Source organism: Lissotriton vulgaris, chromosome 1_1 (assembly GCF_964263255.1).
Source record: "Lissotriton vulgaris chromosome 1_1, aLisVul1.2, whole genome shotgun sequence".
In the NCBI taxonomy this organism is placed as follows: domain Eukaryota; kingdom Metazoa; phylum Chordata; class Amphibia; order Caudata; family Salamandridae; genus Lissotriton; species Lissotriton vulgaris.
The window spans coordinates 1652112390-1652256568 of record NC_141685.1 but is presented as its reverse complement, the minus strand read 5'-3'; positions in this window follow the sequence as shown (position 1 = coordinate 1652256568).

The window sequence follows — 144179 nt, the reverse complement described above, 5'->3', positions numbered from 1 at the left end:
TAGGAACCTGTTATGGTGTACACAGTTATGATAGAGGAATCCCTGGGAAAACCAAGCATCCCAGAATTCCAATGTTTTGCATGCCCTGCCTGCTTCTCAGTTACAAGCTTCAACATCTGCTTTTTTTCTTCTCATGGTATGGTTGCCCAATTGATGACTTCATTATCTTTCCAGAGAGAGGTTAGTTGGAGCCCTGTCATCACATGAGGTCAAGAGCCTGCAATTTAGGATTTGAATGCATTTCCAAGTTTCCTTGCCCTGGTACTTCTGCCCCTCACTCAGCGGGCCAGAAACTAGGAATCACCAAAAATAAGTGTGGGTTGAGACCTCGGTTAACCATTGGTACAAAAGATGCATTTTGTATCAAAGGGTTAAAAAAGAGGGGACGACATATTTATAAGAGGGTCTCAAAATACGATTGATCCATGTTAATTGCCATGCAAAGTTCTAGGGCGAGCTACACACTGGTTCTGTGTGATTTGGGTTTTTACCCACTGTGTAATCTTTAAAGTTTAGCGTCTGGGAAGGGAGGAGGGGTGAAGTGATGCATTCTTGGGCTGACTTTTTCTGGGCATTTTCCTGCTAGAGAATATTTTCTTTCGAGATTTCCCAGTAGAAATCCGGAAGCGGCCACATCAGAGTTAGATGAGGATGAATGTGTTGTGGGTTTGATTGATAGTGTTATGCATACTAATGAAACAGTATTATTGCAGGAGTGGCAAGAATGCACACTGACTCACAGTGTATTGTTTAAGTGAAAAAACGAATTGTGAAAGGACGGCCCAAGGAACGTTGTCTGCAAGGCGAGTTGCAATGTTATTCTAACATTCAGTATATGTTGAGTTTTAAAGGAAGAATTGTAAAATGGGATGATTGCTCCTTCCTATGTTCTATGTTCTAAATGCAGTGAGCGGCATCAAGGCAAGACAGCAATGAATAAAAGACTCCATACGTATTATTGGTGATTATCCTCTTAAGGATTTTGAGGGCCCTTGGCAAGACTTATTTTGGGGGTCTCCGTAGGGCACAAATTGTACTCTTACTACCCATTTCCTGCTAATTCAGCCTGCTTGCTGCTAAACAGTACTAAATAATAGGTTCCATTTTAATAGGATTACAAAAAACGGTTTAAATTGATCTTGCATGGAAACACAAAAACCCCTAAAAGGATGCTGAGGCAAAAGTCAAATACAAAGAAAGTTCACTTTCTCAGAGGGCCCCTTGGAAGGTTGGGGGCCTGGGTAATAGCCTACTTTGCTCATGCTTTTTGTGGCCTTCCATGGACATGTGTTGAGTTGTTTGTTGGTTCATGTCAATTTTGCCAAAATGCAAATAAACAACTTGTCACATGTGTACAGGGTTGACACCAATTGAACTTTAACAAAGAGCTTCCCAAAAATTGGCTAGTTTATGGGACCTGTTCAAGATAAAAGTTATATCATTGTTCTTGTGGATAATCATTCCAAATGGGTGTAATCCACTTGTGTTAGAGAACCTACTACATGCTGTGTGGTGAAATTCTTGGAAGAAGAATTTCCCACTCCGGGTTACAGGGAAACTTTAGTTTCAGAAAATGGGATTGTGACGCGGGGGACCCAGACAACTTTATGCAGTTTACCGGTCGGCCACCCCCTCTGAACGACGTCCTGTTACTGTCACCCCTTTCTAAACAGCAACAGGAAAACTGGAGTAGAAACGAGGACGCTCCGCCCGGACTCGGGTCTGAGGAACACTGCTTCTTTAAGTGGGCTGAACTCGATCCGAACCCCGCCCAGGACTCAGAGGTAAAACCCAGCCCTGAACACACCTAGGTGTGTTCATCACCCGGAGGAGTAGGCGGTTGGAGAGACGTGGAGAAAAACGATGGAGCGGAGGGAAGTACGGGAGCTGAGGAGCTGTGGAAAACCGGAGGAGAAACTGAAGCAGAGAGCAGTGATGGCGGAGGAGCCCGGAACATCGAGGAGGAGGAGGCGGCTGGAGGCGAGCCGGGAGTGAGAGACGACGACTACAGCAGCAAGCCAGGAGGCCAATAGGAAGGAGCTTCGTCCAGCCACACTTCAAGGGAAGTGTGGCTTGCACAGGTACGATCTCGCTTTGCGGGTTGGGTTGGACGTAGGTGGAACAAACCACCCTGAAAACTCACACGGCATCCTCTGCACTACCCCCTCCCCCCCTTATCTGAACTGTACCGGCACCGAGGGCTTTGTGGTGTGTTTCTGCACGTGTGATCCTTACTCCCCTCCCTACTCACTGTATATATATACGCTAGGACTAAAACCTGCCCCATATCTCTTTTTCCGAGCTGGAAGGCGCCAGAGCAGAGGACCGGACTACCAGTCCCAGAAGCCCTCGGGAAAGAAGAGGAACTGGATCGGAAAGATGCAGGGAGCGGCGTTCCGCCACAGAGGCTGCAGCTGAAATACCCCTTCCCTACTATCGCAAACTGATACATCGCAGACGTCTTCTAAAAATAAAGCCTGCGTTGCCCACAGTACCTGTCTCTGTGAGTCTATTCCCATCACAAAGCCCACAGGGGTACAATTTGTTTCACATGAACTGAGGTATTATTTCTTCAGGAGTGGCATTAAACAATTCACAGTGGCACTTTATAGCACACAAAACATTGATATGATAGAAAGGATAAAAAGAATTATTCAGGAGACCATCCAGCTTGCATACTGTTGCAGATCTGATATAGATGAGACCTTAAGGAACTGCTTTTGGAATTACTGCATTACTTCTCAATCCATTACAGGTCTTATTTAATACTTTCATGTTTTTAAGATTAAAAAATCATGTGTTTAAATTTGTTCCTACATTCATTTAAGAATTGTGTTTAAGGAGTACATTTTTTGACATGCAAGTTGTTAGGGACAGGGCAAAAGGGATACAAAATAAGAGTGATCTAGTGAGGGTATGAAAGCCATTGTACGTTGACAAGACCAACTCGAAATATATTGCGGAAATACCTTATCAGAGTGAAAAAGGGATCAGTGCAGGTGTAAAAGGGATCATGATCGAGTAAGAGGAGTGTGGCTAAAAGTGGCAACATGATTGGTTGTACACCCAACAGAGGTGAGTTTGGCATGCGCAGATTCATATGATCACCATAGAGGAAGTAGTAGTGTGTATGGTATCCCACAGATTGGTGTTAGCAGTGACTTTTTTGGAATGTCAAAGGCTTGAACGACTAGAGATGCACATCCTAATACTGGTCTTTGTCCTGGTTTAGGTTTGTTTCGTGATGTTCTTTTGAATGATTTTCAATTTAGAAATGATTGTATAGCCGGAGGTGCTGTTTCACATCCTTCTTTTGAATCAACCTACAAATTTAGTAGAACTGTGTATTACATCAACAAAGCTTCATACTAGAGAGACTATGGGGTCCATTACGATGTCAGGCGGATCTCCACCGCCATGGTGGGGGTGGAGATCAGCCCGACATTAATGCCCCCCGCCACCCATTTCCCCCCGCCATATTACTATGGCGGGGCACAGCGGCGGACGTAAACACCGCCTGCAGCTTTTCTGCCATGGTCGCCTTGCGGCCGGGGCGGAAAATGTTTAATGGTGGCGGTGTCTATTAGACACCGCCAGCCATATTAGGATAGGCTTGCAGACATGCCTTTCCGTGGCGGCATTGTGGCGGCAATGCTGCCATGGAAAGGCATGCGGAGAATCCCTGCGGGGGCCCGTTGCGGGCCTCCTGGGACTCCAGGGGGGTGGGGGGTGCACATGGGGGGTACCTATTACCCCCCCGCATTTCAATGTGCAACATGGCAGGCACCACGCTGTGCCTGTCATGTTGTGCTTTGAAATGCACAATGTGCATTTTTACCATTGCGGCGGGTGGCGCTTTCAGCACCGCCCGCCACAATGGTAAAAATACAGGATGTGCCCGCCAGTGTGGTGGGCGCATCCTTATTGTCAAGGCGGGACCGCCACTCCTATGGCGGGCGTTCCCGTTTTGCACTGGGATGGCGGGCGACCAAAGTCCGCCCGCCATCCTAATGGGGGCCTAAGTCTTCTTATATAATCAGTAAATTTTGGTTCGGCTAACTCACAGTGCTGCAACTAAATTTCTAAATATCCAGAGTTACCTATGCAGTCGGCAACGTCGAACATGACCATTCTTATTCCCAAGGAAGTTGTGGAAACAGATTTAACGTTTTTGTTTGTCCCTATTCCATTTCCAAGGTGTTACAAAGGGAATAGACAATTATACATTTCCAAATGTTTATTGAAAAGATCTAATATTTATAAGGAAAACATGGACTGTGAGTCCTAGTCGGATGAGACACATCATTCTTATATCTATTATTAGAATGGTGAAAAACAGAAACAATTCAACCTTGTTAATTATTATTACTGTTACTCCTATGTTAATCCTATCTATCATTAACACCCCTTCTCAAGTGAGAGCATGATGGGAGTACCCTTCTGCCACACCCAGTTAGAATGATCTCTCTCAATACCTTTGTATTTATCTCAGGAAGCCAGCCTCATTGCATTAGCTAATGAACTCCATATCAGTGTTCAATCCTGCACACATCTCTGCTTGCCCAGCTATCTTCCTTCCTAGGCTGAATGTTGGGGTCTGTGGAGCTGCATCTCAATCCCAGCTCTCAGCAGCTTTCATGATAACTCCGGTGTGAAGTACCTTTCACCAAATTCAAAATGGAAGCTGTTTAAATAATAAAACACTGGCATTATTGTTTCTGCTAGAGACGCATCTTTACTTAGTCTGTAGAAAAGAAGTAATCTCCTACGAGTATATAATAAAGCACGGAAATCGCGTTCTAGTATGCTTATCCCTGGAACTAACAGCGTAGACTACAGAACAACGATGTCAATGTATAATGGACTGCATATAATGTTCTCACTGTTAGAAATGGGGGTCTCTAGTTGGCAGAGGTATGCACCTTGTCCAAGTAGGACCCTTGCTTCTAGTCAGGATAAGGGAGTTACACACTTTAGATAACCCCTCCTCAACGCCTTGGTAGCTTGGCACAAGCAGATAAGCTTATCCCAAGGCAATGTATGAAGTATTTGCACCCAGACACACAGTAACCCAGTGAAAATACTACAAATGGAAACCACACCAATTTAGGAAAATAAAGTATCTTTATTTAAACCAAACAAGACCACAATGACCAAAATGACCAAATTCCAACGTACACAATTCAAAATATGACTTTTAAAAGGTTTCATGCAATTCTGTCCATAGAAATCTATCTATGCGTGACCTTTACACAAAGTACCTCAAATACATCAAAATCCACAAGGCAAAACAGCCGCAGAGAGGGTAGCATCAGAAAGCACTGTGATGCATTAGTTCCTGAGTCCTTGGGGAGGTGATGAAACAATTCGGCTGCTTGCAGGAGAAGTGATGCATCGAATCAGGACTGTAGGGGGAAGTGAATCATAGATTCCAAGATGGTTCTAGTCTGCGGGTGATGTATTGGAAAACTTGCCACATAGGTGAGATGCATGGAAATCCGAAGAGCACTGGCAGACGATGCGGCTGTGTCAAGCATGAGCTTTGTCAGTTTCTTCAGCCACGTAACCACGATGTGTCAATTCTTTCAGCCGCACAGCAGGGCCTGCATCGGAGTCAGTGAGGTGATCTCGGACTTCAAAGATCGGTGTACAGGACTCGACATGTGGCACATTTGTCAACTGCTGGCAGGTGCTGCATCGTTTTTCGTCTGCACGGTGGTGAGGCATGGAAATATATCCCGCTCAGTGGTGCTGCATCGGTCAAGACTGATTTGCATCTACCTGGGTCTGAACAGAGGTGGCGAAGTGAGCTAAGAATGATTTGTAACTGGGGGGGGGGGGGGTGTTTTAAAAGTTTCAGCTTTCCGTCCATCATCTCCTTTTGTTTGCTTTGTTAACTCTAAGTTGGCAGGGTATGCCCAGAAGTGGGTCCCTTGCTCACTTTGCCACTGGATTCAAGCTAGCCTGGCTGATGAGGGGTCTTACCCTGAAACCGGTCCCAGGATGCTTGTTTCCGGTTCAGGGAATACCTGGCTTGGCAGTTCGGGCTGGACTGGTACCATGAGGCAGGGGGTCAAGGCTGATTTGCATATACTGGGTCTGAACTGAGGTGGCGAAGTGAGCTTAATAACAATGATGGATGCGACCCAGATCTGTGACTGGTTGTGAGTGTCTCACCATGCCATTCCAGTTTGGACCCAGCCATATGTAAACCAGTCTTGACCCTGCGCCCCGAGCGGGACGGGTATGCTCAAACGTGAGTCCTGTGCTCTCCATGCCACTGGAATAAGCTATCCTGGCTGAAGAGGGGTGAAACCCCAAAACCAGTCCTAGGATGCTTGTTTCCAGTCCTGGGAGGACCTGGCCTGGCAGTTCGGTCTGGACTGTTCCCATTGGGCGCAGGGTCAAGACTGATTTGCATATGGTTGGGTCCAAACTGGAATGGCATGGTGAGCAAAAAATGATGGATTTAGGCTGAGATCTCTGTACTGGGGTGAATGCATGACATTGTTCTGTATTTTGTCCATCAACAGTTCTTTTTGGATTCAAGCTAGCATGGCTGATGAGTGGTGTTACCCTAAAATCGGTCCCATGGTGTTTGTTTCCGGTACAGGGAAGACCTGGCTTGGCAGTTCGGGCTGGACTATTACCATTAGGCACAAGGTCAAGACTGATTTGCATATACTGTGTCTAAACTGAGGTGGCGAAGTGAGCTAAAGAACAATGGGGGATGCGACCAAGATCTGTGACTGGGTGTGAGGGTCTGAAAAGTGTCAGTGCTCCGTCCATCATCTCCTTGGGTTTGCTTTGTTTGCTTTAAGTAGGCAGGGTATGCCCAGACGTGGGTTCCTTGCTCACATTACCACTGGATTCAGGCTAGCCTGGCTGATGAGGGCTGTTACCCTGAAACCGGTTGCAGGATGCTTGTTTCTGGTTCAGGGAAGACATGGCTTGGCAGTTCGGGCTGGACTGTTCCCATGAGGCACAGGGTCAAGACAGAATGCATATAGCTGGGCCTGAATTGAGGTGGGGAAGTGAGCTAAAGAACGTTGATGGATTCAACCCAGATCTGTGACTAGGGGTGAGTGTCAGAAAAGTTTCAGCGCTCCGTCCATCATTTCCTTTTTCTTTGCTTTAGTTGGCCCTAAGTTGGCCGGGTATGCTCAGACGTGGGTCCCTTGCTCACTTTGCCACTGGATTCAAGCTAGCCTGGCTGATGAGGGCTGTTAGCACGATGCAGGATGCTTGTTTCCAGTCCAGGGAAGACATGGCTTGGCAGTTCGGGCTGGACTGTTCCCATGAGGCACAGGGTCAAGACTGATTTGGATTTAGCTGTGTCTGAAGTGGGGTGGCGAAGTGAGCTAAAGAACGATGATGGATTCAACCCAGATATGTGACTGGGGGTGAGTGTCAGAAAAGTTTCAGCGCTCCGTCCATCATCTCCTTGTGTTTTCCCTGGTATCTTGGGCCTACCTTAAGGGTGCCTTACATGTAAGAAAAGGGAAGGTGGGTCTGGCAAGTGGGTGCACTTACCAGGTCAGCATGGCAGTCTACAACTTTGTGCGCAGACACTTTAGGTGGCAGGTCTGAGACATATTTACAGGGCTACTCATATGGGTGGCACAACCAGTGCTGCAAGCCCACTAGTAGTATTTGATTCACTGGCCCTGGCACCCTCAGGGCACTCTACTAGGGACTTACCAGTAAATGAAATATGCTAATCATGGATAACCAATCATAATCACAAGTAAGACAGACATCATGGAAGGGCCAGGTCCAACACTTGTGTTAGTGAAAAACATGTTCAAACAACCATCTTAAATAGGAGGAAGGTTAAAAAAGGAAAACTAAAATGAAGACTAAAAATAATCCTTGTACCATATGATGGTACTACTTCTCCTAGTTCAACTTATGCCCCAGAGAAGACCACTTTTGATTAGCACCTGTGGATGATATTATTTGTCACACTTCTGCAAAGTTTTTGTGGCATTCCGACAGGCTTATCAAACCTTCTAAATAAATAAAAGACTATAATAGCCAGCTAATTCAGGGGTGGTCTGTTATGTTTGCGTACTGTTTAACATCTGTACTGCTAGGCTCTGGTTTTATTGTTCTAAAGTTTAATTTTATTTGTCTTTCATTTTTAAGGGAGAGTGATGTGTTATGTCAGCTGTGTATATCTGTAATATTTACTACTTACTGTTTATTGAAAGCTTTATGTAACTCAGAATGTTTGCACCCTGAAATGTATGATTTGCTTCCTGGCAGTTGAAGCATGGGGAGACAGAGAACGTTTTTTACGCTAGCAACTTGTGTTTTTCTCTATATTTGGTGGTTACAATGTCTCTGCAAACACCTAACCCTTAACATTGTTCAATTGGGATTTTCTGAGCGTGGGCATGCATGTATGAGTATGCGATACGTTTGGGGGGCCCACAAACAAGACACGAGGTGCAGTGCATTTTCGAAATTTGGAAAGCAACTCCAACCCTAGTGGGCTTTATAGAAACATACTACTACCATGAATTTTTAATACCTACAGTTTTGTATTGCTGGGTGTCAAACCTCCCTAATTCTGGCTAGCCAGGAGCTCAAGCTGAATTTGAGGTTTGTCCTATTTTTAGGTCTTGGCCTGCGTAGGCTGGGCTTGCGCAGTCTCGCCGACGAGATTTTATGTTTTCCAGAGTGGGGGCTTGAACCCCCCCCTCTTCTCCATTGGCTGGCTTCCTAAACGGAGGCCGGCCATTAGAGAAGAGGGGCGTCTGCCCATTTAAGCCCCGTCTATTTTGGATTGAGGGACGTGTTTTTTCATGTTATTTCTCTCCTCTTCCCATTGGCTGGAATTTTACAGTCTAGCCAATGGAAAGAGGAGAGAAAGAAAAACACGTCCCCCAGTCGGAAAATGACGGGGCGTTTCTCCGAGGCATTTCTGCTGGACCTCGGAGAAACATGGTGGTCCTTTCCCCCTTGAGCTGTTCTTGGGGCTCTCTGAGTGTCTGTCCCTCGGGCCCGGCTTGTTAATCTTATTTCGCTAGCAGATGAACGCGTCTCTTGCCTTCTGGAATGAGTTTATGAGCCGGCCATTCAAAGGCCAGCTTTATAGAGTGACAATTGAAAGATTTTGTCCCACTGGGTGTTTACCGTCGACCCGGCTTACTGGATTAAGGACAAACGGAGCCACCCGTGATTGGAATAGGATCCGTGTAGGTGAGTAGATTCGTTATCACCGCAGGCTTAGTCGGCTAGACCCTGTCACACAACAACCTCCGCGGTGCAGCCCAGGTGCCACCCGGGCCGTACTCTCGTTACCTGCTCCTCTCTGCTCCCTACCTCAGTCACTCTGCCCGTGCCCAGGTACTCTACCGTCCCGGTCTGCGCCGCCCCTGATCGCTCCTATTAGTGCTGGGCAACCTCTGTTGTGACCCTCCGAGACTGCTCCGCTGCGGTTCCCGTCTCTCCCCCTAGCTACTCCGATCAGGCCTCCCTTTACCCAGAGACCACAAGCTTCCGTACTCCCGCTCATTTCAAGTGTTCCTCCTTATCCATGCAACCCATTATGCAGCTGTTCCCCTTGTCACCTTCGGTTTGCAGTTGTCAGCAACTTCTAATTCTAATACGTCTATCGTGCATGCCCCTTTCTGAAACAAGAGCCTGAGAGCTTCACAAAACACGTATCTAAGATGGCAGCCTCATGGGGTTGGTTGTTGGGGAGCGGTGAAATCAGTCTGGTAACTCCACAACAAAAATGGCGACCTTTTAGGCCCATGGGCGTTGCGTGCCTGCCTCGCATTTAAAAAAATATAGTGTGAACTCAACCTGCAGATATTGGAGAGCTTCACACGAACACCCGTTGCCTTACACAAGGACATATTCATTTTTGTTAGGCACGGGGAGATCAAGTGATGTGCTCAGAATCACAGGATGCTGAGCCGACGCCGACATGCTCTACATACCAACAAATAGGAAAGGAAGCTATTGTTCTGAGGTGAGTAGGTCAACTACCGCTTACCCTACAGAGCTCTCCAACGCTTTTAAAATCGCAACGTAGCCCTCCGAGAACGCAGTCGGTGAGAGATGAAGTACCCCTCAGTTATACTGAACGAATAGAAAATGCTCTTGTTAGCCCGTAGTTGAAACAACTAGTTGTAAGCGAGACCCAACAAATATCCATCTGTTTTCACTGCACTGTTGTACCTGCAGTTATACCACCCTCAGTAATGTGAACAACCCTTAACTAACCACAACGAAGCGACTCGGGTCCGCGACTACACTTGAGCCCATCTTTCTGCTTTTGCTCCGGTGAGACGCCCCCTCATGCTTTCCTTTAACTTTGTTTTTGTTTTTCTTGCCTCTGTTCCCTGATTGTGATTGTTTTTTTTCTTGCCTCTGTTCCCTGATTGTGATCGTTTTTTTTTCTTACCTCTGTTCCCTGATTGTGATTGTTTTTTTTTCTTGCTTCTGTTCCCTCGTTGTGATTGCTTTTCTTGCCTCTGTTCCCTGTTCCCCGGTTGTGATTGTTTTTTCTGCCTCTGTTCTCTGGTTGTGATCGTTTTTCTTGCCTCTGTTCCCTGGTTGTGATCGTTTTTCTTGCCTCTGCCCCCTGGTTGTGCTTGTTTTTATTGCCCCTGTTCCCTGGTTGTGCTCGCTTTTCTTGCCTCTGTTCCCTGGTTGTGCTCGCTTTTCTTGCCTCTGTTCCCTGGTTTTGCTCGCTTTTCTTGCCCCTGCCCCCTGGTTCTGCTCGCTTTCCTTGCCTCTGTTCCTTGGTTGTGATGGTTTTTTCTTGCCTTTGTTCCCTGGTTGTGATCATTTTTTCTTGCCTCTGTTCCCTGGTTGTGATCGTTTTTTCTTGCCTCTGTTCTCTGGTTGTGCCCGTTTTTTCTTGCCTCTGTTCCCTGGTTGAGCCCGTTTTTCTTGCCTCTGTTCCCTGGTTGTGATTGTTTTTAATTGCCTCTGTTCCCTGGTTGTGCCCGTTTTTAATTGCCTCTGTTCCCTGGTTGTGCTTGTTTTGAATTGCCTCTGTTCCCTGGTTGTGCCGGTTTTTCTGGTTGTGCTTGTTTTTAATTGCCTCTGTTCCCTGGTTGTGCCCGTTTTTGTTGCCTCTGTTCCCTGGTTGTGATTGTTTTTCTTGCCTCTGTTCCCTGGTTGTGCTCGTTTTTCTTGACTCTGTTCCCTGGTTGTGCTAGTTTTTTCTTGCCTCTCTTCCCTGGTTGTGATTGTTTTTTCTTGCCTCTCTTCCCTGGTTGTGCTCATTTTTTCTTGCCTCTGCCCCCTGGTTGTGCTCGCTTTTCTTGCCTCTGTTCCCTGGTTGTGATCGCTTTTCTTGCCTCTGTTCCCTGGGGCGTCACTAGTCAGAGGTGGACATGTGGTGAGGGGCAGTGGGTGCCCAGGGCATGGACGCCAGTGCACCGGCTGACCTGTGTCTCTGTGGCTGTGTGTGTGGCTCTGTGTGTGTGTGTGTGTGTGGCTCTGTGTGTGTGGCTGTGTGTGTGTTTGTGTGTGGCTTTGTGTGTGTGTGTGGCTCTCTCTGTGTGTGTGGCTCTGTGTGTGTGTGTGTGACTGTGTTTTTGGCTCTGTGTGTGTGTGTGTGGCTCTGTGCATGTGGCTCTGTGTGTGTGGCTCTGTGTGTGTGTGTGGCTCTGTGTGTGTGTGTGTGGCTCTGTGTGTGGCTCTGTGTGTGTGTGTGTGTCTCTGTGTGTGTGTGTCTGTGTGTGTGTGTGTGTGTGGCTCTGTGTGTGGCTCTGTTTGTGTGGCTGTGTGTTTGGCTCTGTGTGTGTGGCTCTGTGTGTGTCTCTCTCTCTCTGTGTGGCTCTCTGTGCATGTGTCTGTGTGTGTGTGTGGCTCTGTGTGTGTGTGGCTCTCTGTGTTTGTGGCTCTGTGTGTGTGTGTGTGTGTGGCTCTGTGTATCTGTGTGTGGCTGTGTGTGCGTGTGTGTGTGGCTCTGTGTGTGTGTGTGTGTGGCTCTCTGTGTGTGTGTGGCTCTGTGTGTGTGTGTGTGGCTCTGTGTGTGTGTGGGTGGCTCTGTGTGTGTGTGTGTGTTTCTCTGTGTGTGTGTGTGTGGCTCTGTGTGTGTGTGTGTGTTGGGCTCTGTGTGTGTCTATTTGGCTCTGTGTCTGTTAATACTCTCTACTACTCTCTAATGCTCACCTATTGCCATTGTAAATGACAATACTATTTATTTATGTTTTAAAAAAACAAAAAATGAAAAAAATGCCATTTGCAATGCCAATAGCTCTAACTTTAACAAAGACGAGACAATTGCATTGTATATGCTTGTTAGCTTTTTTTCCCAAAATGGGGTTGTCCTCCAACTTTGTATTTCTGTGTCTCCTTAGCATTGATGGTCCAGAAATGTTTGGATTTTCTGTGCGTTGACTGTGCCCATAGGCAAAAAATCCGGTACAGTGACTTTGGGAAACTGGAAAGTAACGGAAAGCAATTACTGAGTTACACAACCTGCATTTTAGTCATAGATTTCACCAGTAGCGTTAAAAAAGCCCCTGCATCCCTCACTGTGCATTGGGTCCGAGCTTCGGGGCCCCTTCCGGCACTGGCGGGCCCCTGACCTGAGAGCTCCAAACTGGGTCTGGAGAATGAGGGGCCCATGCATGTACCTTGCAGGTGACTCCCTCTACTTTTGTTACACCACTGGATTTCACCCCTGGGCTGAACTGAAACATTCCACAACCATATATTTTTCATAATCTACACATCTCAAATTTTCTATCGCTAGGTACAAGAGCACCCTCACCCTGTTTGGCTGAGAGGACAACACCTGAGCAAGACATTTGCCAGATTTTCAAAATGTGCCCTGTACATGGTACTTTCTTTCAGTCTTCCCACACAGCAAAATATCTCTCCCAAGACTTGAGCCAAATCTGTTTTTCCCTCAATATTGTGGGTGTGGTGTCATCAGACATTACTGAGGTTCCATGGGTGTGAGCAAGGATCCACATATTAAACAGTAGAGAATGTTTATGATAGGGTAAATTCCCAGAAAGGCAGGAGGTTTAAGGGGCATTGTTGTCTGCAGTATTTTGGTATATGGTTGTCTAGCACTCAGAGGAACCTACCACCACCACCCGTTTTTTTAAACTAGAGACACAGGGAAATCACTGTAGTATGACTTGCATGTATCCCAGCAAATTTCATTATGCAGAATCCTCTCCAAATGTTAAAGGGTGAATAAAATAAAATAAATTACAATTTCATCTTTTTTCTGTGAAAATGCCGAAAGTACCACTATCCCATGCTCCAACACTTTTATTTATTTTATTTTTATTTATTAAGTTTTATATAGCGCTGGCTAGACACGGAGGTATCAGAGCGCTTTACATGAGGATCAGTGAATTACAGGTTGCAAGTTACATTTGTTACAAAGCATAATCAAACATAGGATTAAAAAGCAGTGTCATGGTAAATTCGATAGAGGAGGGGGAGGAAGGAGACAAAACAGGGAGACGGGGAGAAACTGTGTCCAATGTCCGGCTGGGTAGGTGACGGCCAATCGCAAGAACCAGGGCCAATCTCCTCTATAGCTGTCTGGCAGCTCCACCCGGCGTTGGCCATAATGCTTGGACTCTGCTGTCAAAGGGAAGGAGAGGAAGGAGACAAAACAGGGAGAACAGGGTAAAAATGGTATACTTCACATCTGTGGGTGGACCCCTTGCACAGGACAGGAATAGGCCAAAAGTGAGACAATGTGAACACCACATTGATGCTATATTGATTTGATACAGCCATATATTCAGCCTGCTTCTGTCAATTATGATAGGTCGACTTACACAGATAAGGTACTGTTGTTATTGGCTGAAGTTTGGGAACACTGGTTGGAATTTTGCTGTTCTCCACAAATTCTCAAACTTTCTATTTCAGAAATATAGGAAATCATTTTTAAACCAATTTTTGACAAAGTAAAATCTGAATAAGGAAAAGTGGTGGCAGCCTCCCAAGCCCAACCCCCAGGATTTCTCCAGATGTCTAGTATTTAGACATGTGTGTGGAGTTGGCAGGTTTTCCCTAGGCCAGATGACCCCAGGGCCATGTGTGTGTTTCTGGGCCCTAAGGGAATTTTTCTTGGTTTGGAAACATCAAAACAGTGGCTGAGCTCCTCGATGGGTTACAGACATGTCAGTGCCAGAGCAAGGAGCTGTGCTCTGTTTGAATCTTTTCTGAGGATACCAAAAGAATTCAAAGCGTGTCTGGACTGCTTGCTAGAGCACATAACTGTATGGCTGAGTCCCAGCAAAGAGCAAGTCAATACTTACATTTTTTCTGAGAATAAGAAAAAGTGCAAACAGAATCTAGCTCCTCATGGAACACAGAATTGTGTGTCTGTGCCTCAAAACGAAGTCAGACACTATTTGGATTTTTTTCTTAAGCTGAAGAAATCCAGACAGTGTCTGGCTCCTTGCTGGGGCCCAGATACACAGTTAAAACAGGAAGTGGGGATTGGATAGGGTGGGACTAGGAACAATCCTAGTTCATCCTTTTTACCATCACCACCTCCTAGTTTCGTTTCTTCGGTTGGTGTGATGGTGGTGGTGGTGGGAGGGAGGCTTGAAGGAGCTGAGCTGCTCCTTCCACCTTCTATCCCAGCAACACAAAACAGTGCTTTGAGCTGGTGTGCATGGCCAGGGAGCAGCTGGACAACAGTAACTGCCCTTAGCACTTCCTGTAACCTCACCCGTCTGCTCGATCTTTGGCTGGAATACCAATATGCGATGCCACACTCATATTAAACATGTGGGCTGAAAGTTAGCACCGGGCTTTCTCATTCAGAAGCTTGCCAGTGTCCAGAAAGAATGAGCAGCGCTAACTTCCACTCTCCAGGTCACAGGACAAGGAGGAGTTTGTCCCCCACTGAACAGACAACAAAGGGGGAAAAATAGCTGCCAGACGCGAGTGTGCCCCTTTACATTGTTGACATATATGTACGCCACAAGGGCGACTGTGGATACTTTTAACTGCCATATGTGCTTCAACAGGGCAGTAAAAGGATTAACTGGCTACCTGCAGCCGGAAAAGTACCGACGTATGTCCTCCACAATGATGTTGTTTTCTAATAAACAAATGTAAGCCTAAAAGCGTTCATTGCATTTGCGTTGTGTATGTGTATCAGCTCCTCTGTATTTAAGATAGATGTCTTCATATTGATTAGTGGCTGGAAGGCGCTTCCATTATCTTGGTCTGCAGGGGCGTCAAATTCATGACAACGGTCAGAAACTGATGGAGCGGTAATTTCTTCTGGTAATTTCTCAATGCAAAACCCTCATGCTATCTCTAATTTACCGCTCAAAAGGTGTTGGGCCCTTCACACCATGTAATACCTTCTGGAGACTTTAAATAAAGATGAACAGTCAAAAATGCAATTATTATTTTAAGCCAATAAAGAGAGTTGTTGAGTATTTAAAGGGTTTTATTTTCTAGTCAAAAGTTAATTTTCTCTGACCCTTTATTCATTAATAAAATATCAATCAGGTTACAGAATTTGGAAAACAGGAAAAATAGCATTAATACAGAGCACATTACAGTCTGCATATAGGCATAACATGTAGGAATGTGGCGCAAAATGTCATTCAAAATTCTTAAAGAGTTTCTAAGAAAAATATAGTCCTGCAAGGCTAATCAAAAATCAAATAGTTTGCAAAAATCTCCCATTAAGAGAAATAAATGCATAAGACAAATAAATCATTTCAGACCTAATTAATTTGTCTAAGCATAACTGAAAATTAGCATCTAATTCTATTTAATCTGCTGTTCTTCTGCATCTGTCTGTGTCTAAAGAGCAAGCAGGGAGTGAGATAGCCCGCCCTTCACAAGACCTCAAAGGAATGTGGCCAAGATATGGCGTGGAAGCAAGAAACCTCCCCCTGATTCTCCTCGGACGCAAACCCTCAGCAATCTCCCGGGACGTTTCTCGTACCTAACCCATAGAAGCCTAAGCCAAAATGAGCAAGAAGCCAGCTGAGCTGAGAAAGCCCGCCCCTGTCAGTTTTTATACACAAAATTTTGGCAGACTACTCAAAATGTTGCATTTCAGGAAAACCTGTATGTTGATTGGTCAATCATGATGGCATGAGTTTGCACTTTCCTGACGCATTAAAAAAAAACAGTTTTAACAAAAGAAGCATACATGAATAATACATTTATAAACATTTGCAACATTTACTAGGGAAAATGTTTCATCCTTCCTTTTCTCAGCGCAGTAGGACGGATACTTTAGTTAGCTGGCACATTGGCACAATCAGAAGAATGTACAGTTCAAGATGTCCTTCACTTCTTGGCATGAGGAAAGCTGCCACAGTCTGCGCATGCTCCCTTCTCATTCAAAGCAAGCCATAGCTTTTCATGGTTTCACAGGCAGCCATTTAATGGTAGGCCCCAAAATAAAACAAACAAAAAAAGATAATATTAATGTCATGTATAAATGTTTACCTAGCCAAGCTACTAGTCTAAAGCAGCTTTTCTATTATTTATGACAACATGCAAAATAAAGGTGCAATGTGCAACATAGAAAAAGAGATGTTATTAACTGAAAATACTTTTCAAAATATGCAACAAGTCAAAGTCTATTAAGACAGAAATAGTGAATGTAGATTGCATGGGATGAGCTGGGAAGAGAGAAACATATTCTATTAATCTTCACAGCTAAAAAGGCCACTTTTCTCCACATTGCAAAAACACATGTTAATTCAGCACAAGCATTTCAGAAAGACTAGGTGTCACTTTTATATTTTTCAGGTGCCTTTGGTTTTAACTTGCACCAAAATGTGCGTGGCAATTTAAATGCAGTCTGTCTGAAGCACAAAAATAAAACAATGTCTGACTGCAGAGGAAATCTGCTCCATCAATCCACCCTTCTGATAATTCAAATCATAATAAAATGATTTATAATTAATCACACATATTTCATTTTCACAAGTGACATTTTTTTAAAAATTGCAAAAGCTGAGCATATAACAATTTTAAATCTATTTCTAAGGCAAACACAAGTCTATCTGTAATCAGATCATATATAGCCAAGCTCAAATGTTTTAGTGCAGAGTTCTGTAAGTAGCTTCTTGAAACAGTTAGTCTTCTTTAAAATAAGTAACTAAAATAATAAAAAAGGAATTCAACAGGACAGTTTCAGCATTTCTTTTCTCTTTGTCATCAGCTTGCCATCAGAATGGCTCATTGGCATTCTGTACCTTTTTCAATGCAAATTAGACTACTTAGGTGCTGAGAAACTCTGACAGAGCACCATCAATCTCTTGCACTTTTTCAACCAATGCCTTTCACTCTTATCTTCACTTTGATCAGATTCAGATGATTCACCACTTCATCTCTCCGACCAAAGCCGTTGCACCATCCATTATGCAGATCTTGTGTAGCAGCTGCAATCTGGTGAGAAACTGCACACTGTACATCAAACTGACCTACACAGCCATGGCTAGTGTTCTCCTCAGTGTTTTCCACAAGTGCATTTGCATATGCATTTTCAAGCCACTTTGGTGTTGGTGAGACACCGTCTTTGGCAAAAGGTAACTCAGTGCTGCCATTGTGTTGCTTTATTATGCTTGACATTTCAGGCAGATAGCTACAATCCATTCCTTGTCCAATCTGTTGTTCTGCACTCATTATCTTTGAGACCACCTTATGATCTGATTTCAGAGAAACCGGCAATCTATACCTGGGCATCAGTCTTTGCAATAACACATTTGTCACTTTGCAGTTGTCACTTTTCTCAAAAACAGTTCTGATACAACCCTGTTGTGCTGCTTCAAAAACATTTTCTTGAGCCTCTTTTAATTCACCTGTGAAGATTCCATAGAATGTACATGCTAACAGAACACACATTTGTGCAACTGAATTAGCATTTCTCTCTCCCATGACAACAGTGACTCTCATTTGAGCAGATATACTGCATGTTATGGTAAGGGCAATCAATTTCGAATTTTGGACTGGGGCAACTACTGAGAGCCATGAAGCTTTGACAACATAATGCATAAGGAGCACAGCATGTGCTGCTTTTAATGTGTCACCTTTCAAACATGGGCCATCTACAAAATGGACATTGTTGGGCTGACTCAGACATTCATCATTAAAGTCTGATTTTGGCTTTATGCATATTTTCATGATATTTAGACACTCATATTCAGTTTCATCACAATCCAATTCATTTGCTGACATTTTTGTGAAGTTAGGGACAAAGGTCATTGGGCAATACATCACAGACCTTTGAACACAGTCATCTTTTTGAATAGGCAATGAGAGAGTGCAGCCCTCCCTCTCACTGCAAATTGGTGTATTTTCTTTTAAATAAACTTTCATTCCTAGTGCTGGGGCGCAACATTCTTTCTCTTTCAACTCTAGGAATGCTTTTGTGCAATTGTTGTCCAATGGAAGCGGATCAGACACATCTTTGTGTGTCAGCCTCAGTAAAGGCTTAGCCACTAGGGAAAGGTTTAGTAACCACTCTCTACAGCAGCTAACCATCCCCAAAAATGTCCTGTCTTCTTTCTGAATTTGAGGTGGATTTTTCTTGGAAATCATTTCCACCCTCTCTGGTGACACCTTTCTACCTCCCTTTCCAATTTTGTGTCCCAGATATTCATCTGCTTTTTGACAGTACTCCTGACTATTCTCATGCATTGGCACTGTGACATGGACTTTGCAAAAATCAATAAAAGTAAGCCATTCTTCAGCACATGGAATGTGAAAAAATATATTGGCTGGATTCGGTACCACAGGACAACATGGAAAAAATATGCTTTTAATCTCCTGCACTATTCTGTTCTTTTCATTTATTTTCTGTGAGCCTGTGATCAGAAAGTTACACAAACTTCCAATCAAGTCCATCAAAAATCCTTTTATTGGTAAAATTCCTGCAACTGATGGTGTACCTGCATGCATGTCATCTGGTTCTAATTTTAATAAGACATGTTCTGCACATGTTATTAATCTGGCATCCTTCTCTGTGAACTCTCTTATTTCTGTGTTTATTCTTTTTTCAAAATCAGAAGGTAATTTTTCAACTGTCTTTTCTAAAAATAATGCTACAGCTGTTTCTTGTTGGGCCATTTTAAAATGTACATCCTCATCAGGAATCTGAAAAATAACATTATCTGATGTACAGTAATCTGTGCTGTTTAATTTGCAAAAAAATTGTTTTTCTGCTAGGCCTGAATCACAGACAACAGTTTTGCAATCTTCCTCAAATGGGCCTAATTTTGGTTCAAATTCTTCTAAAACTGGGTTTATAATTTCTTTCCTTAAAACTCTTGAAATTAAGTCTGGACTTTCCACTGCCTCCACAATGCACTTGGTAAATTCTGAATTGTGAGGGTTAAAACTCTCATTTTCAAACACAGCAACCTGTTGGACTGGGTTCTGATTTTGCCTCTGGAAATAATTCACATTTGCTCTGGTCACCTTATTTAAATTGATTTGAGCTTTTTCCATATTTTGTGAGACCATCTTTGCTTGGAAAATTCCTGCCATAGGTACCTGTTTCTGAACTGACATTTGCATTTGCTTAGCTTGCATATTTTGCATCTGCATGTCTCCATGTTTTTGTGCATCATGTTTAAATTTATTTTTCTTCTTCCAATGCTCAAATCTGCTATAAAGATGGCAAAAGTACACATTTTCCAGCAGTACAACATCCATACCTGAATTTTCACAAACCAAACCAACTTTACTTCCATCCTGTGTTCTTTTAATCTGTACCCAATCAACATCCTTTACTGGCACTCCACCCTTCAGGAAAATAATCACTGCTATATTTTCCTCCATAACAACAGAAAATGATGGTGCATTCATGCAAACCCTTTTCATTGTCTCTTCACCTGGCCCTTGAACAACATTAGATTCAAACCACAATTCATTCTGCATGGCAATGTAAAAGAACATTTCCAAAATATTGCACAGCTCTTTTAAAATCTCAACAAATCCATCAACATTTGGGTACCACAACATAATTCTGTCTCTCAATTGTGGGATTGTTTTCAGAAATGCTGCAAGTTCACTTTTATTCTGTGGCATAGGAACATGCACTCCTCCCACTATTTCTCTCAATGAGTAAGCAAAAGCTTCTCCCTCATTCTGCTTATTATTTTTCTCAATTAAATCTGGTGGCTTCTTTTCCTTATCCAGTTTCCTAGCTAGGTCTGGTGGTTTCTTTTTCTTCTCATGTTTTCTTTCCCATTTGTCTCCTAATTTCTCAAACCCATTGCATTTAAAAATATACTTTATTTCTGCACTGTGCAATTGCATTTCTGAAGAACACATTTTCTCCTTTGCTTCATCATCCATATGTACCCTACAACTTTTCTGAGATGGAAAACTTCCTGAAACATCAGTTTCATATTTTTGAGCCAAATCTGCCAGGCCATTATGTGTAGTTAATGCACACGCAACTGTTTCCTTACTCAGGGAAATTAATTCTTTTTCCTGACACTTGTTCACATTTTCATTATTTAAACAGCATGGACTGTTATTTTCTCCATGTTCAAGTGCTGAATTTAAAACACTACGCTGTCTCTCTTTTTCGGTGCCTGTGTTAATATGTTCTCCCATGTTTTCAATATTTTTAATCACTGCTGCTTCCTCTAAGCAGGTTTGAAAAATCACATTTTCAATTACATATATTTTATTCTGAGCTGCAGATGTTGTAAATACCATTTTTCCCTCACCTTTCAGTGCTTGGGGTAATTTCTGTCCAATAATCTGTGAATTCTGAGTTTCTGAAATAAACCCTGCCATAATCACTCCTTCTGCAGCTCTTTGAACCTTGTCAGTAGGGACCATATTAATTGGGACAGTCATAATTTTTCTATGCATTATCTGTGCATCTGCAGTTAGCAATTCTTGGACTGAATCAGGCACATTTGAAGCAGTAACACCTGGAGGTATCACTGTCAGTGTTGAATCAACAGGTAATGGGTCAATATAAAATGTTTGCACAGTTTTCTCAATCTGTGTTTTTCTCTGCTCAACAGAAGCAGTAGCCACTGTAGTGCTTACTAGTACACTATTTTCAGTATTTTTAATGGGAACCACATAAAGTGGTGGACACTCAGTTAACAATGCATCCATTATTTCATCACCTGAATCATTATTTATTTGAAGCTCTTTATCATCATTAATTCTCTTCTCCTGCATTTGGTGCTTTACCTTTTTATCCTCACTTGCTTTCTCTCTTGCTGCTTTTTCCCACAGGCTTAAGGCCTCAAACTGTGCAGCTTTAGATGGTGTCTTTATTTCACATAAGACTTCCCTTAATTTGTCAATAATTAGCAATTCAAAAGTACCATCTTTTGGAAACCTCAAAACACCCTCTTTTTCAGTAATCTTGCACCATTGGTGAACCCACATACATGTATTTTGTCCCAAATTGGTAGACATAAAATGCACAGGTGTTCCTTCAGGAGCATCACCAATAAAAAACGAATTTTTCACTTTACCTCCTAACAGCTTCTTTAAGCCTTCAAACAATTTCATTTTTGCAATAGTTCAATGCAATTTCTCTTTTACAAAGCTGTTAGTCTCAATTTTAGTCAGTTTCACTCCTACTACTGAACCTCCACAAAATCTTACTGCAATATTTCTCTGAATCAATAAATCTGTTAGTAACAACATAAATACATTCGCTACTCTGTCTGTTGTGCTAAATAAAGGATAGATTTATATTCACTGCGAGTAACACATTCCGCTTACCCTTCACAAAGTAAGACCTTCCGTTTACTCTTCAAACACTACAGGTAAATCCCTTCCGCTTACCTGTCACACAAGCTCAGAAGAACCTGCTACTCCTTTGGACTTATCCTTCAGGATATATCTTAGTCCAAAGTTTCACCAGCGAACCCTTTTGCTGTCACTCAAGCTCAGAAGAACCTGCTACTCCTTTGGTGTGACCCTTTCTAGGTGATATCAGACCAAAGTTTCACCAGCGAACTCTTTGCTACAATCATTCACACAGAAAATAGTCCCTAATTTAACACTGCCAGCTCTACCTAGCTTCTCAGTGCTATTCCAACAGACAAGTAACCTCAGTGCAGTGTGGCTTCCATTTACCACCCGCTATTCCTTCCCGGGATTCCACAGGTGTACATACCTGCATGTTCCAGACAACATAGAACAAGACACTACCTTAACATGAAGAGTTAAAACATGTAATCAATAACCAAAAATTATGTCCTATGAAATTACCAATATAATCAATAACACCATCAATTCAAAATGAGCAAAATGTCACCAACAGTAAAAACCTTACTATTTTCAACACTTTAAAAAAACATACATGCATGCTAGCATATTAACAACATTTCACAACCCTATTGATACTCACACCACTTCTTGCATCACCTGCCAGTACTGCTTTGCCAATCTTCAGGTTCTGAGCATTGGAGTCAGGAATCAGGACTTGGACATTTATCTAACTTGGGCAATTATTTTATTTCCCTTCTTAAGGTCAATGATCCATTAGTTGAGTAGTTGATGGTGAAATCAATAATCATTAATCACCAAACTAATCAATAATGACCATCCTCTGATTACCAAAAACTGATGGAGCGGTAATTTCTTCTGGTAATTTCTCAATGCAAAACCCTCATGCTATCTCTAATTTACCGCTCAAAAGGTGTTGGGCCCTTCACACCATGTAATACCTTCTGGAGACTTTAAATAAAGATGAACAGTCAAAAATGCAATTATTATTTTAAGCCAATAAAGAGAGTTGTTGAGTATTTAAAGGGTTTTATTTTCTAGTCAAAAGTTAATTTTCTCTGACCCTTTATTCATTAATAAAATATCAATCAGGTTACAGAATTTGGAAAACAGGAAAAATAGCATTAATACAGAGCACATTACAGTCTGCATATAGGCATAACATGTAGGAATGTGGCGCAAAATGTCATTCAAAATTCTTAAAGAGTTTCTAAGAAAAATATAGTCCTGCAAGGCTAATCAAAAATCAAATAGTTTGCAAAAATCTCCCATTAAGAGAAATAAATGCATAAGACAAATAAATCATTTCAGACCTAATTAATTTGTCTAAGCATAACTGAAAATTAGCATCTAATTCTATTTAATCTGCTGTTCTTCTGCATCTGTCTGTGTCTAAAGAGCAAGCAGGGAGTGAGATAGCCCGCCCTTCACAAGACCTCAAAGGAATGTGGCCAAGATATGGCGTGGAAGCAAGAAACCTCCCCCTGATTCTCCTCGGACGCAAACCCTCAGCAATCTCCCGGGACGTTTCTCGTACCTAACCCATAGAAGCCTAAGCCAAAATGAGCAAGAAGCCAGCTGAGCTGAGAAAGCCCGCCCCTGTCAGTTTTTATACACAAAATTTTGGCAGACTACTCAAAATGTTGCATTTCAGGAAAACCTGTATGTTGATTGGTCAATCATGATGGCATGAGTTTGCACTTTCCTGACGCATTAAAAAAAAACAGTTTTAACAAAAGAAGCATACATGAATAATACATTTATAAACATTTGCAACATTTACTAGGGAAAATGTTTCATCCTTCCTTTTCTCAGCGCAGTAGGACGGATACTTTAGTTAGCTGGCACATTGGCACAATCAGAAGAATGTACAGTTCAAGATGTCCTTCACTTCTTGGCATGAGGAAAGCTGCCACAGTCTGCGCATGCTCCCTTCTCATTCAAAGCAAGCCATAGCTTTTCATGGTTTCACAGGCAGCCATTTAATGGTAGGCCCCAAAATAAAACAAACAAAAAAAGATAATATTAATGTCATGTATAAATGTTTACCTAGCCAAGCTACTAGTCTAAAGCAGCTTTTCTATTATTTATGACAACATGCAAAATAAAGGTGCAATGTGCAACATAGAAAAAGAGATGTTATTAACTGAAAATACTTTTCAAAATATGCAACAAGTCAAAGTCTATTAAGACAGAAATAGTGAATGTAGATTGCATGGGATGAGCTGGGAAGAGAGAAACATATTCTATTAATCTTCACAGCTAAAAAGGCCACTTTTCTCCACATTGCAAAAACACATGTTAATTCAGCACAAGCATTTCAGAAAGACTAGGTGTCACTTTTATATTTTTCAGGTGCCTTTGGTTTTAACTTGCACCAAAATGTGCGTGGCAATTTAAATGCAGTCTGTCTGAAGCACAAAAATAAAACAATGCCTGACTGCAGAGGAAATCTGCTCCATCAAAACCTCCTACGGCAAGCAGATGGAGAGTAAGCAAAATAAGCAGGACCAAAGTCACCTTCAATAGCCGACCAACAACATTAATGAACGGACAGCATGCTTACTAGCGACTAGCTGCAGGTCGCAAATAGTGGTGTATGAACATTAAAAATTTGGAACATTGGGGTATACACTATGCAATTATCTTTTCTAAAAGGTCCCCAAATTTTTAAAAAGAAATTTACACCCTTTTATATAATTATGGAACCATGTCAAAATCAGGTGTACTTATAAATGTAATGAAATTTTTACTACGTTTTTATGGATATGGGGGGGGTTTGTAATGATTTTAATTAATCAAACAATAAACTTATACTACTACTACTACATATTGATTAGTGCTGCTGGTGTGCCTAGTTGTCATATGGTGTTGTGTCCTATATGTTCTGTTAGTGTGACTTGTTTAAATTGCAAGTAAAGTTGGGAGTTCTTTGTTAGGCAACCATATGGAATTTCTGTGATGTGTAGGATGTAGGAGACATCATTACTTATTTGTTGCATTTTGTGGCTTCCTTCGAACTGACAACAAAGACTCATGATCAACAATTAAAGCACACGTCGTTGGATGCAACCAGAATTCAGCCCAAACTGTTCCAGCAGTGCCCGCAGCCTTTGTCCCTCTAACAACTGCTCCAAATTGTCCTTTTCTCCCATACATGCTCCTCCTCTGCTGAGTAGATTACGTTATTAGACCGTAGTCTAGCAATTGACTTCAATCAAACTGTAAGTTGCCCTTCCCTTCACTATAATTTCACAATAATGCACTGCTCAGTGCTTCCCATTACCATTTCCATTAGCCAAAGTGTGCATTACCCATTCTTGGAAAGATTCGAACAATGCCATTTCAGCTGCAACAAAAGTGATAATTTAAATACCATTGATGGATAAATCATATACTTTAAGACATTTTGCTATATCAGCTGAGGGTAGAAACCTTTTAATCTTGTTCCTACAATTATTGAAATATAGAGTTATTAAATTTCCTTTCAATTGTTCATCTTTTTGGCAGTTTTGGCATAATATCTTCTTAAGGAATAGTTATAGCCATCAATTTCTCCAGTAATAGCTTAAGCAGGTTGACCTCCATTGTAGTGTTGTCTGTAGTGGTGCACCAACAGACATTTGATGGTGCCTGTCATACTTGAACAACCCTCTGCAAATACAGGTGGATTCCCAGACATACGAAAGTCCGAGCAAGTGCATGGCACAGCAAGATGAAATCTGTGGACAACAACCTGTAACGAAGTTAGAGTCTTGGAATGAAAGGGAACCCGAGGGAAGCGGGGGGGGGGGGGCGAGGTAAGAGATGGAGAGAGAGAGACACAGAGAGAGAGAGAGAGAGAGAGAGAGAGAGAGAGAGAGAAATGGAAAGAGAGGAGAGAAAAAAGAAAGAAAATGCACTGGAAGGGACCATGAAAAACCAGGACTTTCCTGGTTACCCTAAGCTAAACTGTCATCTTGGTTACAGCATGTGTATATACCATGGAGATTAATTGTGCTCCTTTGTATTCAAGGGGGTGATTTGCATAATTTAGTTAAACTGGCACCCTGGCTATGGCAGGCTTATGCATAAAGCAATAAAACTGATGCCATGGATGTTGTGAGGGTTTATATCATGGGGTTGACCAAGCACTTGGGTACGGCAAGTAAACTAAGTAGTGTAACATGGTACATTCCGTTTTCGGAGCCATCCGCTAACCCCCATTCATTTAAGTAAAGGACCTGCCTGACATCAATACAGTTGAAAAACAATTCTACAGAAAGTTTTGGAAATACCAAAGCAAACATTATTTTCAGGTTACACAACAGACAACACAACTTTAAATTTTCCAAAATATTGCTGAACAAAGAATCCTACATTGAATCAGTTTCCCTATAGTATAACAGAGGAGGAAATTCAAGATCATTCCATGCTTGAACCACGTATTGCACCCGATAGAGACAAAACAGACCTGCTGTTACTGGGTAAAATCGAGCCGAGTTCTTTGCGTTCAGTCAATCGGGTTCTTTAGAAGTAAGGAACCTGGAGATGCTTCTCGAACCCGACAATTTGTTCACATCACAAATCAGCACAGTGGTCTGTGTTGTTAATATGCTGGTCTCTTTACCACGAAAAATTCTCCTACTTCACCAAACAAACTGAAGGGTGGAGCTGACCAAAGCGCTTAAGGCAGTCTTGACTTCTGCAATATCATCCAAACTAGTCCCCTTAAAAGGCATATTTGCTGGTTTTGAAGGTTTCTGAACAGAACAACCAGAATAAGCTTAAATCTCTGTGACCTAATTACATTTCCGCCCTTCGACAACTTCACTGGCTCCCTGTAAGATTTAGGATCAAATTTAAATTCCTTCTGCACTGATGACAGAGCCAACTGGGGTAAGCAGTCTAGAATACTTGTAGAAATTTCACCACGCTTCATGTCAACCTGGAAACTTTGTCTAGCATCTGATTACTTGATATACCAACGAGGCTGAAGCACAGAGGCAAATGTCTGGGGTTACAAAGTCAAGAATGTCAAAAACCCAATTCTGAGGTCCAAACCAAACTACATGCAGTTCAAAAAACGCATTAAAATTGATAGTTACACTTCCATTCAACAGACCTGTGTAAAGAAAAGGGTTCACCATCAAGGAATGTAGAAGACAAATCCCTGTCCATCTGATTGGACCCTGATGTTCAGTTTCACCTCAGCTCATGTACTTTCCGTCATAACCTACAGTGCTTTGAAGTAACCAAATGCCAACAAGCGATGCTCTTTACCTCTAAATACATCTAAATAATAATAAATAAAGATCATGAACATCACACAAATTACACACATCAACACAGATTATTCTATAGCTCAAAGACTAAGAGAACTGCACAAGCATTATGAAAAGTGCTGATAATTTTCAGCAGGAGCACAAGGGAAACAAAGCAGCAGTCTAACTGCAAAAACTAGAATATTAAAAAAGTCAAACAAGGAAATGAGGGCACACCTTAACAAATACCTAAAGAATAGAAACTTGACGTTCAGCATTTTTAGGTATACCTACATAATTAATTATAATCATCAATGTAAATGTAAAGTAGAAGCTTCATTTTGAACATACCCCTATGTATTATTAATTTAATTGATTTGTATTGTACAAAGCATGGCGCCGGAGCTAAAAGCTCTGACATCCTGGAGCGGAGGCCTAGTACATAGTCCACCACATTTTGCTTAGGTTCATGGAGAGGCCTCTCCCAACCTTATTTTACAAGAGCAAGTGATCTCTTCACAGGATGGCCAACAAGAAGTTCAAAGGGCGAATACCCTACTTCCTTCTGAGGCACTTCTCTGTAAGTGAAAAGCAGGCCATCCCATCTCTTTCTGAGTTTTTCAGGGACTCCCATGAACATACCTTTTAATGCCTTGTTGAATCTTTCAACAAGGCCAGTAGTTTGTGGGTGATAAGGTGTAGTGAATTTGTAGTTTACTCCACACTCATTCCACATGTGTTTTAGGTATGCAGACATGAATTTCGAACCTCTATCTGAAACCACCTCCTTGGGGAACTCTGCCCTGGTGAAGACACCAATGAGAGCTTTGGTTACTGCAGGGGCTTTCATACCTCTAAAGGGAATTGCTGCAGGATACCTTGTAGGATGATTCACTACTACCAATATATATTTGTTTCCTGAGGCTCTGGGTGCTTCAAGTGGACCCACTATAGCCACACCGACCCTTTGACAGGGAATCCCAACCACTGGTAGTTGAATTAGAGGGGGCCTTTGGGTGTCCACCAGTTTTGCCACTGGCCTGACAGGTGACACAGGAGATGACAAACTCATGCACTTTCAGGACTTCTGGGCCCAGTAGAAATGTCTGAAAAGCCTTTCCCAAGTATTATTCGGGCCACAATGCCCAACTAGGGGGATGTCATGGGTCAATGTGAGTAGGAAGTCTCTGTACAGCTGATGCACTACTACTCTGCTACTAGCACCAGGTTTGGGGTCTCTGGCCTCAGTATACAGGAGTACCTCCTCCCAATAGGTCCTGTAGGAGCCACTGACATCTCCCTTTTCCTGTGCAACAGCTTGCTGTTGCAGGCTTTCAAGAGTGGGGTAGACCTGCTGTCCAAGACACAGCTTTTTCCTAGAGGGTCCCCCTGGGCCCAGGAGCTCAACCTGGTATGTTTCAAGTTCCATGGACTCAGTTCCCCCTTGGGTTGACAAGCCCTCTCCCTGAGGAGAGGGGTCCTTAGCATTCTTCTGGTCAGACGCTGGTCCCCCTGCCTTCTTACCTTTCCTCTTGGAAGGTTAAGCCATCTTTTCAGGCTTCAACACTTCTTTTTCACCCTGTGCTCGGCTTTGTGCGTTGGTATTTACACACACTATCTCAGGGATGTGCAACATGGCTGCATGGGTTTTCAGCTCTATCTCAGCCCATGCGCAGGTCTCCAGGTCATTTCCAAGCAGACAAGCAGCTGGAGGTTTTCGAAAGACAACTACCTGTTTCAGGCCAGTTATCCCCCCCAACCCCCAGTCTAATGTCACTATAGCCATGGAATGGTATGCAGTGACACTGTGAGCATTGATGACTGGATAGGTTTTACCAGTCAGGCATTGTCTTGGGGGAACTAGTGTATCTTTCACCATTGTGACATTGGCACCTGTATCCCTCAGGGCTTCTACTCTAGTCTCATTAACCAAGTGGTACTGTAGGTATTTTTTTAAGTTAGGGGGCAGACAGCTAAAGTGGCCAATATTCCCTCCACTTTAGAAACTATAATAGCTTCAGTATGAACCCGGGTTTTCCCTGGGCACACTGCTGATCCCATCCGAAGATTTGCCACACCAGTGCTAACTGGAGGTGGACTAAGGGCATTCTTGTTAAAACAGGCAGAATCTCCAGTTTGGTGTTCCAACTTCTTACAGAGGCAACACCAGGCCTTTAGGGATCAACAATGTTACCCTTAAACCCACTAGTGGGCTGGGAAGACTTCTGGAACCCACCCTCCTGAGCAGGGTTTTGGGGGCCTTTAGAAGACTCTTGGGGGCATAATATCAGGAACTGCAATAAAAATATCGCCGCTTTACCTGCAGGAAACTGATGCTAAAATGGCTATAATGGGCTTGATAATATGCCCTTGTGAATTCCCATAGCAGCCCAGGTTAACACCAGAACCTGTGCTGCTATGGGAATTCACAAGGACATATTATCAAGCCCATTATCGCCGTTTTAGCAGCAGTTTCTTGCCGCTAAAACTGCGATAATTTTATCGCTGTTCTTGATAATGTGCCCCTTGGTTTTTATCTTCCCCTGGGAAGGTTTAGTAACCTCTTTCATTTGGTCACCCCCTTGTGTACGTTTTGGTCACCCTAGTCTTGACTCAATGGTCTGCCTTCTTTTCCAGTTCTTGGGGAGACATTAGACAGAGGACCACCAGATACTGATGCAATTTTTCATTTGTGCCATTACTTAACGTGTTCTTTCATAATGAGATTAGAAAGCCCCACATAGTCTTGCACATCACTTCCAGTTAACGAATCATGTAGCGTTTTTACTGAGTAGTCTATGAAGTCAACTGAGGACTGGCTTGGGATTTTGTGAGCCCCCGGAATCTAATCCTATACTCCTCAGTTGTGAGTCAAATGTCCTCAATCAGGGTGCCCTCATGAGATCATAGTATTCAGCATCTGCCCTGGTAAGGGTCAGAAGTCTGTGTCTGCAGTTACCAATGAACAGTTCCCAAAGCAATTCTTCTCAGTGTGATGTCTTCACTTTTCTCATGCCACAGGCCCTGTCAAAGGCTGTGAACCATTTGGTGATGTCATCACCTTCCTCATATTTGGGTCAATCCCTTTTGGGATTTTAGAGTCATAAGACTGTTCTACTTCCCTATTTGGTTTGCTTCTACCATTGATGGGAGGTAAGCCTATCTCTGCTCTCTCTTTTTCCAGAGCTTGTAGTCTGGACTCGAGATCTAGTCTTTTGGTCAGCCTTGCTAGAAGGATGTCCTCTTCACTGAGGCTGTTCTCAATGATCTCATCAAGACCTGACCCACCAATGTGGAATCTAGGTGCTGTGAGTACCACCCTTAGAGTCAGGGGCACAGTGACCCTGCTCTCCCTAGTTAGAGGGGGAGGTTGGTGGTTGTCCTCCAAATCACTAACATCATCATCTCCTGAGTTGGGATCTTCCACCTCAGAAGCGTGGTCCCTTGCATTTTCTGTCAATAGATCCAGGAGCCTGACCTTAAAGGCATGGGACCTCATGGACATCTTCTTAAGTCTACACAGGGACCTTAACATACTCATCTCTAGATGGAGTAGGGGGTGAGGTCGAGCTACTCAACCCTCCTCTGTGTATCAGCCAATATTCCACTAATAGTCGGAATATTTTTACAAAAGGTTTAAAGAAAACCTCATAAAATACTTTAACCCCTAACTTTAGTAAGCTGTTATTTAAAAGAAATGCTCTATGGACTTAACCAAGGCCCTAACTGATGTTTATAAATTTTGAAAATGTTGTGTGATCAGGTGTTGTCTGAGCAGTCCAACAAATGAAAATTCATAGACCTCACCACTGATCCACCAATGTAGGATGCTGTCTCTGTATATGCTATACCAAAAGAGGTGTCGTTTGCACAGAGTCCAGTGAGTCCCCAAAGGCATGGCAGAGGTTAAAGTAGATAATACCTTACTCTTTATCTGTAGCAGGGCTGAGCAGTTAGACTTATCAGAGGGTAGTGTGAATGCATTCGGTGTACATACTCATACAAGGCAGGAATATCCACACAATGACTGGCTCCAGGCCAATGTTTATAGAAAAAATATTACTTTAGTTACTTTTGTTTCTAGGAACCAAGTTGAACTCAGTTACAGGTAAGTAGACTTTTATGCAATACTTTACAATTACTGGCAATATGTTTGTATAGCATTAAAAAATACTTTACAGGTGCAAGAAATGCTTTTCAGTACAGAAGGAGATACTTTGTATTCAGGATCACACTTAATACAATGTAGTGAGATACCAATGCAATCCTATAGGAAAAAGGCAGGTAAGTAACTTACAGGTCAGTAAGCGGTTTTGAGTTTTAGATCCAGGGATTTTGGTCAACTCTGGGCAAGGGTTGGAACAAGGTAGGTACTGCTCCACCAGCGGCACTGGGGCAGCTAGGTGCACAGGTCACTGGACCCAATGTTGTCCTGTGGAGGCAGGGGGCAACCCAACAGGCACTGTTTCAGGTGGCATCATTGTGACAACGTGTAGACCCGACAGGAGATTTAACTCCAAATTGAAACTTTTAAGAAATTTGCCTTTGTATATATCGATTATGATGTATTTTGAGACTTCAATTGATTATTGCTGAGAAACTGAATTTAGCCTTGAGAAAGCCCTGGCGCAATTCGCCAAAGAGGGCGAAACACATGTCGGCTGTCTTCGTTCAATTTTGTATTAATAAAAATGTTATACTCTTCCTAAACCCCGAATCGACCTCATCTGTTGAATGATAATGTGAATCAACGACTAAAGGATTTAACCTCAAAAACATCACGCACAAAAAACTGGAACACATACTCTACTTCTTATAAAACTGTTTACAGGTAAGTACCTGCGGTTTAGGGACACAGGCCCTGGGAGGAGGTGTTGGTGGCCCCATTGAAACCAATGGAGATCCTCGGTTGGGGAAAACAGCTGAAGGCTTGGTTTTGAAGGTTGGCTGAAACAATCCCATAATTGGAGAGGTAAGTTGGATAGCGGGGGATGCTGGTACGCCATTGGTTGGGCACTCCTAGGCCAGGAGGTGGCGGTGCAGGGGTGTCTTTAGGTGTCGGGTTTCTCTCTCCAGCTCCAGTCACGGTTGGGTGACCCTTCAGGTTGAGGCTGCAGGAGTCAGGAGAAGTCATCCAATGCTAGATCTCAGGTCAGGATCACCGGGGAGACTTCACTGGGTCAGTGGGCATCTGATGCAGAGTGGTGCAAGTGTCATGGATCCGCCTGGATCCGGAGTCATCGTGTTGGTTTCTTGACTGGACAAATCTGGTGTCCATGGGAGACAAGATTCTTTGTTGAAGACAGCACAGGTCCCCAGGAATTCTTGTAGGTTGATGGCTGAGGGCTACTCTGGTTTCTTGGAGCAGGGTTGCTCAAAGAGGAGACAGGCTGGTAGGGCTGGGGCCAAGTCAGTCATCTTCTCCCCTGCTGCATAGCTCTTCAGTCCTTCTTCTTCGTAGATCATCGAATCTGAGGAACAAGTTTCAGGGAAACCCTTAAATGCTAAATTTAAGGGTGTTACTGAAGTCAGGGACTGTAGCCAATGGCTACTGTCCCCTAGGATGACTACACCCTTTGGGTGCCTCGTCCCTTTGGGGAGAGGGGCACATCCCTGTTCCTATTGGGCCTAATTCTTCAATTTAAGATGGAGAATTTCTAAGAGAAGGGTTCAACTCAGCTCCTGGCGACCCTAGGGGTGTACCAAGCTAGGGTGGACACTCCTACTCTGCTTACTAATTTTTCCCTGCCTATCCTGCTGCCAAAAGTGGGGTCTGGACAGGGGGTGGGCATCTCCACTAGTTGGAGCTGCCAAAATCAGCACATAACAAGGTGAGAGCCTTTGAGGCTTCCCACTAAATGTTGCTGTTCCTGCCAGGGGGAGGTATGATGCACCTCCACCCAGAGCAGGCTTTGTTTCCGACCTCAGAGAGCACAAAGGCTCTCCCCCCAAGAGGTCAGAAAACAGTCTGGTGGTGGCTGGCGGGCAACCAGTCAGCCTATACACTAGAGGTCGGTTGTTTCTCCAGGGGAATCTCTAAGATGCCCTCTGAGTTCATGTTATTATAAATCCATCATTGGCATCAGTGTGGGTTTATTATGCTGAGACGTTTGATACAAACTTCTTAGTCTACAGAATAACCATCATGGAGCTGTGGAGTTCATTTGACAAACTCCCAGCCCATGTACTCAAAATGGCTTCAATGCACTTACAATGTCTGTGAATGGCACAGACACTGTACGGGCATAAGCTCATGCACCTATGCCCTCACCTGTGGTATTATGCACCCTGCCTTAGGGCTTTGAGGCATGCTAGAGGGGTGACTTATCCATGCCACAGGCAGTGGTGGTGGGGCTGGCACACAGGGATGTGTGCCATGTCGACTCTTCAGTTTGGTCTGCACTAAAACATGCAGCCCGCAATGGCAGTGTGTGGGCGTTTAGGGTGAGGGGTCTGAGAGTAGCAAAATACATGCTGCATCCCTCAGAGGCCCTCTCTGTTTACAAGGTCCTTGGTACCAGGGGTATCTTTTACAAGAGACTTACATGTGGCCCAGAGGTGTGCCAATTGTGGAAACAAAGGTACAGTTTTGGGAAAGAACACAGGTCCTGAGAACCTGATTGACAGGGACCCAGGGCACACTCGGTCAAGTTAGAATCAGTTATCTGGCAAAACAAAATGTTAGGGGGTAACTATACAAAAAGGGGCACTTTCCTACATATACAAAACCAGGTTATTACTGTTTCCCATATCTTCAATTGTAGTGGCTCCCTCAACTTACTACAGAGCGAGGTCAGTCTTGCTCTTCTCTTCTTAATCACCCCATAGAATGAGACTCTGCTTATCTTCAGCCCTCTGGTCTTTGCATACCACTTTAGCTGCAGAGTATTCTTGGAATGAACTACCTATGGATCTTAGACACACTACAAACCTCCTCCAATTCCGGCATAAACTCAAAACCCACCTCTTCCCTAAAAACTAACTCCCCCGCACAACCTCAGCAGTCCCCTTTTCTTTTTAGCGCCTTGATATCCCTTGGGATGAATGTCGCGCTCTATAAATACCAGAAATAAATAAATAAAATCATAACCCTAGATTTGATTGCCTCCAGCGCCATCCATTGTCTTCTAGGAACATATATTTAGTTATTTACTAGGGGCCCGATTCATAAAGGTAAATTTGCACTTTTGTGCAGGTTTACTACTTTTCGGTATTTACAAAGTACATACAAAGTTTTACAACTTTGTAGTCCTTATGCTTATGTGTGCGGCATTCTCTGCCCCAATGGCAGAGTCTCTGAGTGAGGAGAAATCTGCATACATAGGTATAGGGGGTGCAGAGTTGTAAAACGGAACACATACAGCCAGATGCATCAACCTAAAAACCGGTCGCAAACAGGCAGATTCTCAGAATCTGCCCCTTTGCGACCGGTATTTTTGCATTTGGGATGCATCATCCCAAATGCAAAAATCGCAATTAAGGAATCTCTAAATTGAGATTCCTTAAATTGTGATTGCATTTAAGGAATCCCAAATTGAGATTCCTTAAATGCAATGCATCAAACAAAAAAAAATAGCGATTTCGCAAATAGGAGTAGTAAATTACCATGAAGTTCAACTTCATGGTAATTTGCAAAAACATTGAAAAATGCACTAAAGTGCATTTTTCAAAGTTCCATTTTACACAAACACATGCCCTTAGGGCATGTGTGTGTGCAAGATGTACCCATATGCAGATTTCAGGGGTTCAACAGGGTGTCCTTTGGACACCCCTGAACCCTTGAAAATGCATTCTCAATTTGCGATTCGCTGATTGCTAATCGCAAATTGAGAATGTCTTCCCATTCATTCCTATGGGCCTCTAGGCCCATAGGAATGAATGGGGAGATATTCCTTAATTGCGATTCGCAACTTGTGAGTCGCAATTAAGGAAAGTGTAGGAATCTCTATTTTGATAGCGATTCCTACATGCACAGGCTTTTACGATTCCTAAATAGCGATTCCTTAAAAATCGCTATTTAGGAATCGCAATTCCATCTGTTGATGCATCTGGCTGGTGGTTTGTGAATATCGAAAAGTAGTAAATGTGCATAAAAGTGTAAGTTTACCTTTGTGAATCAAGCCCATAGGTTTTTTTTGCATCCAATATGTCATCTCAGGGCTAATTCAGGGAGCTTCATATGTTCTTCCAAAGAATTAGGAAAGTCTGGAATGGTGGGGAGGGATTGGGTCATGAATGTGAATTACGGAAGAGGTGGTTAGTTTAGCAATAACGTGTGGCCTGTTCCTCGACAGGGTTGAAAGAGGTGGGAATAGAAGGGATGTGGGTTATGTGCGTGCAGGGAGTAAGAGGGAGGCAAATCTGTTTCTAAGTTTTGTCTTTGCTACTAGTCCAGATGATGCAGCTTTAGTCAAACAATTTCCCCTAGCCAATGTTCATTGCAAAGCTTCTGGACAGTTTGTTTTTGAAAAGTCTGGTTGGGCTGAGGACATTTCATAGTCTTGGACCTTTTCCCCCAATGGTCTTAAGCCCACTTTTGTCACCTGGACTTTTGTAGATGATCTGCACTTTGAGTAGGAGCGTTGGAGGGTTTGGGCACAGGGAATGGCTATTTCCTGCAGCGAGTCACCAGAATGCACTGTGCACGTCATATGCACAGTGCAAAACCATCTTGACCCTTAAACTTAGTCTGCATGAGACATGGGGAGAGTGGAGTGCTTTCAGTGTGGCTCTTCAGCAACAGTGGTCAACATGCAACAAGCGGGGCAACTTATGTGGGAACCCAATTGTCATTCAAGTCACTGTTATGGCAGTGTCACTGTTCAGACTGTTTTCAGAGCTTTGAGGCAGAGATAATGTCCCCTCTTCCTGTGGTCTATGTGCTCCAGGCAGTCAGTGTTCTTTTCCTGGATTGCTCCCTCCTTTTCAAATTGCAGGTGTGTCTTGTTTTGTATTGTACTGGCATTTACATTTCCCCTTCTATAACACACGCTTTCTCAATTGTTTAGCCCCATATGTGCGAAGCGATTTAGCATTTCAAATGGACCAAATCGCTATTTCAGGCGTTCAGAAATGTTAAATAGGCTTTCCATACGCCTAGAGATCACATTTTATGATTATCAAAATAGAAGATTGCAAATACGGGTTTCCTATTTGCGATTTCCTAAGCACATGCACAAAGCATTTCCTAAATGCGAAATGGGCATTTAGAAAATGCTATTATTATCCAATCCAATTTGATGGTGACCATGTGCAAAATGGAAAAAGGGACCAAAAAATGCACTTTTTTTGCAGTGCCCGAGGGCCTTGGAGTGCTGTACACGTGCACCACTTTACTTTTCTTTAATGTAAGGAGGGCCTTAGAGTAGGTACGATTGCTTTTGCTTTTCGTAAATTTGGAAATGCAAAACCATTAGTAACTCTGGCCCTTATGCCCACAGGAACGAATGGTCTTGTATTTCTTAAATAGCGATTATAACCCTGTAGGAATTGCTATTAGGAAATCGCAATTTTAGTACATTCTTTTTTGCATTTCCTAAATAGCCATTTCTCAGGATTCGCTATTTTGGAAGTGTAAAATTAAACTTTGTACATATGGGCCTTAGTGCTTTGTGGTCCTGGACAGATCTTGGAAGTACTCCGATTTATTATTTAGCTTTCAGTGCATACTTGAAACAATGTTGGTTGCAGATACTAAAGGTCAAAAGTTGGGTCAAAGAACAAATGTAGATGTTGGAGGGGAGACAAGACATTGAGGAACCCTGGGTACCTCCAATCGGACTCTTTGGAATGAAGATTCAGAGCACCCATCTTGAGCATTGGATTGTGGATACTGATGAATGATTAAATACACCACATTTTCAGTTGTTATGCTCTAGCACGCATTGGTATTTGTACACTCAAAGTATCTGTTGAATGTGTGCACACATTGTATATGCATACATTTGCAGCATGCAGCACGGGTACACGCATTTTGTATATGGTCACCATTTGTCACAGACATCATTTTCAGCCGGTGTGTATCTACGGGTCAAAAAAAAATCAATTAGCAGAGCAGATTTACAACACAATGTGTACACGTGCACCGCCTGCAGCATAAACACACACATGCCGAGAAAATCACATAGTACACATCAGGTTTACGGAGACGTTTCTGAGGGCATATACATCATCTTCGCCATGTGTATACATCCAACATTTGACACGTGCGCTCAAAACATCCTCAGCTCGCATGCAGAATAGACACCAACACACGTCGACACGACACAATGCCACAATACAAGGGAGACGCGTTAAATAGTCAAACGATGCGCATGATGTGACTACAAACGTCCCTTATCTCCGAGTTCCCTTGAATACAATACACTCACTGCATACATTCTGCAATCCAGTGGGGCGGCAGGCACTGCTATATGATTTACCATTTGTAAACATGTCATGTATGCAATCAATACCTGCTAGGCACGTACTGTGACGACGCACAGGATACCTAGCCTGCAATTACCATATAAGCACCACACTGCGCACACGTGTGCCCCATTTCAAATCAGCGCACATAGAATGCACAGTATATATGCTCTGTTTAAGTAACAGATATTCCCCCAGTTCACACACACAGCACTAGTCCTCATCTCATCCCATCCTACCTTCTACATCTGCAACACAAAACAGAGCCTGCCTACACTCCCAAACAAAACAACCACAAATGTACCACTCACAGTCACTCCACAGGCCTTTTCATAGTGTCACACCACTGCAATCCTTGAGGACGGTTTTGTCATGCCATGCATAGGATGCATCCCTACACACCCTATGCGCATGCCAAGCCTATTGCCTTTGCCAAGGTTTGTTATCCAATGGTAGACAGAGGCAGTGGCAAGCAAGCGATGTGCCCGAGGCAATGTGGCATCATGCCTTCAAGAGCCTGATAGCGGGTCTAATTACAAGTCTCTGCTAATGCAATTTCAGGCAGTCCTTTGATTGCTCTGAAAGCCATACTCTGAGAGCAAGCTGCGGGAGGCATGTGTGCGCTGCCTGCGGCTGCAGCCGGGCTCGGACAAGCACGCTGTTTACAGAAAGCTTTGAACACGCATTTGAATGTGATTAGGGGTGGAAGTCTGCTATCTGTGGCTGACTTCAAATGCTCAGTTGGGACTTGCGTGCTTGAAGTTACTGTACACAGAAAAGGCCTATGGAAGACCAGCTTGAAAGGGCAGAACGGATGCAACAGCTCCTGGAATATTTCTCGAGCTTTTGAGACAATGTCCACTGCAGATAAGGGTGGGTAAACTGTAGGTCAAACATGCTGACTCCTGGTAGGACAGACGTAACCTTTCATCCAACGTATGTCGATATGATCAGTACTACGAGGAGTCTGATTGAGAAACCTTTGGAAGGTTCACACCGACAGCCCCAACGTCACCTTCAGCCACGCCTCCGAGCTCACCTGGACCGACCACCAATGCGTCCACTACACCCTCCAGAAACCCGTCACCCACCACCGCACTCCACAGATCCTCCGTCGTCGCTGGGGCAAAGTCACCAAGGAGCGACTGGAAACTCACCTCTCACTCAACCCACCAACCAGCCCCACCGACCCCGAGGAGGGGGCCCGCACCCTCAGGCTCTGGATGGAGGACTGCGCCAACACCATAGCTCCTATGAAACAACCCACCGACAGAGACACCAGCCAGAGAGCCAGATGGTTCACCCCGGAGCTCCTAGCCTCCAAGGGCATCTGCCGGAAACTCGAGATCATCTGGCTCAACGACAGAACTCCCGCCAACCACACAGCCCACAAAGACGCCATCCGCAACCACCACCACCTCATCAGGTCCACCAAAAGAGCCCCTTTCAAAAACCACCTCAACAACAACGCACACAACAGCAAAGAGCTATTCAATATTGTGAAAGAACTCTCCACTCCTAGCGCCTGCACCAATGACATCCCGCAATCGCAAGCCCTGTGCGACACCCTCGCGGCCTTCTTCCACCGCAAGATCACCGACATCCACAACAGCTTCAACCCCCGGACGCACCCTACGGACCCCGCCTCGATGAACCCCCCAAGCCCCACCGACCAGGACCCTCTGACCGCTTGGACCAACGTGAGCACCAAAGAAATAACTAAGACCATGAGCACCACCTACTCAGGCTCCCCGTCTGACCCTCTCCCTCACCACATCGCCAACAAAGCCAACAGCCTCATCGCACCCCAACTGCGTAACATCATCAACCTCTCCTTCGAAACGGTGACCTTCCCGGAGAGCTGGAAGCACGCCGAGATCAACAAGGAAAATGAGCCCCCATGCCCCATTTTTAAAGTTAGTAAGTTGTTATTGAGATGCTTTGGGGCCCTCAGACACCTGGGCCCCAGTGCAACTTCACCAGCTTCACTAATGATGGCTACTGCCTTGCGAGAAACGCTGTCCCTACCATCCCTCTCATCTTTCTGATGCCCAATTCAAGGTATCTAATCTGCTTCAATTTTCCTCTCCTTTGGGCTATTGCTCCAAGGCCCAAAGCAGGCATGCCACAGCAAGTATGCACTTGTCCCCTTATTACAAGAAAGGAAAGATAGTGCCTGAATGTGTAATGTAAATACGGTGCTCGTGTAAAACGCTCCAATACCTTCGGGTCGAGTTCACTCTATATAAATATGCACAAAAAAAATAGTTAAACAGCTGGAATTCTGCAAAACCAATGATGCCTACATCGCTGCCAAGCAGGCTGTATACTCTGCACATCCCTTGAGTCCATCACTCCTAGGCATGATGCCCAAAGCATGCTTTCTGCCCCTCTGTGCCACATAAACAAAATCTAGCAACCCCACTGCCACCCTGTTGCTTGGACCTTTTTCCATGTGCAGCAAGAGTGACTCACTTGGGCCCTAACGCTAGCAAGGAAATGCGCCCCATACCGCTTTTCATAGTTTTCATGGGAGAGCAGGTTGGAGGGGTCCTGTGAAGAGAAGCAGAGATATGGATAGAGGGTTATTGAATAAATGTCATCTCACCAAAGTACTTTCTACATGAAAGAAATGTAAATATGTGCAATTGCTTAATCTCCTAATATAATGGCTACTTTGGAGCTAGTATTGACTTTAATTGATGAAATCACGTGAAGCTTCATGGTGAGAAATATTTATTCTTTTTGAGAGGTAGTATTGAAGTGAGTTCTCTAGCAGGTCCTTTTGATGGACACTTACAAATGCTTGCACTAGATATGATCCGATTACTTATTACAAAAGTGTATATTTTTAAAGCACTTGTTTTATCTTAAACACTACATTTTGCAGCAGCCTATTTTATACAGTGTAATACAATTAATGCAATTTTACAATAATAACATTCACAGTGCTTTCTGTCACAGACCTGTACCTCCTAGCAGTATAAATAAACAAGTCACTCCTCACTGCACCAATCAGGATTTAATTGTGTGTCTCACTGGTCACACACATCATATTAAACAGCTGAGCTTTCATAACTTAAAGGAGCACATTTCCAATCCATTTGTTAAACTTGCATTCATTTTTCATTTAAGGTGTGTGCCAGTTAACTGAAGGTGAAAACAACAAGAACATGAAGAATAATTTTCCTTTTAGCCACATGTTTGGCCCTGTATCCACACTCACATATGCTTCCCCCAAGGCACTAAGTATTACAGTACCACACTTTGTTTTTCTACTCATCAACTACATGTAAATGAAGACAGCCTGAAAACATGCTTCCAGATTAACTAAATTTTTAAGTAAATGCAGAGACATTCACTCCACTTCTTGGAAATATAGCCACAGACCCCCTTGGGGGGCACCCCCCAGCTTGAAGACCTCTGCTCCAGACCAATCCACTTTATGACACTCAACTCCACTCTCTGACACTTCACTGCTCTCTAAGCTATGCAACTCCGCGCCACTCCACTCTATGACACTCTACTCAACTCTATGCCACTCAACTCTACAACACGCTAAGGCACTTTACTCCACACTATGCCACTCGTCCTATGCCACTTTATTCCACTCTACACCAGTCCACTCTATTCTATGACACACTACTCCACTATACACCACTCCACAACCCTCCATTCCACACCACTCTATGCCACTTTACTCTCCTCTATTTTATGATTTTCCATGCCATGCCACTCTCCTCTACACCACTAACTTTTAGAAAAGTTGAACAGCAGCCATACTGGTGTATAACATGAGTAAAACACATTGGCAGAGCCAATAGCTCTTGTATAGGCAAGACTTATTGGCTTCGCCAATGCTTTCCCAACCGTGCCAGCCAGTTTTTCATCCCTTCTTTTACACTGCAGGAACATACATATGTGAGAAATTCAGTTGACCAGAGGTGACTGCGGGAAGGCAGCCGGAAGTGAGGTGTGCATAATAGAAACCGCCTGATAATATATATTTTTTTAATTTCTTTACTAAACAACCGTCAGCATAGTACAGGTGATGTAATCAGAAGGTAAAGCAAATTACATTGTCACCATACAGGAATGTATACATTTGAGGATTTACGACACAAGAAGTTCAAAGACGACAATAGAGCTACATAGCATATATTTGCCGCGTAATGACAGTAGAAGCAACAGGGTATAGTGTTCAGTGTATGATGGGGTACATGGCAGTACAGAGCTGTGTTTCCCACCCTAGAAGTCACAAGAATGACGAGAATATCTCTGGAGCACGTGCCAGGCGCACAAGCCTAGGAATCAACAGTGAGAAGATGTTCCAGCAAATAGGACTGCAGCGGGCCCCATACATCCCGGGGCCGTGAAGAGTGAGGCAATAAGTCAGCATACGTGCAAATTTGGTCCTGCCAAAGCATCATGTCGCCTAGCCATTCCTTAAGTTTAGGCGCTCGGCCACGGCCCCATCTGCATGCCACGTGCCGCTTCACCAGGACCAGGCTGAAAGAAACAAACTTTCTGCATGTTGCAGGAATGGGCGCTGTGTAGCCCAGAAGCGCGGTGAGTGGAGATCTAGTAAGGGGTGCAATAATGATGGAATCGAGAGCATCAAATACCAGCTGCCAGTAGTCATACACCCCAGGAAAGGTGTAGGAAATCTGCTTGTCCCGCCTGGTAACTAGCACGGCTGTCAGAATCGCGAAACCCACACCTGTGTAGCCGCACAGGAGTGTGGTAGTAGCGCTGAACGTACCGGTAATGAATTATGCGTAACCTGCTATTCGAGAAGACCTCCTCAGTCTATTTACAGCAATATGTCCATTGCTCATCAGAGAGCTCTTGACCCAGATCCAAACCCCATTTAGCGTGGGAAGCACAAGGTGAATAATTATTATCAGCGTAGAGAGAACGGTAAAGGACAGACACCAGATGACTAGCGTTATCCGCTTGGAGCAAACAATGTAGCGGCAGCAATGTGGGAGGCTCTGAGGGAAACGAGGCGTGGCACGCACGCATCCAATGTCTCAGACGGGCATACAGAAATGTGTCTGCTGGAAAGTGCGAAATGTACCTTTAACAAAGAGATCCTCCCAAGTGTGAATGTTCCGCGCTTGTGTCATGTTTCTAAAAATGCCTTCTTGCAGCAAAACCACGTCGGGGTGATAAGTCAAAGGGAGGAGATGGGAATAAAGGTAGGGTGCTGAACGTATATGCTAGAATACGGGCCCAGGCTGCTTTTGTGCAATCGATTGAAGTTGGCTCTTTTTCACGAGGTACCACTCTAGATAGTATAACACCATCCAACGGGATAGGGTCTGATAACCAATGCTCAGCGGCTACATTAGGGGTGTAACGGGGGTGAAACCAATAATGAGCAAAATGTGCCTGTGCACTGATATAGTACAACTCAAATTTCGGGATGTCGAACCCCCCCTGCTCATACGGTTGCACAAGCGTGTCCCATTGGATACAGGATTGTTTGCCTCCCCCAAAGGGGCCTGGTCAGTTCCGAACGAAGGGAACAGAAGAAATGACACCTGGGATTGTAAGGGATATTGAGGAATAGATAAAGAAATTTTGGTAATATGACCATTTTAATAAGGGATATACGACCCGCCATGGTTAGGGGTAGCGGAATCCAGCGGGTGATGCAACTAGAAATGTGTTCTATGGTGCAACCATAGTTGAGTCGCATGAGCTACTCACGGTTCGCCGTGACCTTGATCCCTAGATATTTGACCTCGTCCTCACACCACACTATTGGATAGTCCAACTCAAAAGGGACAGCAGCACTCGTCAAGGGGAAGATGTGCGATTTGGACCAATTTATGTTAATGCCAGAAAGGCCACCAAATCTGACAAATTCACGCAGAATTGGATTCAAATTTTGATGAGGGTCTTTTATATAAAGGGTAACATCATCGCATATAGAGATATGAGGATAGCGTGCAACAGGCAACAAAGACCTACATGTTGGTAATGCTGTCTAATCCTCGCTGCCAGGGGCTCCATAATGAGGGCAACAAGGAGGGGGGAACGGGGACATCCCTGGCGGGTGCCGCAGGATATGGAGAAGGATGTTGGACCTTGCCTATTAATCAGAACTCTCGTTGTGGGCGATGTGTACAGTAAACGAATCCAGGAGAGGAAACCAACAGGAAGTCCATTACATTGAAGCACAGCGAATAAATAATCCCATTCTACAGAATCAAAGGTCTTGGGGGCGTCTAAAAAAACCGCCACCAGAGCCAGCTTGGGATCAGCTGTCTGCAGAATGGAAAAAAGAGTGCAGAGATTGTGTGACGTCTCCCTACCCGGTATGAAACCTGACTGGTCCGGAAGGACCAGTTTGTCCAGCAGGAGACACAGTCGGTTTGCTAAGAGCTTAGTGAAGATCTTGGTATCAGTATTCAGCAGAGACAGGGGTCTATAGGACTTGCATCGGTCAGGGGGTTTACCTGGGTTTAACAATGAGGTCATTAGGGCTTCCCTCATGGAAGGCGGTTGGATTTGGGCCTCCTGTGCTTCAAGGAAAACTTCTTTCAACACAGGGAGTAGCTGTTCAATGTATAATTTATAAAAATCCACAGGGAGGCTGTCGGAACCCGGGGCCTTGCCCGACCTCATCTGCATAATAGCGTCCCTTAGCTCATCGTCCTCAAAGGGCGCGGCTAAAAACTCACGTTGTATGTCCCCCAACCATCCAAATAAATGTAAAAAACAGGGGGAGAAGTCTGGTGGGGAAGTGCGGTGCGTTTTATATAAATTCTTGTAGAACGAGGTGAATGTGTGCAATATGTCTTGGCTATCCTTATGTCATATACGGTCCTCGTTCACCACCTCCAACACAAAGCTAGAGAGGCGAGGCTGTCTAATCTCTGAAGCTAGAGCCCGGCCGGGTCGCTCCCCCTCCCCGTATCGGCGAGCCGTAAAGTATTTGCCACGGAATTTCACTTCTCAGTCAGTAGTGGCAACATAGTCAGACATTTTTTCTCGAAGCAGTGCTCTACGATTGCCCGAACCCTGCCTCCACATGGCAGTCTCTAGCTGCCGTATCTCAATCTCGAGGCGTTGTAGGTTGCGCCTGATATCACTGAGGACGCCATAACTCCTGGATATGCCTATGCCACGGACGGTGTGTAGGAAGGTGGATATCTGACTATGGTTACCCCCAAACTTTTTGCATGGTGTTTAGCTGGTGTTTGACATAGTTGGCCTGGGATCCTGCTATTCAGGGCCCCAGGCTGATTGCTCTCTCCTTAAAATGGACTCCATGTACCTTAGGTGCATACACAATTGGAACTGGTTCTCCTTATTGGCCCCTGTAACAGTGTACCCTAGGTACCCAGGGCATAGGTGTTTTCAAGGCCTACCAGGGGCTGCAGCATGTATTGTGCCACCCCTGGCCTGGCCTCCATATTTGACACAACTGGCTGATCACTCAGCTGGGGTAAGTTGGTGTAATCACCTCTTGCTTAGATATAGTATACCTATATCTAACCTAACTGGACACATAGTAACCTATAAGTCACTCCTATGGCAGGCCTTAACAATCCAGGAGGCAGAGTGCGTGGTTTCATGTGAGATGGTGCTCTAGCATGAGCTGAGCCTGTCTGCAGCTGTCGGGAACCACTCCCTTAGCTGTTCCGGGATATTGCCATACCATATACTCTTAAGTGCATTATAATCCTCGCTAACTTTGGTTTGGCTTTATCAAAACATGTCGAGTAAGGTGTCATATGATTTGGAATACTATCCCCTCGACAGTTCTGTCGACGGGGATAGCATTCCACCCTTCTAGAGGGACACGCAATGTACCTAGCCTTAACCCCGTTAAAGTTAACACAAAATGGATGCTGCCACCACAGACACAAGTCTGACCTTCTGCTGCTGGGAGTCCTTCCAGCGAGGGAGGCTTGGACAAAGGGTTTCCTGCCTTGGGAGGTGCGAGCACCACCCCAGACAGGATTTTGTGTATTGGGTAGGACAGGGCTGAATAGAATCAGACATGCCAGGGGCACACAAGGTGTCCCCGTGCATAAGCCAGTCCAAGCCGGTCCTGGGAGATTCCAGACCCAGGCCTGGCGAGGAGCTGGACAAAGGAAAGGGGGTGTAACCGCCCCCCTTCCTGGTCCCACCCAGAGGAGGGACCTAGCAGGTGATCCGCCCCTCAGATTGGGAATAAGAGTGGGAGCAGTGCCATAGCACCTCAGATCATCCTGAATCAACTTGAAACTAAGAAGACGACTGGACTTCAACATTCTGCTGCACAGAAGACTGAAGAGCATCTCCCTTGTGGCCTAGGAGTGGCCACCCTGTGAACACAGGCACCATCCAGCAACGCAATGTCTGCTTTGCCGCCGCCTCCCGCCGGAGCCCGAGCCCAGAGCCTGACAAGACCCAGACTCCCAGACTTCTCACCGCCCGATCCACAGTCCCTGCAAAGAAGGGACCCGTGGAAGCACCGAGAGACGTGGGACCGGACCTCTTGAAAGACCCCTGAGAAGCTGACTGCGCAGCATCTGAGGCACCCTCGACGTTGTGCTTTGGGGACTGAGAAGCCCCACCACCGAGCAGCCCTTGCACCGAAGATCAGCCCCCCAGCATCTCCACGATTTGCGTGGGGCCCTTTTGCATTGTGCCACTTGACGCGCCATCCCGGCCACTTGCCACGTGGTCAGCGGCCATCTTGGCGACAAAACCTACAAACTACACTGCGGGTCTGGTTGCTCCAGACTTACCCTCGCTCCTGTAAAAGGGAGCACCCGCTCTGACCTTGCTGGTCTGAGTGATAAGCCTTTTTCGATTCCTGCGTGGCTTGCATTAGCCAAGGCCAAGGCCTGTTTGCTCCAATCAAGTTGCCGACACCGCCAACAGCGAGTAGCCTGCTTGGGACAGCTCGTGATTGACTCCTGGACGTCCTCGACCTCTTCGTGTCCACGTGGCTGCAGAGAGAAGCTACACCTCAACGCCTGTCTGCACCCAACATCGCCTGGTTCCAATCTGGTTCCACGGTAGTCACTGGCTAGTGACCTTGAACATTGTCCCCTCTGCTTTCAGGTCTTCACAACTTCAGATCCACCCTTGGATCCACCGGAACTCTTCACATCGAGCCGCCTGCAGCATCTTCAGCTCCAAGCACCATCGACCAGCGTGACGAAACCCGACACTACTTCGACCCTATGCACCCGCGTCCTGTGGGTGAGGTAACTCAGCAACGCCGGTGTTCCCACACTGGTACACACCTCTAGTGTCTGTGTCTTAAGTTTCAGCTTTCTAGGTCACTCGGAAGGTTCCTAACTAACTAACTTTATAACTTGTACGCACCATAGACATTGCATTGGTGAGTGCGTGCACTTTAAACACTGCACGAGGGCATTTCCCGACTTAGTCACTGCTAGTCCCGATCAGCTCCAGCGATTCCCAAGGCCCTAGGTCTGTTTCCTTTTCGATTGGTATCTCTTATACCACTTTCTTAGTATATGGTTTAGGTGGCCCCTAGGGCTTATCCATATTGTGCAACTTTTGTGTATTTCAACTGTGTTTTGTTTAACGCTTGTGCTTCTGTGCTCATAAAGAGTTCAGGGGATATTTGCAATTAATAAATATATATATATTTTCAATATATATCTGTGTGGTGTCCTTTCATTTGGTATTCAAGGGGGTTGTATATGGTAAAACAGCTTGCGTCACATGCCTTTCAGAGTTTAGCCTAAGACTGCTTTGTCCACGTTACCACTAGGATAACTGGTCTATAAGGTTGACTTACAACCGATCATCATAAGGGTTGCTTGGCATGGTACAAGGTGATCACTAGAACTAGTGAGCATCATATACCAGGCCAACTTCTCACACGGTGACCTTAAAATCCTCCTAGAGTGTGTATAGAAGGTCTACAGAGCCCTTCCCCAAGTTCAGTCTGGAAAACTGCATCTAAAAGGGACTCTGGGAGGAGACACCAAAAGCGAGGGGTGGCTACAGCACTGGGGGGGCCTAAATCAAGGCACACGGGTGCGTGGTCAGAGAATGTACAGGCGAGATGAGTTACAGATTGAATCCAAGGCGCTGTACCTCGGAAGCAAAGCCAGTAGTCCAGTCGAGACCACGTGCTGTGACCAGAGGTGTAAAACGTGCTCTCCCTCCCAGCAGGATGTGTATACCTCCAGGCGTCGACTAGCCAGTGTTCTTCCAGTATTCCCAATAGCGTTTCACGCGCCTTGGTGTAATGGTGAGATTGAGGGTTGGAGCGGTCCACTGCTGGTTGCAGCGCAATGTTAAAATCCTTCCCCCAGAGAACATGTGTGGATCCCATATCTAATATGCGGCCCCAGAAAGAGGAGAAATATTGTGGGTCCTCATTGTTTGGACCGTAGCTACAAGCCAGGGCAACTGAATACGTGCATAGAGTACCCCACACTATACAACTACGTCCTGAGTCATCACTATATGTGCCCCTCAGTGTAAAAGGTGTATTCTTCTTGATCAGAATGACGGTACCCCTAGAATAGGTGGAGTAGGAGGAGAAAGCGTGGACCGAGACCCATCTGGTGCCAAAACATAAAGGCGAATGGGGATCTATATGGGTCTCCTGAAGCAGTGCAATGTGCACCTGGTGCCGATCCAGATATGCCAGAATCTGTCTCCGCTTACGAGGATCACAGAGACCCCCGACGTTCCATGTGAGCAATTTTATGCTTGGGGCGTAAGGGTGTGTCGCAATAAGAAAGTAAGTGGTGAGGGAATGTCACAGAAGCGCTTGTAAAGCAATGCGGCGTGTACCTGTGTGTAGAGCAGCATAACAAGATACCTGTACAATATGCATGACGGTGCAGTGAACAAAAGAAAAAAAAAACAACTCTCCAAGGCACCCCCAACCAAGAACCACCCCCACCCACCCACAGGGAGCATCTACGCAGAAGCAATGAAAAAACAGGCCTCCACATTTGAAACCCGACTCACCCACAACAGCACCCCAAACGTGCCGGTATACCCGTTCCCACCCGAAGAAACCAAAGAAACAGCAAAACTGTAGTATCCCAGAAAATCAGGTATAAGTCCATTGAATAACAGTATAGAAAATTCAAAAAGACTAACATGTAGCGGGGGAGCTTCCATAAGGGGGGCACCCGGTGGGCACGAACCACCTCCCATACCCAGCAACACTATGTCATCCAACCAAAAGGAAAGAGGAGAGCACGTCCTCTCGCCAAAGTGAAGACCAGCAGAGTGGGGGGAGGGGTGCCCGGTGAAAAAGATAAATGTACCTGCCAATGTTCAAAGGTTTGACTGCTACAAATGCAGCAATGGAAGTCAAGACCGTCAGCTGCACTCACATCATTTATCCGAAAAGGAGCAACCGCCAAATACAGGAGAGTGACCAGCATAACATGCGTGAAGGCCTTGTGTGGGTGGGCGAGGAATCAGTTGTGCACCTCGTTGGATAAGAGCACACAACCAGGGGCGTCGGGTGCTCGGGCGGCCACAAGCATGGTGAGAGTTCAATTGCCGGTCGGCGAGGAGGGTCTAGAGTTCCGAGTGCGTCAAGGTAATCTTCCTGCCAGCTTCTTCAAGAAGATTCAGAAAAGGGGGTGGTGATGGACAGAGTATCTGAATTAAGCAGAACACTCCTACCCAGTCAACAGATCAGGGCTTGATCCATCACGGTTTTTTAGCTCACTGCACCATCCCACCTCAGAACCTGGCTACATGCAAATTAGTCTGTCCCTGGCCCAGTGCATCATGGGAACAGGGCAGACCAAACTACCAAGCCAATTCTTATACTGGAAAGGAAACTAGCTTCTGGGGACCCGTTTCTGGCATTACTGCAGTCTTCGGTCCGGCTTGCTTGAATCCTGATGGTGCAGTGAGCAAGGGACTCATGTCTGAGCATACCCTTCCACGCTTATGGTGGACAAAACGATTCAGAAAAGGGGGTGGTGATGGACAGAGTATCTGAATTAAGCAGAACACTCCTACCCAGTCAACAGATCAGGGCTTGATCCATCACTGTTTTTTAGCTCACTGCACCATCCCAGCTCAGAACCTGGCTACATGCAAATGAGTCTGTCCCTGGCCCAGTGCATCATGGGAACAGGGCAGACCAAACTACCAAGCCAATTCTTATACTGGAAAGGAAACAAGCTTCCGGGGACAGGTTTCTGGCATTACAGCCGTCTTCGGCCCGGCTTGCTTGAATCTTGATGGTGCAGTGAGCAAGGGACTCATGTCTGAGCATACACTTCCACGCTTGTGGTGGACAAAACGATTCAGAAAAGGGGGTGGTGATGGACAGAGTATCTGAATTAGGCAGAACACTCCTACCCAGTCAACAGATCAGGGCTTGATCCATCACCGTTTTTTAGCTCACTGCACCATCCCAGCTCAGAACCTGGCTACATGCAAATTAGTCTGTCCCTGGCCCAGTGCATCATGGGAACAGGGCAGACCAAACTACCAAGCCAATTCTTATACTGGAAAGGAAACAAGCTTCCGGGGACCGGTTTCTGGCATTACAGCCGTCTTCGGCCCGGCTTGCTTGAATCCTGATGGTGCAGTGAGCAAGGGACTCATGTCTGAGCATACCCTTCCACGCTTATGGTGGACAAAACGATTCAGAAAAGGGGGTGGTGATGGACAGAGTATCTGAATTAGGCAGAACACTCCTACCCAGTCAACAGATCAGGGCTTCATCCATCACCGTTTTTTAGCTCACTGCACCATACCAGCTCAGAACCTGGCTACATGCAAATTAGTCTGTCCCTGGCCCAGTGCATCATGGGAACAGGGCAGACCAAACTACCAAGCCAATTCTTATACTGGAAAGGAAACAAGCTTCCGGGGACCGGTTTCTGGCATTACAGCCGTCTTCGGCCCGGCTTGCTTGAATCCTGATGGTGCAGTGAGCAAGGGACTCATGTCTGAGCATACCCTTCCATGCTTATCGTGGACAAAACGATTCAGAAAAGGGGGTGGTGATGGACAGAGTATCTGAATTAAGCAGAACACTCCTACCCAGTCAACAGATCAGGGCTTGATCCATCACCGTTTTTTAGCTCACTGCACCATCCCAGCTCAGAGCCTGGCTACATGCAAATTAGTCTGTCTCTGGCCCAGTGCAAAACGGTGATGGATCAAGCCCTGATCTTTGGACTGGGTAAAAGTGGTCTGCTTAATTCAGACACTCTGTTCATCACCACCCCCTTTTCTGAATCATTTTTGTCCACCATAAGCTTGGAATGGTATACTCAGATGTGAGTCCCTAGCTCATTGCACCATCAGGATTCAAGCAAGCCGGGCCGAAGACGGCTGAAATGCCAGAAACCGGTCCCCGGTAGCTTGTTTCCTTCCCAGTATAAGTATTGGCTTGGTAGTTTGGTCTGCCCTGTTCCCATGATGCACTGGGCCAGGGTCAGACTAATTTGCATATAGCCAAGTTCTGAGCTGGGATGGTGCAGTGAGCTAATAAACAGTGATGGATCAAGCCCTGATCTTTGGACTGGGTAAGAGTGGTCTGCTTAATTCAGACACTCTGTTCATCACCACCCCCTTTTCTGAATCAGCTTCTTCAAGAAGACATGTTGTGGATTAGCGCGGAAGGTGTGTTTTCCGTCCTAAAAGATCCTGAGTTTTGCAGGGTATAGGAGTGCATATTCTAAATTAGCCTTCCGAAGCTTTTGCTTAGCAGGTAGATATTTCCGACGCGCCTCCTGAACTGCGAGGGTGAAATCCGGGTAGACTGAGAAGGCATTGCCTTCAAATTGCAAAGGTTTTGTTTCGCGAGCTTTCTGCAATGCCACATCACGGTCTCTAAAGTTCAAAAGTCTGGCAATAATAGGCAGAGGAGGGGCACCTGGGGCAGACGCAGCTCCAGGGAGCGTTGGGCGCGCTTCACGACCAGGAGGGGTGAGAAGGAGTCAGCTCCAAAGCAGCCGGTCAGGAGACTCTCTACATAGTATTCCAGACGGCCTGTGTTGGTCCATTCGGGTATACCAACCAGGTGGATATTGTTGCATCGGCTGCATGCCTCAATGTCCTCGTTCTTAGCCGCGATAACCTTCAGCAACTTATCCATGGTTGTGGCGCGGTCTTGAAGTTGAGATGTGATGTTTTCCATCTCGGAGATGCGACGTTCGGCCTCTTTGAATTGTCCGTCATGTTTATCGACTTTATGAACAAGGATATCAAGGCGATTGTTCATTGAGTCCATTTTGCCAGACAAGTCCGTCAAGCTGTTCTGCACCACAATGAGAAGAGTCTTAACTTCATCCCCGGATGACTGCGAGGAGGGAGGACCAGATGCCATGTCGAATGACTCAGAGTCAACAGATGCGGAGCGTGTGCCAGCTTTCCTGGAGTCAAATGTCAACCGAGGTTGGCGGACGTCAGTTTTCTCCATAGCCACGAGGCCTGAAGGGAATGGCAGTAAACTGCTGGTTCCTGTTGGCCAGATGCGGTAGACGTAACCTCCCGTATGGTAAGGGAGACTCTGGAGGAGAGGGCTCCGGCTAGCTGTTGAGCCCACCCGTTCACACCTAGCAGGGGCACTATTGGCAAAGTCCCACATCATGGTGATGTCAGCAGTCAGCGGGAGCTGTGGGCGATGGTTAGCAGACAGGATGGCCAAGACCTGACCACGTTGTAGGAGCAACGTGATAGTAGAGGCCAGGCCCTGTGTGCGCTGCAGGCTGAGAGGAGGCCTGAGGGTCTGCACAGTAGAGGTGTCTAATGGGACAGTGGGGGGGCTGCCACCATCAACAGAAGGGGGATTCACAGCAATGGCATAATGGCTGGCAGTAACTGAAGGTCCACAGGTCTCAGAAGGCGCAGGGGGCCACCCACAAGTAGACAACACCACTCCAGATGCGGCTTATACCGCACTCGTCAATAGACAATCAAAATGTGAGGCCCAAGATTTAGACGGAGGCATAATATCAAGGGGCATCCACCGCGCCCCCCTCACCTCATAGCAGCAACCAGCACAGGATGTGGTAGCTGAGTGTTGCTGACTAACCTCGAGTAAATGGGCATGCAGGTATGGCGCCGAAGTAGAGCAAATATGCAAAGCGCTATACACAGCGCGAGCCGAGCACCAGCCCTCACCAAGCACCATGACAGGCAGCTGACCGTGGGAGAAAGTGCGCCTATGAGGGAGACGGAGCGGCACACGCACAGCGGATAGAGTTAAAAAGAAATGTAAGTTTGGGCAGGATGGACATCTTCACTATATTAATCCTCCCCAGAATAGATAAGGGGAGGAGAGCCCAAGACTTCAACTGCTTTGGACACTCCCTAAACACCCGATCTAGATTATGTTCAGGAATCTTCCCAACCTCTTACGTAATTCTGATCCCCAAATAATGCAACGAGGAGCCTATACTATGTTGTGAATTGGGAATGTTCCAGGCCATGATTTCGGTTTTATTGGGGTTTATTTCATTGCCTGATATCTTGCCAAACTCCTCCGCCCGATTGATAACTGTTGGAAAGGCTAAGTCGGGATCAGCTGTAAAGATGAGGATATCATCTGCGTATAGGGCCACCCGCTTTTCCCACCCTCCAAATTTAAAGGAAGCGATGTTAAAGTCTTCTCTAAGAACCTGTGCAAATGGTTCGATGTAGAGGTTAAAAAGGAGAGGGGAGAGGGGGCAGCCCTGCCTTGTACCCCTTGTGATCTTAAATATCTCTGTCAGAGCGCTGTTAACTAGCAATCTGGCAGTCGGGGCCTTGTACAAGGGTTCTATAGCTCGGCAGATACTATCTCCCAGGTTAAATTTCATCATAACCTCAGACAGATACGCCCAATTAACCATGTCAAAGGCTTTGGTTGCATCAAGGGTTAAGACAGCCAAAGGGAGTGAGAAGGTGGATGCCATATCAATAGCGCCAACCAGATCGTACGTGAGATCCGCTAATTGACGCCCCTTGATGAAACCCTTTTGATCTGGGTAAGTAATAGTGCCAGCAACATCCCCTAACCTATTTGATAAGATGGTAGCAAAGATTTTATAATCACTGTTGAGGAGTGAGATAGAGCGATACGACCCACAATCAGTTGGATCTTTACCCTGTTTAAGAATCAACACTACTGTAGCCTCGCTCCATGAACTGGGAGGGTCTTCACCCTTAATAAGTATATTATTGAAAATTTTCACCAAAAATAGGGAAAATAGCCTCCTTAAGTGAGCGATACAGCTCCCCTGGTAGGCTGTCTGGGCCGGCGGCCTTCCCTCATTTTGACTGAGAGATAGCCTTACTGACTTCCTCGTCAGTGATCTCCAGCTCCAATCCTAGCTTTTGCTCATTAGAAAGTTTAGGTAGGGAGACCCTATCTAGCCAAGTTTTCCTCTTTACAGTATCCACAATGATGTCTTCCTTATATATCGTTTGGAAGAAATCCCGAAATGCATTACCAATGTTCAAATTGGATAGGCGGGGAGAGGTCTCACCCTCTACCATGATATTTATTATTTAATTTCGCATCTGGTCAGATTTTATTTTCCAGGCAAGTAACTTGCCAGCTGCTTCTCCAAATTCAAAATGAGAGATTTTACTCACTTCCCAACAACGGGCAATTTTCTCTTGAAGAGTGGATTCGAGTTGTTTTTTGAGAGAGTCTAATTTTTTACAATCTGTATTAGAGTCAATGTGAATACCTATTTTATGTTCAATGTTGCTCATCTCTACTTCTAAACCCTTGATGGCATCCCTAAATTTCTTCCTTCTATAGGAGGCTCTATTAGTAATGCAGCCTCGCCAGAAGGCTTTCAGAGCATCCCAGACAATGGAAGCCTTAGTTGAATGTAGGTTTATCTCGAGGAAGTGCTAAGTCTCGATACGGAGGAAGTTGATTTCATCCTCCTCTATCAAGATGGAGCAATCAAAAGACCAGGATCTATGGAGGTGTTGCTGTGTAAGTATCAAATTAAAAGAAATTGTGGAATGATCGGAGAGGTGAGATGGCAGATAGGCAATGTCTTTGACTGAATCTTTGAGACTATAACTGAACAAAGCGTAGTCTATTCTAGATTTGTGTTTATGCTTTAGATTTTTAAACAAAACCCCCAATTGGTCTCCCGCCCTTTCCCTCCATATATCAGATAACCCTAGATGCGTCATTGTAATTAAAAGTGATTGTCGTGACTTGGAGGGAACGGTAGCTCTTGAGTTTGGTGATTTATCTAACAAAGGGTTTAACACAATATTAAAATCTCTGATCCAGATCACAGGGTCCGGAAAATCTAAAAGATGGGAACGAATAATGTCTAAATATGACGGATCATCCTGATTTGGGCCATAGTACCCCACAAGGGAAATAAGCATGCCCCCTAGCGAAACTCTTAGTATAAGCCATCTACTGCTCCGGTCTTCCCTACATTCCAATATTTGTGCCTTAGCTTGTTTTTTAAATATAAACAGTAGTCCTCTGATATATGCTGTTTGATCCGTGCAAATAAAAGTATGTACCCATCTCTGATTTTTTAATAAGTCTGTTGTCTCAGATTTAAGGAGATGAGTTTCTTGGATGGCAATGACCTGCGCCGGGGAATCTCTCAGATATTGGAGTATTCGGTCCCTTCTACCCTTCATGCGCAGGTCATTGACATTCCAGGACAAATAGTGAAGCGATGTCATGGGACCAAATCTTTCCCTACCATTCCCGCCTGTGACAGCTCCCTACCATAATCTGGAACCGCTCCTGTCTCAGCTCCAAAAGCTGCTGGACCCCCTGGTACACATCCTGTATAAGGCTAAAAAGTGATTGGAACACAAAATGCACCGGCGTATGAGGAATTTTTATCCTTTCACCCCGTGACCCCCTCTCCCCTGGGAAACCCATCCTTGATTACTCTGGCCTGATGTATAGCCAGAATTTACGTCCTCCAGCTACCTCCCTCTACTCCTCTACCCTAACTACACCACTAGTGCTGAGAGAAGAAAAATAATAGAAAAGAAGAAAATAAAAGTTAGGCACAAATTACCTTGCATGAAAGGGAAACAAACCCCTTAAGCCAACCCTCATGTAAGGGTATAATGCCTTACAGTGTGGAAATTGAACTAAAACCCATACCCATCCCTTACTTAAGGGATCCTAACATAAGCTAAGACAACCAAAAACATTCTTCATATATTAATTAAAGAAATATATATATTAATACCAATTACAAATTAATTAAAAATAATTACCAATTTAATATAATATAATAATTAATCAATTAAAAATACAAATACAAAATATTTATTAAACATCATTACCTATTAATACACATTAATTACCAATTTACAATAATTAATTAATACATGAAAAATAATTAACAATTAATTAAAAATAAATACCAATAAATATATTTAACATTTTTAATAATTACAAATAAATTACTTCCCACCCTATTCCCCTATAAACCCACAACCCCGCTCAAGTAAATAAATTAACAACATTAACATAATTATCAATTAATCAATTAATACAAATTAATGACCAATTAAAATTGCATTAATTACCAATTAAAAATTAATTAACAATTAATTCAAGATAAATACCAATAAATAAATTAAAACATTTAATCAATTATAATTATATTACTTCCCACCCTATTCCCCTATAAACCCACAACCTGCTACAGGAAATAAACTAATAAAATTAACATAATTATCAATTACTCAATTAATAAAAATTAATTACCAATTATAACTTAATTAATTACCAATTAAAAATTAATTAACAATTAATTGAAGCTAAATACCAATAAATAAATTAAAAGATTTAATCAATTATAATTAAATTACTTCCCACCCTATTCCCCTATAAACCCACAACCCGCTACAGAATTAAGTCACGCAATAATTAAAAAACATAAAATTCCTTCCTTAAAATAAATTATAAAATAAATATACACTTTTCACACAAATACTAACATAAAAAACACTTTAAAACATGTTATATTATTAAAAAATCGATATATTGATCAACTATATTATATACTTCGATATTTTAACTTTCTATATTTATGTAAATCGATATAAACTTACTTACCTCAAAATCGGTATTTTTGTAGTCTATATTTTGTCCATTCGATATTTTGTCCATTACATTCGATATTTTTGTTGTCTATATTCTGTCCATTCGATATTCTGTCCATTCTTCATTTTTTACTCGATATAAGTGCAATTCTATATTTTTTACTCGATATTTTGAGTTATACCGTTTACAACGATAAGTTGTAAAATGAACACTAATGCATTAAACATAGGAATACAATTGCATGTAAGGGCAATGTAAAAATACACAAGGCTAATTGAAATGTTAACACATGATTCATAGTAAGACTTGGGTAAAAATCATACTTTTGATTCTGGCGTCAACGGAGTTGATTAGCGTTGTGGTCAAGTTGTAGCAACAAAGGGTGGACCTGGACAATGGGGCTCAAGATGGAAACGGTAGTGGGAAACAGAAAAACGGTAAGTCTTTATCTTCTTTCCCTCAAATCCACCAACTCAGTTAAGGAGGTATCCCCACGACAGCTGTCCCGATGGAAAGGCACATCGTGATTAGGCTGGCGGTAATCCTGGCTGGACTCCCTCCTACTGCTGCTTTTACCTATGACGCAGTGAATGCGGGAGGGAAATCCTGGCAGAGTTGGAAGCACTCAGACGGTCTTTCGTCCATGGTCTCTTCAACATCTAAATAGCTCAGGTGCACCACCAAGTAGGCAGTGGGACTAGATGTGCCAAGATCTGAATCAGGCCCTAAGTCTAGCCATTTCTGGTTCCTGGTTTAGAATTTCTCTCTTTGCTTCTCAAAATTTGCTGGCTCTTTTCTGTGCTCTGACATTGTCTTTTTGTTTCGCCCTTTCCTAACCTTTGTTACTTCCTAAATAAGGGGCTGCACCTCTGGGAAAGTACATTTTGGGAGTACTGTTTGAAACATGTTAGACCAGGAACTGTATGGCACACATAGAGGGGGGGATGGTGGTCCATAGGTACCAAAATCCCTAGGAATGTTCTCATCACTACTATATTAATCAACCAAATTGATCAACCAACACTGCAGGATAGGTCTCTTTTTTCGGCCTTTCCTTTGATAATTGTTATTTTTGAGTGGTGCTGTGTGATATTCCGCTGTTACATAAGGAAATATTGTTTCATAGTTGAACATTTTATTATCTTTTCAACGCTTGTTTAGTTTTGAATGAGTCAAACATTCGGTATGCTGTGTCATTTCTTTGTTAATTTCGTCCAGTCTTTTCTTAAAAATAGAGATATGAACAGTGAATTTAATATTATTTTCGCTAGTTTGATCTGCATTAGGATTGTCCCAAAGATTATTTTCGGTTTATTAGTCATCTGGACTTGATACTCCCTTATACACTTTAAGCTTTGTATAACCATTATTTTCTAAAGAGCAGGTCACCTAGGAAGATTCTTGGTTCATTTGCCACTGTTAGCGGTCCTTTAGGATGGCGGATTTCAGTGGAAAAGGGACCGTCCGCCACGCGTGCGGCGGTCTTGCCATAGCAATTATGATGCGCCCGACACAGTGGTGGGCGCATCCAGCATTTTTAACATTGTGGTGGGTGGTGCTCTCAGCACCGCCCGACGCAATGCTAAAAATGCATGTTGTACATTTCAATGCTGGTGGTACCATAGGTACCCCCCATGTGCACCCCCCAACCCCCCTTCACCCTGGGGGCCTGCAAAGGGCCCCCAAAGCAAAGACCGTATGCCTTTCCGTGGCGGCATTGCGCCACGGAAAGGCATACCCCGAAGCCCATCCTAATATTGCTGGTGGTGTCTGATAGACACCGCCACCATATTAGACCTTTTCCGCCGCGGTCGCAAGGCGACCGTGGCGGAAAAGCGGAGGACGGTCTTTCCGTCCGCCGCAGTCCCCCCACCATTGTAATATGGCGGCGGTAAATTGCTGGCGGACGGTGATGGATGGCGGAAGGATCGCTACCACCTGCATGGCGGTGGCGATCCATCCGCCATCCTAATGGACCCCTAAGTCCTCTTGGGGCAACTTTAGCCCTGGTGCATTCTGTCACTAGAGCACCATGTAGTGGTATTCCTATTTGTTTATGAAGGAGTTGTGATAATGTAGAAAATTCACTATTTTTTAAATATTAATAATATGTAGGCCTTGTATCCCACAAGGCAAGGTGCATGGTATTTAAAATTAGGACATGAAGAAATGTAATGTTAAGTTGTCCTCACACTCACTAGTACCCAACAGCTATTTTCACCGTGTCAGGCTTAGATGTCATATGTTGAGTACAAATACAAACATTGTAACTGTTTCATTAGTTATTAAAAATTCAATTAAATCAGATTTATAATAAATATTAGGGAAAAATAACTTTGTGAAAGTTACCTTTTCCCTACCTGAAGTTCCTGGAGGTTAATTTCCTTCCTAGCCTCTCCTGCCCAGTCATTTCACGCCTTGGATAGGTGTGAAATGACTCCCAGGAGCAACAATGAGCTGATCTGATTGGGCATATATGGCTCATCTGAACCCCACAGATTATGTAGGGTGGAGACTGTGGGAATCCTTTTTGACCAAAACCGTGCTAGATCTTGGCTAAGTTTCAAACCCTGCTGGTGGCCCCCTGCCCTGGGCACCACCCCCAAGCCAACGGACCAGGCACGCAACCTGGGCTTCATCCTGGACTCCTCTCTCACGATGACCAAGCAAGTCAACGCCGTCTCGTCAACCTGTTTCAACACCCTGCGCATGCTCCGAAAGATCTTCCGGTGGATCCCCACCGAAACCAGGAAGACGGTCACCCAGGCCCTTGTCACCAGCCAACTGGACTACAGGAACACCCTCTATGCTGGAACCACCTCCAAACTCCAGAAAAGACTCCAGCGCATACCCACATCTCTGCCCACCTGAAATACCTGCACTGGCTCCCTGTCAGCAAGAGGATCATGTTCAGACTCCTCACTCATGCACACAAGGCTCTCAACGACATGGGCCCCAAATACCTCAACAGCCGCCTCACATTCTACAGACCCACCCGCCAGCTCCGATCCACCAGTCTCGCCCTCGCCACCGTCCCACGAATCCGCAAAGCCACTGCCGGAGGAAGATCCTTCTCCTACCTGGCGGCCCAGACATGGAACTCCCTCCCCAACCACCTACTGCTGACCCAGGGCCACCTCTCCTTCAGGAAACAACTCAAGACCTAGCTGTTCGAGCAGTAGCATCTCCCCCCCTCCTCCCAGCGCCTTGAGACCCTACCAGGTGAGTAGTGCGCTTTACAAATGTGTCTGATTGATTGATTGATTGATTGATTAATTGATTGATTGATTGATTGCTGGGTTCACTTATAACACTTACGGCACCCTTGAAAGGGTAAAGAACAGAAAGCCAAGACAATTCTTGTGGATCCACTGTCTGGTTGTTGAAGGACTATTCTTTTGTCCTGCTAGACTTCTGTCTTTGGGTTTACATATAATCTTTTGAGCACACTGGATCCAAGGCAATTCATGGACTAATTTCTCTGTGTTTATTATGAGTACAGTGGCAACCTCAAACTGGATATTAGTATTAGATGTGGGAGGACAATAGGATTACCATAGCACACTCCCCGCACACACCTATAGCCCTCAGAGCCAAAGTTAACTCCTTCCATGCTCAGGACAGCTCCCGGCTGTCATGAGTCACTTTAGTCGTGTGCTCATGACGGCTGAGAGCCATCTGAACGTTGCCACTCCACCCAGGTGCGATTAATTCCCTGCCTGTGCGGGATAATTAATCAGTGGGCGGAGTTCAGACGGCTCCCGGCCGTCATGAGCACACGCATACTGTGACTCATGATGGCCGGGAGCCGTCCTGAGTAGCCGAGCGCCATGCCCAGCTCCGCCCCCACTCGCACTGCGGCGGAATTTGCCCCGCGGCAAAGGGGTTAAGTGTGCCAAATATTTTCACAATATTGAAAATGCCCAAAGCCAGTAGGGTTGGCCCCAGGAACATTTACCCCATTGGTCAGAGTTTGCCCAGGTCATTAACTAGTGCCTCCAGATACCCACTTCAGATACCTTTCTGCACCTGTGGAAGATCAGAAGAGGACTGGGCCTGCTCGCTGAGACGTGAGAAGAGCCCTTAAGGACTGGGACCCCGTGTACAATTCAATGACGACATCGCTGACTTGGGAGACCTCAATTTTCACCTGGAAAAGAGCAATGACAACAGCGCCACCACCCTTCTGGACAACCTCGCCAACCTCGGACTCAAACAAACTGTCACTTCCCCCACCCACATTGCTGGTCACACACTCGACCCTATCTTCACTTCCAGCAAACATGTCTCTTTCAGCCATACCACAGCTCTCCATTGGACGGACCACAGCTGCGTTCACTTTATCTACAATAAGACCACAATCCACAACCACCCTCAACCCACCCTGCGTAGAAACTGGAACAAACTCACCATCGACCAGATCTCCTCATCGCTCCTTCAAAACCCTCCTGCCCACTCTTCAAACCCCGACCAAGCAGCCATTAACTTCACCCAATGGCTATCCAACAGCGCCGACAGCCTAGCACCGTTGAAAAAACGTCAAATCAAGCTTAGCAGCAAAAACGCCTCCTGGTTCAACGATGATCTTAAGAAATCCAAGAAACTCTGTCGCTCCCTCGAGAAGGCCTGGAAAAAAGACCCAAACACCAGCACCAAAGACGCCTTCAAAGACGCCACCCGCATACACCACCAACTAATCCGGTCTGCCAAGAAAGCCGCTTTCAAAGACCGACTAGATAACAACGCCCACAACAGCAAGGAATTATTCAACATCGTCAAAGAGTTTACCAACCCATCACCCATCAGCCAACTCCAACGACATCACCCCCTCCCAAGCCTTATGCGACTCACTAGCTTCCTTCTTCTACAACAAAATCGCAGACATTCACAACAGCTTCGACAACCGACCCGGAGACCAACCCACTCAACCTACTGCAGGACCTTCACCCCCCTTGAACATCCTTAACGAATGGACCCCAATCTCAACTGAGGACACCATCCGCCTGATGAACTCCATCCACTCAGGATCGCCAACTAACCCATGCCCTCAGCACATCTTCAACAAAGCAGACTCCATCATAGCTCCACACCTCCGAGACATCATCAACTGCTCCCTCAACTCCGCCACCTTCCCGGAAAGCTGGAAACACGCTGAACTCAGCGCCCTTCTGAAAAAACCCACAGCTGACCCCACCGAACTCAAAAACTACCGCCCCATCTCGCTTCTTCCTTTCCCGGCCAAAGTCATCGAGAAAGCTGTCAACAACCAGCTCGCCACCTTCCTCGAAAGCAACAAATCCCTCGACCCCTCTCAGTCCGGATTCCGAGCCAAACACAGCACTGAGACCGCACTCATCGCAGCAACAGACGACATCCAAACTCTATTGGACAATGGAGACACATTCGCTCTCATCCTCCTCGACCTCGCCGCAGCCTTCGACACACAGTCTGTCATAGCACCCTATTACAGCGCCTCAGAAACATCGGAATCCAAGGAAAAGCACTGGAATGGATCACCTCGTTCCTTACCGGAAGAACTCAGAGAGTCCGGCTCTCTCCATTCAAGTCAGAGGCCTCTGAAGTCATATGCGGCGTGCCACAAGGATCCTCACTCAGCCCCACCCGCTTCAACGTATACATGAGCCCCCTCGCAGCCATCGCACGCCAACACAACCTCAACATCATCTCCTACGCTGACGACACTCAACTGATCCTCTCACTCACCAAAGACCCTAACACCGCCAAAAACAACTTACACGAAGGAATGAAAGAAGTAGCCGAGTGGATGAAGCACAGCCGTCTGAAACTTAACTCAGACAAAACAGAAGTCCTCATCTTAGGCACCTACCCCTCCACCTGGGATGACTCTTGGTGGCCAGAGGCCCTTGGAAAAGCACCCATCCCGACGGACCACGCACGGAACCTGGGCGTCATCCTGGACTCCTCACTCTCGATGACCAGACAAGTCAACGCCGTCTCATCATCCTGCTTCAACATTCTTCGCATGCTCAAAAAGACATTTCGCTGGATCCCCACCGAAACTAGAAAAACGGTCACTCACGCACTGGTCACGAGCCGCCTGGACTATGGAAACACCTTATACGCCGGTACCTCCGCAAAACTCCAGAAAAAACTCCAACGCATCCAGAACGCTTCAGCCAGGCTCATCCTAGACATCCCGCGTAAAGAACACATCTCTGGTCACCTGAAAAACCTCCACTGGCTCCCCGTAAATAAGAGGATTACTTTCCGCCTCTTAACCCACGCACACAAAGCACTTTACGAACTTGGACCCGAATGCCTCAACACACGACTGTCCTTCTACACCCCCTCCCGTCAGCTACGATCCTCCAACCAAGCCCTTGCCACTGTACCTCGCATCAACAAAGCCACCATGGGAGATAGATCCTTCTCCTACCTGGCAGCTAAAACCTGGAACTCTCTTCCCACTCACTTACGTCTTACTCAGAACCCCATAGCATTCAGAAAACAACTTAAAACTTGGATATTCGACAAGTAACTTCCCCCCCCCCCTCCTCTAGCGCCTTGAGACCCTCTGGGTATGTAGCGCGCTATATAAATCCTGACTTGACTTGACTTGACTTGCTCCCTTTGTACTCATGACATAGAAGTGGACTCCAAGGGTCAGCTTGCTCACCTCCTGTATGTCTACAGGGAAACAGCAAGGTACAAGAGGCCTTTTTCCTGAAAGTACTTAGATGTCCTTTGGCCGGAACCCTGGTGCTGACCTCTGCCTGACACCCTGTGAGTCTCTACGTGCCTCCCCTGAGGTCCTCTGCTCCTGAGGTATTCGACCCTGCTGTTGGTCTCTGCTTGACATACTGTGATTCTCAAAGTGCCTCTCCTAGTTCCAGTGGTTGTTGATTGGGACTTAAAAGATAAGGGGCCCGATTTACAGAACTAAATTAAGCTAAAATCCTAAATTTACTAACATTTTGGTATTCACAGAAGAAACTTACTCATTTTGGTATTCACAGAGGGGACTTACTCATTGACGAGTAAGTGTCTTCTGTGAATAAATACCAAAATGAGTAAGTGCCTTCTGTGAATACCAAACTGAGTAAGTGCCATCTGTGAATACCAAAATGGTAGTAAGTTTAGGATTTTGTCTTAAGTTAGTTCTGTGAATTGGGCCCTAAGGCCCTGATGTAAACTTTGTCAGACAGGCTTTTACTCTATAAGGGCAATGGAGTAAAGTCCTCTATTACCCTGATGTAGTACCAGCCTGACAAATTTTGGCCCAGCAGACATCTCTAGCATTGGTAGGAGACGCCATTGTTAGACCTTCCATCTTTTGGCATGGTTTTCCCTGTATTTATGCCTTTGACTGTGTGCTGGATTTCATTTTTGCTGGCTTTAGGACTCTGGGCACTTTACCACTGCTGACAAGTGCTAAAGTGCAAGTGCTTCCTGCCTAAAATGTAATGGCATTTGGTTTCTCCATTACTGGTCTATTTAATTTACTGGCCTATTTGATTTACTAGTGAGTCCCTAGTACAGTGTTAAAGGTATGCCCTGCAAACATGTCTCAGGCCTGCCACTGCAGTGTCTGTGTGCACAGATTTTAACTACCATGCTACCTCGGCAAGGACAAGCACACACCTTCCTTTTATTACATGTAAGGCAGCCATACGGTAGGCCCTAAATAGCCTCATGGGGCGGTTGCAGTGTATTTAAAAACGTGGGACACTTGGGTTTAAGTTTCACATGCCTTGGTAGTGAAAAACGGCTAAAATCATTTTTCACTAGAGAAAGGCCTAGCTCTCCTATAGGTTAGCATTGGAACTTCCTTGAAAAGTCTTACAAGTGTATCTTCCAATTGGGAGCTGATATGAAATTGGAGTTTGGTGTTTCTGGACTCCCAATTTAAAAAACAATTCAGTTTCAAAAACTTTATTTCGGTCAGGATGACTTTAAAAGTACAGCTCCTAAAACATTTTTTAAAATACACAAGGGGATGCAAATATCATTTTGGAACGTTATAGAAAGCACAAGACATCTAAATTTAAGAAATTAGCTACCTTAATACATTGTAAAAGGATAAGGTTCTTAGGTGATCTTGCTAGGCGGGTAATACATAATAATTTCGGAAAGTGCATAGTACATAAATAAATAAATAATTTAGCTAAAAAAGGAAATTCATGAAAAGAGACAGATCCATGGATCAATGGCGATAAACTTAATCATGGGCAGCATATATACTATATTTAAGAAATAACATTATTTCCCTATAACAGATCCTACACCTCCTTGGATAATTTCAATAAAACCCTTCTGGTGTTCCACACAGAGAACAGAAATCCACTGACTGAATAAACAATCAGAATGCTGAGGTCAGACATCAATATCCGAAACACCTCAAGGCAGTGCCTACTGCCAATATTCCTACAGATCTGGACCAACCAACGTTTCCTAGCTTTACGGTAACCAGGGCAACTAAAGAAAACATGTAACACTGATTCTTCTGGAGAGTCACATGCAGGGCAATGTACCAGTTGGTGATTGCTCCACTTCTCCGTAAAACAGCGGAGCGGCAGGACCACATACCTGAATTGTAAGAAAAGCTTTCTTGCCCCGATTGATTTGATAAAATCTAGAACTACCTCAAAGCAAGAATTATCTTTTATTTCTAGAAAAAGCTAGAGATAGTTCACCTGTTTTTGGACAGGTATGAAGTTGGGCCATTCCAAACTACTCATAATGTACCTTCAATTGTTTCCTTGACATTTCAAGGCAGGCACGAGCGGGTTCGGTCTAACAGTCACCCAAGACAATGTTTGTTAATAATAGTTTAATATGGGCAAACCAAGGAAGTTTTGCAGCACCTTGTAGTGACAAAACTTCAAATAATTCCTCCCTATACGATAAAAGTTCAGGAGTGGTCTACAGACGGCGCCAGTACATTAAAGGTTTAAGACTTGACACATCTGCAATCGTCACCAATCCCGTATCTAATCGCAGCGGAATTAGTGGGGTGCCCAATGGTAGTCTAAACAACTGTCTGAGGTATTGAGGGTCTCAAGTTTGGAATGGCCCCACAACTCGGTGCCATATAATGCGCCACCTCGCGCTTGAACCTTATAGATTTCTAATGCCGGGCTGACTGCTCTCTTACTAGACCTGCTGAAAACCTTCATGATGCCACCTGTAGATTGCGCTAATTTTAGTGTTGACTTACTAATGTGAGCCCCCCAGTCCATGTTTTCAGTAATTGTAATGCCTAAATAAATAAATGATGTAACTCTTTCCATGGATTTACCGTTTAATGTGGGGTTTGGGCGTGTGCTTTTTGGACTATTAAACGCCATAAATTTGGTTTTCTGTAGGTTTATTTCTAGTCCTCTATCCTTACAGAAGACTCAAATGTATCCTAAACCTTTGAATCCCCATAGGCGATTTTGATACCAGAAGAGTGTCATCGGCAAACATCATTGCTGAAATCCTGCGGGAGGCTTGCTTAGGGGCATCTAGGTCATTAACTATTTGCAGGGCATTAATCAACCCGTTAATATAAAGGCTAAATAATGTAGGTGCAAGCACCCAACCCTGGCGTACGCCACGTTTAATAAGGATGGGAGCAGTGAGTTTTCCTTCCCGACCGTGAATTATTTGGGCACAATTATCTTGATGAAGACGCTTGAGAAGTTGGACTAGGTACACCGGGACCCCTATCTCACCAAGGACTGACCATAGTTTTTCCCGCTGCACCAGATCGAATGGCGACCTCAGGTCTACAACAATTAGGTATAAACTGCCTCCCTCCAAGCAGACGGTCTTCCAGTATAACAGCTGCAGTCTTAGTACTTGGTCCAGGGTCGACAGCTTTTCCCTGAACCCTGCTTGGAGGAAGGACAGTACCTCTTTTACTTCCATCCATGATTGTAGCCTGGCAAGCAAGACACAAGCAAAGAATTTTTGAGATATATCTGTTAAACTAATAGGTCTGTAATTAGTTGGTAAGAGTGGGGAACCTTTTTTAAAAATCGAAATGATCTCCGCTCCCAGCCAGCTAGAGGGGACCTTCATTTCCTGCAGTATGGCATTAAAAAGAACCCAGAAGTACGGGGTCCAAATGGTTGGTTCGCTCCTATAAAGGTCCCCCGGGATCTTGTCCAATCCTGGAGCTTTTCCTGGTGCTATTTTTGCCAATGCGCCCTCTATTTCCCTTTGACTTATGCACGTGCTTAAGCCACTGTCAAAGTGAGGGTTTAATTCCCCAGTGCTTACAGAACAGTCCACTGCCAGGAGACAACTAACAGTTGAATCTCCCTCAGACATCTTTTCCTCAGCATAAAGGGATTCAAAATGCTCCCGCCAAACTTCTTCATCCAGGTTCGGCTCAACCACCGTTTTCGGGGTGGAAGAGCCTGAATTTACAATGCCCCAAAACATCCTCATGTCTCTATCCCCAAGAGCAATTTTCAGAGTATCCCAATTTTCCCTTTCCCATAAGCATGAGCGAATTTTGCGGATCTCGCGTTCGCGAATTTTGCGGATTTGCGGATTCGCAATCCGCAAAATCCGCGAATTCCCGCGGATTTGCGGATTTTTTTTTTGTGTTCGCCCGTGTTTCTGCCAGTTCGCGAGGGTTTTTCACAATTTCGCAATTTGCGAACTTACCTGTCGGGTCGCAAGTTTTGCGAACTTGTTGTTTCTACGTGTCCAGCCTGTTTGGGACACTCTTCTTCATCACTGCCACTCTCTGTCACCACTGCCACTCTCTGACTACTCATGCCACCCTCTGGCCCACCCATGCCACCCTCTGTTTCATCACCACACCCTCTGGTTGTCCAGTGTACATTATTTTCGGCAAAGCAAAGCACACCTTCCCTGCCTCAAGTGACCTGAATTAATTTGGGGCTGATTAATGTGTCACAGAATATTTTTTTAGCTGGCACCTGCTTCCTTAGTGCGCCCTGATTAGTGATCTTTTGCACTTGCTAAGTGCTTTCATTGTTGCAAAATTAGTTACAACACCTGCCCTGCCCCAACTGACAATAATGAATTAGGGGCTGATTAATGGATTTTAACTTCCAGCCTGGCTCCTGCTTGTCTCCCTTAGCTGTAATTCAGGACCTTTGTGGCATATGTGTAACTATTCTGAGGTTCAGAGCAGGGTCACATAATAGTTTCAACTGGCAACTGAACTCTGGAGGGGCCCCTCAGGAAGCACTACAGGAAATGGCTACTAATGATGAGCCTGAACTTTTGAACCTGGTAAGTAGTTACTTTCAGTTTTGCTAAGATCGTATTTCTGCAATTTTGCACTTATTCGCGGGGCGCGAACTCACGCGAACTCACGCGAACAGTGCGAGCAGTGCGAGCAAAATCCGCTGCTCGCGGATTTGCGGATTTTGCGGGAGATTCGCGAATCTCGCGGATTGCGGATTTCCCGAAAATCCGCAAAATCCGCGAGCGGAACGGATTTTCCGCCCATGCCTACTTTCCCACCCTTGTTTGGCTTCTTGAACTGCCACTTTATAAGCCTTTCTTGCAGTTTTTATTAGTGGTCAATTGTTAGCTTTAATCGATGCTACAAGTGCCCTTTTAGCCTTACGGCAAGTCTATTATACCAAGGTTAAGGTAGTGACCTGGCCGGTCTGATGATCTTATTAGGGTACAGGAAATTCAATGAGACTTCTCTTAACTAAGAATAGTTCGTCTCAACCACCTCCAAATCTAGATCCTCTCTATTTTGCATGTGCAGAACCGACATCTCTTCAAGCACAGTAATAAGAGCGTTATATAAACTACTCATCCTATCCATTAAAGGAATCGGTCTACTGTGCTCTCCACCTACAGTTTGAGACAGTCAACCTCGGGTCAATGGGATTAACTGGGAGCACATTATCAATATTTAATGCTTTTAGTTCTAGTATTAGGGCATGGTGGTCACTATCTAGTCATGTTATAATTTTAAAATCAATCATCCTATCCCAGGAGTTACAATCAATTAAAATATGATCTCATAAAAAACCCACAATCCTTACTAAAGAACGTGTAACCATTTGATGTATCGGAGACTGTCCTACCGTTACACGCTCTTAGGGAATGTTTTAAGACCAGGCAATTCATCTGGATCACCAGGGGAGACGATTTTTTAACTTTTGGACATCTAGTCTCTGGAATTTCCAGAAATTGATCCTCGTCGTGTATATTTTCAAGATACAAACCCTCAAGGGGCTCAAACTGGCAGTTGAAGTCCCCGCCAACAATAACCATTTGGTTTACAGCAATAGAACATAAGAATGTGGATAGGTCATCCACTGTAGTAGAGTCTTTCCCCCGAAGGGTAGGCCTCGAATATAGATTTATTAAAACAACAGGAGACTTAGAGGGGAACTGTAATTGGACACATAGAATATCTAAAGAACCTGTGTCAATTTGTACAACCGTACAACCAAGATGTACACCTAGCCATATGATAAGTCCCCCGGAAGGTCTCCCTACACCCCCAGTAATGGCAGGAATACTAAAAGAGGCATAACCAGGATTTGTTACCTCCCCTCTTGCCCAAGTTTCCTGGAACATGCAGACCTCAAATTGGCTAATAAAAGATACCCAATCAGGGTCATTCAATTTGTTATTTATACCCGCCATGTTCCAAGACAAAACCTGAGTTACCTGGCGGTTGTGTAATATATTTTTAGAGGACATTAAGTAGGGCAGCTTCACAGAGGCTTTTGTTTGACCAGTATCTTCCCGCCCTTTTAGCCCTATAGATGTGAAGTATTCAGAGTTTTCTGACTGAGCACGATCACCTACGGGCTGTGTGCTGCTACTGGAGCCGCTCTTGCTCCCTGTAGCTGGTTCCTCTTCTTTTCGGAGATTTGGCCCTTTGCCCTTGTTCTCCAATTTCGAAGATACAGCACATTTTTCCTCTTTATTGGGTAGGGATACTCCTTTTAGTCAATCAACTCCTTCTAGATGACTACATCTATTTTCAGTGGGAATATTAAAGTCAGGTAGGTTATGCCAATGAGGGTTTTGGTTAAATGATTCAAGATTATTAAATATAGTTCTCCTTCCCATCTCCTGATGATGGCCATACTGTTGGGGCCTATTTGGTGGATAAAAATTACCTAAGGCAAATAATAGAATGCTGCCCTTGTTCTTCCTGTACTCTGTAGCTAAAACTCTTTGGGTTATCTGTGGATTTCGAAAATTAATTACAATGCATTCTCCTTGTATACTCTTATGATGTCCGCCTATCCTTCCCACCCTTCTTGTTGTTAAAATCGTTCCGGAATTCTCATACCCAAAATTGCTATTGTTCACTAACCAGTGTACACATTTATTCTTCAAATCTTGGTGAGATTCAGTTAGGCCCTTTCTTAGAGCCGGTACCCCTGCGAATCACTACATAAGGAGTTGAAGCAGGGGGTAAATTTACAATTGGGCGGACGTAAGTCTGATTGTTATGTTCCGAAACTGATCAGGTTACTTGGGCCTCCTGTCTGGGGCTTTTCTTTGCAGCCTCTTTGTTTTTTGGCAGAGGTGAACTATTGTTAACTACAGTCATTTGCTCAGGGGGAGGCCTAGTTCCAATCTGCTCCCTAACCAGGTAAGTACTATCCGCATTACAAGAAGAGGCTTTTTCTTTAGAAATTGGACAGGGATTTACCAAATGATTATCTGTAGTAGCCTGCTGGCGTAACCTGCTATCTGAGCTAATGCTGTCCTTAATAGACTCTCTGGATTGTATCCATTGGTTCGAATTTGCAGACAGCCCATCTAACCTTTCTGTTAAAAATCTAAGCTCCTCCATAACAATAGCTCTCATTTGAATATGAAGGTTAAACACTAGAGATGAAACCCACCCCGGCTGATCGTTTGATTGACCTGTGGAGTCCCCCATAGTGTTACCCTCACTATACCCTTTATCGGGGTAGTATATTGCTGAATTTTCCATCTAGCTGGCCGTTTTGCTTTAGGCTTGGGTTTAGCTTTGGTGTTTCTACCCGGTTGGTTTATGGTCACGACCTCGGGGGACTCCGTGAGCACCACCTCTATGGATGCTATTAAATCATTAGAGAGCTCTAAAGCTGGGACCCCTGAATCTGAAGTAGGACTGGGGACCAACATCGCTGTTTCTAGATTTGGAGTAATAGATAGACGTCTCTCAGTCCGTTCTATAGAGGTGGGTTTTGAGCTAGTTTTTGGCAGAGCTGCTACTTGTTTCTTATCCACACAAGCTCGTTTCCCCATTTTACAGGCTATAAGATGCTTAATTTTTACACTCCGCTATGCTATTAAAATATATAATAAACACACAAAATTATCCCTGCTATCATTAGGCTCTAGCTCGAGACAGAACACCAAAACAATATAATAAAAGTGTACAAGTCTCAAAGTGTATCAGCTCGGTGTAGGTCAACAGTAACTTATGTCCAGGGCTCACAATGTAAATATTAGGGGGAGTGCCCAGCCCGGCCTCTGACGGGCACGGACGGGCCTGCCTTTGGACAAATTTTGAGACGTACATTGGCCCAGCAGACATCTCTAGCATTGGCAGAAGACACCATTGTTAGACCTTTTATCTTTTGGCGTGGTTTTCCCTGTCTTTATGCCTTTGACCTCCTGTTTTTTGACTGTGTGCTGAATTTCATTTTTGCTGGCTTTAGGACTCTGGGCACTTTACCACTGCTTACCAGTGCTAAAGTGCAAGTGCATTTGGTTTCTCCATTACTGGCCTATTTGATTTACTAGTGAGTCCCTAGTACAGTGCTCAAGGTATGCCCAGGGCCTGTACGTCAAATGAAACAAGTGGGCCAGGAGCACAGATTGTGCCACCCTCAGTGGTAGCCCTGCAAAAATGTCTCAGACCTGCCACTGCAGTGTCTGTGTGCACAGATTTTAACTACCATGCTACCTCGGCAAGGACAGGCAAAAAACAACCTTTTATTACAGGTTAAGGCAGCCATACAGTAGGCCCTAAGTAGCCCCATGGGGTGGGTGCAGTGTATTTAAAAATGTGGGACACTTGGGTTTAAGTTAGACGTGTCCTGTTAGTGAAAAACTGCTAAAATCATTTTTCACTCCAGATGACCACACATTTCATCAAAAAAGGACACACCACTCAGGAACTACAATGGACTATCATTGAACAATTCACCAAGGAGTCCCAGCTCTATGAAAAAGAACAACAATGGGTTTTCCGCCTTGGATCACACATTAACGGATTGAATGATGACATACAATGGAACCATTTTGTTTAGGTTCATTGAGAAATGTGAAATAGAACTATAGACACCTAACTGGGCAAGCCAGATGATCCACCAGCAGTAAACGAACGGTGAGATGATCCATGAATTATACATGTCATTACGCAGAGTTCACACCATCATGGCATGCACACCACCTACTAATAAAGTCAGAAACAGGTTGATGTTGGGAGCATAGCCCTAGTTCTCCACCTCAAGAGCTACTAATACTTAGTATAAACATTACCGGAATCGGACATGCATGTATTCTACACCAGACCAATAACGTTATTTCACCATAACGCAGAAAAGAGGACCAACAGCTTTCTCGAGCAACCCTGGTTTTGCTCATTGGAGAACAGCACTTCTGTGAGGCAAACTTTACATACAATATCAAACATACTGCACACAAAGTACATCACCTGATCAATAAAATGTTCTTAATAGAACAAACATGCACGTGCCTCACCAGTTTGATAAAGTGTTTCCAATGAAGAACAAGCCAGGACAATTTTTTTTTTCTACCGATCTCAAAACGAGAAGAATATCACTACTGGTCCAACACCACAGTTTCATCTAATAAGCTACGAGTTTGAAACACACAACATAATGAGAGGAACCTATGAGTCAAAGCACCAGGGTTCTGCTATTCTTTCCTGATCAAAGTAATAATTTTTTGACATTCCCCGTTAAAAATTTTACCATTCTCTTTTCTATTTCAAGTAAAATTGTCTTTTTTTAGTATAAATTCCTTTTTAAGTATAATGTTTTGCTCAATAAACAAAGCAGATAAGCCAAGCGAACCACGGCCTCCGAGGTGAACTACACAGGAAGTAAGTTCATTGGGAACAGCCATTTTGTGAGTTTAGCATTCTAGTGTTCCGGAACGCGAGGATGCGTGCAAAACATCAGTGAAGGCACTCTTTGTGAGAAAGTCTCCCCGATCAGTCTCCTGTCTTCGGAGCCACGGGTAAGACAGCCTCTACTGAGCAAGGGAATCGAAATTTGCCTAGCTTACGTAACGGTAAGTTTCAATTCTATTAAGGACACGGAGGCGAGGATTATGCTATATCTTCCTTCGCTTTATTAACATAAAGACTCCACAGCAGCTTAGGAAAAGATATAATAAGAACAAAAAATGCTTTAAACATAAAGCATTGACGTAATGTTCAACAAATCAAACAACAACTCCCAAGAGTCTCTTTGCATAACAATATTCCATAGTCCTTCCACTCTGTCCATCATCACTATATAACCGGACTTCTCATCATCTTCCTCCTCTTTCTTCGCGCAGATCACGCTTGAGCCTCATTGGTCCTGTTTAGCACCGTCGTTGCCTGTCGAAAAAGGAACAGCATCAGCGAGGTGGTCCAGGAATGCGACAACAAGGCGAGGAGCTTTCATTGATTAACACAGTACCGACAATGTAAAGGAAAACGCTTTACTTACTGCCATACGGGTGGGTAAAGACACCACTGTAGCCTGGGTGGGATAATCCTCGCCTCCGTTACGTAAGCTAGGCAAATTTCGATTCTATGTCAGGACCGGAGGCTTCAGATTATGCTAGTTCAACGCTTACTTACCACCAACTGGGCCAAATCCACCACCGGCTTAAAATAAAACCTCTTGAAGGTGGAATCCGAGGACCAATCCGCCGCTCGCATTAGGTCCTCCAGACGAGCACCCACCGAGAATGCCTTAGAGGCCATGGCCCCCCTGGCGGAGTGTGCTCCAAAGAGAGAAGTATTGATGCCTGCTTCTTGCATGACCCACCGCACCCACCGAGCAATAGTGGGGGAGGAGACAGCTTTGTGTGGCTTCCGCAGGGCAATCAACAACTGACGCTCGCCCGTAGGGCGCAGATCCAAGGTCAGGTCCTCATATGCTTTGAGGCATTGCACGACACACAACTTAGGAGTGTCCAGAAAAGCTGGATATGAAATGGAACGCGACGACGATTTCGTGCGTCGGCCTACTGTAAAAGTAACCCCATCCGGGGAAAAAATGCGTGCAGAGACATCCAGCGCGCGCACGTCAGAGACGCGCCTACACGAAACCAAACATAACAACATGGCTAACTTCGCCGACAGCTCTTTAAGAGACAGATAGGAATTGGCCGGCCACGACAGGAACAAATTCAGAACCAAATTGACGTCCCACAGGACGGAGTACCTGGGTTCCGGAGGCAGCGCGAGGCGGATAGCTCGCAGAAGCCGGCACACAAAAGGATGTTCCCCTACTGGATGGCCATCGATGTTGTCGTGGCCAGCCGAAATCGCCGATCGAATAGCATTGATCGTCCTATACGCTAAATGCGCCAGGAAATTCAGCACGGGAACGAGGCCAGCGACCAATGGATCCAGATCCCTTCGTAAACACCAACGCATCCACTTAAGCCAAGCGGATCTGTAACGCTTCGTCGTACTATCGGCCCATGCTTTGGAGAGCAAGTGCTCAGCCGACCCCGAAAGGCCCGGGAGCGACCAGCGTCTCCTGAGAGCCTCCACGCCACGAGGCGGAGAGAGTTCTGCATGACGAGAGGATGCGGTTCCTGATCCGGATTTGTCAGGAGCAGAGGAAACAGGGGGAGTAGGATTGGAAAATCCCAAGAAAGTTCCAGAAGAACCGGAAACCATACTTGAGACCTCCAGAGCGGCATAACCAACACCAGCTCCACACCCTGGCGGCGTATTTGAGCCGCCGTTCGCATGATCATGGAGAACGGGAGAAACGCAAACGGCTGTTCCCGACTCCAATCCTGTAAGAACGCGTCCGTGGCCTCCGCTAGAGGGTCCGGCCTCCAGCTGTAAAACCGCGGCAGCTGGTGGTCGAGACGGGACGCAAAGAGGTCCACCGAGAAGGGGCCCCAGAGGGAGAGTAGCCACCGGAAGACTTCCGGATCCAGTTTCCACTGGCTGGCGTCCCTGAGATGTCGAGAGTTCCAGTCCGCCACCTGATTGCACTGGCCTGGCAGATATTCCGCCGTCACCGCAATGTGACGAGACAGGCAATAATCCCAGAAGTCCTTCGCCAAGTCCGCCAAGGCGCGGGACCGAGGACCTCCTAGATGGTTCACATAGCGAACCGCCGAAATATTGTCCATCCGTAATAGGACACAAGCTTTGACCGAATCTTTGGTCCAACAACGAACTGCGAAGGAGCCCGCCAGGAGCTCCAAACAATTGATATGCAATTGTTGTTCTTCGGAAGACCAGGCGCCGCCGGTGGAAAAATCCCCGCACCGGGCGCCCCAGCCGGACCTGCTGGCGTCGGACTCTATGATCAGGTCCGGGGCCGAACCGAAGATCGCCCGACCATTCCATGCCTCCATGTGAGATAGCCACCATGACATTTCCTCCTTCACTTCGTCCGTGAGGGGAACCCACTGGTCGTAACCCATCCCACGGCGTAGATGCTGCGCCTTCAGGCGCTGGAGAGCCCTGTAGTGCAGCGGGCCTGGGAAAATCGCCTGGATGGAGGACGAGAGAAGACCCACCACCTTGGCGATATGTCGCAGGGACGTGCGATCTCTCGCGATCGTCTGCCGAAGCAGGTGTCGTATCTTTGCGACCTTCCGACCCGGCAGGCTCAAGACCGCCTGTACCGAGTCCACCACAAAACCTAAAAAGGTGATCTGCTGAGTGGGAACCAAAACCGACTTGGAGCCGTTGATCACGAACCCCAGTCTCTGGAGCAGGCCGACAGCTTGACGCAGCTGGCCCGCCAGCACCTCTGGGCACTGCCCCATGAGGAGGATATCGTCCAAGTACACTAGCATACGGACCCCTTGACTTCTGAGAAACTCCACTACCGGGTGGAGGACTTTCGTGAAGCACCACGGGGCCGAAGACAGACCGAACGGCAGGGCGGTGAATTCGAACACCCTGTCGTCCCACAGGAATTGTAGGAAACGACGATGAGGGGGGTGGATGGGGACGACCAAGTAGGCGTCCTTGAGATCTAGTCTCACCATCCAATCCCGAGGGAGGAGCACGTCTCGAAGGAGGTGGATACCCTCCATCTTGAAGTGACGGTAGACCAACCACCCATTGAACTCTTTGAGGTTGATCACAGGCCTTTTGCCCCCATCCGTCTTGTCCACTAAAAAGACGTTGCTGAGGAACCCATGTGGGTGGCACGTTGATAGACGGATGGCTCCCTTGCGCAGCAAGTCCGAGATCTCACCGTCTATCAACCGCGCGTCGGACTCTGAAAAGACCATCGGGCGCGGGGGCCTCGCTTGAGTGGGCTGGTCGTAAAATTCTATATGGAAACCTCGTACAGTTTGTAAAACCCAAGCGTCGGCAGTGAGCAATTCCCACTCCTCGTAAAAGCTTGCCACCCGCCCCCAATTGGAACTTGATCCAAACAAAGTACATTTACCGGGGGCATTTCCTTGACCGGAGTTCTTCTAGAACCCTCGGCCACCGAAGCGCTGTCCTCTGGTGGGGTAGAAGTTGGTATAGTTGGCAGAGGTCTGGTATTGACCTCTTCCGGAGCCTTGTCCTCTGTTGTTGGTCTGCTGACCACGGCCGATCCCTGATGAAGGGCTCGCCGAAGAGGCCACCTTGGGCCACAGCAGCCGCCTCCGACGAGGCCAGGTCCCCCAACTTCGGGTCCAGCTTGATCAGGAGCGAACGCCGCCTCTCAGTTGACAGGGCACAGTTGGCGTTGCCCAAGAACACAATCACCCTCTGGGCCCAATTCGAGAGCACCTCCGGTGAAATGGCGGTGCCATTCACTCTAGCCTCCTCCGCCATGTCGAGGATCTTCGTGGCGGGCCCGACCGCGTCTAACAATTTGTCCTGGCAGGCCCGCCAGGACCGGTCAATCCCCTTCCTGGGGTCCTTCATAAACTTCGCCAGGAAGGTGGCCATCTTGGGGTCCAATTCTGGGGTCATGGCCACTTTCCCTTCCAAAGTTGGCCGAGGGCACTCCCCACGTAGGCAACCCCTCGCTTCCTTTTCCAGGGGCTTGCGCAGCCTGCCCGCGACAAATTTCGCCACCGTTTCCCCCGGTGCCCAGGCTGCGGACCGGGGGTGGACTATCTCGTCCGGGTCCAACATGCCCGACTCATCCCGGGGCATCTCCTTGGCAGAGGGCGCCGGAAGCCAAGATCGTGTCGACTCCCTGTCGTCATCCGTGTCCGGAGAGTCGTAGATCGGGGAGGCGGGGGCCGTAGACACGTCCCCTGAAGCACTAGGATCCACCAAGGGTGTAGGGGGCACCGCCGTCGCCTTAGCCATAAGGCGTCACGAAGACGCTCAAAAGCGCCCCTGTCCACCCCTTGGGCCTCCGACGACGGCCCCTCCTTACAAGGCCTCTTCGGGGCGGGTGGCAACCCGCCGGACGTCTCCGGGAGCTCAGGGGATGGAGGCACATGCGCCGCTGCCAGCTTCGCGCACTCTTCCACGATGCGGGCGGAAAGGCGGTCTTCCATGGGGCCTACCACCTCCGTCATGCAGCGGTAGATGGAATTGTCCACCGCCTGGTAGAACTCGTCGTCCTGCAGATAGGGGCAGGGTTCCTCCTCGTATTCCCCTTCCATCTCGGAACCAAGGGCAAATGTGGGGCACCCAAGTGGGCGGCAACCGAGAAAGTTCTCGAATGTGGGCAGGCCAAGCGGCTGCGATCACGTTTTGGGCCAACTGACGTGGCAGGTGGGCTGCACCAACCCCCAAGCGCGCAGACCCTCCTCGCCGGGACCGGGTCTTCGTACCCCTCAAGCGCGCTAGGCCACACTTGGAAAGAGGTGCATAAGGGACACCCGAAGGTGATTCACGCGGTCTGAGCCGCCATACAGACCCCAACGGGGCGTCAAGAGTAGGAAAATCACAGACCCGGGGCACCAGGTGTCAGAGGGGTACGCGGGGGCTGGCTCCTGCGCAAGCAGACTCCACGGCGCGGCTCCTGGCACTGCGGAGGCGCGTCGAAGGGTCGGCGAGACGACAGGCCGCCCCCTGGCGGTCTATGTACACACCGCACACAAGTGGGAAATAAAGTCGCGTAGGAACGAAGAACGTTCCCGCAACTGGGGACTCTGTAAGGGAATAAACCATGCAATGAGTCCCCCCAACGATCGTACACAATACAATCAATCACAGTGAAAAAGGGAAAAATATAGGAAAGCACTTATCTGGCTGCGGGAGCAGCGAAGAAAGAGGAGGAAGATGATGAGAAGTCCGGTTATATAATGATGATGGACAGAGTGGAAGGACTATGGAATATTGTTATGCAAAGAGACTCTTGGGAGTTGTTGTTTGATTTGTTGAACATTACGTCAATGCTTTATGTTTAAAGCATTTTTTGTTCTTATTATATCTTTTCCTAAGCTGCTGTGGAGTCTTTATGTTAATAAAGCGAAGGAAGATATAGCATAATCTGAAGCCTCCGGTCCTGACATAGAATCGCTTTGACGAAGTACAACATAAGGAATAAGAGACCCCCCTTTTATTTCGCTAGACAACAGGCAAACTCCATTTTGTTAAGCAAGCCCACCCAGGCAACATCAGGGCCGGCTCTAGGCTCATGGTGGCCCTGGGCAGGGAGCGTAGGTAGGGGGCCCGGATGAGGGGGTCCGGGCAGGGCGGAGCGCGCAGGCCAGTAAAGAGGGGAGGGAGTCAGGGAGTTTAGAAGTGGAACAGAGCCAGAGGCCGCCAAATCCCTGCCAGGGGCCACCACGCAAATATGTATCCATCCTCAGAGGATTAATATATTAAGGATATATATTGGCGTGGTGGCCCCTGGGGTTTGGTGGCCCTGTGCAGGTGCACAGCTTGCACATGCCTAGAGCCGGCCCTGGCAACATGTTAATTCCTGGTGCCTTTTCCTTTTTTTTCTTTTCTTCATTTCATCAGTGTGTGACTACAAGCACCCCTTCCTACCTGGACAGAGCTCATGGGGCCGTAATTAGAGAAACTATTATGTACGCCATTCACTTTTTGATTCTATATCAGTTTTCACAGTAATTGTACTATAACCATCATCTCTGATACACCTCACATGAGGTCTGTATGCATACATATAGAGTGTGTGATTTATGTTATATGGTGTGTCTTGTCTTGTATGTCAAAGGGCAGAACAACACATATTAATTGTTTATAAACCTGTTTGATTAGTCGTGCACATGTTAAAAATATATCACAAAAATATGTCACTTTTTTCACCATATGTTGATGTGTTTTGACCATTCCAATTGCTAACAATGCTTTATTTAAGATTGTTCTATCGTTACAGGTATCTATCGAAAGAAAGTATGCATGAAATAGGTCTCTAATAAGGGAATACATACCAAGTAGGTATCATACATGCATGTATCAGTATTTCTTATGTACAACTGCAAGTCATATAGTGAGACCATCAAGTCATATAGGAGTGGTTAATGGGATCATATCCGTTGGTCCTGATGAAAAGCCGTAGGGGAAGGCTTGCTACATGTTGATCAGGGGACAGGCACCCATTACAGTGTTAGTCTCCCACCCCCCTTTTTAGGTCTCGCCTTTACCATTCTGCAGGAATGGGAAATGGGGAGAATTCAAGTCGGCTATTTTCTCTTCAAACCAAAGGGCTTTCAGCCCTGCGGTTTTCATGAAGTTCACGTGAACATGCACGCGCATCGCATGCAAGCCCACCCTCTCCCGCCCCCATCCAGCATCAGGCTTCTCCTCCCCTAGCAGCACTCCTCCCACACCAGCAACTCACCCCTCCCACACCAGCACCTCCCCTCTCTCTCCACGCAATCACAGCCTACCCCTCCCACACCAGCACCTCCCCCCTCCCACACCAGCACCTCCCCTCTCTCTCCACGCAATCACAGCCTCCCCCTCCCACACCAGCACCTCCCCCCTCCCACACCAGCACCTCCCCTCTCTCTCCACGCAATCACAGCCTCCCCCTCCCACACCAGCACCTCCCCCCTCCCACACAAGCCTTGCCACACTGCCGAGCCTGTCCCAACAACACAACCCAGCTCCCTCACATGGCTTCTGCTTTGCTCACTTTCGCTCTCCTCAACCCTTCCACTCTTGTTTTCACCTCTAGTCTCCCACCTCTGTCCACATTTTCCCTGCTGTTTCTTCATGCTCGTCTTCATCTTCCTCCAAAAACAAGCACCCTGCATTCGGAACGGCCCCTTTAAATGCATTTCTCCTCCTCCTCGCTATCGACCGACCATATTTTTTTTAACCCAAAAGCAAAAGACCCGGAGTGCTCACCCCCCTCCCCCACCACCTTGTTGTAAATACTGGTGGAGCCGCTCACAATATGGCTGACTCTCTGACTGTTCCCTAGCTACTCGCCCTCCCTCTTCTTCCGCGCCCCCCTACTCCTCCGTCGGACCCCTGCGGAGTTTGTTTTTATTTTTTTATTTCCATCTGAGCTCACTTGAAACTGTGAAATAAACTTGGCAGCGTCGGGCCTTTTGTGTGCATGGCGGAATCTCAAGGGTAAGGAGCTTCCAGTTACCGCGTCGCTGCATACAGGGTGTGTGCGTGTTAGCCCGGCCTCGGCAAGGAAGCCTTCGCTGCTTTTTCGACGAGCCCGAAGGCGCCACTGGATTGTCGGGCCTGTTACTGCATAATGTTCCCCTGTGCCTGGAAGGGAGGGGGCGATGCACCAAAACAGTGTCAAACATGCATTGCTTCAGTCGCAGTTTCATTAGGATTTGCTGGATCCTTGTTTATCTGCTAAGACGAACAGGGGGGCACCTGATGGACTCAACATATATGGGGATTGATAAGGTACAATGTTTTAGGTGTTATTTAGTCCGATTCCTTTATTTTATGAGCGCACATTGTGTTGTTAGTTTGGGAACTAGTTAGGACATGCATGTAAGTGAGCTGCATTACAGACCTGGTTTTATTTATGTATTGACTTGCCTTATTTTAATGGCGAGAAGTGCCTATAACAAGTTAAAGATTGCTATTTTTTTGCCCTGGAAATCAATTTCACAGTGAATAGGTATTTGCCATGCATTTATGCTGTGGAGGATGGAGATTCATTTGGCAAAACTAATATTTGACTGGCCTGTGCTTCCCCAGCCTTTTAGTGGTCGTCTGACAAATCTTTTTCTGTTAAGGCCCAGATCGACTTGTTTATTTTTGGGGCGAAATCTCCAATTGTCATCTCCCTTTCTTCACCTTCCATTTCTTTCCGTCTTAGCCTCCTCTTCCTCTATTTTCCCTGTACCCGTCCTGGTGGTACACGTGCCCTTTCGTGCAAAGCATGCAGCACTGGCGAATACTTTCACGCATAGCAACGCACTCCCCCGTCTACCCTCTCCTCAGCTCACCTCTGCATCCCGCTCGAGATAGGCCCCTAGGGTACAGCGGCTCGTGCCCCTCCCCCGTGCACTTCTCCCCTCGCTCGCATTCCCGCCCCCCCACCAGGCTCTCCCGCCCCCATCCGGCTTCCCTCCGGCAAACAAAATTCAATTACTTCGATTCCAGAAAGACCTTCAGAGCTCAACTCAAAGCGGATTTTTGGACCCTGAATGTCTGTCAATAAAATACCTCCGAATCATCCATGCATTTTATTTTATCCAATGTAACACCTGGCAGTTACCTTCCTTCTCGCTTGCGTGTTTTTTCAAACGAACAAGGGACATGAGTTGCTTTGTTACTTTATGTAGAGCTGCCACATGAACTAATAAAGAAACGTGACCCTTTCAAATCCTTTGTGACTTTTGAGAGATGCGGCACTTCGATTCCGAGGAATGGTAATTTTGGCTTTTTCCTCTCAATAAATATCTCTCTCTCTCTCTTGCTCTCTCTCATTCTCTCTCACTCTCATTCTCTCTCTCTCTCTCTCATTCTCTCACTCGCTCTCATTCTCTCACTCTCCCCCCTCTCTCTCTCATATTTTAGAAGTTTCGTTCTTACTCGTGCGTGGCCACCTGGCTTTGCAAGATTTACAGCGTGTGACTACAATGAAGTGGCGCCTCTCTGGCGCCAGCAACTGCTGTTCACTTTAAACGGAAACAAGCCTTTTGAACAAACTTAGTAACTTTGCCTCCTTTGAAACAGAGCCTAAAGGTTATACTGTGAAAGCAACTGCTTTTCAGTTATATAAAAACAAGCCTTGCAAACAAGCAACTGCTTTTCACTTATATAAAAAAAAGCCTTTTGCACAAACGTAGTAACTTTGCCTCCTTTGAAACAAAGCCTACAGGTTATACTGTGAAAGCAACTGCTTTTCAGTTATATAAAAACAACCCTTGCAAACAATGTTTGGTAATTTGCCTCCTTTTATACAGCGCATACAGCGTCAGCAATTGAAAATAAAGCATCAGACAGCTAGCGGCATTACCTCTGGACAGCCATTCCCACTTGTTTCTTTTTGGCTACTTTCTGAACGGGGAAATATATATATATTTGACCCAGGTACTAAAACAAATATATAGAGTTCTCTCTCTCCATCCCCACACGTTTTCCATTGACGGTTGGCTGCTTCTCTTAAAGACTTGGGGGAGGGCAGACTGAAGTTGTTAAGCAAAGAAAACAAGCACTGGCGTTGCCAATAGGTTTCGCATTTGGAAAGTTGGAGCTATTGGTTTTGTAAATGACATTTTATATTTATATATTGTTATTGACAATGCCAATAACGACATAAAAATATAAAATGTCATTTACAAAACCAATAGCTCCCACTTTCCTACTGCGAGACCTATTGGCAACGCCAGTGCTTGTTACTAATACCAGCTAGAGGACCTAATACATTATTCACTCTTAATAGCGAGGTATTTTTTAACTTTACAAATCTACTTGACCCTCCCTCTCCCTTCCCTCATAGTCATACACCCAAAAAAGTGCTCCCACCTCTTCATCGGTCGTAACACGCCCCATCCCGCAGTGGGCGCGAAAAACCCGATGAAGAAGCATGCCACCATGAGTCACTTTGGTGGGTGAGGGTTATTTTAAGAAAACTCAGTGTTGCCTTTCGACTCTTCATCGACCCTGTACAGCCAGTGGAACCGATGCCTGACCACCAGCGTTGCACCACCTTCCCTGTGCCTTGCAACGTATCGAGCACTGATGTACCAACAAGCTGCACCAACAGCAAGGAACCAACCCCAGTGCTGCCTCACCTCCCCGGCACTTTGCAACATCTTTGCGTTGTCATTGTTTCCAAGGGACTGTAACTGGGGTCTGCACGACTCCATATCAGGGCTGCACTCCATCGCAGTTGGCCCTGAACTTTGAGATTCAGCTCCCTCAAGCATGTCATTATATCCCCAGTTGGAGCTATTGTCTTTCTAAGCGTTATAATTGCATTAAATCTTTGAGATCTCATATTTTGATTCGTGTATGTTGGATTTTTATCTTTTTGGTCTTGTTTGATCAGATAAATATGGGCTATTTTTCTAAACTGGTGTGGAGTCCTTTTGTTGTATCTACACTGTTTTACTTTGTGTGTGTACCAATACTTTACACATCTCCTCTGAGGATAAGCCTGACTGCTCTTGCCAAGCTACCATGGGGGTGGGCACAGGTTATTCTGATGGTGTAACTTAATTACTTGACTAGATTGAGGGTCCTTGCTTGAACAGTGTGCAAAGCACTGCCAACCAAAGGCCCCATTTCTAATAACCATCATAGTAGTTCCTGCCAGTACATTGCAAGTTTGACGAATAGCTCAGTTAACATGATGGAGCTGCACAAAACTTACAAAGTGGGATTTTGTTTTTTAAATTAAAAAGAGCAAAGCCCCCTCGCCACTGGAGTTTCCACGAATGGCGAGGGGGGGCATTTTTGCAGTTTTGATTACCCCTTACTACCAGGTTTTACCTGGTGATGTTGGACAGTGAAAACTGTCTATATGTTCGCCCACTCTAAATTGGATGGGCGGACACATGGCCAAATCTCTGACAGCCAGATGGAGTAAGGTTTATCTTGGCGACAGAGAAGGACTCGTCTCTGCTGTTAGCATAATCAAAGTCCAGCAGGCTCTCTCTAAAATCTAAATGAGGCAGGTAGACCTTCAGTTTAGCATAGAGAGAACTCTGTTGCGGCAGAGTACCTTCTCCTCCAACATCTAAATTGGGTCCTAAGTCAGAAGGTAACATCTTTGACCTGGATAAACATGTTTACTGCATTCAATCCAGGCTCCATTAGGATCAGCCTCAAATTGCATCTAGGTCCTGGTTTACTGTGACAGTTCATTATCATTGACGCTTTGTCGTTCTTTCACTATTTCTATTTCAAACTCTAAGAATTCATATCTCTGGTCCCCCTTTGCCCTTTTGGGGTCATTGTGTTTATTAAAATGTGTTTTTGTGTTTCTAATTTGATTTGGAATTGTCATGGGCTTGCATTTTAAATGTATTTCTGTTTCGGTACTGTATAAACATTTTAAATATTGCCCTGAGTTAAGTCTATCTGGCCGGGTGGTAGACCTCAGGTTAATTTAGTGATTTTGGAGGTTTACCCAAATAAGGGTTGTGATTATTCCTTGATGTGTGTAGTAACCCATGCCAAATAATAATACAATTACTTACAGACAACAACTCCCAATCATCAACATATGGCAGGGACGTGACAGGGACTGTAAAATATTCAGATAACCAGTAATGATGGGTCCATCAATATAGAAGTAATTGTTTTGTCGCCATGTGCTAATTCTGTTTGTTCTGTCATGTTAATCTATTGTAAAACTCTGTAGACCATCAGACCTCCATCAGGGGTTGGCTGGTTCCTTCATTTTCTCTTCAGGCTAGCTTCTAGGTACTTGATGTTAAAGGAACAGCTTCTACCAGCAAGGCAAGACTTCAGGTGATGTCCCCTCACCTGGATGAAATTGGCTGGAGAAGTGTGGCTCAATGATTAGAGCGGCAGACCCTGATGCAGAGGTCTAGCCCGGGACCAGGGTTCAATTCCCCGCCTCGGCGGGTCTTGGGCTCAAAATTCCACGGACCTGATAATTCTCGCCTCGGTGCCTATTCCAATCATGGAGTCCCACTCTGCAACTCTGGGCAATAGCTTGCTTAATCTCCACAACGGCCCCCACAATGCTAAGGATGCCTGGCCTCCACCTTGGGGGTGCCCAGGAGTGGACGCCTCACAGGGAAAGCCAGGATGGGTTCCACAGCGGTATTCGTACAAGCGCCTTGAGACCCTTGCGGGTGAGTAGTGCGCTATACAAGTATCAATTTACATTTACATTTGCTATCAGGCTGACACCAACTCTGATTGTGCAGCAATGCTCTGAGTACTCTGAAAGAATAAAGACACTTAGGATAGTGCATAGGGATGTATAATGCAAATATGGCAAGGAAGCATTTAAAATAAGCAAGGTAATTTGCTACTGAGTTGGACCAGAGCTTTGCCCTTGGTCGGGTGAATTTCTAGTTAAAAAAAAAAAAACATAAGGTAATATTTTATTGCCATACTTAAGTATGCCTACCCATTGCTGTGCCCAAACCTGTGCGGATGGCCAATCCCCCGCTACGCATGGAAACCCCATGAATGGCCCACCAAAGTCCCTGCTGAGTATCACAAGTGTGCGGCAATACAATTTTTTGGTCACTTTGAACCCGGGATCGAAGTCATAAATCGTGGCTGCAACATTTCTCTTCATGTTGTGCCCAGACCGGTCCCACGGATCCAGTAAATAAGTGGGCTTATTTTGCAGTTTAGTACCAAGGTCCTCCCTCGGTAGCACTGCGTCGCTAGATATCAATACACTTTGAATCCTTATTTCTCTCAAATGGCTGGACAGATTTACACCAATTTACAAAAAGCATGCTTTCTGGGTAACGATCTAGCTTTTTGACAAATTTGGTGTAATTCCGTTCAGCCATTTTGCCTGTAGCATTGCCCAGAGCTCCTATGGGAAATATTATTGGGAAAACATGTTTTGGGATCCTCCTCATTTTTCTCGCACACTGCTCGACAGATCAGGACATTGCTGAGGTAGATGCTTCTTTTTGGTGAAACGTTTTATCAAGCTTTGTCAAATGGCGCCAAAGTAAAAAAAAATTAACATTTCCCATGTAAGCACAGTCTATTTTACTTAAACTGCGTCAAAGTTATCGTTCAAAGCAAAAAAGGCATTTCCGATGGATACGCTGACCTAACTGTGACTACCCAGTGGGAGGGGTGTGTATGGGGGTGTATCTCTGAGTGCCCAGCAGAGCACTCTCTTTCTTGATCAGATTACAGGCAAAGCAGACAAGAGATGTGGATACATTATCTGCACAAAAGAGACACAAAGAGGTTTGAGCTATGTGCACATGGCTATCAACACCACCACTAAACAGTTATCAGGGGAACCCTGAAAGGCTCCTCACCTTAAGTGCCACTTTCACCTTGAAAAACATAGACTGCAGTCCCACCCTTCTCTCCCACTATCTACCAAGTAGTTAAACTGGAAAACTAATCAGCCGTTCCTCTGAGTGAAAGGCCTAATTGAGTTTCTAAATTAGCTACGCCTTTTCTGACCCCACTTAGGTGTCTATGTCTCATCCCTTCAGCTTCAGGAATGTCAGCAATATACTTCCACTGCCTGGGCAAACGTTTAGGTTGTGCATAGGTACAGGACAGGGCATTCCAAAATTGAACCAACAGGCCTCCATTACTCTGACCCTCTCATGCACACAATACATGTACCACACTGGCCCCATACACAGACCCACAAAAAATACACTGAGAGTATATTTACTAAAACCTCATGTAATGTAGCACAGCAACCAAAGTTACTGGGCAGCGTTGCATGAGAGTATTGGAAAGTGCCATATCTACTAAGCATTGACCTCTTCTTTCCCTAGCGCTTGTGTGCAATTAGGCTACTTGGCGCCACACAAACACATTTGCACAATAGAGCAAGGGTTAATGCATGATGCCTGGCATAGGTTTGTACGGGAAGGATACCCGTCCATTAGGAAATACTCTTTCTAGACAAACTTTAAAACTTTTCCTACTTTGGATGGTGCTGTACAGTGCAGTACACGTGCAAGTAAAAGCATTTCTCCAAATCAACTGCACTCTCCAAAAAGCGTTATTTTTTAACACAAAAATCAGTCTGCTATTATTAGTAGACAAAGCTTTTTGCAATGTAACACTGATTGGATGTTGCCTTGATGCAAAGAAATGCAAAGCAGCACAAAGCAATGCATTGAATTGCTTTCAAGCAGCATTCTAGTGCTAAAGAAGCACAGAGAAGCAAACCTTGACATGACTGGGCCTGTAGGCCTCTACTTCAATGATACAGATAAAAAGTCCAATCACAACTATGGAATCACAAAACACGGTTTGCTGCCACCACCGATGTGCATGCTAAACTCCCAACATTTACTGAAGTCCACTGTCAGTGACATAAGGGTAGTCTTGGGGCACTCTTGCAGGTCACTGGATGGGTCCAGGACCTTACCTATGGCAAAGAACAGACATAGGCCTCTTCATGCACACTAGATGACTTTGAAGATAGGCCCAAAAATAAAAAAGCAGGATCCCAGATACAGTCAGGCGCTCAGGGAAGGTAACAAAATTGTACACCATGCAGGGCATATTTCTGTCCTTACAATACTCTGTTGTCATAATGTTGGTAATTAAGAGATTGAGAGTGCCCTATGTGTACTTGCATAATAGGAGTATCTTTCAATTATGATTCTCAATGTCTCCACATTAAATAGATAATTGCTAGTTCAAGATCGCCATTCACGCCTACAGAGCCCTCCACGGCCTAGGACTTGCCTACTTCAACCATCAACTGAGCTTCTACCAACCTGCCAGACACTTATGCTCCTCTTTACTCGCCCTCGTACACCGCCACCACATCTGCTACACCTGCAGCATTGGCCGCTCCTTCTCCTACATCGCAGCCAAGACATGGAACACCCGACCCCTCCAGCTCTGTACAGCACCCTCGCTGGCAGACTTCAGAACGAGACTCAAGACCTGACTCTTCAACAGAGACACAGCACTCAGATACTCCTAGAGGTGACAGAATGCGCTTTACAAATGCTGATTGATTGATTGATTAATAAATGGTGCACCAGTGGGCATACATCTGGAAGTTTTGGATGATTTATCTGGAACATAATCCATTTGAATATACAATGATCAATGTAATCACAAAAATAACTCATTCGAGTAATGGAGACTTCCATGTATCCTGAATGCTGGTACTATGTATTGAGTCTGTATATTTTCTTGAAATGTATTATACTGGTATTTGGATATGTAACTTCGGGTCTGGCCTAATAGCTCCACAAGTGTTTAAAATGAATGAGATCCAGGAGTAATGCACTTAGCCTCCCCACTCTGTGTTACTGCTGGTGAAGCAACCTTTTTGCCCATTGATAAAACACCATATCTGTATTGGATAGTGAAAATGTTCTCTGTTCGTTGTAGTCTTTAGTGGGAACGCGAACACCCTGTGAAAAGATCTAAAAAAAAAGATCTCAAAAGTATAGACCAGGCTTCTCCAATGAGCAGCGTGTGAACTACTGGCAGCTCTCCAGCTACCTGTAAGCAGCTCTCTCCCCTGCGTGCAGGCCAACCTAATGAAACATATATCCCAAAACTGAAAAATGGGACGCAATTGTGTGTATATTCAGATCTCATAAAAATTGTTGAACATATTTAAAGTTGAGTGATGAATCCTTCGGCATTAGGGAGACTTATTACTAATATTATTAACTTGGTTCAAGGGGCATTGCAGCTATGGCAGTTATATATCACCCATGTAGAGACATGCCATATTGACAAAGCATTTTATAAATTAATGCTGGCAATAGACCCTGATGCATTGAAGTAATAACTGCTGGTAATCTTGCAAAATTTAGCCACTAATCTAATCTCGTCTGATGTGGCCATAGTTGCAATTGTAATAATATAAGTAGCTTAGGATGCTTTTAATTTAACATAAGTAGCTCATAATACTGAAAATGTTGAAGACTACTGGTGTAGACACAGCAGGCTATAGATTGTAGGTAAACAGCTGTATGTCGATGCCTAATCACAATTCCTCTGGGTTTTGTTGCTCAAGTCTCAGAACAATGCACAGAGTCCTTGATATCAACATGCTTAGACAATTAAAGAAACGAAGCATTGGCAAAGCCAATAGGTCTTGACTATTCGACCTATTGGCTTTGCCGATACTGTTTGTAGCTGCTACACATTACTGGCAATTTTTTTTTGAAAAAAAGAATAAAAGTTGTGAGGATGTGACCACAACTGTGTCATTTTATGGTCAATGCTTGCACGATGATGCACACATCACTATGCATGCACATGCCTATGAAATGACATGGGCACAATTTTTTAATTGACCGATTCAGGGTGGATTGGTGGAGGAAGAATCACATGAGGGAGATAGCAACATGAAGCACAGGGGTGGGATAGTTAGGAAGGGGTGAAGCCATTAATTAGGAGAGAGAGAGTAAACACAACAGAAGAGAGAAAGAAACACAGGGGTAGAAGAGAAGAAAGTGAGGGAAAGAGCAAACGGTGTGCAGATGTGGGCAGCGCAGATGCTCAGTGGATGTGCGCAATGGGCTTGCCACGGTCACACCAAAGGCATGCCAATTGCAAGCCCATCTGTGCCCATCTGCTTCAGGACCACATCTAGCACCAGAACCCCTAGTCCTCCACCTACACACTGCTACCCTGCTTCATCTGTCCACACCCTCAACCCTGGCTGCTGCTCAGTGTGCTGCTGCTGCACCGCACAACTTGGAAGGAGCCTTCACCTGCACTTCCTGCACTTGTGCAAGTTCCATCTCCAGCACTTACCCTCCTACACCAACCTCACATGCACCCCTCACATGCCACAGAGATATGCCACCTGCTGCACATTCACGACCCAGACCTGATCTTCCACACAAAAACGCGACTGAACCCAGCCTTCACCCTGGACATCGTCACTGCCATCCCTGCTGGCAACAAGAGTGCCAGACAAGTCCTTCACCACAAGCGCTGAGGAGTCGCCATCATTATATTCAACAACACCATTAGCTGCACTAACCCCTGGACACTGTGACTAGCTTCATGGAGCATCTCATCTTCAAGCTACAAATCACAGCCTGCTTTACCTTGTGCAGAACCCTTGTATACAGACCTCCTGGACCTGATTTCCCCCTCCTTCAATATATATTGGTTGACAAACTATCACCTATTAGCTGAACAGACCGCACCGTCATCAACTTCACCATTCCCCTCCCAAACCACAGGAGATCCACCACCTCCCAACCTGCTGAGGCTGCTGGAAAATCATCTCAGAGATGGACTGGGCTTCCACCCTCTCGGCACACTGATCCAAATCCACTAGCAACCTGATGGAAGACATCAAGACGCTCAATGACTGGCATGCACCATCTCCCTAGCCCCCTGTAAGCATGACAAAACAGCATGAACACAAACACAAGCCAGCTGTTACTTAGAAGAAGGCTGACAAAATGGCAATGTAGGCAACTTGAGTGCAAGTGGAGAGCAAGCTGTGACTCTGCAGACAAAGAGATGTAAATCCACCATGAGATGCTACCACCATCATATTCAAACTCCCAAGTGCACAGCCCTCACAGACTGCTTCAACGCCAGCAACAGAAAGAGCAACAAAATATTCGTCATTGTCAAAGATTTTACTGCACCTGCAGCCACCTCTAACAACATCATCCAGTCTCAAGATCTCTGCAACAATATATCAAACTTCATCTGCGACAAGATCCCATCCATTTAAGGCATTCATATGAGGCAATTGGACCCCTTTGACATTGCGGCAAGACTCGCCAGCTCAGATGAAGGACAGACCCTGACAATGTGGTCTGCCAACACCATTTACGAAACTGCTGCTACCATGAATTCCATAGACTCCAAAGTCTTGTCAGACCCCTACCGTTACCACACCTTCATAAAGGTACTCACCCCCATTAGCAAAGCCTGACTTTCATCCTCAATGCCTCCAATGACTCAGCCATCTTCAAGGAAACTGGAAAACATACTCCAATCACCCCTCTGCAGACCCAACCAAGCTTACTAACTACAAACCGATCTCCTTCCTACCTTACACAGCTAAGGTTGTAGAAAAACTCATCAACAGATGCCCCACTGACCCCATCGTCAACCACCAGCTTCTAGACACCACACAGTTTTGATTCATACCCAACCACAGCACAAAAAACAGCCCTCATCGCTGCAAGAGATAACATCCGTATGATCCTGGAAAGGGAGAGACCATGGACCTCATTCTTCTGGACCTCTCAGCAGCATTTGATATGGTATCACCCCACCCTCATCAAATGACTGCATGAAGTCACCATTGAAGGACCTGCTCTCCACTGGATCTGCTCCTTTTTGATGGAGAATACTCAAACAGTCAGCATAACACAGTACACCTTGGAAGCCCATAAACTCATCTGCAGAGTACCTCAAGGTTCCCCCTCATCTCTACCTTCTTCAATACAAATATGACTCCACTAGCCAACGTCATCTGCACCCACGATATTAACATTGTCTCATATGCTGATGTCACAGAACTCATACTGCCCCTATTGGAAGTAACCACCAACACAGGGAATAAGTTCACCACTTATATGAACGAGGCCACCACCTGGATGAAGTCCAACTATCTCAAACTCACCACCAACCAGACAGAACTAGTTATCTTCAAGAAGAAACACCACACCCTGGAGCTCCAACTGGTAGCTGACTGAACTCAGACCCACACCTACTGTCAGTTCTCACGCCAGGAATCTCGTGATCATCATTGACAACAAGCTGGACTTGTCCGCACTAGTCAACACCATCACAGCTTGCTGTTTCCACACCCTGAGGATGCTGAGGAAGATCTTTAAATGGATCCGGGCAACACCAGAAAAACAACACTTACGCCCTCAACACCAGCAGGCTGGACTATGGAAAAACTCTCTACACCGAATCACCAAGCAACTCAGCTGATGACTACAAGGCAACCTTTGACCAACACTCACATCTTATCACACCTCATAGAGCTCTGCTGGCTCCCAATACCCAAGCGGGCTCAGTTTAAACTCCACACCCACATATTCAAAGCACTATGCAACACAGTCCCGGCCTACCATAACTTTGCATGTCCTTCTATCAACCAGTCAGACACCTCATGTCAGCCAGACTCTTACCTGTACACATCCCACACATACACAGAAACAAAGCTGGAGTTTTAGACTTATCATATGCCACTCCTAAAGCTTGGAACGACCTCCCACTACACGTCAGAGACTCTTCATCTCTACTTGAGTTCTTCAAGAAGCTGAAGACTTGGCTCTTCGAGTACCCTCTGCACTTAAGATGAGGCCTGTACACCTGCTCACAACCAGGATACCCTCCCTGGTGCACGCAACAAATACACATAACATAATATAACAAAAAGAAAAACCTAGGTCCCTAAAAGTGAGTAGTGCAAAGACACAGGTCAGTCAGTCAATGCTCCAGCAAAGGGACAAACACAAGAAGAGGAAGGCAATTCATTGAATAACAAACAAACAACTGAGAGTGACAACAAAGCTAACCAATGGTAATCAATGGATGAGATGTAAGCCCACTCTAAGCTTTTTGTAAGCCACAAATGTTCGTTTGCAACTAGACAGCTTGCACTGTCTGGTAGGTGACACCTACAAATCAAACCGTTTTAGATCAGTTCACTTTGCCTTTGAGCTTATGCAGTCCTTGATCAGTGAAGACCAGCTGTTTACTGCCATCAGACAGATCAGGGTACGGGCGGAAGTTTAGAAGAAGAAGTATATTATCCTTAGGATCTTATGATCAGTACCTTTCACAAATATGAGCTAGTCCTATACACTTCATTATGCATGTCATGAGAAGTTGACTTGCCATAGGCAGGTCTTGAAAATGTTGCAGTTTGTACTATCCTGGCGTATCAGACATGTATGCTGCTTTCTTGACCTCAAAGGGTATGTGCATAATTACAAACTGGAATTCCTACACATTGGTAGCAGTTTTCTAATTCTAATATGATTGGAAATTAAAACCATCCCCAAACTAAAAAAATCGCATGCCACTCATTTCGCAAGACTATATGAGCAACCCTAAATGGGCCAGTCACTACCTTGAGTGGCCCTCCTTCCCTGCCCGGACACTGCAGAACAAGATAATCTGTGGAGACTGCTGCAACACTTGCAGAGTATGCAGCACTGCAACCTTGTGCCCCTGCACTCCCACTATATAGTAGAAGCATGCCCCACTCCACCACCTCACACATAGAATGCCACACTTCATTCAGCGATAATGCCATGGTCAAGAATATGGTGCACATCCTGGAGGGAGATGGACTGTAAAAGCCAGTATTGCAGTAAAGAGTGTTCTGGCCTCATCTGCAGAGAACACAGTCCAACCTGAGGCACAACCTCATACCTGCCCTGGCCCCATGTAAGAAGTTAAGTGTAGAGATCACTTTAAAGTGCATGTTCCAGCCTATGATGGAATGCATATTTGCCAGATGCTCCTAGTATACGAAATGAGTACAGTTCAGTGGATGAGAATGCCTAGATATGGCCACAAGCCTGGAGCGTCTGTCTAAAATTTCCTATGACGTTTGTTTGGTTAGTTTAAACTATATACAAAACAAAAAATCTGGCAAGAGGAGGTATACAGGAGTTGACTCCCCTAATATGACTATATTAACCACAACAAAAACCCCTAAGTCTATAACAAACAGGACGGAAAAGACCTAGTGCTGGTGGAGTGTCCCTTTTAAAGGACAGTTTCCCCCACCCACCAAAGGTGGCATGCTTTATCATAGGGTAACCTCTCACACTGTGATTTCCCTTCTGCAATGACATTGAACATTAGCTGTGCTGCTGTGTTCTTAGAAGAGGATAATTTCTTGATAAGTTGACATTTTTTAACTAACCTTTCCCCTCCTTTGTCAGAACTCCTACTCTAAGTTTCATCATGCAGAAGTGTCTTGAAAACAGGTTGACGGGGGTAAGTTGCAGTACGTCACCTAAGACAATTAAATGCTTTCCTCGCATCAACACATCATACTCTGTTTTTAAAATCTGTTACATTCTCAAGTGTATGAAGGCAAGCATTAAGTTTGAGACCTTGCTCATCTCATCGATGATTAAAAGCTTCAGTTTTTCAATAATCTTGACTCCTCATGGCAAATTTCACCACATAACTTCTGGTATTCCAGTTTATTGTCATGTTCAACAGGTAGCAGAAATAGTTGATGTGGAGTAATTCCGTTAATGTTGTATGCAGCTAATCCATTGGATGCTGTATTACACACAATATAATCTGATTCTGTTGTCCTCTGTAGGTAAGCAGTGAAACATTTAATTAAAATGTATTCCCCAGTGCCATAATGACCACTGATGTAAAATAGAGTTGAATTAAATGATGAACATTTGCATTATTTCTTCTCATGGAGGAATCTGTGCTTTATATTGGCTTTTACCTCCAGATAAATATCTTTCAGTTCATCGTTTGTTGTCCAATTAAATGCTCGAATTTAACAGTTTCCTGTCTTTCTTGTTCCATTGCAGTTTCCAACTCATTCATGGCTATTGTGTCTTTGTTTTCATTAATGGGTTGTCCAAGAGGATCTTGATTCAGTGGTGCATAACTTTAACTGCTTTGGGAACTCTTCTCAGTCACCTCAGCAGCAATCGTTTCCTCCTGTTCAATCTTATCATTTGAAATTTACAACTAGTTTGGGAAGACTGAACACTGAATGCTGTCATTCACACGTTGAAATAATCTTCATAGCAGTTATAGTGTCCGAGTAATTCCAATCCAGCACTCCAAGGCTTGAAGAGTTGAACAAGTGCCAAAAAGAAAATCTCTCCTTAGTCTGGAGGTTGGTAAATAAGTTTTCTGTGGTTAATTAGATTTCCTTTTGTATGTCTCACCAAACCGTCACATCCAACTACTGCATATTTTCCTTCTACTATGTTTTCTGTTACATTGCTTCTATATCTGTAGTGTTGAAGTACTTCATGAAGACACATATTTTCTAGATGTAGACTCCTTGGATAGTACATATCTAACATATTTGATTCCACAAAGTCAGTACTTTCCAATTCAATCTCTTCTAGGTGCTGCATTTCTGGGAATTTCTGGGAAAGACTTTCACACTCTATTTTGCATACTTGCTAGGTTTACCCTAGCAATTTCCCTTGACTTCGAGAACAAACTGGACGATTTCAACCGGCCACAGTACTCATAGGACATCATCTCTCTATGGGAAAGCATTTTCAAGCTGAACCTGTACAATTCTTTGGTTAGAGTCTTTTCGGCAGAAATCTCCACCCATATCTCCTTCATATCTGCGTTCTCTGATTTAGCAATATACAAAGTGAAGTAACGAGCAACAGTGATGGAGTTGTCTGCAACAAATTGTGTATCCATATTTGCAATCCACATTTTGAGACTGACAGGGTTATAGTCATTAATATACTTGGAGGCCTCTGTTCTTCTCAGGTTCCCTATGTCTTTTGGCGATTTCTGTGTCTGTGTATGGCTTTCTGCAGACAAAAAGCTGTTCACTTTTCCTTCGAAAATGACAGGGTGTGGGAATTCAAATCGACATTTTGTGTACAATTTTCCTTTGCATCCATATTTTTGATGTCAGTACTTCCCACATCTATGTGTTTGAAAGCACAAAACTTGGTGTCTTGGGCCTTTTTGACTAATGACTTTCTGGATATCTTATGTCACATACTGTTCTATGAAAGACAGTACAGACTCATCACTGTCTGTTACAAATGTTGATGCATCTTTTATCCATAACAGTATGTGAATATGAGGAACACCTCTTGCTTGGTACTGTTTATGCGAAAATAAATCAGTATCTTCACCAAGAGGAGGATTTGTTTTGTTGCAGTTGATAGACAGCATGGCTTGCAACCTGTGGTTAAAATATCTATAAACATTAGCAGGATCCAATGAGCAAACTTCTCCTACTGTCTTCACATTGATGTCCTTAATGTTTGACTTCACTTCTTCCAAAAATTCAAGCAGGACATCCCACGCATATTCAGCACAACTGAGTGTCAGAAACCAAGTAGGTGCACCAAAGTTTCTCAACATACATTTAAATTCTCTATGATTACGAGACCAATACTCGTTGGAACCGTGTTGGCACATCATCAAATTAATCAGTTCTATTCTAACCTTTTATCCTTTCCATGAGTTTTCTCAAATCATTTTGCAGAGAGATTTTTGCAGATTAACTCCCATCTTTAGTAGGTGGTTTACAGCATATAAAAGTCCAGACATGTCACTCTCAAACAAAATATGGAAAATGTATGGAATGCTGAGGCGAAATCTTGGATCCTCTGAATATAATCTGTTTGGCCGGTATCCATTAATTATGTGATTGTGTCTGTTAGTGTATCTATGTGTGTCATTTGGTGTGTTAGTGTGTGAATGAATATGTACCTGCATATGTCAGTGTATGAATCACTGTCTGTTTGCGTGTGTATGTGTGTATATCAGTGTCTTCATGTGTGTGCTACTCTATCCATCAGAATGTACATATGTGTGTTAGCATATGTCTCACTGTCTGCCTATGTTTGTCAGTGTATGGATAAGCGTGTACCTGAGTGTGTTAGTGTATGGGTCAGTGTGTGCCTGGGTGTGTGGAAACAGCGTTTTGCACGCGGATAGTGGACATCCGGTGAACCTAAAATGAAGTATCCCTTACGGGGAGCTATTGCGCCTTAAACGCAACTGCTCACGAGAGGAGGACATCGATATTGCAGCTAAGGAAAGCATAAATAGGTTCAAGCAAAGAGGATATAGTCCAGTGCTTCTGAATCAAACACTGAAACGAGTATCAGGGATTCAAAGGACTGAACTGTTAAAAGAAAAAGAAAATCATACAAAAAGCAAGTCAGACGAGGGAAAGTTCCGTCTAATAACAACCTTTTCAAATAATGCCAATCTGTTGAAAGGAATATTGCGCCGAAACTGGCACATCTTAAAGACAGACCCCATTATTGGGACAGACATCCCTAGAAATCCGCTGGTAACCTTTAGGAGAACAAAATCCATTCAAGATTTACTGGTACATAGTCATGTAGACGCCCCCAAAACAAGGACAAGCACTTTAGCAGAGATGAAGGGGTTTTTTCCCTGTGGCAAGTGCAAGGCCTGTGCACATAGCAAAAGGGTCTTGGGATTTGAACTTCCAGGTTTAAAGAAGAGGAAAAATATCGGCTCCTTCATCACTTGCCAGACACCTTATGTGGTGTATTGTCTTACGTGCCCCTGTAACTTGAGATACATAGGGAGCACTATAAAAAGTGTAAAATTGAGAATCCTTGAGCATATGCGGGCTATAGCCAACAAGGACATAACATCACCTGTAGCCAAGCATTTTGTGATCAAACATCGTAGTAACAGGGATCTGTTACAATATTTTGGGGTGGACCAGGTACCAGAGCATGAAAGGGGTGGCAACCGTCTGCTTAAATTGAGGCGTCTTGAATCACGCTACATAATCGACCTGCAAACAAAAGTCCCAAAGGGCTTAAATAGTGGGGAAGAATTGGCCATCCACCTGGGTAAATAAACAGACTGTATACATGCCAAGGCCAACCAAACTAACTCTTGAGGAATCTGTTATAACCTGGCGGCTTCTAGTGATAGGAGCCCCCCGAGCCGATCCACGGCAAGATTTTAAAGGAATGTTACATTTATCAGGCAACATTACATCATTTACTAATGGTATAGTAAAGAGTCTAAGCACGTATACTTAGTATGTGATAAATTGTATTAAGAATTCTGACAGGACAATATGAATGTCATTAAGCTGTATACGTTTTGCTCTTTAAGAAACACCATGGAATTGGTTATGTATTTGGCTAGCCGATTCACGGCCAAATGTATGAATTCTACTAAGTTTAAAACTACAAATGTAACGTAATTTTGCCTGCCGAAAAAGTATGAAATGGTTTGCTTGTTTTGCACATTCCAATATGGCGCCCGCAGATTGTGAACGGGTAGTCCTTCTTCAGCTTCCTCTTGTAATCACGCATTGCGTTTAAAAATGGTTCCTGTGCAACACTCTTGTTGTCACATTGAAAAAGGGCTTGACCCGAAACGCGTCTGTAAAGGAACAATAAAGGAAACACTGTAAAATACCCCGCGAGTGCTGCTACTTCTTTCCAGGCTGGAGGAGGAGATTTGGAGAAGGAATATATATATATATATATATATATATATATATATATATATATATATATATATATATATAAAACCGTGACCCGCCACGAATGCCTACCTGGTGCGCTCAAGCTGCTGCAGTGCGGCGGACCTAGACAGCTAGGTGAGACGCTGATTCACCAACAGTGTTTCCTAAAGGTGTACCGGGCAGGTTGCTGTGGCAATGAGAGTATGGAGTCAGAGGTGAAAAATTGCTGGAACAACGGGCGACTCCACACAGCACTGAACTTTCCAAATGCTGCATTGTGGGACTGGTAGTCCCCGTAATTGGCGCAAGCGGATCGAACCAGTGAAGGAGGGGCTTCTTAAACCACCAGGAGGAGGAGCCCTTATAAACATCCTGCAACGAGGAGAACGCTGTGGGCAACAAGCACCTGAGAAAAGCTAACGCCGAAACCGGTTGTGTTTCGAAACCCAAAATAAAGGCAGAATCCGAAGTGTCCTTTGCTTTCTTCTTTTTTCCGGTAGGAGGGAGAAGTTGACCTGATATATACTAAATTGTATTGCTGTATCAGTGGGTGTATGAGTGTCTGTATGCATGACTCAGCGGGTGCATGACTGACTGTATAAGCGAGTGATTAGGTGTCTCAGTGAATGTATAGGTGAGTGACTAGTTGTGTAAATGAGTGTATCTGTCTGTCAGTTGATGGCTTTATGGGTGATTGATTGGTTGTCTGACTATCTCTATGGTTCGCTGGGTGTCTGTGTGTGTGGGTGAGGAGGTGTGTGACTGCCTGTATGGATGAGTGAGTGGGTGAGTCAGTGGCTGTATGGGGTATTGCGTGTGTGCCTCAGAAGCTGTATGGGTGAGCGAGAGTCTGTATGGCTGTATGGGTGAGTAACTGGGTTTGGGAAAGGCAGTATAGGTGAGTGATGGGTATATGAGTGAGTGAATATGAGAGTGGCAATATGGATGAGTGTGTGCTTCTGTCACTAACTGTATATGTGAGTGAGTATGTGTTACTATTTGTAGGAAAAATTAAGTGGGTGTGTTTGTAACTGTTTTGGTGAGTAATTGGCTGTGTGATTGACTGTATGGGTGAATGTCTAGGTATGTGAGCAGTTCTATGGCAGATTCACTCAGTGTGTGAGTGTCTTTGTGGGTGCATGAGTGGATTTCAATGGCTGTATTAGTGAGTGAGTGGGTGTATGAGTGGCAGTATGGGTGAGTGAGTAGATGTGTGTGTAGATCTATGAATCAGTGAGTGGGTGTTTAAGTACTGGTATGGATCTGTGAATGGGTTTGTGAATGGGTGTGTGGGAATGGCAGTGGGTGTATAAAAGATTCTATAGGGGTGTGACTGTGTGCGTCAGAGATGCTGTAGATAATGCCATCACTGATCATCAGTGATGCCATTTGAGATGTCATCAGTGATGTCACAGACCATGTCATGACTGAAGTAATATGTGAAGTCATAAGCAGTGTATTGTGGGTGATTGAGTTATAGTTCACTCAGGTAACGATAACAGCTGAATTCCTCTGGTTTTGCATGAGTAATATCTGACCCTAACTATAACATAACTATAAACTTTGAGTGGCCCCTGCATTTCAGTGATTCAGCCCCGGGGAGGTGGCTGTCCCTGGGGCTGCGGTGGGCCTGCGCTGGAGCCCTCATCATTATTATTTATTGCCCCTGAGACATGGCCCATCCGGGGGTTTAATTAAACAGAGCACAGCACTCCACGCATCGTTTTTAAACAATTTCGGCTGGATTCGCGGATCCAGCATAACTAATGATGATTTTTTTTTTTTTTTTAAATGTGTCCCTCGGAGTCCCTGCGGACCCCATGTACAGGCCTAGGGGCTAAGAGTGTTTCTACCCTGCCCCCTTTTCCTTTTTTTTTTTAAACGTTTCCGCAAGATGGCTTCCAATACTTCCTGGTTTGAAGTGCTGGCAGCCTATCAGATCTCAGGCACGAGACCGCATGTGTTCGCGGACCCACCACAGTTGTATATCTGAGAAATCTTTACATTTCTCAGGAAATACTGAACAAATTTACACCATTTAACAAAAAGAGTGCTTTTGGAACAAAGAGCTACCCTTCTGCCAAATTTGGTGTAATTCCATTCTGCAGTTCGGCTGTAGCCTTGTCAAAAGTTTCCTATGGAAATTAACATGGAGAAAAAGCATTTCGGGAATCCCCTTTTTCTCGGCACCTGATTTTCAAGATAGCACCTGATGTGACTGACCCATTAGATTTGAAAATTTCACAGAGATTTGTCACACTCCGCCAAAGTTATTGGCAAATCAAATAACTATTTTTCTATGGAAACTAGGTCCTAACTATAACTGCCTACTGGTGACTTTTTGGTCTGCCTACACTCTAGTCCTCATGGACAGAACAACCCCAAATCTGGTACTTGCATAGTGTATGCAGCAAAGTGTGGCATATTAATTTCTATGCAGTTCAGAGTGAGGATAAAACCTTAAAGTTGTCTGGGTCAAAAAAGATGTTTTTCCATTTTAGCTCCCATAGGAATGTTTTCCCACAGTAACAGCTAAAACTGCTGAACACGTTTACAAGATAGGCATGGGGGAAGAACGTTACTCCAAAAGTGTGCTTTGGTGTAGTGTGGTTTGTTGTAAATACGTTCAGTAGTTTTTGATATATCAATGTTTGAAAGATGTGCTGAGTAAGGTTGAGAATTTAACTAACACTTTTATATATCTAGACAGTTGAAAAGGCATTTGCATTGTTGCTTATAATTTTAGAACCATTTAACAAGTCAGGTCATTTTATCCTAAGGATTAGGCCCATGCTCAAAAAGGTCTCACCTTCTGGCAGTATGGACTCTAATTGCACATATGGTACAAGGCACCGGTGCTGATGACAATGGGGAAGACTTGGGGAAGTGAAAAATGGGGAGGCGTATGAATAAACGAGGACAAAAGAAATCTCATCTTCGTTTCTATAATTCTCCCCTCAGAATTCCATTTTGTAAAAATCACCTGCTTAATGAAAGAAAACGAGCTCTAAGATGTTCTAGCATCTGCCTGACCTAGTTCTTTTCTCTCTGCGGGAATACAAATTAGAAAGAAACAAATTTACATGAACTGTCTTTCAACAGAGCCTTCCCAGGGACATGTATATGCATTTGACCATTCAGCACATATCAAAACTGTGACTGTGCAATTCTTGTATAAAGTATGGCACGTTGTTTTCTTCACACTCAGACATCCTCAAGTCGAGCAGTTGCGCATTCTTCAGTCTCAAAGAATATGTGAGTACACAATTCTCTCATAAAGTATTCTGCTATCAGCTCCAAAAATGCACTCAGTAGAAATTAGGGGTGTGAGGAGCACTCCGTTGTATATCACTTATGGTCTTTGATTCCACTGGTGCTCGGATTTGTCAGGGTAGTCAATCCTGGTTGTGTAACTGGTAGTTATGACGAGTTTTTGGGCCCGTCAAATCGGGCACTGTTCACTTGGCGCTCCGCGCTTTAAATATTCTTAACAACTTTTTCACTTTGTGCTTATTTTTATTGTTGATATCTTTAAATTTTTACTTGATTACTCTTTTTCTTTTTTTCATGAGTTATTTGCATTCATCATAACAAAAAACATTTGATTCAATTCATCAGTGTTAACATTAGTTCATGATAACATATTCAGTGATTCTACTTCATTCCTTATATATGCTACAAACAATGTACAAACATTTTTTCACAAAAGAGCCCTATGCATTTCGGCGCCTCTGCGGTGCCTTCATCAGGGGCGTGTCTGGAAATAAAACATATGAAAATATGTAAGAATTGTGGTCTAGAATAGTGTTCAATGTAGTTCAGGGGGGGTGTTACTAGATTTAATGATAGTACCTGGTCTTTAACCTGTGTGATGATGAAAGGACTACGTCTCCCTCGTTGGGTTTGATGTTCAGTCTCTGCTGATAACAATGAATGGCCAACATTAGTTATGTGATTCAGATAATGTCTTCGTGTTTAAATGAATCTCAAGGTTTACAGGTAAAAACATACCTGTGAAAGATGATCTGTGCTCGCTGTAAGAACAAAATGAATTAGGTTAGAACTAGTGATTACCTATCCTGTATCCCATTGGTTTAATGACAAGCAAAATAAGGTGATGCTTTACCTTGTCTTCAAATTGAAAAAATCTGTTAGGTAAAAAAACGCAATGGTATTACTACCACATGTACGTTCTACATGGCACTAGTAAGAGATGTGCTGAAACGTCTCCGTTTATACCTATTCTATGTGCCATAAGTTAAGTGACAAACAAAGTAAGTTGGGGCTTTACCTTGTCTTCAAACGAAAAAATCTGTTGGGCGAAAAAACGCAATGGTTTTACTACCACATTTACGTTCTGCTTGGTAATCAAGAGAACTGAATTAAACCGTCTCTATTCCTACCTTAACGACCAAGGATTACCGCCGTATAAGGGGTTCCTGTAGCTCTCGATCCGTTTCCCCAAGCGAATATCAACACGCCATTTAACTGCTTCCCAAACTCCGTGGCGATGCGGAGTTAGTAAAAATGAACAAAGGACTAGTCCTAAGTTCCATGTCCCTTCGAATTGAAAGTATGGGCGCCATGTTCGAGTGGTGAATGATAACAACAAAGTATGTTAAAAATATTATGATAGGTTAATGTTAGGAATTCTACCCTTTCTGGTGTTAATCTTCCTATCAATCTGTTATGTTATCATAACGCGATGTGCTGACTCCGTTGACTCTGTAGCGTTGCGGAGTTGGTAGAAATAAATAAAGGACTCGATCATGTCCGCTCGAATTAGATGTTAGGGCGTTGTATGCAATAGTAAATAATGACTACTGCTTTATTAAAGAAGTTGTGGTACTCTTCTTTTGTAAATACATTAATTCTGACACTTGTCAAAATACGTAGTATGGCAAGTTCTCATCCACCTGATGATTGCTGGATGTGAATTGGATAATCGAAAGTAATTCTACTCGATTAGTGTGTTTCTGATAATGATGGAAAGTGCATATCGGGGGTATTCATGTAGATCGTGGGGGCATAGTTAAATTAGGTGGTAAAGATCTGGATATTAAAGTGATCGTGCCTTGTTGTGACTCTAGTTTGGACCATCGATGTTAATGTTTAGTTTATGTTCACGTAATGTAAATCAATCGTTCTTGCGTACTGTGTCAACAACATATACCTTTCATCTAGTTAATATATGAAACATATTTAGGATCATGATCAAACTTTCTATAGATATACATAAACAGTTCCATCGATGAAGATATCATTATGATCTTGGTTGTATTACAACTACTTCATAGTGCATATAAAGACTTTTATGCTTTGATATCTTCTATGTCATGATCTGATATTCTAGTTTCAAACAAACACTAAGCCACTGTTGTGTTTATAGATAACATGAAAGGTCATATTTATCATTTAGACCTGTTGGCGCTAGAGTTTTAAGATATTTGATCCAAAAAAGTTCTCTTTGCAATAATCTCTGTTGATTGTCTATGCCATTCTTTATCTGCACTTTTTCAATAATGAAAAATCTCAATTGAGATATCGTATGTTTTTCGTCTCTCCAGTGGAGTACTAGAGGTGACGTTAAGTTTTGATTACGGATTCTGCTTTTATGCTCTCCAATGCGTATTTTTACTTTACGTTCCGTTTTGCCAACGTACATTTTCCCGCATGGGCATTTGATTGCATATACCACATTTTGAGAGTTGCAGTCGCTATTATGTTTCAACTGTATTGATTTTCCCGTGGTTGGATGGGTACATGTATTGCCTGTGATGACGTTATTGCAATTGGTGCAGTTCAAACATCTTGTGGTGCCTTTGTATGATGCGGGGTTTATTGTTGGTTGTTTGTATTTTAGCCTCGATCTCAGATTTGGTCCTCTAGTATGCGCATGTATTGAGATTTTTCATTATTGAAAAAGTGCAGATAAAGAATGGCATAGACAATCAACAGAGATTATTGCAAAGAGAACTTTTTTGGATCAAATATCTTAAAACTCTAGCGCCAACAGGTCTAAATGATAAATATGACCTTTCATGTTATCTATAAACACAACAGTGGCTTAGTGTTTGTTTGAAACTAGAATATCAGATCATGACATAGAAGATATCAAAGCATAAAAGTGTTTATATGCACTATGAAGTAGTTGTAATACAACCAAGATCATAATGATATCTTCATCGATGGAACTGTTTATGTATATCTGTAGAAAGTTTGATCATGATCCTAAATATGTTTCATATATTAACTAGATGAAAGGTATATGTTGTTGACACAGTACGCAAGAACGATTGATTTACATCACGTGAACATAAACTAAACATTAACATCGATGGTCCAAACTAGAGTCACAACAAGGCACGATCACTTTAATATCCAGATCTTTACCACCTAATTTAACTATGCCCCCACGATCTACATGAATACCCCCGATATGCACTTTCCATCATTATCAGAAACACACTAATCGAGTAGAATTACTTTCGATTATCCAATTCACATCCAGCAATCATCAGGTGGATGAGAACTTGCCATACTACGTATTTTGACAAGTGTCAGAATTAATGTATTTACAAAAGAAGAGTACCACAACTTCTTTAATAAAGCAGTAGTCATTATTTACTATTGCATACAACGCCCTAACATCTAATTCGAGCGGACATGATCGAGTCCTTTATTTATTTCTACCAACTCCGCAACGCTACAGAGTCAACGGAGTCAGCACATCGCGTTATGATAACATAACAGATTGATAGGAAGATTAACACCAGAAAGGGTAGAATTCCTAACATTAACCTATCATAATATTTTTAACATACTTTGTTGTTATCATTCACCACTCGAACATGGCGCCCATACTTTCAATTCGAAGGGACATGGAACTTAGGACTAGTCCTTTGTTCATTTTTACTAACTCCGCATCGCCACGGAGTTTGGGAAGCAGTTAAATGGCGTGTTGATATTCGCTCGGGGAAACGGATCGAGAGCTACAGGAACCCCTTATACGGCGGTAATCCTTGGTCGTTAAGGTAGGAATAGAGACGGTTTAATTCAGTTCTCTTGATTACCAAGCAGAACGTAAATGTGGTAGTAAAACCATTGCGTTTTTTCGCCCAACAGATTTTTTCGTTTGAAGACAAGGTAAAGCCCCAACTTACTTTGTTTGTCACTTAACTTATGGCACATAGAATAGGTATAAACGGAGACGTTTCAGCACATCTCTTACTAGTGCCATGTAGAACGTACATGTGGTAGTAATACCATTGCGTTTTTTTACCTAACAGATTTTTTCAATTTGAAGACAAGGTAAAGCATCACCTTATTTTGCTTGTCATTAAACCAATGGGATACAGGATAGGTAATCACTAGTTCTAACCTAATTCATTTCGTTCTTACAGCGAGCACAGATCATCTTTCACAGGTATGTTTTTACCTGTAAACCTTGAGATTCATTTAAACACGAAGACATTATCTGAATCACATAACTAATGTTGGCCATTCATTGTTATCAGCAGAGACTGAACATCAAACCCAACGAGGGAGACGTAGTCCTTTCATCATCACACAGGTTAAAGACCAGGTACTATCATTAAATCTAGTAACACCCCCCCTGAACTACATTGAACACTATTCTAGACCACAATTCTTACATATTTTCATATGTTTTATTTCCAGACACGCCCCTGATGAAGGCACCGCAGAGGCGCCGAAATGCATAGGGCTCTTTTGTGAAAAAATGTTTGTACATTGTTTGTAGCATATATAAGGAATGAAGTAGAATCACTGAATATGTTATCATGAACTAATGTTAACACTGATGAATTGAATCAAATGTTTTTTGTTATGATGAATGCAAATAACTCATGAAAAAAAGAAAAAGAGTAATCAAGTAAAAATTTAAAGATATCAACAATAAAAATAAGCACAAAGTGAAAAAGTTGTTAAGAATATTTAAAGCGCGGAGCGCCAAGTGAACAGTGCCCGATTTGACGGGCCCAAAAACTCGTCATAACTACCAAAAATGCACTCGCCACAATTGTCACAAACACTATTTCTCTAAAGAAAAATCAAAGGTTGCCAAAGTTTACAGTCGTTTGGCTAAGAACAGTAGCAAATCCATGTCAGCATGAGTACAAAAACAAGAGGACATTTCAGCAACGAAACAAACAGAGAAAAAGGGGCAAACTATGAAACCATTTTTATACCGACTCCTAAAATGGGTTAACAAATGGATAACGAATTGCTATTTGGAAGGAGAATTTGCAGGTGTCCCTTCCAAATAGCTATTCTTAGCCATATGAGCCAATATTTCATGTCCTGACGACATTTCTAGACAAGGCACTCTGCACTTCCCATTATTCTGTGCACTTTATAAACCAGCAAGAGTGAAGTTTACAGCTCCTTTACTGCGCAGGCGCAGTTTTAACTCATATCAAGATGGTTTTAGATTTTTAATTAATTTTGAAACCCCTGAAATCTGTTCTGCTGTTATACGTTTTCCCAGAAAAGCACTTTATATTAAGAAATGTTATGGCTAAGCATTTCCTTTATGATGTTAGGCCCTGGGGTTATTTTATGTTAATGTGATGAATTATGACTCTGTTCTAACTGGATAATTGGATGTAATGTCCTGTAAACTCTATTATATTCTATACTTTTTTGGCTTTGTAAACTGAATAAAGATTTTGAATCTGAACAGGGATGAACAATCTGCATGTAACGATTGGCACCATAATCAAATAAGATTGGTTATTTTACCCTATATACTAGAATCCCATTGAAAATTGTCACCAATCGTTTCCATAAGGTAGGCTCTGTTTGTAATAGTTTTGTTTGGGAAATTAAAGGACAAGGTGAGCTCTTAAGTTTATGGGACTGCCACTTGAAAAAGGAGTCTGGAAGCTTGTGAATTTTAAATACTTCTGTTATGCTGCCAGGTTGCAGCATCTGAAATTCAGATTATAGGAGATGAGACTCAGGAGTCCGGTCTCAAGAGGATCCCAGCAATATGTGAATACAGTTTGGGAAAAGATGCCTCGTGCTTTCTATTGAAATTCACGGGGAAAATCTACTTTAAAGAAGTTACATTCAAGACGGTTTTGGCTGCTTTTGAACTATCAACTAAAATTGCTACGCTTTTTAACATCACTAACTATAACGTACTATTCCCCTTTTAGGTACTCACGATGTTTCCTGTCATATTTCATGAAAGGTACTGTCAGGTATGGGACTAGGCTGAGGTTAGTAAAATTGGGGATGTTTTTGAAGGAGGGCAAATATGTGCTTTTCAGCGTTTGCATGATAAGTTCATGATTGAAAAACGGAAAGTTTTAAAGTTTTTGAAACTGGATCTGAATCAGATGTCATTCATACTCGGGGTGGGGGAGGGGCAACCATTTAAGTTTGATACGGGCGCACCAGACCGGGCTGCCCCCTCTCCCCGCTCCTTTTCGCTCTGGCGATGGAGCTCCTAGCGTGCCTCATCCGCGCAGACTAAGTGAATCAAGGCTGGATGTGGGGATACCCCCACGTGGACAAAATCGCACTATATGCAGACGAGGTCCTGCTTTTCCTAGCAGACCCGGCTCGCTCCGGCCCTAAATGCATCGCATCCCTCCCAGCCTTTGAACAAGCTTCGAGTCTCCGGCTGAACCCAGCCAAATCGACCCTTATACCTCTTCATCCCTTCAGGGAATGCTTCGACTGGCAAACTAACATACCCCTTAGGCGTCAATCATTTAAGTACCTAGGCATATGGGTGGCTCTGCTCCCAGAGCTGGAGTGGGCACTGAATATTACTCCTCTTATTAGGATGGCCAGAGGGGATTTTAATCGTTGTCAAACCTTGCCGCTTAATCCATTCGGATGAGTGTCGTTATTTAAGATGATGATCCTCCCCGGGGTTGCTGTGTGTTATCCAGAATACTCCCTTCCACTATCCCCGCACTTGGTTCAAGATATCGATGCCATGATCACACGGTTTCTAGGTGGGGGATAGGAGACCGCAGATGGCTCTGGACCGCTGCCGCATCCCATCCTTTGACGGCGGCATGGGCATAACGGATCTCTACCTATACTAATTAGCCACAAGGCTGTTGGTTCTCCATGATTGGTTCACTGGGGGATGGTCGGACCCAGCGTACAAAACTGAACTTCGCCCTGGATTTCCCCCCAAAGCACTCATGTATGGATCCCCTATTCCCAAGGCGCTACCAACGGTGACCCGCAAAGTCTTCCCCAGCCTGGCGCTCAGCTCAACGGCATACGCGATGGGAATCCAAACTGACCCTGCAGACGCCACTCTGGCAAGGCACATGGCTTGGTGAAGTGGCAGCGTTACAAGGGTTTAGGCACTGGTACAATATAGGCATTTCCCAACTAGGTGAAGTAGGGATGGGAGACCATATACAGACTTTTCAGGATTTAAAGGGCCGTTTCTCCCTGCATGCCTCGCAATTTTACAAATACTTGCAGCTACACCACGGCCTATATGCCCACATCTTGACGGCTAACACACTTTCCGACTTCAGCCCACCTGAAGCGCAAGTCATGATGGGGAATCTTGGGAAGGGAGGCATCTTGCGCATATATCGCACCCTCACAAACAACAGCCCCGTGTCTCTGGACTCACTTAGAACTCGTTGGGAGGGCTGACTAGGTCTCCATGATGATAAGGATTGGCGAGATGCCCTAATGGCCCCCAAAACTGTTACTATCTCAGCCAGGCTCCGACTCATCCAAATCTATTACCTCCACAAAGGATACCTTACCCCAGAGCGCCTGCACAGAGCAGGGATGCACGCCTCGCCCGAATGCACATGCTGCAGACACCAGCCTGCAGACTTTTACCATGAAGTCTGGTCTTGCCCCGTCTCAAGAAATACTGGGATAGGATAGTACCCGAACTCACACACATTTTGGGCTGGCATGTAACCCGCAACCCGAATCTATGACATAATATCGACAGACAGAATATCTCCATACAAAAATATCGACATAAAAATATCGGAATAAAAAATATCGAAGTTATATCTACATAATGGTAAGTACAAAAATATCGAAAAAATAATATCGTAGTACAAAAATATCGAAATTAAAAATATCGTTTTTTTAAATGTATTAATAATAATTTAAAATTAATGTAAAAATACATATAAGTGTACAAATATTAAATAAAAACATTAAAACATATTAAAAAAATTATAACTAATACATATACATTTAAAATAAATTTAAAATTCTACATATACATTTATAAATATACTTACTCCACATATTACAACAGTAGAAAAAGAGTTGGATAGCGTGGGGGTTTAAATTACTATTCCCACTCCAGAGAGTGCAACAGTAGGGAAAGCGTTGGATAGCGTAGGGCTTTAAATTACTATTCCTACTCCAGACAGTGCAACAGTAGGGAAAGTGTTGGATAGCGTAGGGGTAAAAATTACTATTCCCACTCCAGAGGGTGCAACAGTAGGGAAAGCGTTGGATAGCGTAGGGGGTTAAATTACTATTCCCACTCCAGAGAGTGCAACAGTAGCGAAAGCGTTGGATAGCGTAGGGGTTTAAATTACTATTCCCACTCCAGAGGGTGCAAAAGTAGGGAAAGCGTTGGATAGCGTCGGAGTAAAAATTTCTATTCCCACTCCAGATGGTGCAACAGTAGGGAAAGCGTTGGATAGCGTAGGGGTAAAAATTACTATTCCCACTCCAGAGAGTGCAACAGTAGGGAAAGCGTTGGATAGCGTAGGGGTTTAAATTACTATTCCCACTCCAGAGGGTGCAACAGTAGGGAAAACGTTGGATAGCGTAGGGGTTTAAATTACTATTCCCACTCCAGAGGGTGCAACAGTAGGGAAAGCGTTGGATAGCGTAGGGGTAAAAATTACTATTCCCACTCCAGAGGGTGCAACAGTAGGGAAAGCATTGGATAGCGTAGGGGTAAAAATTACTATTCCCACTCCAGAGGGTGCAACAGTAGGGAAAGCGTTGGATAGCGTAGGGATAAAAAATACTATTCCCACTCCAGAGGGTGCAACAGTAGGGAAAGCGTTGGATAGCGTTGGGGTAAAAATTACTATTCCTACTCCAGAGAGTGCAACAGTAGGGAAAGTGTTGGATAGCGTAGGGGTTAAAATTACTATTTCCACTCCAGAGGATGCAACAGTAGAGAAAGCGTTGGATAGCGTAGGGGTAAAAATGACTATTCCCACTCCAGAGGGTGCAACAGTAGGGAAAGCGTTGGATAGCGTAGGGGTAAAATTTACTATTCCCACTCCAGAGGGTGCAACAGTAGGGAAAAATATCGAAATTAAAAATATCGTTTTTTTAAATGTATTAATAATAATTTAAAATTAATTTAAAAATACATATAAGTGTACAAATATTAAATAAAAACATTAAAACATATTAAAAAAATTATAACTAATACATATACATTTAAAATCAATTTAAAATTCTACATATACATTTATAAATATACTTACTCCACATATTACAACAGTAGAAAAAGAGTTGGATAGTGTAGGGGTTTAAATTACTATTCCCACTCCAGGGAGTGCAACAGTAGGGAAAGCGTTGGATAGCGTAGGGCTTTAAATTACTATTCCCACTCCAGAGGGTGCAACAGTAGGGAAAGCGTTGGATAGCGTTGGGGTAAAAATTACTATTCCTACTCCAGAGAGTGCAACAGTAGGGAAAGTGTTGGATAGCGTAGGGGTAAAAATTACTATTCCCACTCCAGAGGGTGCAACAGTAGGGAAAGCGTTGGGTAGCGTAGGGGGTTAAATTACTATTCCCACTCCAGAGAGTGCAACAGTAGCGAAAGCGTTGAATAGCGTAGGGGTTTAAATTACTATTCCCACTCCAGAGGGTGCAACAGTAGGGAAAGCGTTGGATAGCGTAGGGGTAAAAATTTCTATTCCCACTCCAGAGGGTGCAACAGTAGGGAAAGCGTTGGATAGCGTAGGGGTAAAAATTACTATTCCCACTCCAGAGAGTGCAACAGTAGGGAAAGCGTTGGATAGCGTAGGGGTTTAAATTACTATTCCCACTCCAGAGGGTGCAACAGTAGGGAAAACATTGGATATCGTAGGGGTTTAAATTACTATTCCCACTCAAGAGGGTGCAACAGTAGGGAAAGTGTTGGATAGCGTAGGGGTAAAAATTACTATTCCCACTCCAGAGGGTGCAACAGTAGGGAAAGCGTTGGATAGCGTAGGGGTAAAAATTACTATTCCCACTCCAGAGGGTGCAACAGTAGGGAAAGCGTTGGATAGCGTAGGGATAAAAATTACTATTCCCACTCCAGAGGGTGCAACAGTAGGGAAAGCGTTGGATAGCGTTGGGGTAAAAATTACTATTCCTACTCCAGAGAGTGCAACAGTAGGGAAAGTGTTGGATAGCGTAGGGGTTAAAATTACTATTCCCACTCCAGAGGATGCAACAGTAGAGAAAGCGTTGGATAGCGTAGGGGTAAAAATGACTATTCCCACTCCAGAGGGTGCAACAGTAGGGAAAGCGTTGGATAGCGTAGGGGTAAAATTTACTATTCCCACTCCAGAGGGTGCAACAGTAGGGAAAGCGTTGGATAGCGTAGGGGTAAAAATTACTATTCCCACTCCAGAGGGTGCAACAGTAGGGAAAGTGTTGGATTGCGTAGGGTTTCAATTACTTCCCACACTACTCCCCGTAACACACAACACACTAAACATAAAAAAAAACCACAATTAATAAAAGTTTCAATGAATCAATTAATAACAATAAATATTATTAAATTGATGTAAGTATAAATGAACTAATTAACAATTATTAATTACCAATTAATTAACAATAAATACCAATAAATAAATACAATCTCTTTAATTAATTACATGTAATTATATAACACCCTATTCCCCTATAAACACACACCCCACTACATATAAATAAATCACATCATTTCATCACTTAATAATTATTAATCACCAATTAATTATTAATTAACAATAACAAAAAATTAGAAATTAAAAATATTAACACTTTAACTCTAATTAATGTAATTTACTACTAAATATTATGTCATTACAAATTAATTATTAATTAACAATAACACTAAATTAAATATATTAGCACAATAAATCTAATCAATTTAATTACCTAATTAATATTAAATAATTACCAATTAATTATTAATTAACAATAACAATAAATTAAATATCTTAGCACATTAAATCTAATTAATTTAATTAACTAATTAATATTAAATAATTACCAATTAATTATTAATTAACAATAACACTAAATTAAATATATTAGCACATTAAATCTAATTATTGTAATTAACTAATTAGTCTTAATTAATTACCAATTAATTATTAATTAAATATATTTACAAATATATATTAATTAATTACATATTATTAAATTACTTCCCACCCTATTCCCCTATAAACCCACAACCCGCTCTAATACTAAAACGCAAAATGTAAACAAAATTACTAATTTTCACACATACATTTCTAAAAATATTTAGCAAACATATAAACAACATAATAAAATACATAACACTAAACAACAAAATTTCGATATTACTAACATACATACCTTAATATCGATATTCTGTCTATCGATATTATGTCACATCGATATACTATACCATCGATATTAAAACATCAATATTATTGTATATCGATATTATAATTTCGATATTTTGTCTGATTACTCCGCAACCCAATGCGCCTTCTCTTGGGCGTTATGGATGGTCTGGACAGTTCTCTGGCAGATAAACGGTTCCTGGGGATGGCCATCATGGTGGCCAAGTGAGATATTTCTGTGTCCTGGTCACAGCCTGACCCCCCTACAATAGCTACATGGCACCGAGGGGTGGACTAGTGCGCAGCTCCAGAAAAACCCTTGTTTGAGGCCAGGGGATATCCGGCAAAATACCAAAGAGTGTGGGGCAAATGGACAGATCAGATGGGCTAATGGAGTCCAGGGCGGAGGGACTCTTACCTGCGGTAAATTGTTTAGTTCTGTCATGTAGAGTGTATACTTGATGTGCCTACAGTTCTACATTATTATTGACACCCATTATGCCTTCTATGCAAACCTGTGCGTGTGCTCTCAATGCTAATCTTACTTGTTTTTATAAAATCAATAAAGATGATTATCGAAAATAAATTGTTACCAGCATTTTTCCACTCTTTATCTACAGTCAGCAAAGTGAGCAGAGAGATTATAGATGGATAAAAGTATAGTCTTCTTTCAGAAATATCCATGTATTGGGCACACAGTGCTATTATCCACCAGACTAAAGATTATACACTTTAAAACAATATTTATTCTCTACTACACCCCTTTGAAGCTGTTTAAATGGGGCAGGCAATCAAGATCACACTGGGCAAAGGGTGCAAATTATTGATGAATAAATGTAAACGGAGAAGAGATTAGAGAAAATGTTGTAAGATTTGGGTCAGCCTCTCAAATTGGTCATTAAACTTAGACTCTGGATTGTTATAATAGATCACAACAAAACAATGCATAAAAACCCTAACAGAACCGGCAGGCATAGTTTGGAGGCAGGGCGACTGCGATCAGTGGCCACAATAAAAGTAAAGTTAGAGGTAGTAACAGAATCAGCATGGTCTTGCAAGGTAATTCTTCCCCCAAAAATAAGCGCAGAAGTTAACAGTAGCATAAGAAACAACAAAAGGAAATGAACAATCAGTGACAACCCTTCTCAGTGATCCCTCCATGCGCAATGCCCAGGACCCCCCACATGTGGCTACAGGAATAAGCAGAGCAATGCGATAAAGTGAGCTGAGGTCCATCAGGGGGTGTCGCTCAGGGGGACTGACCGCTCCAGTGTCCGAAACAGGTACAGAGCCTTCAGGCAGAGAATCATCAATTAGCACCCCCACCCCCGGTTCACATTCAGACAAGCTTACAAAATGGTATCCCATGCAGGCAGTATCGGTATCTTCTGGACTCCCAGAGCCTCTTCCCAGCGAATTGCCTCTCGCTTGTAATCCGCCCACTTCCACAGTTCTAACCACCAATGATATATATCGGGCCCACTGGCAGACTTCCAGCTCATAGTCTGTTGTCTGCTAGCAAAAATCAGAGCAAAGTGTAGAAATCTATCAGTAACCTTCCTAGCTGCCGAATGCTCATGAAAGCCCAGCTAGCATAGGGCTTGGGGAAAACTTCCTATCCGTGGGACCTTGAACCACCTGGATGAGCATTGTCCAATGGGTAACCATGAGCGAGCAAGACCAGACCATGTGAGTAAAGTCCACTTCATAGGCGGAGCACTGGGGTAATTCCGAGGAAGAGGATGCATCGGTAGTCATGCACCGGAGGTTCCGCAACTCCAGCTTGTTTTGATTGGCCGTCCAAATTTACCAGGGGATTGATTGGGGAACAATGTACTTGTGATAGATGTTTATAAAGGCTAGACGGAACTCACCTGAAATAACTTAGGTTGCATAACGAACAAAGTCAAGATGTAAAGGAATAGGAATCATAAAGTATTAATTCTCCAGCATTATAACAAATCCCAATTGATATTTTTGGGTTTAAAGACTTAATGGTGTCACACAAAAATGAACTTGCGGAAAGAGTGCTGATGGAATATGCGCAAGTATTTCTCATGATTATATGAATTTATTCCCTGGATGACAATTGTTATGATGTATGGCAGACATTATGAATTGTCTATGGTGTAAATATATATTTATTCTATTGTTTCTTCAATCCTCCTCAGAAAACAATGAAAAAATAAACCTTTCATATCAGATGATGCAAGATTGTCAATGATTGTTTAAAAAAAATATACCTGTAAAAAAACTGTTTGCTATGTTTGAATGTGATCACAGACACAGTAGACTGTTGGCCCTTGCAGGCCACCATCCCTCTTATGGTATCCAGTTGTAATGAGGTTCAATTTGCAACTTACCTCATTAATATTTAGGTAGGCTGGATTATGACCCACTACTATGTGAATTTTTCAGAACCAACCTATTAGTTCATAGGTTGGTTCTTAAATCTATTCACTGGTTGAAAGAATAATGGTCGCAATTTATGATCAGTATTTTGCACCCAGATGTTCGTATTTCTGGCCAATGTTTATAGCGTCTCAGACTCTCCTACTGCTAGTTGTCTTCAAATAAAATACGTCTGCTCATCTTCAATCAAGAGATCAGGAAGGACTGCAGAAAATGCCCTAACCTACCGCACCCTTTGTTTGCAAGGCTATAACAAAATCCCATGAACATTTTGTGACCCTATGGATCTCTTTATGATGTGTGAGGCAGAGTTGGGATTCCTGACCTAACGAATATGCATGAAAATGTGGAGACTTTTCACATGTGTGGCAGACTTGTCATTTTCAAATTTGTGCACATCTATCACAGAACTACCCAGTTATAAAATTATGATTTGCTATTAACATTGGCACTTTTTCACAAACCTCCTCAAAATGTTGCAAAAGTTTAGAAGGTTTAGTTTTCCATTACAATGTCAGATTTGCGGAAGTCCATCTTGGCTGGGGGTGGAGAGAAAAAGTTAAGGGGGAGAGGGCATTAACATTTTCATTTGCTAATAGATTTGGTGCTGTTTGATGAATCTGCATGAATTGTAGCATGTACGTTACGCCATGAGGGCAATTAAAATTTCATTTGCTAATAACTTTGGCACTGTTTGATGAATCATCCTGAACATTGGCAGACAAAAGCAAATTAAGTCCTGTGCAAAAATATCAAGTTTAATTGAAGCTCAAACAGGGGTGGTGGGGAAATTTAAACTCAGGATCTTGAGCCAACCCTTGCTGCTAATGTCCAAAGCTCCCGCACAGCAGAAATTAGCCTCCTGCCATATCGGAGCTCAGGGCCTGTCCATAGGTTATGCTCTGCAGCCATTCCGGTGTGCACATGGTCCAAAGTAATTTTCAGCGTGGAATTGGTACTTAGCAGGAGAATGCAATATGTCATGTCCCGCACCCCGAAATTCACTGAATAAGCAGTTAAAGATTAATTATGCTTCAGTGAGCTCAAAACCGAAAACGAGCTGAAATTTACCAGTTATGGTATGCAAGGAACAGAATGCACACCATACCTCCAGCCACGGTTCTCACTATACCATCCAGTGGCGGCTTCTCCGCTATGGCAGAGGAGCTTTGCCCCCCTCGTCCCCCCCCCCCCCCCTGCCAGCAGAGTTAATAATTTTATTTTGTTTCCAGGCCGAGTCTTGGGGGCGGGGCTAAGGGTATGATAGGTACCGATGGGGAGTGGTGCACACTTCCATCAGTGCACATGATGCTTTGGCTGTCTGTCTCAGGCCGGCCAAACTGTTATGCGCACTGAAGCTCTCTCCAACCCAGCTGCATTGCTGGGTTGGAGACAGCAAAGCACAGGCTCCCAATCTTTCTGGGAGGGCAAATCCTTGGCGCTCAGGTCAATCCTGAAGCTGCCCTCATGCATGAGAGCAGCTCGGATTGGCCGCAGGAGAGGCTGAGAACCGGTGCCTGCAGTGGAGCCACGAGAGGAGAAGAAGACCTGTGATGCGGCTTGATGCAGGTGGCAGGTCAATTCTTTTTTTTACTCTTTTTTCTTGTTGTTTTCGTCGTCTTCCCAGCCCCCCACCTTGCCCTTCTTGTTCGATACTGAACGCTACTGATATCATTTGCCAGTAGCATCTGTCAAAAAAGCCACCTACCAACCGCAAAACATGGCTTGCAGAGTGCGTAATGCTTTTCTTGTGTTTTTTGTTGTCAGTTCTCCTAGATTACCACATTTGGAAATTCCAAAGAAACTGCACACATAGAGGAGATGAAGAAAAGGTTCAAGCTGGACAAACACTTCCAGAGCTTTATCAGCAACCAGCTGCGCCCGCTACTACAGGGCCAGTACTGGTCAAGGATCCTTCAAGGTCAGTCTAGGAAGAGTACTATAAAGTTTGCTCTGTCATGAAGGCTGGTGTATGGCGGCAACAGTTGTTCTAACTTGGTTTCCCCTTGGTCCCTCCTGTCGTACTACCTCCCCAGTTTTCATTCTCTCACCTTTCCTTGTTTCACCCACATACCAGCTTCACCGGTGGTGCTGAATGAGTTTTTCTCTTCCTTTGGTTCCGGGGCAAGATTCCTTACTTTCCTTGGGACTAGGCTGCACTGAGTGAGATAACTTTTGTTAGGAGTCTATTCTAGGAGTATCACTAGTTTTTGTCTCCTACTCACTGCCTCCTCTTCTTCTTTTGACAGAAAAGTTTGGCTTCCCGCCTGTGGTCTGTGATGCCATGCCATAGGTAGACCTGCAAGGCCGGGCTAGGTCTGCTACCAACTAACCTGCTGGAGAGACTGAGGGCCCGATTTACAACAGCAAATTTAGACGTTTTGTCTAAACTTAGACCAAACGTCTAAGTTTATGAGTTTGGGAATTCACAAAGAGCATGTATGAGTATTATCTGTATGTACGCACTCGGGGAGGAATGCAGCGCAGATAGAAAGAGCAAAAACAAGGCGTAATCAAAGTATTTCTCCTTGTTGCACCAATCTAACGCCTACTATTCAGTACTGTTACTTTTTGGCGGCTTTGCCTCAGATTTACACATCTTTGTAAATCTGGGCAAGCAACAAAAAGCAATGGATGTTGTGGTGGAATGCCCAGAGCAACAGCCATTGCATGCACCTTTCATGCAGATATCACCTGGAAAGGGTATGCTATTTACAAAGTGACGTTAAGCCATGCAAATTGGCTTAACACCGGTTTGTGAATATGGAGCAGGGCATTGTGCCACTGGTGCACCCTAAAAAGTGATGCACCAGTGGCACAGTGCCCTTGTAAATATGCCCCTTTGTGGTGCAGCATTTTCCTACCCGGGCTGGAGGTTAGATGCATTTTAAATCTGGTGCACTACAAGCTGTGTAAGGACCAAATAACCCAGCATGATTTGATTAGAGTCAAGAAATGAGACGAGGTACTGTCCCTCTGTTCATCTTCCAAAACCGAACTCCACAGGACTGCCCTGCTGACCTTCATCAATCTTTAGAGGGGCCCAACTGCCTGATTGAGGGGTGGATTCTTGGTAAAGAGAGACTTCTCATTGGGACTTTGTTTTTTTTTATACTGCTCATCAGGCACTTTACAGTAGTGAAATACTTGTTAGACCTCTACCTATAACAAAGTATTTTCCTTCTTACTTTGGTTGACTGATTGCTTAGCTGGACATATTTTACCAGCAAGCAGGCGTCGGTCTACTCTAAGCTGAAGGATGCCACCCATGCAATGCACTTGTAAGTGTCTTCCCCTCTCACATCAACACCAGGATCCAGTTCTGACTTTTTCCAGACAGACCAAGGTCTCTCTTTTGAGTGGGAGACATCCTGGAACCCAGGATTTGCTAAACTATGACTACTTCGAGGCAATTAACAATCCATAACCACAATCCACCCTCATTAAATTGTTAATTCAGTTTCAGATACTACATTTAACACTGTTATATATAACGGTATAGACTCCACAGTACTGTACAAGTGTTTTGTTTTAACACAAGCCTTCCGAAAAATCAAAGTTTTGACACTCTGAAGGCCCAGATACTGCTATGTTGGATTGAACTTTAAAGTTTTGTAATAAATGTTGTCCTCTGGCTATTTTCACAGACAAATTTAAGCAGTTCAACCTGCTGAGGTTTATTGAGGCAAGAGACAGACAAAAAGGGATAACATGGATAGTTTGGCATGGTGAACTTGTTATGCCCAATTTTTCTCAGGTAACCTCAGAATAAGGGATATTCACCCATGTAATTAATGTCCAACCCTCGGAAACCGGGTACCATAAATTCCACCCTATTTCAACCCACTCAGAATTGGGGCCTTACTGGCGCCAGTTCGTTAACTGTATTCCTAGATGTAGCTCATCTTCATATTTTATTTACATGTCTTCTCTTTCTACATATTCTCTCTTCTATATCTATCCACCAAATGTACTGTTCTTAGAGCTTTAACTGATGTGCCTAACCACTTACAAGTAAAGACCTGACATCGTGAATGAAAATGAATGTTATGAGCATAAGAAATGAAGGATCATAGAAAAAAACCAGAAACCAATACTAGATTGGGAATGGTGGATGAAGAAGAAGAAGAAGAATGTAAAAAGATGGAGACGAATGTAGTGCTGCCCCATGATTTGCTCAATTCCTGGGACAATGATGTACAGTATGATGTAATGGAGAGTAGGGAAGAAAGTGCAGAGTGAATGGTCTCAAGCATAACCTTAATAAACATCAGGCAGAGATTGAGGATGCTATGTGGTTAGGAGGCTTTGTATAGCACGAAACATGACATTGTAGTTACCAAAAAGCAATTGGTGGAATGCTTGAATGAATCTCGTGCACTGGATAATGCTCACGTTACATTCCAGTCCATTGTTTTGCCCACAGTGCCATTTCAGACAGTGGCCAGATGTAAGCAAATCAGTCTTGGTCCTGCTTCCATAGCACACTGGTGGCACTGCAGTGCTTCCAATGGTCATGTGGAAATTTCAAACTGTTGAAAGGTTCGTCTAAGACACAGTCTGATGCTACCAGTAAATGGGAATTCATATATTCTATGTTAGGGGAATATGTCAAGATCATTGAGTTGTGGTTTAATTTTTTGGGTGTTTGATGAGTGAGACTGGAGGCTGTGCCAAAGCATTTTTGCATCTTCCAGGTGGTAGATGTGTTCTTCCAGCAGGTGTGTGCATTAAGCATGGGCGAATTTTGCGGATCTCGCGTTCGCGAATTTTGCGGATTTGCGAACTCGCAATCCGCAAAATCCGCGAATTCCCGCGAATTTGCGGATTTTCTTTTTTTGTGTTCGCCCGTGTTTCTGCCAGTTCGCGAGGGTTTTTACAATTTCGCAATTTGCGAACTTACCTGTCGGGTCGCAAGTTTTGCGAACTTGTTGTTTCTACGTGTCCAGCCTGTTTGGGACACTCTTCTTCATCACTGCCACTCTCTATCACCACTGCCACTCTCTGACTACTCATGCCACCCTCTGGCCCACCCATGCCACCCTCTGTTTCATCACCACACCCTCTGGTTGTCCAGTGTACATTATTTTCGGCAAAGCAAAGCACACCTTCCCTGCCTCAAGTGACCTGAATTAATTTGGGGCTGATTAATGTGTCACAGAATATTTTTTTAGCTGGCACCTGCTTCCTTAGTGCGCCCTGATTAGTGATCTTTTGCACTTGCTAAGTGCTTTCATTGTTGCAAAATTAGTTACAACACCTGCCCTGCCCCAACTGACAATAATGAATTAGGGGCTGCTTAATGGATTTTAACTTCCAGCCTGGCTCCTGCTTGTCTCCCTTAGCTGTAATTCAGGACCTTTGTGGCATATGTGTAACTATTCTGAGGTTCAGAGCAGGGTCACATAATAGTTGCAACTGGCAACTGAACTCTGGAGGGGCCCCTCAGGAAGCACTACAGGAAATGGCTACTAATGATGAGCCTAAACTTTTGAACCTGGCAAGTAGTTTCAGTTTTGCTAAGATCGTATTTCTGCAATTTAGCACTTATTCGCGGGGCGCGAAGTTGTACTGGGAAGCCGCGAACTCACGCGAACAGTGCGAGCAGTGCGAGCAAAATCCGCTGCTCGCGGATTTGCGGATTTTGCGGGAGATTCGCGAATCTCGCGGATTGCGAATTTCCCGAAAATCCGCAAAATCCGCGAGCGAAACGGATTTTCCGCCCATACCTAGTGTGCATGCATAAGGCAGTTGGTGACTGCAAGTTTTATTGTTTACTGCAATAGCCAATTAATGGCATTTTTCGTTTTTGTTGGATGTATGTTAGCAGTTCTGTCTTACTGTGGAAGCAGATTTAAATGAGTTAATGAGTCTACTATTTATTGGGTAGTAGAGAGACACAAATGGAATGATTTTACTGTGCTCAATAAAATGAAATCTAGTAGCTTAACATTAGTGGTCTTGACCTACTCGTGGTTTCAGAATTGTGCAATTTTAATGTGTGTGTTTTGCAGTGCTTGACAAAAATTCATATGTGACCTTTCTTGTTTATTTAATAGTGTGAAATTCTTGTTTTGCTCACTGTGTTCCATTTATGGAATGCTTTCTGTTTCTGATGTTCCTTGAGCGGATGAATTTACAGCTGTATACCATTGAAGGCCAGTTCCTCTGGCCGACCAGAGGTGCTATTTATATTGTGAATAGAGTTTTGTTCTCAGCGTATTCATTAGATGTAGGGCAGATTTTAATGTTCCATGTGATGTTTTTTCTATTCATCTATTGATGCAAATTTCTCTGCCAGACCACAGTAACTGCACAGTTTCTCAGTCTAAAGGTGTATAAAGGCTCATCATTTTAGAAATGATCCGAATCTTCATCTGGCCCTCTTAGAGAACAGACTCCATGCTAGCTTGTTAATCACACTGTACTTAGAATAATTTAAAGATTATCTCCTATCTTAAGGAGCAACCCTTATGACAAATGCTCCCTACCTCTCATTAGCCTTGTGCTACACTGTATTCGGGGCTGGCCATTGACTAGATCAGGGCCTAGTTTTCCCTGCCAATGATATTTTACATTTATTTGCAGTGAGAGCATTTGAATTGATTAACTTTTTGCTTTCTGTATTGATTCCTAATTTTAATAAACCAGCATGGTTTGTACTTTTGAACCCTATCTCGTGTGGATTTCCTGAGTGTTTTTTCTTTTGTTCCTAGGTAAATTCAATGTTAAATGTAGGGCTCTCTTCTGGAGTAGACTTACACATAGCCCCAATCCATCAATCGTCTCCTTTGATGCAAACAGTGCAGACATTAATATGGTCTGTTGTATGACAGTGCATAGGATCTCCTGGTGCAGAGTGCTATCGAGTGTACAGTGATACCAATTAGATAAAATCCCTGCTACAGAAAGGAAAAATCGTGGGAAGATAAACAAGACCCTATAATTACAGAGATGTACGAGAGGTACAAAGAGAAGAGAAGTACAAAGAGAAGAATACGTTGATGGAGGATAGAGTCACCTGAGTCATAGAGGTTCAGAACAGAGAACCGGATTGATGAATGAGAGTACTGAATTAATAGATTTGAGAGTGTAAAAGGATTTCAAATATTTTTGTAAGGTAAAAGAGACAGGTTTAAAGGCTATAAAGATACGGTCACAAGAAAAACAAGCACTGGCGTTGCCAATAGGTCTCGCAGTAGGAAAGTTGGAGCTATTACAATTGCAAATAGCAATGCCTTTTATTTTTGTTTTCATTTTAAAAACATAAAGTGCTTTGTCATTTACAAAACCAATAGCTCCAACTTTCCTACTGCGAGACCTATTGTGCACTGCACAGTGTGGGTGAAAGTTGCACTGCATGGGTGTGAGTGCCTTTGAGTGAGTGGCGTTGCGTGGGTGAGTGGCGTTGCATGTGTGATTGTTGTTGCGTGGGTGAGTGGCGTTGCGTGGGTGAGTGGCGTTGCGTGTGTGAGTGGCGTTGCGTGTGTGAGTTGCGTTGCGTGTGTGAGAGTGGGCTTGCGTGTGTGAGAGTGGGCTTGCGTGGGTGTGAGTGGCGTTGTGTGTCTGACAGTGGTGCTGTGTGGGTAAAAGTGGTGCTGTGTGGGTAAAAGTGGTGCTGTGTGGGTAAAAGTGGCACTGCGTGGGTGTGAGTGGCGTTGCGTGGGTGAGTGGCGTTGCATGTGTGAGTGGCGTTGCATGTGTGAGTGGCGTTGCATGTGTGAGTGGCGTTGCATGTGTGAGTGGTGTTGCATGTGTGAGTGGCGTTGCATGTGTGAGTGGCGTTGAATGTGTGAGTGGCATTGCATGTGTGAGTGGCGTTGCATGTGTGAGTGGCGTTGCATGTTTGAGTGGCGTTGCATGTGTGAGTGGGGTTGCGTGTGTGAGTGGCGTTGCGTGTGTGAGTGGCGTTGCGTGTGTGAGTGGCGTTGCGTGTGTGAGTGGCGTTGCATGTGTGAGTGGCATTGCGTGTGTGAGTGGCGCTGCTTGTGTGAGTGGCGTTGCGTGTGTGAGTGGCGTTGTGTGTGTGAGTGGCGTTGCGTGTGTGAGTGGCGTTGCGTTGCGTGTGTGAGTGGCGTTGCATGTGTGAGTGGTGTTGAGTGTGTGAGTGGCGTTGCGTGTGTGAGTGGCGTTGCGTGTGTGAGTGGCGTTGCGTGTGTGAGTGGCGTTGCATGTGTGAGTGGCGTTGTATGTGTGAGTGGCGTTGCATGTGTGAGTGGCGTTGCATGTGTGAGTGGTGTTGCATGTGCGAGTGGCGTTGCATGTGTGAGTGGCGTTGCATGTGTGTGTGGCGTTGCATGTGTGTGTGGTGTTGCTCGTGTGTGTGGCGTTGCATGTGTGTGTGTGGCGTTGCTCGTGTGTGTGGCGTTGCATGTGTGTGTGGCGTTGCTCGTGTGAGTGGCGTTGCGTGTGTGAGTGGCGTTGCGTGTGTGAGTGGCGTTGCGTGGGTGAGTGGCGTTGCGTGGGTGAGTGGCGTTGCGTGGGTGAGTGGCATTGCGTGGGTGAGTGGCGTTGCGTGGATGAGTGGCGTTGCGTGGGTGAGTGGCGTTGCGTGAATGAGTGGCGTTGCTTTGAGGGAGTGGCGTTGTATGTGTGAGTGGTGACATTGATTTAGTGTGTTAATGTGAACAATAATTGAGTATATTGTTCTTTGTGGTGTTATGCTTAGTGTGTGATGTTGTGTGTTGTTGATGATATGGTGGTGTGTGTGTGTGTGATTATTTTGCAAGTGTGTGGTATTTTTTTGCTGTGAATATGTGTATGTGTATGTTTTTTTTAATTTTTTTATTTTGTGTTTGGCGTGAGTGATAGTATGGCTTTGAGTCCCTTTTCCTAGTGCGGATGTCTTTTCCGTAATAAAAATGCCGTTCGCAATGCAGCGCCTATACGTTACCTACGTTTTTGAGGTCAGCGTTCTAGTTTTTTTTTTGTATTTTCCCTTTGTTTTCCGAATGATGTAATTTCCAGCCAATCGCATTGCTACGTTTTGTGACGTAGCATTGCGATTGACGTGCATCAACGGGGAAATTCCCAGATCTTCGAGAACAGTCACGTGTGAAAGGCGCGTTGTGCTTCTTGTGTTGTTGCTGCGTCGTTTGACGGGTAAGTTTGAATTTTAATATTATTATACAAATTTTGGGTATGTAGTATTGATTGTGTTTATAATTTTTTGAACGTTGATTAATGTTTTGTATTGTTTTATGACGTTTGCGTATTCAGACTGTTTTTGGTTTTCCGTATGTACTTAGTGTATAGTTATGTAACGTTTTAAAATGTTGATGTGCTATGTATAAATGTTGATTTTAATGAATATATTGCAAATGTCTTAATTTTATGGGACGTTGTTCCGACATATTCCAACTGAATTTGACTTTTCGTATGCTGTTTGTGTACAGCTATTGAACGTTTGTAAATTTTGATCTGCTATGTATTAATGTTGTTTCTAATGAATATATGGCAATGTTAGAATTTTTTGTGATGTACGTACGACATATTCCGACTGAATTTGACTTTTCTTTTGCACATTGTGTCTAGCTATTGAACGTTTCAAAATTTTAATGTGCTATGTATGAATGTTGTTTTTAGTAAATATCTTGCGATGTAGTTATTTTATGTACTGTACTTCAGACATTTTTTGGAAATCTTTTTTTTGTTGACAATGTGCGATTGTGATTGTACTGTTGTATTGTAATCACAGTGTCTTTCTTTTGCAGTATTATTCTTTTGTGTTGTGGCATGCGTGTTCCAGGCTAGGCGTTGCAAGCTTTTCAAGGAATGCAAACCGTGGCGATGCCAAGTTCTGTAAAGAGAATGAGATCCCAGGGTTGTTGGCAGGTCTTGCATGAACCTTGCTTCGCAGTACATGCCAGAGAATGTGGCTCGCGATGCGTGGTTGGAATGCCCTGTTGTTGCTGTTTAAAAAGTTGGAGACTGCACATTCTGTTAATAATTACACATATCAGAAGAGTTTAGGTGATCTTTGAGCGGAGCGTGTTAGTGATAAATTATGAGTTTGTGTGGGGAAATGCATTTTTTTTTATATACAAAAGGTTTTTGCAAACTTCCAAAGACACTTTGTGCGCGTGTCATTGACATTTTCAAAAGGAAAGATAACGATGAGTACTTTGAATCACCGCAATCCTCCAGTGAAGTTGTTGACTGTATGAGTCCCGTTTTGCCTCTCTGCTCCAGCATGGAACATGTAATGCAGTTGTTTTCTTTGTGTTCTGTGTGGGTGCCACTTGCAGCAATTAGTGATGAGATTGAAACACCAATCTGGCCTGCTCCTAGTGGAACGTGTACGGTAAAATTCATGTGCAGCTGTGATCTAGGGCAACAAAGCACTAAATGTAGTCCGAGATGATTGCAATCCTTCTTTATTGTGTACAGCCTGGGACGTGACATCAGCAGCTTGGTGGTGCATGACGATCTTTTGGGCAAGGGGTGTGTTTTACTTCTAGTGCACACAATGTAGGTGTGTATGCAGGGAGACTGCAGTGCAAGGAAAGATAACGATGAGTACTTTGAATCACTGCAATTTACTTTGTCCTCCAGTCAAGTTGTTGACTGTATGAGTCCCGTTTTGCCTCTCTGCTCCAGCATGGAACATGTAATGCAGTTGTTTTCTTTGTGTTCTGTGTGGGTGCCACTTGCAGCAATTAGTGATGAGATTGAAACACCAATCTGGCCTGCTCCTAGTGGAACGTGTACGGTAAAATTCATGTGTAGCTGTGATCTAGGGCAACAAAGCACTAAATGTATTCCGAGATGATTGCAATCCTTCTTTATTGTGTACAGCCTGGGACGTGACATCAGCAGCTTGGTGGTGCATGACGATCTTTTGGGCAAGGGGTGTGTTTTACTTCTAGTGCACACAATGTAGGTGTGTATGCAGGGAGACTGCAGTGCAAGGAAAGATAACGATGAGTACTTTGAATCACCGCAATTTACTTTGTCCTCCAGTCAAGTTGTTGACTGCATGAGTCCCGTTTTGCCTCTCTGCTCCAGCATGGAACATGTAATGCAGTTGTTTTCTTTGTGTTCTGTGTGGGTGCCACTTGCAGCAATTAGTGATGAGATTGAAACACCAATCGAAGCCGGATGGGGGCGGGAGAGCCTGGTGGGGCGGCGTGAATGCGCGAGGGGAGGCAGGCGGATTGGGAGGGAAGCCTGATGGGGGCGGGAGTGCCTGGTGGGGGGGCGTGAATGCGAGAGAGGGGAGGTGCTGGTGTGGGAGGGGGGAGTTGCTGGTGTGGGAGGAGTGCTGCTAGGGGAGGAGAAGCCTGATGCCGGATGGGGGCGGGAGAGCCTGGGAATGCGAGAGGCTGGGCTTGCATGCGATGCACGTGCGGTGTGGGAGGGGGGAGTTGCTGGTGTGGGAGGAGTGCTGCTAGGGGAGGAGAAGCCTGATGCCGGATGGGGGCGGGAGAACCTGGGAATGCGAGAGGCTGGGCTTGCATGCGATGCGCGTGCATGTACACGGGAACTGCATGAAAACCGCGGGGCTGAAAGCCCTTTGGTTTCACGATGTTTTTGCCACTTGAATTCTCGCTCCGCTCGATGCGCTTGCGCACATCGATAGGTCCCGAGACCTAAAAAATACCATTGCAGTCAAATGAACAAGAGAAGACAGGTGATGAAAGTAAAAAATTAAATAGGCAATTTCTTAGGGCAGCAATTGGCTTAAGTATACATGACATAAAAATAGCACAAGTGATGATGCGCTCCATCCAGAGATGTATGCAACTGGGAGGTCAGTTTGTAGTCCTGTCAAAGAATAACACAGACTTCCATCTTTCTGAAGTAGAAAAAGCAAATGTAAAGACCTTCAAAACTCGAAAATATGTGATTTAAAGAACTACGGGGCATATTATCAAGGGGGTTTATCTCCGCTTTTTTGGCTTTAAAAGCCAAGAAAGCGGAGATAAAATTATCTCCCTATTACCAAGCTGTCGCTAACACCAGTTAGTGACAGCTAATAGGAGATAGCGACCATCTTGGGCCTTGCTTTGCATGTCAGTGATATTTATCACTAATGACATGCAAAGTGGGCGTGCCAAGATGTTAGCGACTGGAAACAGTCCCTAACATCGCTATCTCCTATTACCAACTTTTGGAGATATTCGCGCTAAGCGCAAATATCTCCAAAAGCTAACACCTGCCCTGAGCAGTTCTTAGCCATGTTATCCAATGGGAAGTGGATAACATGGCTAAGAGCATTAGCTCAGTAATGCATGAATATCGCTGACTTTTCAGCGATATTCATGCATTCCGGCCGATTTTTATCGCATTTGCGATAAACCTTGTTAATAGCAAGGATTATCTGCGATAAAAATCGCCGATGTGCGGCGATAATTTTTGTCTCTAAACAAGTTAGAGACAAAAATTATCGCTAGTTGTTGGTAATATGCCCCTACAAAACTAAAATGTGTGATTGTCAACGATCTATAAAACATTTAAAATAAATTATTATAAATGCCTGCATGGGTGTGAATGAGACCCTTTCGTTTGAGCCTTTAAAAGTTTGATAATTTAAACTTGCAAAGATGTACTGTAAAGGACAGTCTGATGAGATCAAGTTTAGAAATAAAGAAAAGTGGTTCTCCGATACTGAGAAAGGCACTGTAAGACTGGAGACTGAAAAGAGATCAATGAGTGAAAATATATTTTTCACAGTTTTTATTGTGGTTCTGAAATTAGTTTGAAGGCTTGAGAGATTTGTCCATCCCTTATCGACTCACATGTCTATGTGTCTGTCCATCAATTAACCCAAAGGTCTTTCTACCCATCTTTTGAATCATCCATTTGCCTGTCTGCCTATCCAACAACGGACTCAACCCTCTTCAAGGGCATCCATCAATACATCCATATGCCCATCCATCTATTCACTCATCCGTCCATCTGTTCATCCATTGAGTCACCTATTTCTGTATCCAGCCAACAATGCATTTATCCTCCATATGTCCACCCATCCATCACCTGACCCACCCATCTGCCTCTCCACCCGTCCATCCACCCTCCTGTCCATGAGTCTATATGCTGCAGACTGGCAGTGCTGTTTTAATACTCGCCCCTCATCCCCTTAACTTGTGGTTGTAATTGTAAATGACATTTATATAGCAAGTACTACTCCTGACAAGGCATTGAAGCACATTGCAGTTGGTAGCACACTACACTGGAACTCAAGGTTAGAGGTAAATAGGTAGTAGATGAGGAATAAGTGTCACATTTTCTTTGGAGGATTAGTTGTGTTAAGTATGTTAAGTTTGTGCGTTAGAAATCTCATGCACTTACTCTAAACTGTTGAATAGAGATTCATTGAAGTTTATTACTAAAGGGAAGATGTGAGATGTTATTGGAAATGGTTGTTATGTGCACCTGTTGTATGGATGAGTTGAATGAAAAGAAAGGAGTAAGGAAAGCATGTTTGGGAGTCCATTGTAGTCAGGATGGTTTGGGATGAGTCAGAGAGTGGAGGTAAAGGCAGAGTGGAAGGGATTTTGTTAAATACAAAACAAACATAAAAATGCATACAGAAATACACACATGTAAATATATACATACGTATACACACTTATACAAATTATGCATTTATATGTCATATGCATAACAGATATTTGTTTTTTCCCCCCTGTATATATAATTCTAGTATTCTTATACAATGCACAATCACAAGTACAAAGATACATCTACATGCACAGAGACATTTATACATACATTTATACATATCGAGACATGTGTGTATACATCTCATGATCTATCTATCTATCTATCTATCTATCTATCTATCTATCTATCTATCTATCTATCTATCTATCTATCTATCTATCTATCTATCTATCTATCTATCTATCTATCTATCTATTTATCAATCTATCACCTTCAATCTATCTATCTATCTCTTTACATACCTTTTTTATATACATATGCACATTGGCTGTCTCTTTTAACTCATTTGCTCCTGTGCTGTACCGCGTAGGCTCCCAATTATGCAATTACGCCAGGAATCCCCAGCTGTGCCTGGATGAAAGTTTTGGCTGCGATGCAGCAGCTCTCTGCAAAGGATCTAATTAATGAGGACATTTTAGACACGCGGCTGCTTGGCTGAGTTCACCCACACCCCCGCGCCCCCAGCTCTCTCCAGTCTTCCCGGACTCCGTTATCTGCAGCTGCAGTCGCAGCCACCTGAGCTCACAGCCTTCTCGTGACGGAAGCCCCTCCGGTAGCCCTTGGAGCCAGTTGGCAGCCCTGGACCCTTGCCCACTCTACCCATCATTGTGCTCGACGCCTCGTACGGTGGGAGGGTCCGAGCTGCCCATTGAGAGGCCGACTCTTATCAGCGTCAGCCGCAAGCGTGAGCAAATGATTTGGGACTTGTGAGAAGGGGGCATAGGGTGTGCTGAAGGTGGTACAGCCACAGATACAGGAAGCAACACACCAGAAAGGCACAATAAACAATAAGGAATGCACACAGTGGGACAGGAATAGATACATCCCAATAAAGGTTACTGGTGTGCAGGGCACAAGTCCTAAAAAAGAAGTGGGGGACGCTGACATCACAACAGGAAGTGACGTCACAAAAGGTGGCTTGCACCATCAGACTCATTGCCTCCCCTCGCTCACCCCTTCGATGCGGTTGCATCAGAGAAGCCAGCACGTGAGTAGCGTTCTGAATGGGCTCCGATCTCGCCCCAGAGAGGCCAAAGAGTGAATGTGTGGCTCCATTTGTACCCCGACTCGAGCACTGCTGGTGTGTACAAGGTTAATTCACCCTTGGTTGCTAATAATCAAAAGGACATTCCCAATGTAACTCCAGTTTCCAGGATGGCCCCCTCTGAAGGGTTTCTCCTAGGTGTCTACTAGTAAGGATCCCGCCCTCTACATAAAGATCATAGTTTCAACCTGCGTTGCGAGCGCCTCACCCAAAGACTGGCGTAATCACGTTTCTTGCCTACGAGGCACCTCAAACCGACTTGCGTGAACAGTGGTCCCCCAAGCTGGGAACTATTGTAAGTAAATTTGCAGTATAGCTCTGTTGTTGTAAATAGGTGACTCACGCAGCATCAAGAACGGCCTCACATGGACTGTGGTCAGTCGGTCCCACACCATATGGTGTATAATAGCAGAATGAAAGATGTCTTCATAATCTCATATCTAATTACCACAAGCCTGTGAGTCACTCCCATAGATATTAACTATCACTAGGCTCCTCTTGATGTGTATCTCAATGGTACAAATTCCTCTCCAAACCTCTGTTGAACGGATAAAAATGAAAGAGCCCAGAATAATTAAAAAGTTATTGGGCCAGTATTCCCCAAAAAACTGCATAATAGGATAAATCCATCAGTGGAGAACAGGTTCTTAATGTTCTGAACGTTATACAGCGTTCCAACAAACATCCAACAAGCCACTCGCCTGCAACACCTTGATGCTGGTTCACAGATAGAATATCGACCCCCAAAATATCCCCATACACACATATCGAGTTATAAATATCGATATCAAAAATATCGACATCCTATATTTATAATGGTAAGTACAAAAATATCCCCCCAAAATACTGTTGTAAAAAATATAGTTGTACAAAATATCGATTTTAATATATGTATAAAAATAATATTGTATATATTACATAGTAAAATTAAATTAAAAAATAAATTTGATTTAATATACATTTTAACAAATATAACAAATAAATGTAATGAAAAAATAAACATATGTAATATATATATATATATATATAAATGTACTTTAAACAATTAATAAACTATATCATTTTAATTCATTTTATAATTGTATGTATGAAAATGTACAAATAAATATATATGTGTATATACATATATAGGCACCAATAACATAAAATCTAATAAAAAAACATTATATTATAGATTTAAACATTAAACTACTTAAAAGTCTTTAAACTAAAATTTACCACTTCAGTTACTGCATTAGTAGGCAGGGCCGGACTGGCCACTGGGCGTTTTGGAATGCTGCTGAGCTGGGGGCTGATTTTGTTGATGGGGACCTGCGTGTACTGAATGAAATTCGTTTTGCTTTAATTATTTCGAAGTACACGCAGGTCTCCATGAACGAAATCAGCCCCCACCGCAGTGAAACCAGCCCCCAGCTCGGCAGAATTCCAAAACGCCCGGTAGTCAGTCCGGCCCTGACAGTAGGTAAAGTGTTGGATAGCAGAGGAGTAAAAATTACTATTCCCACTCCAGTAAGTGGGACAGTAGGGAAAGTGTTGAATAGCGAAGGGGTAAAAATACTATTCCCACTACAGTGAGTGCAACAGTAGTGAAAGTGTTGGATAGCAGATGGGCAAAAATTACTCTTCCCACTCTAGTGAATGCAACAGTAGAGAAAGTGTTGGATAGCGGGTAAACATGACTATCCCCACTACAGTGAGTGCAACAGTAGGAAAAGTGTTGAATAGCAGAGGGGTAAAAATTACTATTCCCACTCCAGTAAGTGCAACAGTAGGGAAATTGTTGGATAGCAAAGGAATTAAAATTACTATTCCCACTCCAATCAGTGCAAAAGTAGGGAAAGTGTTGGATAGCAGATGGGTAAAAATGACTATTTCCACTACAGTGAGTGCAACAGGGGGGAATGTGTTGGATAGCGGAGGGGTAAAAATTAATTACTATTCTCTCTCCAGTAAGTGTGATAGTAGAGAAAGTATTGGACAGCGAAAGGGGTAAAAATTATTATTACCACTCCATTGAGTCCAACAGTAGGGAAAGTGTTGGATAGCGGAGGGATAAAAATGAATATTCTCACTCCAGTCGGTTCAAAATTAAAAACAACTAAAATATAAGCAATACAAAATATGTAAAACAAAAAAGAAAACTATATGAAAATATTAAATAATATAAAAAAATAGAAACATATTATAATGTCAAATAGATTTGACAAATACCTAGAAATGTTAGATTAAATACATTTAAAAATAATTTACAAACAAATAACTATTTTTAATTAGAAATTATTTATAAAAAAAACATTAATTATTACATAAATTTTATATATTTTTTTTTATTTTCTACCCTATAACACTGCACAATTCACAACACATATATAAATTTAAAAACAATGTCCCTCCATAATTAACATAATTACCTATCAATTAAAGAAATATTATTAATTAAAAAACAAATTAAAATAGATACAAATTAATTTACTCGCCAAACGTTACCCCTATAAAACCAAAACTCACACAAAAAAATAAACAATGACCCAAATTAATTATCAAGTGATGAATTAATATTAATGTTCAACTAATTAATAATTAATTAAACATAAATTACTTCCCACCCTCTACCCCTAGAAACCCAACAACCCACACCTAAAAATCATTACACAATTTCCATAATTAATTTTAAAATAGTAAATTATCAATTAAAAACTACTCAATAATTAATTAAAAATAAATTACTTCCCACCCTTTACCAGTATAAACCCCACAACTCACATCTAAAATTAATTACACAATTGCCATATTCAAATTTTTATAAATTAATTAGCATTAATTAACAAATAATTATTAATTAATTGAAAACAAATTACTTCCCAGCCTTTACCCCTATAAATCTCACAGCCCGCTCCTTTAAAAAAGAACAGGATTACCATAATGAATTACTAATTAATTAAATAATATTAATTAACAACCAATTAATAATTACTTATTAATAAATTACTTCTCACAATTAACACTATAACATCTAAATTAAATGAATGTTACTAACTCAAAAATAATAATTAATTTATTATAATTAAATTACTTCCTACCCTATTCTCCTATAAACCCACAACCCGCTATGAAACAAAAAAAATGCAAAATGTTATTAAAATAAAATTGATAACTACTAAAAATGTAACACATATATTAAAAAACAAACAATACTTACACAAAAAAAATCACATACATTTGAAATACACACTAAAATACATAACACTAATTACATAAATCGATATTTTAAACAACTATAGGGTATATTCACAAGACTGTGTGATAACTACTGCAAGAGTAGCATAACGCAACTTTCAATATCGCAGCCCATCGCGGGAAAATACCTCCGCAACAACGTGGAATTCACAACACGGTGGTAGCAAGCAATAGTTTGCTGAAACCACTGCCAATGCCCGTGACACAACCACATCGACGGAGATAAAAGGACAAACTCCAACGCGAAAAAACCTGCGATGGGCAAAAGCGCGATAACAAAACAGTGACAACCAGCGCGAGGGCACAAGAACAGCATACCGAAAATGCCACAGAACAAAATTAATCAACAGCGGAGTACCATGGATGCATCCTGGCCAGCTGCAGAGGACAACATGTACAATACAACATCCAAGCACCGTGGAAGAATAGAACCGACAGGCACACCACATAAAAGAGACCAATGGCAGACAAATCAGAGCCGCAGGAGCAACACACACACTGTGCAGCATATGCACATAAGCAGAAGTGCACCTCGACATCAACAACATCCCAGTACAAACAGGAACCCCATCACAATTGAACACCGGACACAACCGGTTCCGCAAATGTGCACAACCTGGCAAATCACATCTGAAACCGCAGGGAAATGTAACATGACAATGTACAAGAACAACTGGTAACTTGCAAATATGTTTTAATCACACATGCAGTGCAGTTGGATATCTTCTGTTGCATGATTGCCATGGACTGTCATAATGTGACGTGCTCATGAGAATTAATAATGGTATTCCTACAGGCCATTCCTGCCACTGCTGCAGGAGGATGTGGGCCACCTGACCCATCACCACTGTCATTGGCCGGTACCTCTGGAACTGCGATCCATGGGGACCTGGTGCAAACACAGATGTTGTGCAACACACAACATGCAACGATCAGCTTGCACACGATGTCCGGGCTGTACAGGAGCTTCCCACCTGTGTCGTCCAGGCACCTGAAACGTGACTTCCACACACCAAATGTGCATTCAATGATGCCGCTGGTGCATATGTGGGCTGCACTGTATTGCCTTTGGGCGGGTGTGGCTGGGTCTCAGAGGGGTGTCATCATCCAAGGGCGGAGTGCATATCCTTGATCACCTGTGACAGTGCAGGGAGAAAAGAGTCAGTACTTAGTTCGGTAGGATGTGATGGCAGGTCCACCAATCCAGTGATGCCTGTGCTGGCTGTGTGTGGGGTGAGTGTAAGCCAGCCTGCATGGAGTAGCTGATGCTGTTAACTACACCAACAGTCATCATGCACTCAGGAATGCAATGTCAGAACTACACGGGGGATGACACGAGTTGCACAGGGCTAGTGGCCCCGAATGCATAGTGGGTGACAACGGCCCACCGCCTGGGACGCTGACCTGCAGGAGACATGGGTAGGGTCATGTGGGCAGAGCAGTGCCTCAAATGTGTCATGGCTGCATTCCCCATCTCCACATGTTCAGCTGATGTGTGGCTGTGGTGCCATAAAATGTCTGTATTGGGTGCAGGGGTAGCCCAGGATGACCATGGAGTGGTGTGGTCGTGTCTGGTAGGTGGTCGTGTAGTTTGACATGTTGGATGTGGTTTGGTCACGTATGCATCCCCACAATTGTACATTGTGCTTTAGAGGCTTTGGGATGTGTGGTGTGTTGATTTGATACTTACCAACGAGCAGTCCCATTCAATATATGTCTTCTTGGAGGCGCTGGTTGATGACAGACTGTCAGAAGATGAAGGAATCATGCATCATGCTTGGGTAGTTGGCGACGATATTGGTGAAGAGTCCCAGGTGGTCCACTATTGCCTGCACATTGATGGAATGCGTGTGCTTTCTGTTGCAGTAGTGGTGTGCAGTGTCCGCAGGGGGCACAAGTGGGATATGTGTGCAGTCGAATGCCCCCAACATGGCTGGGAATCCGTCTATGGCATAGAAGCCTTTGTTTGTCTCCAGCTGTTCCTGCACAGTGTTGGGGAAGTGAAGGTACTGGGGTATGAAGCTGAGGATGGCATCCAGGACAGGTGTGATGAACTTTGATAGGGCAGGCTGTGAGACCCTCCGACTCTGGCAGTTGTTGGCTGGAAGGTACCAGAGGCCAAAGGTGCAGCACAGCCAGCAGCTTTGTCTGAGGAGAAATGTTGGTTCTCCGCTATGTTGGCACAGTCATCCTGTGGCGATGTGGGTCATGATGCGGATGATGGCTGTCCTTTTGGGCCTTTAGTGGGCAATGACTTCCTCAGGCGTTAGGTCTGTGAGAGTGGTGCATTTTTGGTAGGTCCGCTGTCTTACTCTGCTCTGCCTCTGTGGTGGTCCGGGGAGTGGGGCAGGTCCAGATCTTGGGGGTTGTGGCGGTCCTGGGGGTGGTGGCGGTGGGTGTTGTGGCCCAGTTGGGGCTCCAAGCTGCATGATGAGTAGCTCCATGGCGTCGTTTGTCCTCCGGGTATGGCTGTGTTCGGGGCTCCATTGCCTACAGCAGGTAGTCGTCCATCTTTACTCCTGCTTGAGGTAGGTGTTAAATACCTGTGGATACCCCTGCTTATCGCCTGTTTTTGGTTCGCTTTGTGGATGAGTCAGTTTGTTGTGGAAGTGGTGTTGTTGTTTTTTTGTGTGTTCTGCACGGTACCGCCTACTCTGCATCTCATTAGGGTTAGTTGGTGGTGTCCACCATGGTGTTAGGTTTTGTGGCTGTTATTGCGGGAATTCTGCCGATGCCTGCTGCTTGCACCAGCTTGTGAATGGGGAATTAGTTCTATCTCCACTTTTGATGTGTTACGATGGAGATAAATCAGAGGTAAGTTCTTGTGAATATGCCCATATACTTTAGCAAACAATATTAATGACTTCGATATTTTTAAAAACTATATTTCTTACCTTAAAGTTGATATTCTTGACCACGATATACTTGCTGTCGATATTTCTGTGGCACAATATTTCCAACTCGATATTTGTGTAAGTCAACATTTCCTACTCGATATTCTGTCTGCATACTCTTGAGGCTAACACTCCTGGAGATCCTGCAGTAGCCTTTAAATGGACCAAGTTGGATCTGTGGCCGCGTTACTATGAGGGAGAGGGCATATCTGAGAACATAGGTGGTCATTCACACTCAGACATATCTCTCCAACCCGCTGATCAGGTGAAGGCCTTCTTTCCTGCTCACCCAACAGAGGACCACATGCCATATTTACAGAGCACTGCCACAACAGTGAGGATTGTTTTGAACAAAGTGCTGCCAATGGCATGGCGGAAGCACTTTTCTCAAAACAGTAATGCTAGCTAAAGAAGTGTTATGGTGACTAGCTGACTTTTGTTTGCTCTACATAAATAAATTCCATCGCCATGCCTCACATAGTAGTCCCAGGCATGACAAATTTGCAGCAAAAGGCCCATTCCTATGTAGCGCAAGCCTTCTGACGCATTGACTCCGTGATCCTATACTGCATTGGCTGCCAGCCATAGGTGTCTGATGGCGAAGTCAGCTCAGGCTCCACAAGCAAAAACCTTGAGGTTCCATCACATCTAAATAAGGTGGGGTATTGTTGCCCAATTCTTCCACTCATTGCCTCTACGAAGCATCCCGTCGGCAGATGGGAAGGCATTAGAGACAAAGATAAAATCTCCGGACGTGACCCATACAATTAGGGCACTGGCATGGCACAAGGCCCTGGGAATGAACAGCTTTCCCCTAGAATATTATACTACCTTCTCAGGTCACCTGACCCCACGGCTCGTATCATGTATGAAGACGCATTACAGAGAGGTGAACCTCCTGGTTCACTCAGGGAATCTACCCTGGTAACATTCCTCAAACTACATAGGTATCCCACTCTCCCATCCTCATACAAACCTATAACCCTACTCAACGTGGACTGTAAAATTTTAGGGAAAATGTTAGTGAACCAGTACATTCAAGTCCTCCCACAATTGATCCATCCAAACCAAAACAGTTTTCTCCCCAGACGTAGCGTCTCACAGAATATAGACAGACTCTTCCATATACAAGACAGAGCAAAAGATCACTTCCCACGTGCGGCTGGCCTAATGCTAGACCTCGAAAAGGCCTTCGACCCACTACTATGGCCATACCTATTCGCAGTCCTCCGTAAGATACGAGTCAGCCCGACCCAGGTGGCATACACGCAAATCCTCTACAGCGGCCTCACGACTAGGTATGGGCGGAAAATCCGTTTCGCTCGCGGATTTTGCGGATTTTCGGGAAATTCGCAATCCGCGAGATTCGCGAATCTCCCGCAAAATCCGCAAATCCGCGAGCAGCGGATTTTGCTCGCACTGCTTGCACTGTTCGCGTGAGTTCGCAGCTTCCCAGTACAACTTCGCGCCCCGCGAATAAGTGCTAAATTGCAGAAATACGATCTTAGCAAAACTGAAACTACTTGCCAGGTTCAAAAGTTCAGGCTCATCATTAGTAGCCATTTCCTGTAGTGCTTCCTGAGGGGCCCCTCCAGAGTTCAGTTGCCAGTTGCAACTATTATGTGACCCTGCTCTGAACCTCAGAATAGTTACACATATGCCACAAAGGTCCTGAATTACAGCTAAGGGAGACAAGCAGGAGCCAGGCTGGAAGTTAAAATCCATTAATCAGCCCCTAATTCATTATTGTCAGTTGGGGCAGGGCAGGTGTTGTAACTAATTTTGCAACAATGAAAGCACTTAGCAAGTGCAAAAGATCAGTAATCAGGGCGCACTAAGGAAGCAGGTGCCAGCTAAAAAAATATTCTGTGACACATTAATCAGCCCCAAATTAATTCAGGTCACTTGAGGCAGGGAAGGTGTGCTTTGCTTTGCCGAAAATAATGTACACTGGACAACCAGAGGGTGTGGTGATGAAACAGAGGGTGGCATGGGTGGGCCAGAGGGTGGCATGAGTAGTCAGAGAGTGGCAGTGGTGACAGAGAGTGGCAGTGATGAAGAAGAGTGTCCCAAACAGGCTGGACACGTAGAAACAACAAGTTCGCAAAACTTGCGACCCAACAGGTAAGTTCGCAAATTGCGAAATTGTAAAAACCCTCGCGAACTGGCAGAAACACGGGCGAACACAAAAAAAAAAAAAATCCGCAAATTCGCGGGAATTCGCGGATTTTGCGGATTGCGAGTTCGCAAATCCGCAAAATTCGCGAACGCGAGATCCGCAAAATTCGCCCATGCTTACTCACGACTAGAGTCAGAGTGGGGTAGTACATCTCAGCTTTATTCCCAGTGGAGCAGGGGATGAGGCCGGGATGCCCCTTGTCTCTCCTCCTTTTTCCCTGGCAGTGGAACCCCTGGCCATTCATTTGCGTTGGGGTGTGAGACGTGGGGCAGTCCAATTGCGGACACAGTGCATAGTGTATCACTCTATGGCGATGATCTCCTGATCTATGTGCGGGATATCACAAGCGACCTTACACCGATATGGACAATACTGCAGGACGTTGCAGAGGTCTCCTGGCTCAAAGTTAATTGCGAAAAATCAAAGATCTTTCCGCAAAGCCCCCACCTAGCCCCCTCGGAGATAACGATTGGGCCCCAGATACTCGGTTGGAATGCAGCAGCACCCCGATACCTGGGAGTGCGGCTGTATCACTCACCCGAGAGTCTCTATGAAGGAAATCACCGCAAGACATTGGCTGGACTGCGTACGGCAGTTGCCTTCTAGAAGACTCTGCCTTTGGCCCCCATAGGAAGGGTAGCTCTAGAAAAGATGAGTATGGTACCCAGGCCACTCTAATCTTTTACTAATCTCCCAGTGATACCACCTCGCTCCTTTTTTCAAGAACTAGACACACTGCTCACAACTTTAATATGGGGGGGTGGTAGACACAGGGTAGCTCTGCAAACTCTTTATTCGCCCATGACCCAGGGCGGTCTGGGAGTCCCCTCCTTTGAAGCTTACTTCCTAGCAGCCCAACTACAGTGGCTGTCCCATTGGAAGGCAGAGCGCTACATGGAGGAGACATTCTCCAGCGATGGCCGGATACCTCTCCCGGCCGTCCAGAGATTACTGATGCCGGGCACCAAACCCGTGCATACTCATCCCCTGCAGGTAGTGATAGCCCGTAAATGCAGGATGCGCATACACCGTATGCTAAGGGGGCAGTCCCCCTACTCCCCATTGCTCCCATTAGTTGGATTCCCTCAGCGGGAGAAATATTACACCTCCAGCGCCCTCGGGATATGGATTGAGCATGAGGTGAGTCCCTGTTCGAGGATGGACAGCTGAAAACATATGCCCACATGAGGGAAAGCTATGATCTCCCCCGGGACAGCCCTGCGCCAGAAATGGGAGGACGAAATAGGACGGGCGCACCACGACAAAGAATGGGAAAAGGCACTAGAGTACCCCAAAAAGTTTTCTAGAAATGCACGTTTCAGAAACATCCGATTCAACATTTTAGATCGCGCATACTTAACACCTCATCGGCTCCACCGATTTTACCCCGATACACATTTCACATGCCCCAGATGCCAAACACCTGAGGCAACTTTTAAACACATGTTTTGGGACTGTCCCACACTCCTACAGTATTGGAATAGGGTACATAAGACCCTAAGGGCGACAGTCAACCTCACGCATATTTCCACGTGGGAGGTGAGCGCCCTAGGTGTCTTCCGGACAGTTTCTAGTCCATAGACGATTAATAGATAGCACCCGACGATGCTGGGATCTCACTGGGGTAGAATCACCGATGCACCTGGTGCTGCACACAATACTGTGTACCGGCACGGGGAGGCACTTAGTCACTTGTCATTACAAAGATACGGAAACTGCTCACAACCCCTCTACAAGCCCTGCGCCAGAAATGGGAGGACGAAATAGGACGGGCGCTCCATGACAAAGAATGGGAAAAGGCACTAGAGTACCCAAAAAAGGTTTCTAGAAATGCACGTTTCAGAAACATCTGCTTCAACATTTTACATCGCGCATACTTAACACCTCATAGGCTCCACCGATTTTACCCCGATACACATTTCACATGCCCCGGATGCCAAACACCTGAGGCAACTTTTAAACACATGTTTGGGACTGTCCCACACTCCTACACTATTGGAATAGGGTACGTAAGACCCTGAGGGCGACAGTCAACCTCACGCATATTTCCACATGGGAGGCGAGCTCCCTGGGTGTCTCCCGCAGGCAGAGACAGAAAAGATGCAATGCAGGTTTGCTTCCCTAGCTATGCTCTTAGCGAAACCTGGAATAGCCATGCATTGGAGGGCCCCGGCAGGACCCCCAGAAGCAGCCTGGATAGGTGAATAGGTGCAGTTAAAAAATGGGGGGCAGCAGAGGAAGATGCATTGAGAGATGAGGAGGTGAAAGGGTTTCGTAAGCATCCCATTTCCATGGAATGGGCACAGCTCCTGTTCTAATTTGCTCAAGAAACAACACTAGAGGACTCACCCGCGGCCTCACAATCCCAATCCCAAACTCCACTCCTGTCCCCCGCGGCGCCAGTGAACACCAACATACGATATGAAGGGCCGACTGTGTGCTAAGGCCCCATCGGAATACCACACCATTCCATGATAGGAGACACAACCTCCCCAGAACTCCCCCTCCTCGCCACTGACACCACAGCTCCGTAATGAGCAAACCAGAATCAGCCACAAACTAAGCAAATACCACGAAAAAATCTGCAAGCTCCCTGACCCCCCCTCCCCCTCCTTCATTAACGGTTATTCGTTTTCCCCCCGACGCCTCACTAGGCTGCTTCTCCGAGTTGGAAACACATTCATGGACAAAACCAAAGAAGGTGCACGGGGATAGAGCTGGGGACTGAATCTCAACCCACATCCCGCGGAAATCTACACAGGCAGGCACCAGACAACCTACCACTACCCTTAGTAGTTCGGCTGAAATGTACTCTCCGTTTCATTTTACTGTTTCTTATATCTGATGTAACATACATGAGGGGATGGCTGTTTCGGGTCACAATGATATCATTCAACGGTCTGCATGCACCTGTCTTCATGTTTGAATAAAATGATGCAATTCTGTACCATGAAAAGTGAAACTCCCAATAAAGACATTTAAACAATAAACAAAAAAGAGGTGGGGTACAGCGGATTTGTTGGGGCAGTGGCCCTTCCAGTTCAGTGTGCTATTTCTGCTTCCATAACCATAAATGACCCTCTATGGCAAAGATGGATACATGGTTATTTGGAAGCACTGTGTGCAGCATCCGTGTCATGTCCTCCCAGAGCGCAGTCATGTCTGCTTAGTAGGCGGTCCTGCGTCTTAAGAAGTGCCCCTCTTGAGAATCATCTAAACGTATTGATTTATTTGGGGAAACTCTTCTATGTGAACCAGTAATCCCTTTTGTTGTTTACATTTTTCTAGTAATGCACAGGAGCAATGGACATAATAGCATGATTGGTAGCCCTCAAGTCGATTGAAGCTCACTACCCTTTATAGTCTTATTTCTAAAATCCAAAAGCCCATTTTAGTCTCATTTACACAGTTTTGCTATTGGCGAAGTTGGGCCAATGTTACTTACCATTTAAAGGTGGATGTGCCCTTGGTGTGCCACGATATGGGGAGACTCTGAATTGGTATTTCCCACCATGTTGTCTCGAGAGGGTAACTGTTGTGGTAAAAGAAGATATAAAGTAGATGGTAGCCAGGTAATTAATACAAGTAAGATGTTTATTAGTTGGTTTCAATAAGATAAGTAATAGGTCCCACCAGGAGCTTGATGGATGTTGCTCAGCCCTCACTCACCAACTGACATTCTCCACACACACCAGACACACACACATTCTATTCACTCTGACATCACGCACACCAACATTCCATGCAGACATCTCACTCATTCTGGCTGAGCAACCTAAAGGAGATGAATCTAGTTACAACATAAACCCACTCGATCTCCTCTGCTGGTGCCCCGACTGGTAGCAGAGATACTTGGGGAGACAGAGCCCTTTGCTTTTTTTGATTGTTTGCAAACATTATATGTCCGTAAGTTGTTTTGAAAACATTGAATGCAAACATTCACATGTGTGCATAGTGGATATGCTACAGTATTATATTGTATTGTATTGTATATTGGATTTATATAGCGCTTATCACCCAGGGGTCTCTAAGCGCTTGCCTTGGGAACCCGTCCTGGCTTTTCCCTGTGAGATAGCCCCTGCAGGGCATCCCCAAGGTGAAAGCCAGGCATCCCGCCGCAGGGGGCCATTGTGGAGATTAAGCAAGCTTAATGCCCAGAGTTGCAGAGTGTGAACCCATGATTAGGTCAGGCACCGAAGCGAAAATTATGGAGTCCGTGGACATTTGAGCTCAAGACCCTGCTGCGTCGGGAATTGAACCCTGGTCCCGGGTCTGACCTCTGCTTCAGGGTCTGCCTGCTCTAACCAGTGAGCCACACTTCTCCAGTGGTGCCCTTTCATTAAGGTTACCCATAGCTGATGACGAACATCCGTTTGGTTTGTAAGGATGGTGGTTGCAAGATGAAGGGGGAAGCTGACCACATAGGGCAACAAGGAGTGCCACATTGCTCACGTTTTCCTTTGACTTTCTTTGTTTCAAGGACCTGTCTGTGGGGCATTCACAAAGAGTCCTGCCGGGAAAGGCCCCTGGCCTTCGTAACAGGCTTGTTGTCCACAGGTAGTGGACTCCACAACGCATCCTGGGAAGAAGGCAGTGGATGCGCTTTCCATAACATTATCCCAGAAACTGTTCAACCACTCAGTTGGATTGATAAGTGAAATTTCAAGAATTCATTGGCACTTTGTTGAGGGTGCTCCCAGAACATGGCTCTAAGTGCTGCTCCTTTACTCCTGGCTCGGGTCACGTCAGAAGGCCCTCTCTCCAGCTCCACTGGTCTGCCCTGATGCAGATACTGCATATGACTAGGCTGCCAACCAGGCCACACGGTCAATAGACATTTACACACCACCTTGAAGGCCTCTCTGCACCTCACAAGAGATCAAAGGAGGACGTCTCAAGAAATTACAGTCACAGGGGCCTTCTAGACTATTTGCATGGTGACACTGGCTAATGAGTCAACTCCTTCTCTGCACTAACTTTTATTTACTAGTTCTCCTTTGACCTTGCTATTTTAGTTGAGTTCTAGTTCCTGATATCCTATCCAGATCGCGAGGGCCCTGCGTGGTCCCTTGTGATCCATCTCATTATATGGGCTAGTACACCCTTGCTGTGAATTAGATTGTAGTCTGCATCCCTTCATAGAGAGAAGCCTCTGGCCCTTTAGTCACAAATATCCCAATTTTAAGGGATATGCGCCATCGAACCCTTAAAAAGAAGACAGACTCATTTTCCTGCAGATTCCCTTTCCAAATATTGAAACAATTCTCATTTGATTTATAAGTTGGTGTCACTCTGTGTTTCAATTGCTGCTGTGTTTCTCTTTGTAGCCTGTTTTCTATGCTCACGATAAGTAGTTTAGCAGTAGTAATGTTTGGAAAGCCACAACAAAGTAACTTATTTAATGTGCATGGATTGATATCATCCATCTTACTGTGTTTGAATAATACATGTTTGTGAACTTTATCTGAACCATTACATTGGTATAGTCATTCTATGTGTATTATGTTGTGCGTTGTCATCTTTAGGAGTGTTTGCGTGTTCACTTTTATTCAGTGATGGCAAACGTTATATACTATTTGAAGAACGACGTCCTGCTTTTAACACTGCACTATGTTGCAATGCCAGCATTTTTGCGTTTAGTCTTTTTACAAGTTGATTCCCTTTTCTGCTGTAAACATATTCATATATGTTGAGATATTATTCAAGTTTGGTGTATTTACAAGCTTATTACCATTGAACAACATTTACATCTAAAATTTAAATGGCGCCTTCGTGTTGCAATGTATTCAGATTCAACCTTACACCACCTCCTTTTAGATAAACCCTAACTATTTATCCATGTACTACATGAAGAATGAATGGGAAGATTGAGGGACTGGTTTAAGTATCCACTGGTAGATGAGTTGCAGTAGCCCTCTAAACGTTGATAGTGCTTGCTCTACCCTCATGATGCTAATAATTAGCACATTTAACATGCATGTAAGTCCCTAGTATATGGTACCCTGTGTACTCAGGGCCTGTAACTTAAATGTTTCTTGTGGACTGCAGCACTTATTGCACCACCTATTAAAGTGACCATGTAAAACATGACGCTAGGCCTACCACAGCAACCCAGATGGGCAGTTTTAAAGCTGGCATTTCGACCTGTTAAAATCAGCCTTTCAACAGGCCCAAACCTCCCTTTTAAATAGCAGTGAGTCAACCCTAAATTAGGCCTTACCAGCCCTAAGGCAGGATGCATTGTATTTAAGGTATATGTATTTATTGTTGTTACATGTTCTTACAGTGAAAAAGAACTTAAACCCATTTTTTACCATAGCAAGGCTGGATGAGCTATGTAAATGTAAATGTCAAGGTATTTGTAAAGCGCACTGCCACCAAGCGGTTTCCTGGCACTATTACTCATTCCATTGTGGGACCCTTCCT